We start from the raw sequence: 144,179 nt of genomic DNA, 5'->3' as shown, positions 1-144,179 counted from the left end.
CCCCAGAATTGCAGGCCCCAGATCGGTGCTGGTATCTGCGGCGGTGTATGCCACCTCCACTAAACCTTCCTCCTCCTCCTCCTCCTCCTCCTCCTCCTGCAACGCAACCTCTACCTCGCAATCAAGACTTGTCAGCAGCAGTACGTCGCCAGCAGTCGGTGTCGCGCGGCGCGGCAGCACAGCGGTGGGCAAGCGTCAGCAGGCCGTGCTGAAGCTACTCAGCTTAGGAGAGAAGAGGCACATGGCCCACGAACTGTTGCACGGTCTGACAGAGCAGACCGACCGCTGGCTTTCGCCGCTGAGCCTCCAACCGGGCATGGTCGTGTGTGACAACAGCCATAACCTGGTGGCGGCTCTGCAGCTCGGCAGCCTCACGCACGTGCCATGCCTGGCCCACGTCTTTAATTTGGTGGTTCAGCGGTTTCTGAAAGGCTACCCACACTTGTCAGACCTCCTCGGTAAGGTGCGCTGGGTCAGCGCACATTTCCGCAAGTCCAACACGAACGCTGCCACCCTGCGCACCCTGCAACATCGGTTTAATCTGCCAGTACACCGACTGCTTTGCGACATGCCCACATGGTGGAACTCTACGCTTCACATGTTGTCCCTGCTATATGAGCAGCGTAGAGCTATAGTGGAATACCAACTCCAACATGGGCGGCGAAGTGGGAGTCAGCCTCCTCAATTCTTTACAGAGGAGTGGGCCTGGATGGCAGATATCTGCCAGGTCCTTGGAAACTTTGAGGAGTCCACCTTGATGGTGAGCGGCGATGCTGCAATCATTAGCGTCACCATTCCCCTGCTATGCCTGTTGAGAAGTTCCCTGCAAAGCATAAAGGCTGATGCTTTGCGGGCGGAAACGGAGGCGGGGGAAGACAGTATGTCGCTGGATAGTCAGAGCACCCTCATGTCTATATCTCAGCGCGTGGAGGAGGAGGAGGAGGGGGAGGAGCCTGAGGAGGAAGAGACAGCTGGGCCAACTGCAGAGGGTACCCATGCTGCTTGCCTCTCATCCATTCAGCGTGTATGGCCTGAGGAGCAGAAGGAGGATACTCAAAGTGATCTTCCTAGTGAGGACAGCCATATGTTGCGTACAGGTACCCTGGCACACATAGCTGACTTTATGTTAGCATGCCTTTCTCGTGACCCTCGCGTTAGACGCATTCTGGCCACTACGGATTACTGAGTGTACACACTGCTTGACCCACGGTATAAGGATAACCTTTCCAGTCTCATTCCCGAAGAGGAAAGGGGTTTGAGAGTGATGCAATACCACAGGGCCCTGGTGGACAAACTGATGGTAAACTTCCCATCTGACAGCGCTAGTGGCAGAAGGCGCAGGTCCGAGGGCCAAGTAGAAGGGGAGGCGCGGAGATCAGGCAGCATGTTCGGCGCAGGCAGGGGAACACTCTCCAAGGCCTTTGCCAGCTTTATGGCTCCCCAGCAAGACTGTGTCACACCTCCCCAGTCCAGGCTGAGTCGGAGGGAGCGCTGTAAGAAGATGGTGAGGGAGTACGTAGCCGATCGTACCACCGTTCTCCGTGACGCCTCTGCTCCGTACAACTACTGGGTGTCAAAGCTGGACACGTGGTCTGAACTCGCGCTGTATGCCCTGGAGGTGTTGGCTTACCCTGCGGCTAGCGTCTTGTCAGAGAGGGTGTTTAGTGCAGCTGGGGGAATCATCACGCACAAGCGTACCCGCCTGTCAACTGACAGCGCCGACAGGCTTACACTCATAAAGATGAACAAAGCTTGGATTTCCCCAGACTTCTCTTCTCCACCAGCGGACAGCAGTGCTACCTAAAGACCTTTGTCAATCTGTGTATGATAGTCGTCCTCCTCCTCCTCCTCCGGCTCCTCTTCCTGAAACCTCTCGTAATCACCGCGAATGGGCAATTTTTCTGTGGGCCAAAAGGCTCATATAACTTTTCTAAAAAATATTTATCTGTTTCAATTCTCATTAAAGCATTGAAACTTCCACCTGAACCTAGACTGGGCTGCCTCCAGACCTAGTTAAAAATTAAGCCACAGAACGCTAAGCGATTAATGGGTTTCACCGGTCCTCTGGGTTGGGCATGGGCAATTTTTCTGGGGTACATTTGTACTGTCTGTACACCAATTTTTCGGGCCCTCGCCTACAATGTAATCAAAGTAATTTTTATGGGCTTCGCCTGCAGTCATGGTACACCACTGTGTCTGGGGTTGGCCTACACTTTTGCTACAGAAATGTAACTCTGTTCTGCCTACCTATACTTCTGCCACAGTAATGCTACAGGGGTCTGACTATACTTCAGCAACAGAAATGTTACTTCGGTCTGCCGATACTTCTGCTCCTGAAATGTTACCATGTTTGGTGTATACTGTTACTACTGTAATTTTACTAATACTGGCCTCTGCCCATAATGCTTCAACGGAAATGTTACTAGGGCAGGTCTATACTGCTATAACAGAAATGTAACTAATAGTGGGCTCTGCCCATACTGCTTCTACGTAAATGTTACTGGGGTCTGACTATACTGCTACTACTGAAATGTTACAAATACTTTGGTCTCCCTATACTGCTGCCAGGGAAATGTTTATCTGCTGCTTTGCCCATACTGCTTCAACGTTACTGTTACTGGGGTCTGTCTGCACTGCTGGAACTGAAATGTGACTGGGGCATGTCGCAACTGATACTACAGAAATGTTACTGGGGTCTGTCAATACTGCTGGAACTGAAATGTTACAGGGGTCTGTCTAGACTTATACTACTGAACTGTTACTGGGGTCTGTCTATACTGATACTACTGAAATGTTACTGGGGTCTGTGTATACTGCTGCAAATGAAATGTTAGTGGGGTCTGTCGTCACTGCTGCCAATGAAATGTTACAGGGGTTTGTGCATACTCTTACCGCTGAAATGTTACTAATTCTCGGCTCTGCCTATACTGCTGCTACAGCAATGTTACAGGGTAGTGGAAACGGAAGCTTCCCAAAGACATGATGGTGGCGAGGCCGCGCTACTAGGTTCCCCAGGCGTGACAACTTTTCAGCGACGTGGTCACTGGGAAGGCGCATATAACCACGGACACGGGGACTGGACACGTACTGCCTCAAAAACTTCCCCGTCCTCCTCCTCCAACAATGAAAACATTCTTGGCAAATGTTTTCGCAGTGGTCCGTCTGGCGGCAGTCCAAGAATTTCACCTTAAACGACACAATAAGAAAGCCCCGCACCACGGCCCACTTAATCCTGGCCACATTCCGAAAACCAGCGGAATAAAACCGCGCTAATAGGTCCACAGTCGCGACCACTATCCCACCAACGCGGTTACTGGTAAGGTGCATATAACCACGGACACGGGGACAGGACACGTACTGCCTCAAAAACATCCCCGTCCTCCTCCTCCAACAATGAAAACATTCTTGGCCGAAGCCCACCTGTATTTAATCTGACGTTAGCTCTGCTGTCCAGGGTACTGCAATGGGATATATTTATGTACCGCCGGTGGGTTCCAGGGAGCCACCCATGCTGTGGGTCCACAGGGACTTCACATTAGGGATTTGTTCCTTGCCTGTGTCTATGTATTAAAAACCCCGGTCAGACTGGGGCATGCAGTGTGGGCCGAAGCCCACCTGCATTTAATCTGACATTACCTCAGCTGTGCTGGGCACTGCAATGGGATTTATTTATGTACCGCCGATGGCTTCCTGGGACCCACCCATGCTGTTGGTCCACACAGAGTTGTAACTGCTTGTGTCTACTTATAAAGAACCCCAGTCTGACTGGGGCATGCAGTATGGGCCGAAGCACACCTCCATTTAATCTGATGTTAGCTCTGCTGTCCAGGGCACTGCAATGGGATTTATTTATGTACCGCCGGTGGCTTCCTGGGACCCACCCATGCTGTGGGTCCACACGGACTTCACATTAAGGAGTTGTACCTGCCTGTGTCTATGTATTAAAAACCCCGGTCAGACTGGGGCATGCAGTGTGGGCCAAAGCCCACCTGCACTTAATCTGACGTTACCTCAGCTGTGCTGGGCACTGCAATGGGATTTATTTATGTACCGCCGGTGGCTTCCTGGGACCCACCCATGTTGTCGGTCCACACGGAGTTGTACCTGCCTGTGTCTACTTATAAAAAAACCCAGTCTGACTGGGGCATGCAGTGTGCAATACAGGAGCAATACAGCGCTAATGAGACGTGCACAGCTACGCTAGCATAGGAGTCCGCTGTAGGCACGCGATTGCTGAGGGTTTGTGCAGAGGCCTATCTCGTTGGTGCAGTGAAAGTCCGCTTCCTGCCTAGGATTGCTGAATCTGTGGGCTGAGGCCTATGCCATGGGCGTGGTGCAAGTCTGCCATGTTTGGCCGCTCAGATCAATTTTTTGTTCATGTCTTGGGTTTCCTAGGACCCACCTATGCTGTTGGTGCAAACTTAGTTCCCATCGGGGTGTTTGACCTGTCTGGCACAAAGACACTGACTGACTTGGGTAGGGGGCAGAGCGCAGACGGCTTTCCCCTTGCAGTGTCGATTGAGCTATGCGACACCTTGACAGAATGGATAGTGTGTGGCACATGGATTCCCCATTGCTATGCCCACGTTTGCAGCTCCTGACGGAGGTGGCACAGGATTGGATTTCTCATTGCTACTGTACAGCATTGTGGGCTATCGCCCCGCCCCTTTTAAAGAGGGTCGCTGCCTGGCCCTGCCAACCCTCTGCAGTGTGTGCCTGCGGTTCCTCCTCATGGCAGACGCACTTATAAATAGACATGAGGGTGGTGTGGCTATGAGGCCAGCATGTGGCATGAGGGCAGCTGAAGGCTGCACAGGGACACTTTGGTGTGCACTGTGGACACTTGGTCGTGCGGGGGGTTGGGCAGCATGTAACCAAGGAGAAGAGGCAGCGGTGTGTCCCACAGGCAGTGCTTGTGCTTAGTTGGAGGTAGTGTGGTGCTTAGCTAAGGTGTGGCTTACTAATGAGGGTTTGTCCGAAGTAAAAATTGTTAGGGGGGGGCCCACTCTTGCCGCTATTGTGGCTTTATAGTGGGACCTGGGAACCTGAAATGCAGCCCAGCATGCTGCCCCTCGCCTGCTCTATCCGTTTCTGTGTAGTTTCCATCACTTTCTTGGGTTTTGCAGATTTTCACCAATGAAAACCTTTGAGAGCATCGGCGATATACAAAAATGCTCGAGTCGCCCATTGACTTCAATGGGGTTCGTTACTCGAAACGAACCCTCGAGCATCGTGGAAAGTTCGACTTGAGCAACGAGCACCCGAGCATTTTGGTGCTCGCTCATCTCTAACAGAAATCTTTAAGGGCTCAAAAATTAAGTAATACTTTGTTGATGTACCCTTCGTCTTTATGACAGCATTCAGTCTTTTTGGGTAGGGGTCTATCAGCATGGTACATCTTGACTTGGCAATTTTTGCTCCAAATCTGGCATTTTGTGTGTAGCGCGCTTTTCAGGTCAATCCACAAACTGTCAATGGGATTCAGGTCTGGGCTTTGGCTGGGCCATTCCAAAACTTTGACCTTCTTCCAGGCAAGCCATTCTTTTGGTGATTTAGAGGTCTGTTTTGGGTCGTTGTCATGCTGAAAGGTTCAATTTATCTTCATGTTTGGCTTTTTAGCCGAGGCCTGAAGGTTTTGTACCAGAATGAACTGATATTTGGAACTGTTCATAATTCCCTTGACTGAAGCCCAAGTTCCAGCAGCAGAACAACAGCCCCAAAGCACAATACTGCCTCCACCATCTTCACTGTGGGTATGTGGTTCTTTTGGTGATGCGCAGTGTCATGGATGCTTGAGAGCGCAGAAACGCGTTGCATAACCGGTATCTTTTTGTATGATTTTAACTATATATTAAAAACCACTAATCCAGTAGATGTAAGAAGCATGAAGATACCTTTTTTTGTTCTCTAGATATATGCCTACTGTTGCCACCCATTCCATTTTAGTGGTCTGGGTTTTTTCTCATGCTGCTCTTTTTATAAAACTCTGGGGGATTCTAGTGCTTCATATCAAACTGGCCAAGACTACAGGTGCCAGTGGGTAGGTTTCTTCTTCCTAAAAACCCCCGCTGGGCACCGGGTAGGTCCAATTTCCTCCTAATGATCCTCCTTGATAATCTATCATACAAACTCACTGTTCCTTAGGTGCTGTCCCACTCGTTACATGAATTTCTCCCTGCTCTCATTATCGGTAATGTCATTATAGCCTCCTTCTTTGTCATAGCTAATACAGAGACAGAGAATGGGGCTGACTTAGTTATTGAAATGAGCCAAACAGCCAACCCCATGTGATGATGTCACTAACAACAAGAGGTGGAAGGAAGACTCCATACTATGCGAACCGATGTCGGAAGTGGGCCAGAAGTTGGGGTGTCTGCATAGGGCCAGATATGCATTTCCCTTCCTGCATAACCCTTTTAACTCAACCCAACCCTTTGACTGAAAGGTTGTTAATCAAGACAGTTGCTAGCTGACCAGTTCCTAGTATGGTTGATTCATTGATACACAGTCCTTGTTTAGAAGACTTTATTTAAAAAAATATTCACTTTGATCTATGTTAAATATAACATCATATACATATATGCCCCATACATATGTATGCGTTCCATCATCTATCTTTAAACTTTGCTGTATGAGCATACCAACTCTCATGCTCAAGTTGAACCACGCAATGATTGAAACATGGAGTACATTCAACATTTGTTTGCCTAAACCTGAAGGTTCGTACATTGTTAGAGAACATATTGATTGACCCCTTCTTCTGTGGCCATAGAACGGGCCAATAATTACTGTACGTAGCAGCATTTGTGCACAGCACAATTTTCCTAGAGTGTATCGTGTACAGTAAAATATAAAACAAGAATTATTCAGTAGTCATACAAGAGTCCAGGTAGATAGAAAAAGATGAGAGAGGAGTTTGTTGATCTTTGTTTTTCCATGCTAACCAAACTTGATGAGACATAAGGCTATCTAAAATAAGAATTCATTGGTGATGAATATTGTGGCTATTCCAGTAGACACATTCGACAGTCAGATGGCACAACATATAGACCAGCTAAGATGGTGGTGACTTTCGATACTCATTAAAAACATGAGGAAGCTTAATACATTCATGAAGTCAACACTGTAGTCCAGATAGTCCAACTTATTTCAAGATGGCAGTAGATTTTTAGCTTTTACCAGAGATGTTGGTGGACTGTGCAAGAAAACATGTTGGATCATAAGACAATGGGAAGACAAAGACTCAATCAAATTTGGAGATGGCAGCTACCAAGAGATACAGGATACAAAACTAAAGACTTGGGACTTTTGGTGTCCAGTGCTAGCAACACCACTAAGTTTTTTAAAACAATTGTCTCCTTCGATTAACAACGTAGTTAATGGTTGTCATCTGGTCATTAATGGCTGAATCACTTCATGTAAATGCCAAGAAGAACATTTCCAACATGTCCAAAAATATCCCCTACCATACAGGTTTGTAGAGATTAAAATTGTTTTGATACTATGCTATAACTATCTTATGACATTAGCTGTATATTGCCAACTTACTGATACGAGGGATCTACTAATTAGCAATATTTTAGTATTAGTTGGTTTTTATACCATCCAGACAAGGACTTCTGCCTGGATCATCCTTCAGAGGACCAAGATGTGCAAAACTAATCAGAGTAATGTACAATTATTTAAAAATTATTGGTCAGATGACCAAGCTACAGTAACAAACGTTGACTTTTCGGTCAACACAGTTGTGGCACATTGTGAGGGATAGAAGACTTTCTCTAAGTATATAGTAAATAACAATCTAGCACCAACTGAGAATATAGTATATAAACCGCTCTGGACTTTTCCAAAGCATTAAATGTCTCTGGATTGGCTTCATATCCAAACAACTGTTGCATAGTTTTTCTTATCCCGTTTTGTACTATGGCTTGACAATAAAGTCTTTTGTTCAGGAAACGTTTGTACCAGGGGCACAACTACTTTACATTTCTTCTATTTCCTCATCATAGTTCGTAGGATGCTCAGTGAAATTCGACTGTATTGCAAGAGACTTGTACAAGGGAGGAGGAGTTCTTGGTACTTGGCAGTGGTCCGCGTGAGGCAGCTGAAGAGCTGTGTTAAATGTTGGTGGATCTTCTTCTGTTAGGCAAGGGTTGTCATGACCAGGTATAGTTTCAGGGTCCTCCACATTATCTTGTGATTTACGACTTTTCCACCATTTCGTAAACTTATGCCACTTCTGACGTAAGACCACCCAAAAAGAGTCAATGAGGAATATCTCTACAATCTCAAGCACGCAGACCATAGAACAGCTTAACCAAAGACCTAGTTGACCTCCAAAGTTTGCAAGAAGATTTGAAAGCTATGGAAAAAGAAGAAGGTCAGTTAGTACATCTGCTTTTAAGACTGAGAATCTTTTAACTAAAGATTGCTACATCTGTATGTCTCTAGTCACAGGTTAGGATGCAGAGAGCACTTACACTGGAGGCAGGACTTTCAGCAATAGTTCTGAGGTTCAAGTCTTGGTAGAAGATTCCCAGATTTGCTATATCATTTCTTAAAAAAGAAAAGCAGAAGAAAAATGTTAAGTACGTGAACATGTAAAACCGCGTGCTATCAACTTAAATATTAACCCCATGTGGACCAATACTGGTTGAATTAAAAGGGGTTATCTAGTCTAGAAAAGCCAATTTCATATACCTTATTATGAGTGGAGAGGGGTCCCTAAGAGTGTCTCTCATTCTGGAGGACATTTCATGTGCTGAAACACATAGGCAGCCCATTGATAATAAAGGCCATGTAATGCTTGGAAGGCTTCCAAAATAAGAGATGATCTTTGTAGACACTTTGTGAGCTTTGGCTAATAAATGAGGGTTCTGAATGGAGCACTCCCTTCTTGTACTCAGATTTCTCTAATAGGGTACTTGAAAAGGGGTTTTCTAAACCAGACAGCCCTTTTAAAAATTATTATTACTGTGGTAGTAGCATTTAATAATAATTTGCTAATAATTTCTCTTTTAGAGCAATGAAAATGTTATATGAACATATGGCAGGTTCCTGTAAGAGACTTACTTTTCCAACTTTTTGTCTAGTTTGCTTCCCAGCTCCCAAGACAAAACTCGCAGAATCCACTCCTGAATGAAAACAGAGAATTGAGAAAGTTGTGAGATACAATAGTATGGGTGAATCTCTTATGTAACAGAGATTCTAGTTATAGATACTTAAAGGGCTTATACCAGAATCCAAAGTTATCTCCTATTCATAGAATAGGAAATAACTTTCTGATTGGTGAGGGTTTCATAAGTGAGATCCCTGCCGATCTTCCCATGTCCCCCCTGCCTATCACCGTGGGGTCGCTTCTGGCCCCTCAGCCACATCAGAATGAATGGAGCTCTGTCCGAGCATGCGCATTTGGAAACCCATTTATTTGGGCTGACAGAAATACACAAGTGCTTTACACTTAGCTATGTCAGCAGTCCCACTGAAAGTAAATGGAGTGGCAGCGCACTTGGGTGATCAGCACTCAATTCAGTCTCCTGCTCACTGCAGATAGTGCAGTAAACCCACAGTGAGGAGTATAGGGAACATGGGATCCCCCAGGGTTCAGTGGGGGTCTCAGCATTGAGATTTCCCCCAATCAGCAAGCCACCAATATAGTACCACTTTCTGATCATTATGAGTCCAACTGCTGGGACCCACATGAACCGGAAAATGAATGGACATATACTGTAGTTCCCTGCACAGCTGATGGCCGGAAGTGCCACTGTGCAGGAAAATTTTTAAAGGGAGATCTTTCAATTGCAGGGTCATGGTGGAGTCTGAAAGTTGGATGCCCACCAATATGCCAATACACTCTATGATAGAAATACCCCTTTAAATGTCACTAAAAGGGGTTTTCCCACTATTACTTCTCCTGAGTGTATGGCTGACGCAAGCAATCAGGATTCCATTGATAGCTCTTAGGCCATTCAGTCCATGCCTCTATAGAGAATAGGACTCTATTTTTTATACAGGTAAACACATACCCACATAGGACATATGCAATGGAGATCTGTTGATTTTCTTAATAAGAAGCAATTGTAGGCATCTACTGCATAGTTCACTTTCAGAAGAAGATCACTGAGCCTGAAGGAGCCATGATTGTCTTACCTCAGAGTTTAATGAGGGCCATTTAGCTTCACTTCTTGTAAATACCCATTCTTTAAAACTGAAAAGAGAAAATGTAAATTCTGTTTATATGAGTCTAACACATAATTTCCTCTAGTGCCACACAAGACATGGTCTGAGAGGAACAAAAGAGGAAAAGTAACTAGAGAAGTCTTGGGGGAGATGGGAGGGATCAAGAAGCAAACTGGCAAGGTCAGCTGGAGCCAACTGATTGTTCTTGTTCCTGTTACGTAAGTATAATTGCTAAGAGTTAAGAAGTCTCAGATTTTAGATGTTGCTCCTACTTATAGCTGCTTAAAGGAACCCTCTAGAAAAAAACTAAAAGACTGATACACTGTGTTATACTTAATGTAGAACCTCAGGGGTGGAGCACGGCACAGTAATTCCTTGTGTCATGCTCCACCCCTGAGGCTCCCCACTACCTATAACCCAATGTATCATTATTGTTTAGAGTGCTCCTTTAAATAGGAAGGTTCTTGGGAAAGATCTTTTGGGACGTCTATGGAAATTTAAATAACAGCATGTCTGACTACACCTTTAATCTTACCTGCAGGACTCGCGGCACATACTCTGACATCCCAGCTCTTCCTGGACAAATCTTTTATGCAGCTTAAAGTAACAATAAACTGGAAAAAGGAAAAAGGAGGAAGTTAATAATGAAATAAATAAATGATCGATGAAAATTAGAAAACTATATTTATGTTATACAAAGAAAGTATGTCATGTAATTTGTTGGCATTTACTGGTACTGGATTATCAAATATTCAAGATTGAAGAATATAGAGAGAGAATTCTGAAATAAACAGCCTTTCTTTATGAGAACTCAGTCTCATCATTTTAGTCTTAAATTGGGGATTCAGTTTCAGTCTCAAGACTATAGCTCTGTTTATCCAAAGCCTCCTACTTCATAGATAGAATGACAAAACCACTAGTGTGTAGGCTGACACTCTATCATTGGTGGCTCAAGGACATATTTGCAAATGTCTGCTTATGTGCGAATAACAGGAATAATTTAGTTCTGAAAAAACAAGTGACATTAAAAATGTAACTTACTCCAACTGGGGAACTCATCATAATTGCAGTATTGTGCTCCTTTGGGCAATGGCTGGTCATAGTGGGCACATCCACAGGTTTTCACCATCTCCATTTGGAAACATGAGTATAGACAGATCTGTGAGAAGGATTGACATAGTTGATATTTAATGTGTGTACACGGATAATGAACCCTTTTCAGTTATTCATTGAACTGGTATCATAATTTATCTATCTCATATCTATCTATCTATCTATCTATCTATCTATCTCTCTATCTATCTATCTATCTATCTATCTATCTATCTATCTATCTATCTATCTATCTCATATCTATCTATCTATCTCATATCTATCTCATATCTATCTATCTCCTATCTATCTATCCATCTATCTATCTATCTATCTATCTATCTATCTATCTATCTATCTCTCTCATATCTATCTATCTTAAAGGCTATTGTTAACACTTGACATTTACCTGAAAGGTATATTTCTTCCCATACAAGTTTTTGAAGGGGACGTCACTTCCATCGATGGTGCAGTCACTGTATGGGCTGCTCAACTTTGAAGACTCAGTCTGGAATAACAATAAAATGATATAAGAACATATTTTTTCCACATCTGTCAATATTGTCTCCAGGTCATTTGTAATCTTGATATTCTTTTCACACCTGTCAATATTGTCATTTGTAATCTTGATATCTCTACAATCCAGAACTACCTGACAGACCTGATAGACACCAATTATCCGGGAATTAACTTATGCTAAGTTCAAAGTTATTTCACCTCACGGATACTAGGTCAAAATGACACCGGGGCGTGCACCACCTCTCATGTCCATAAATCAGTTAGGGAGGGGGAACACAGAAATAGGGGAAGTGATGTAACTAATTCATTGGATTGAACTTTTAATAATGCGTTCTAATTCATTTCTGCAGCTAATTGGATGGAGATAGTTTCATTTGAAAATCATTATATTGCGTCCTTTTATCTGCCACGCGGCTGGCAGGGACGCTCGGCTGGTAACAGTGCTAACAGGTCTCTGAGGTTTGCACAGGAGCGATCGTGCCTTGTAGCACATGATAAATGGAGAAATTAATCTTACATATTATTAAAAGGTACATTTTAATTCATTTCTTTGCTTCTCCTTTTTCTATTTTACTCCTTACTCTCTAATTGATTTATTCCTATATTCAACTTAAAGGGCTGTTGCAGTATATAAATTATTTCTCTAAATGGTGGAGTTCTGCTCTATGTTTGTTGGGTATCTCACAATCAGATAAGCCCCTGGTGTCCATATTTATTCTTCTGGTGTAACATATGCTTCTCTACTGTTACTATCATTGCTATCAACATCTAACAACTGACATTCCCTTTTCCATCCTAGGTAGCCCTAAGGTTCCGGATGTGAGGCAACCCTCATCACGGCGATCGTTCTGCTCTTAGGCAGGGTTTTCCCTGTGTTTAGTTAGATGGGGTGAGATTTCCCATTATTTGGTTTTGTTATTGTCTGTTTTGTTCTCCGAGTTTTTCCTGAATCTGTATATCCATCCTTTTTGGACAACTATTATATCTGACCCAGACAAGGTGTTTAGGTTTCTGGCTCAGACATAAAGGAGTTGGCCAGGGTAAAAGAAAGATGTCTGCTTTCTTCAAAAACGGCATCAACTAACTCCACCTAGTACCTCTGAAGCCTCTATAATAGAGGTCCCCCACCTTCTGTACCTTGTGAGCCACATTCAACCTTGAGTGGTGGTCAGGACCCACATTCAACCGTTAAATGGATGAAATAAAATTTTAGGCTAGACTTAGACATCAACTTTGTGTGCAACACATATCACGTGGCCAAAGATTGCACTTTGGCCCTGCTACATCGCATCCTAAAGTAAGTACACGCGGTTGCGTTCCAACTCGCATGCTGACGTCACCTGACAGTCACAAGCAATTCATCAGGTTTGGATATCTTACAGTCGATGGGTCATATTAATTTGCTAGTTCCCTTAAATTACACTTATATTAAGATGCGATGTTCCAGAGCAAAAGTACCATCTTTGTCCACATGACATGTGTCGTGCCCAAAGTATCTGGTGGCACTGTTTGATGGCTAGAATATGTCTGCAATAATGTCCATTGCCAATATATCAGTACATAGCTAAGGACCCCCATGGCAAGGCACATAGCAAGAGGTTGCAAGCCACTGGTTGGAGACCACTTCTCTATAACTACCTTAAATTCAACGTGTACACAAAACCCTCTTCCTTCACCTACCAGTTGCATCCCAATAGAAGTTTCTGTAGCAGTCTCAAGTTCTGTCCCCGATTCTTCAATGAATGGATAATCATTTTGATCATGCACTAATATCTTGGCGCCTGCTGCTGTAGACAAGTAAGGGTTGTACTCCTCTTCATCAATGTACATGATCAATTTCAGCCCTACAGACAGAGAGTACCAACAACATTGTTACATATATATATAAGATCTGTGTGTATAGTAGAAAATGTATGCAACAACTATAGACATCTTACCAGCCTCAGCGCCACCCATAGAAGACTCCAACAATTGTCCCCGTTTGGCATCATTGAAGGTGTAGCAGTTGCCATAAAGTGGATGGTAGAATAGGGTAAAGTTCCTGCAATGGAAATGAAAAGTTTTACGTGTTTGGTCGACGACAGTAATCTACATATATTGTAACAGAGACAAACATCTCATGATAGGTCTAATATTCTTGGCCAGCAAGGTCCCATTGAGTTCATGTAATTTTTTTGAACAGAGTATATAGCTATCATCATTGTATCTTTGTTATATAACATATTTCAAAGCCCAAGGTGTCTTCATTTCTAGCCGCCTATTTAACCATATGGTCAGTGTGAGATTATTGAGTCACCAGCTAAGAATGAGGATGCTCACTACATACTTGGACACTTAAAAGAACGAGGACTTTATTTCAATATTCAAATTAATTAGTGGCTTTTTATGTGACTGCAATTAATACTCCATGCTGAGAGACGATTCATATCCGGCATTGTCTATATGACGAGACAGCTGGTAATTTGTATAATGCCCTTATTTAAAATGTCTTAATGCTGAGTTGGTCTGATGAGTAAGTAATGTCCAAGGAGGTAGTAAATCAACTGGACTTGGAAGCGTGATAGAATATTCTCTTTCTTTGCATTGCCTACCATACAATCTATATAAGCAGACACTGCAAGTCAGAGCCACTAGTGGTTCCGAGAAAGCAAAGTGGACTCTATTCTGCTGTAGGTGATAAATGTCATTTGTTCGAAACGCCCTTAAATAGGTCAATCATATTGCTGTGCCATTTCTCATTTTTTGGAAGTACGCAAGGAAAGAACACTATCACACCATCGTAGGAATGTCTACATGACAGTGCACATGCCCTAAGAAAGCTAAGGCTGGGTTCACATGCTCATTAGTGCTTCCGTTCACAGATTTCCTTAAAAATCGCAGACTTCATGGTGCAGCATGTTGTGCTATTTCATCCGGAAAAATGTTATAGGGCAAGAGGAAAGCCGGATGTACCCCATTGCAGTCAATGAGATCCGTCTGGTCTTGCTTCTTTCCGTCATTGTACAGAATCGGCATTCCATTTTCCTGCTCCCATAATGGTAAACAGAATGCCGAGAGTTGGTGTCAACCCAGGCTAAAAACGCAAATTTATCTGTTTAGGCCATATTCACATGTGATCACACTGCATATTTTCTACAGCGGAATTGGCTGCGGAAAAACTGCAGCATATTAGGGTGCTTTCACACGGAATGGAGCATTCTACCACAGACAAATCCGCACCTAAATCGGCATCTTTTTGCTACAGATTTGCTATGGATTCGCACTTCTGTGTTACTTAGGCCTGTTGGAACAGGCTCACGCAACAATAAAGTGAATGGGATTTTACGAAATCCACTTCACATGTTGCTGGAAAAAACGAACAGCGTACATTGATCGGCTGTGGATTTTGAATCTTGGATCTTGCAGCACGTTAATCTAGGCTGAGGATTTTCAGGATGGATTTCAAAGGAGGGAGTGAAATCCATGTAAATATCTATGTGTAAGGATCCTCTTTTAGAAGCGTCCGTAAAAACGCCGCGTTTCAAACGTGACATTTTACAGTGTTTTCGAATTGCATTTTTGAACGCGCGTGACGGCATTTTTTAACGCACCCCAAATACGCAGAAAAAGTCCTATTTTTTGCGCATGCGCAAAAAAAAGGAGATCGATTGGTTCTATTTTCTGTCTTTTGCGCACGATGTGCCAAAAACATGTGCAAATGCGTCTGTCTGAAGAAGTCCTAATATGTGGATTTTGACACTACATGTGACCATAGCATTAAACTGTCTAATAGTATAATAACATGATACAATGTAATATTTCTAAAAATAAGTAAAAGGCCACTCACCTAGCGTCACAGGGCTTGCCGTCAAAAACGCAGTTAATCAATAATTCATCGGCCGGATAACCCAACTGAATCTTCTCCTCCATAGGTATTTTTGCCAGGATGTTAATATAATGTAGCCGGTACCACTCCTGGATGGCATTGATGGCTGAACTAAAAGTAAATATTGTGCAGTCGGTGCTGTTGTTCGGGTCGCACTATGTGTTAAAAAAAATGTGTGAAAATGTCACATATCAATGTATCAAAAACAACAAGGAACCTCAACAACACAAAAACTAGATGGCAAGATCCAATGTAAAACAAGCAAAGAAAGGTCGGTCCTACTTACCAGCTTGTAGCCCACAATGTTCCCAGTAGAGACTTCCGAATTCCTGTTGACCACTCTGGCGTTCATTCTGCTCCTTCTCCGCGTGTGGATCTCCTCGACATCCATGTCGTTGCCACGAATGTTTTTTACTTGAAACAATTTAATCTTGTTGATGTAATCAACCTCCTTCGTGTGGTTTTCTTGTGGTTCTTCCACATCTCTGCGTCTGCGACTTGGGGGTTCTGAAAATCCGTATATGTCTCGGAGAATTTTTACAGCATCCTTTTCCAGTCTGCTCAGGTACGGTTTGATTGCGCTATACCTGCAAAATACACAGCAACATCAATACATATCCATCATGTCACTCAAGTCAAGTGCGATTGATCTATCGATATTGGAGTGAGTAAGTAGACAAAGTATCACATATATTCGTAACGCCGTATGTTTATTAGGTAAAACATGACAGGCGTTTAAAGAACTGAGGAAGTTGTTAGAAAGTATTACTCTATACTATAGCCTCAGGCCACAGAAAGAAGAACAATGCATTCCTTCTTCTCATCTCTAACCGCAGGTTATATGCGGCAGCTACAATATCTTCATGTGTTTATACTATGTCTGCAAGAAACAGACAGCGATTAGAGATGCCATGACGCGTTTTAGTGTTTGCATTGCTTATGAGGGATATATAAGGCAACAACGAGGTATTCAGCTATGGTGGGCTATATAATGGTCAATACATATGTATGCTCATGTTTTACACTAAATCCGTGTGCGGTTTTTGCCTCGAGAGAAGAACTCCAACTCAACAGCACTATCTAAATAGACCCTGACTGCCCATAATGTATTGTGAAATACCAAGTTTTTAAAAGGGTATTCTGGCATTTAACCCCTTTCAGTACTGATGACTTACCCTCAAGATAGGTCATCAGTAGTTGATCAGTGGAGGTCAGCCCCATGGCCATAGCCAGAAGTGTAATAGAACGCTTTGTTCCCATTGAACTCAGTGAGAGCTATACTCTTTTAGTGCTTCCGGTTCCAACCACAATGTGAATGGAGCTGTCAACATCTGGCCTGCTGCAGTGAGATTGGGTGGTCACCGGGGTTTCTGAGCAGCAGACGCTCACGATGCTCTACTGGTGACCTATCCTAAGGTAGGTCATCAGTACTGAAAAGGGGTAAAACACATGGAAGGCTTTTTTTAGAGAATATCCACCCTGGAGTTTCCCCATGAAACACATTTATCACGAATCCACAGGATATGATCACTGGGGGTCCGACCACTGGAATCACGAGGGCAACAGTCTCCCTAGTGAATGGAGCTGTAGTACATGTGCATGACCACCACTCCATTCACTGTTTATAGAGATAGTACACATTGCACTCTTTTTTCTCTGTCAGTTCCATAGACAGCAGTGGAGCGGTGGTCACGTATACGCATCACCACTCCATTCATTAGGATACTTGAGGACCACTGCTCTCTTTCCTGTAGTCGGACCCCCAGTAATCACCTAAATATGTTTAGTGGAAAAATTCCATATCTTCTCATGGGCCCCATGGCAGCTGCTTGGTCAGCCATCGTGGCATTACGCCCTTGGCTATATCTCTCTGCAACATCTTGACTTTTCTACAGCCTTTAATTACTAGGCAGCTGCATCAGTTACAATGGAGCCACATGTGTGTAAGTGTCTCTAATTATTGTCTCCTTGGTGCTTCCAAAATGCGTAATCAGCAAACGTGTCCAAACGTCACATGAGATTGCAAAATCTCTACATGGTGCTGATTCATCGCTTTCACAAGCCCACAATTAAACTCCCGTGTCACAACCACTTTTCATGGGATAACAATTAATTACTCAAAGCAGTTTTCCTTTTTTTGTCTTCTATATCTATATTTATACCATAAGAACATCCAAAAACATCTCCAGCCAAAAACGATGACATGACTCATGAGTCGTCACCATCTGCAGTCTTCATATGTAAGCTTGATGAGAGTGAAGGCGTTCCCTCCTCTCTAATGCAGAGACATGGCAGCAACATGATAGTTTTCTGTAGGTACCTTCTCTACTTTTTTCCCTTTGTAGTGGATTACTGCATGGCCCAGTATCATTCTTATATAAGTTTTGGGATGATAACGTCTATGTGCATGCATCTGTCATATGTAACATACCATCAAACCGGTTCACTTCTTACGAGTGTGCAGTTCGAGAATGTGTTACATTATGTATAAAGGATTAACACATATTTCACATACATGAAGTTCACTCCAGAGGTCTAGATTGGTGGAGTTGACTTCCCTGAGCAATAGCAAAGAATTTCCCATATCTATAGATGGACATGCATAGAAGATAGGAAGCTTCTGCAATTGGGTTCCCTTAAGGTTTTGGTTCATACCATCACCGTCCTCTCTTGTAGCAGGACAACTTAGTCCTTGTCCAGCCCATTATGTTTCTATCATCCTTTACAGATGACTAAATACAGTGGTCTTCCAATAGTCTATCCATCCCTATAATGGTAATGCCTGACAAGAAAAGGACCATAGGCAAGTTCACCTTCCCAATGGGGAAGGTACAGTATATAGGGCCTAATTGAGCTGCCCCCAGGACTCCATAAGCATGCAGACAAGGAGAGGGGAGCAGACACTTGGCATTCAGTAGATCCCAGGAGGCAAAATGACCCACAGAATACAATAATCACAATGTCTATAGGTACCCCAAACTATAGGCTATTGCATAAGGCCATAATGTGGCCACATTTTAGTAGTCATACCTCCCAGAGTTCTAGCTTTGATTCCGCTTTAAATGACAGAAGTTCACTGAATATATTACCTACACATGTATAATTCATAACGACCCAAAATGTATGCAAAGAACATTTGCTGATAAGATCACTGGTTGAATTGATATTCTAGGCAGCAACAAGTGCAATAATGTAAATTCCACTACTACGACAGTATAACGGGATTTAGAGTTTTGTTCTTCCTGATCCTTCTCCTGGTTCATGAACAGAACTTTATGTACTGTGTATCTGTATCTACACAGGAGAGAGCGGACACTGCACAGCAATGCACATGTATACTCACCATTATGAGTGTGCATAAAGCTAAGTGACAACCCCTATGGTACTACTATTAACATACTTTACAAAAGTGAACCACCCAGGTACTTAAAGGGGTTGTCTGATGATGAAAATCCCTGTTCATATGCCCTACTATAGCATATGGACATCTACAGGGGTCACGAATCAGGAACGAGAACAGAGAGCCATTCTGCATTAGAGATTTTTGTTCTAATGGACCCAAGCCATCCTTAAACTACAAGGATTGGCCTTCATCTGAATGGCTGCCATGTAACACTACATTTTTCCTGCAGTGCTTGCAGCTGGGGGTGATGGAAGAGGCAACGTCTTTCAATGTGTAGGTTGTATTTTGGGGGGAAATGCTCTTTAGGTCTCATGCACATGGCCTTATTATGGATCTATCTAAGATGTTCATGCACACGTTGCTCCAGAGACCAGGTTTCTTGGGTTGGTCCTTCACTAGTTGTAGGCCGGTTTGGGTGCACAGCAGGTGGGCTACCTCAGTTCCTTGAACAAAATAGAAATAAATCTCAAATGACATAGTTTATTACCCGCCACTAAGAATCAAGCTAAAGGATGGAGCAGGTAATAAGGTGATTACACCTAAGGACTATGCCGCAGTCGTGTTCTGGGATCTCATCCAAACTTAACTTCTTGTGACGTGACTCAACTGAAACTGTCCTTTCTGTTCCTGTTCTGTACATTTAGAAGGACGGAGAATGAATGATGAACCGATAATGGCACGTGAAGTTATTTATCTGCTTTGGTCATGTTAGGTAGGTTCCTACAAAAACTCAATTCCTGAAGACATGTACTGAACAGTGAATTACTCTGCGTCATAGCTAGCACCCTTCTGAATATAAAATTATTATGTTCAACGTACAAATTACTGTTTGCCACATGTCAGCATATAATATAACAATTAAATATACTATATTATTTAGGATGGCACTGCATTTTATATACTCTTCCAGAGAAGTTATTATTTAAAGAAGTTGTCCAAGTTGGTCAATCCCTTATTTTAGAAGAGTCCTCTAATAAGCTAATCATGGGGCGTCATGCTCGGTGATTAGCTGTTATCTGTTGGAGGAACCATCAGCAAGTGCTCTTCTATTCCCCTGCAATGCCTCCAAAAAAGGTAATTTTAACTGAAATCAATGCTCTATTCAAGGTCATCCAGAGAGAGAAAAGATCCTCGTAGTCACTCCCAACTCTGGTCAATAAATAAGGAGGCTAAATTGGAGCCCTTTAATGTCCAATGCTCAACTAAACAACTGGATGAGTGTCAAAAGTGACAGGGCACCCTGCAGAAACTATGTAGTTTCCCAGTTGCTCAGTCTATCCCTGACATAGACTTTGCATTTGTGTTGTGACTTATGCAGAGGTTCAGCTAAACCAGCTCTACAGTGTGAAGACTCCAACAAACAGTATTTCATATCTTTGCTTCTTGGACCATAGTGATCGTGACCGGATGGTAAAGGAGTACTTAACGTAGAGGCAGACCATGCAATTAGGGGGTCCAACCAGATTCATCTTATTCCCTTTGCAACAACTTGTACCAGAGTTTCCTCTCAAGAGGAACGGCAAAGGTATGAAGGTGGAATCAAACATTAGACCCTTCTGTCCTGGGTGGTCAAATGTATTTTGATCTTCCCACTCCTATGTAAGAAACAACAGTATATACCACGGTACTCCAGGTAAAACCACAGTCAGTGGGAGGCAAAATTACATGCAACAGCCACTCAATGGCGACCTGAACCCATGGTCACCATAACTTTTCCTTGCCCACTCCTATGTAAGTCACTGATTAGACCAATGGGGTCAACTATAGACAACCCTTATTTTCAGCAATCTCAGTGATGGAAATACAATCCATATTCCTGAAAGCCAAACACCCCTTACAATGAGAGGAATCCCCAATTTTCTTACTTGTATGGGTTCATGTTGCAGATGGTGACAGCTGGAAAGGTCAACTTCTGGAAGTTCACAGTGATGGACACACTCACGGTGTAATAGGACATAAGCAATAAGGCGCACTGCCAGAAGACCAGAGCCACTGCACACAATGTCAGAGCAATCCAGATCCATCTACGTAGACGACCCTTGGACACCACTATCCTCCGGCAGCCATGAGTGTTGGTGGTCAGGCAGTACCATTGCATCAACTCATACAAGGTTGGAGCTTGGGGACCTGTCACAGGAAGGTTCTTCCTCAGCTTCTGAGTAAGTTTCTTCTTAGGACCGTTAGACATGATGAATCTGGAACATGAAAGATACATAGGTCAATACAATGCAATGTCTAGCATTTTATGATTGTTTGCAGTAGGGTTAAGCCTTCTTGGCAGTCAGGTCTCATAATATGTAACATCTGGCAGGTTTTCCGCCATTTGCTTGTATAAGAGCATACCTAGACACACATACAGTAATTCCTTTTCAATTATCAAGCTTAAGCAAGACTGGCAAAAATAAAAGCTACAAACAGTACACTAAATTAGTCAGACTTAGCAAAGATGAGTTTGCGATTGGGTACAATTCAATATCTTACATGGAACTGCAAGTAAACAATAGGATTATATCCACCCAGAATATCCCATATCAGAATTTCTCACATAGAACACAATTGTCTAATGTTCTTGTTTGATACAAATACACAACCATCTAATTGTTATCTTTTCTAATAATGGATAGTTACATTGTGTCTGCAGAAAGTGCCTGCATTGTGCATTGTATGGGACTGGAGTGACTCGCTGAATCATATGATGTCATGATATAGTAATGCACAAGCTTATCGTTCCTGAAAAAATGACAGAACAAACTCTTATAGGACACAATTCTGCATGAACTCCCAATAGAAGTGTGTAAAAATGTAGAATTCTTACTAAATAACAGTAGCAACATTCAATATAAACTGTAGGACGGTGCTCCAGAACCTATGTAAGCTGTAGGATGGTTTCCCAAACATGGTCTAAACTGTAGGATGGTTCCATAGGGTTATTCTAAGCTGTAGGATGGTTCCATAGGGTTATTCTAAGCTGTAGGATGGTTCCATAGGGTTATTCTAAGCTGTAGGATGGTTCTATATGGTTATTCTAAGCTGTAGGATGGTTCCATAGGGTTATTCTAAGCTGTAGGATGGTTCTATATGGTTATTCTAAGCTGTAGGATGGTTCTATATGGTTATTCTAAGCTGTAGGATGGTTCCATAGGGTTATTCTAAGCTGTAGGATAGTGCTCCCGAGTTAGGCTAAACTGTCAGATGATTCCCCAGAGTCAGTCCTCCATATAGGTTTGTGCTCCAGTCTAAGTTAGATTTGGGAGTTGTATGACCACCAACTAGATCATGCATATTTGTAGGGAGCAGAGGAACAAGACTGTGGTGTCTCATTTAAAAATTGTAGAGTTATTTTAAAATGTTCTATATTTGTGTGCAAATGTGATATTTCAGCTTTGCATTAAAATGAAAATGGCTAATGATGCATTAATTAATGAATTCTAAAAAAAATACATAAATCAATTAGCTCAATAAATTATATCTATTTAGTGAAACTATCCATGTTCTATCTACCTATCTATCTATCTCATATCTATCTACCTATCTATCTATCTATCTATCTATCTATCTATCTATCTATCTCATATCTATCTATCTATCTATCTATCTATCTATCTATCTATCTATCTATCTATCTATCTCATATCTATCTATCTACCTATCTATCTCGATCTATTTATCTCATATCTATCTATCTATCTATCTATCTACCTATCTATCTACCTATCTATATCTATCTATTTATCTCATATCTATCTATTTATCTCATATCTATCTACCTATCTATCTCATATATATATATATTTATATTCATTCATCTATCATGTATCTATCTATTTATCTCATATCTATATATATATTCATTCATCTATCTATCACATATCTATCTATCTATCTCATATCTATCTATCTATCTATCTATCTATCTATCTATCTATCTATCTATCTATCTATCTATCTATCTATCTATCTATCTATCTATCTATCTATCTATCTATCCATCCATCCATCCATCCGATGTTGGAACAGCAATCTCAAACAACAAACCTCATAAAATTGCTCATTAATGGAAAAATTGATATCTCAAGTAGTAGACCCCAATGTCCTGCATGTCTAACATGAGACACTCATGGGATCATACAAGCTGAGATTTGTGAAGCTGTTTGCCAGTCTTCATACTGGAGAAATAGTTATCACTGACCACTAAAATAGTTTTTCTGCAAGGATAAAGACTAGTCAAAGACTGATATGTGTTGAGCAGTGAGAAATAAAAAGCACTAGTGGCCACCAATGTGATTATCCTGCCAAATAGCTCCACATATCTCAGCTTCCCGGACCTCAATTAGCACATGCAAAATAGCAATGTAGAAAACTTAAATAACATATCTAAAATGGAATACAAAGCATGAAAACCCCCTTAAAAATGTGATCCACAGACAATAATGCAGTAATATGCTATTAGTAAGAGACCCCTTAGAGGGGGTAGGGATTAGGTTGCGGCCACCAAGGCAATAGATAGAGCTCACCTGTCTGCGGGATCTGGATGCTGAATGTGAGCAGGATTATCTCACTCTGAGAACTCATAAAGATTATCCAAATATGCAGTGAATGTTCTTGTCTATACACCTGGCCAGGTCTGGTCTGAAGCAGCGAGGACTAGATCCCTTGACAGGTAGAGCCAGTCTGCTCTATGGGAGTTCTGCGTACTCATAGAATTGGAGGAGTTGCTGATGTGAACTCCATAAAGTGGGTCTGAGCTATTCATATACCCGTACTATAGCATTATATTGTAGATTCCAGGGCGGTGATAATATGTGGCAGGAGGGAACATTTGGGAGGACCTGGGATATAACCTCATTATTATCCCAGCGGACATTTTTATGGGACGAGTGTGAAAAGCACATTTGTATCTGTATATAATGATGGACGGACAGACAGACAGATTGACCTTTTTAAGGGCTTCAACAGTAAACGCTAGCCGCAATGGAACGTATTTGCGCATGAACAAGCATTGTCTACAGGGTCACACCCGTCTCCGAGCTTTTTTTTAACCTGCCATAGACTTCTATCGCAGCTTTCTGCGTAGCGCTCACGAGAACGAACCCATTGAAATCAATGAGCCGGCTTCGTCATACTTTACGGGTGTGAGTTTCGCACGCACAAAAATGTATGCAAACGCATTCGTCTATTTAAGCCCTAAGACAGGCTTACTCCAGCGAGGGATTCTGTTTTCCTGTTCCCATTACGAAACAAGAAAACGGAATCCATAAATGGCGATGTTAACGAGCCCTAATTAGTCCACATACATTATTTGTGTCTCCTCTAGATTTCTGGAGTACAAAAGTCTAAATTTTGGTGTCAGTGCCAAAATTGCAAATTTTTGCAGTTTCCTCGCCATGTTCATTTTTTTAAAGTGGGCAGGGCCTAGAATTAGGGGGTGTGGTTAATCAGATTTACTATAATTTATGCCAGAAACTTGTATAACTTATAGCTGAAACCTACTCCAGCTTGTAGCTGGCAGAATTTCAGTCTGGTGCACGGAGGTGAAGCCAGATGCGACAAATGTATTACGAGGTTTGTCGTTTTTACACTAACGCAAGAATCAATTATGTCCCTTTTACACGGGACGACAGTCGGGTAAAGGACTGTATGAGCGCTGATATCACCACGGAGGTCGTTGGCGCTCGTGCAGAGTGTTTACACTGAAAGACTTGACCACTGGATCGCGGGCTTCTATGTGCAGCGCTGAGTGTTTACACGGAAGGACAAGCCTGCGATCCAGCGATGGTCTCTATGTAGACTGAAAGTCAGCAATAACTAACTCCCAATGGACAGCACACAGTCATATGTCAGTGTTGTGTCCGATCCCCACGGGCAGTGGACATTGCGTGTCCTACTCTCGCCTGTGATATGGACAAGAATAAGACATGGTGCGATTTTCTTTACATGGATCGTGGGTCCATGAAAAAAATCACGCGTGAAAAAGCCCATTGAAGTTAATGGGTCCGTGTACTGTCTGTGTGCAGCCCGTTGCAAAGCGGTTGCGCACAAGCAAAATATACGGATGTGTAAATAAGCCCTAGGGCCACTTTCACATGGCGAGAAAACCGAGTGAGATTTGTGTGTTGCGATGTGGTGCAGGAAAAAATCGTGGCATATCCTACCTTGGAATGCATCCCCCATTGGTTTCAATGGGACCTTTAAAGCATCGCTTGTCTCTCTCATGCCGTGCGATGTGCATGCAATGCGATGTGAGGTCTCCCATTGAAACCATTGGGAATCACTTCCAATTCTCTATGCTGCACAAGAGGATTGGAATTTCACAGATGCGATGCAAGGTGTTTTTGCCTGAAAATGCCTTGCATCCACAGGTAGATCGCACGTTCAAGAGCGCGACATCCATCCGAGTTTCAACGACCCGACATCCCGCTCACCCATGTGTAGGTAGCCTGAGGGTGTATTTACAAGGGAAAGTGCGATGTAGGGCAGGGAAAATCTGACCTACATTGTACTCAATCTTTCTGTGATTGTGAAGCATTTTGACTTTACAAACCCCCGATTTGCATTGATGTACATGCGTTTCCATAAAAAGAAGTTCCATGTGGTTCTGATCACACGACATGCAAGTGCAATGCCATTTTTTCACGATTGTAAAGATAATAATGGGCGAATGAACAAGAATCGTCCAAAAATAGGAAATCCTGTTCTATGTTGGACTTTCCATCTGAGAGAAAAATCGCCCGTGTGTATAAACCCATCGAGTTCTTTTCTTATGTGAGTTTCATCCATAACACAATTAGATGGAACTCGTGCGAGAGAATGGCTTGTGTAAATACACCCTAAGTGCTATATATAAATAATCTGTGCCTCATCTGCATAATCCATGTGTCAGTATTAGGCTGGGCGCACTATTGCCGTGTGTGCAAGCAGCTTCCGAGAGGTATAGGTGCAACTCACAACAGACAGCGCACGGACATCTATCCCCGTGCGGTCTGATACATGGACAGCCCGCACGTTCATATGCACTTGCATGTCCTAATTGTCATCCGTGATACAAACAAGGATTGGACATGTGATGAGGCTCCTCCAGGTAGGCGAGAGCTGCCTCATTGAATCATATGGATCTGAATGCAGTTCGCGTGGCGTCCGTTTTTTTTAATGTACAACACATAGAATAAAAAATTTAGGGCATCACCTTTATATATATATATATATATATATATATATATATATATATATATATATATATATAAAATCTCTGTCCCATCTGTATATTCCAGCCTCTCACTTTTAGTGGTATATATATATATATATTTAATCTCTGCCTCACCTGCATATATACATATATATAATCTGTATCTCACCTGTGTAATCCTGGGTCTCAGTGTTGCTGGAAGCCACAGATGACGAGGACCTGGTCAGTATGGTGAGCCCAGACAGGAGGCTGCTGCTTGGTTTATTTAGTCCTTCAGTGCTGGGAATTTTCCATGTTCCGGCTCTGCATCACTGAGCTTCTTCTTGGCAGGTACTAGTACTGCCTACCTGCTGACTCCATCCCTGCCTGTGGAATCACTGCCTGCCTCTTGTATCCTCAATGTGAGGACTCCTACATCACTCATATACAGGTGACAATGCTGAAGTCAGTCCATCAGCGCCTCCTAATGGCTAATGTGAGGAATTAACAATTCATTTTCAGTCTCTTGATGGAATTTCTGCTTTATTAAAAAGCTAATTACACCCACAAAAACATTTCACTTGATTGGCTGTGATAATTTCTGCAGATGGAAACTGTTTCATAATTTAGAATATGTATCTGACTTGTTTAACTCGTTAAATGGTTACTAACTTTTCAGCAAACTTGTGCTTATGGGATAACCAATTTGGCAAAAGTACAAAACACTGTATTTACCTAAAATGACTTTTTTGTGCTGAAAAATCCCTCTAAGGATGGTCTCATATCTGCACTGGGAATTCTGTTTTTTTTGCTCCGGCCAAACGGTTCCGTTTCTGGATGGAACCGAACAGCGCCGGACAGACCCCATTGAGTATAATGGGGTCCACCCGCTTTCTGCCCAGCTGCTTGGTTTTTGGACACAGCGCTTTTTCTTCTGGTATTTTCAGATGCATCTGTGACAGAACCTCCTCTTTGCTTGCTGCTGTCTCTTTCTGCCAAAAGAAGTCTAGGAAGGGCTCTTGGAGGGAGGCATAAGCAGAGAAACCCACACACAGAGGTGGCTGAAGTTTCTAGTAAATGTTTTATCTCACCCCTGTGCTGAATTGACAGCTACACTGCTCAGTACTGCCACTGCTTCTGTAGAGAAATATGGGAGCAGAAAGTCTTCTCTCTATGGCCGCCTGCAGACGGGTGGAAATTCTGCGGCAAGATTTCTGCCGCTGGAAGCCTGCATAGGATTGCGTTAACAAACGCAGTCCTATGCAGACGGCTGTGGTTTGGCTGCGCGAAATCTTGCGCGGCAAACAAACCGCGCAAAATCCCGCGCGGCAAACAAACCGCGGCATGTTCTATTTCCGTGCACTGAAACGTCACTCACCCACCGCCGGCTCCGGTCTGCGCATGCGCCGGCTGCCCGGCAGCCGGCACATGAAAGTTTCGAAGCTGCAGGGCGCGGGTGAGTACGCACTGCTCTCTGCAGGTGCTCGGGTCGGGTCCCGCGGTGAGAATTCTCACTGCCGGATCCGACCCGGTGTCTGCAGGCGGCCAAGTGCAGTGTATAGAAGACATCATAGCAGCAGTCTACATACACCAGCTCAGGGAAGATTGACAATACAGCCTGGAAACTGGTGGTAGATGCAGGATACAAGTTACATAGTAACATAGTATGTAAGGCTGAAAAAAGTCATATGTCCATCCAGTTCAGCCTATTACCCCCCAATGTTGATCCAGAGGAAGGCAAAAAATTAGGTAGAGGCTAGAGATAAGCGAGCCTACTCGGCCACACCCCTTTTTTGCCCGAGTACCGCGATTTTCGAAAAGATTCAGGGGGCCCCGTGGGTGAGTGGGGGGTTGCAGCGGGGAGTGGGGGGAGAAAGAGAGAGAGGACTCCCCCCTGTTCCCCGCTGCTACCCCCGCTCCGTCATCCCCCCCGGCGCCCCCCGAATCTTTGCACCCGAGTACTGAAGTACTCGAAAATCGCGGTGCTCGATCGAGTAATTACTCGAAACGAGTAGGTTCGCTCATCTCTAGTAGAGGCCAATTTTCCTGATTAAAGGGAAACAATTCCTTCCTGACTCCAATCTGGCAATCGTAATAATCCTCGGATCAACAACTCTTCTGAAGGTATTAATGATTATAGCACATAATATTGTATCTCTCAAGAAAGGCATACAGGTCCCTCTTGAACTCTTTTATAGAATTAGCCATCACCAGATCCTCAGGCAGAGACTTCCATAGTCTCACTGCTCTTACAGTAAAGAACCCCCTCTTCTATGCCGGTGTAGAAACCTTTTTTCCTCTAGATGTAAAGGGGACCCCCTTGTTACAGTCACAGTCCTGATGTGAGAGAGGAAAGATGAAGAACAATGTTCTTATCATGTTTCCGTAAACGTCTTTTGATCCATCCCATGATCCTGTTTTCCTTGGCAGCAGCTGCCTGACACTGGTTGCTTCAGTTAAGTTTACAGTTAGCTAAAACCCCTAAGTCCTTTTCCATATCAGTGTTCCCCAGTCGTTTCCCATTTAGTGTGTAATGGTGACATGTATTTCCTCTGCCCATGTGCATATCTTTACATTAATCAGTGTTAAATCTCATTTGCCACTTTTCTGCCCCTAACTTATCCAGATTCTCTTGCAACTACATTGTGTCCTCTTTTATTTTAATATTTTTACATAGTTTTGTATCATCTGTAAATATTGCTATTTTACTGTGCAATCCTTCTACCAGGTTATTAATAAATATATTTAAAAAATTAGGACTCAATACTGACCCCTGTGATACCCCACTAGTAACGGTGACCTGATCAGAGTATGTACCATTAATAACTACCCTCTGCTTTCTATCACTGAGCCAGTTACTTACCCACTGTAAAGGTGCACTACAGAGAATGGCCTGTAGGGAGCAACAGACAGGCATTCTGGTGCCTGAGAAAAGGGAAAACATCCATCATCCTCTACAATTTGTCCAATTTATTAAAGGGCCCATACTTTCAGTATTAATCGTTTTAATATTTATATAGCTAAAGAATAGAGATGACCAAACCTACTCGGCCACGCCCCTTTTTCGCCCGAGCGCCGCGATTTTCGAGTACTTCCGTACTCGGGCGAAAAGATTCGGGGGGCGCCGTGGGTGAGTGGGGGGTTGCAGCGGGGAGTGGGGGGAGAGGGAGAGAGAGGGTTCCCCCCTGTTCCCTGCTGCTACCCCCCGCTCCGCCACGCCTCCCCGCGCCCCCCGAATCTTTTCACCCGAGTACGGAAGTACTCGAAAATCGCGGTGCTCGATCGAGTAATTACTCGAAACGAGTAGGTTCGCTCATCTCTACTAAAGAACAATTTAGGGTTTGTTTTACTCTCCTTGGCATTTTATTCCTGCAAGGTATTCCTGCAGTTCGCTCACAGTAAGTAATTAGGATGTTTTTAAACATTTCCCATTTGTTATTTGTACTTTTATTTTTCAGGACATTGCCCCAGTAAGTTAGGTTAAAAAAAAATTCTAAAGTTTAGGTATTTCTTAGCTCCCCTACAAAACTCTCTCTTGAAAGACAAGTTCAAATTTATTATATTATGGTCACTATTTCCCAAGTACCCCCTAGCCTGCACCCCTGTTATTCTGTCAGGTCTGTTTGGTTAATATTAATTCCAAAATAGCCGTACCTCTAGTCAGGTCCTGTACACGTTGGGTAAGGTAATTATTTTTAGTAATTGACAGAAAGATCCGCAGGTTTGGGCTTCTCAGATTATATCCAGATAAAATACCCCATAATATTTAGCTCATTGTGATTTGCTGCTTCATCTATTTGCTTCAATTATAGATTTTCAGTAGCTTCTGTTATATTTGATGGTCTATGAAAAACCCATATGAGGATTTTATTTTTGTTTTCAATTTTATTGGTCAGACTTCTAGTAACAGTCATCACACAGTTTAGAAGCTTTTGGTTATTTTTTATATTATATGTATCCCTACTAATTATTCTGCCAGTTCTAAGTTTATTAACCCCTCCCACTGCTCCAACCCCATTTCCATTACTTAGTCCCACTGTTGACAGTCCTATTACTTAGTAGTTCACGGTCTACACTGCCTTACCATCTGTCTCTCTGGTTGCTCTTTCCCCTAGTTTAAACACTCCTACAACTTTCTTGTCATATTCTCCCCCAGCACAGCTGCACCCTCCCCACTGAGATGTAGACTATCCCTATGGTAGACTCTGTAGCCAATAGCAAAGTCAGACCAATTTTCCAGGAACCCAAAGCCTTTCTTTCTACACCAACTCTGGAGCCACTTTTTTACCTCCGTAATCTCTCAATGCCTTTCTGGTGTGGCACGAGGTACAGGTTTCAGAAAATACTACTTTGGAGGTCCTTGCTGTAAGCTTATATCCTTTTTCTCTGAAATCATTTTAAAGGACCTTTCACCTTACCTCTAACCTTGTCATTGGTGCGAATGTGTACAATGATCGCTGGATCCTCACCAGCCCCTCCCCGTAATCTGTCAACCCGATCCGCGATGTGTCGAACTTGAGTGCCAGGAAGATAAAACACTGTGCAATGATCTCGGTCTTTGTGGCAGATTGCCCTGTCTGTCCCTCTAATTTAGTCCACAGTACAAGGACCTGTCTAGCCTTCCCTGCGCTCGTGTTCCCCTTCTTACGGGAGCAGACATCCCCTTAGCGGTCAAAGGGCATGTTGAGCTGCAGCTGTGATAATCCTGAAATGGCACCCCCCTCATCTGCCAACTTTGCAAACTTGTTGGAGTGTGCAAGTTCAGAACTAGCCTTCTTGGATCTCTTCCCTCTACCCCTCCTTCTATCACCCAGCTAGCTACCTGCTCATCCTCCTCTCCCGAACTACCATCCATCCCTACATCTACCCCAGCTACCTGTCTGCTCATCCTGCTCTCCCGAACCACCATCCACCCCCACATCTACCCCAGCAAGTGCCTGCTCAGTGAGCAGCAAACCCCCTTCCATGTTGTCAATGGATCTCAGTGTCACAAACTGCTCAATTACCTCCAGGATCTGGGCTTCCAAATGTGCAACATGCTCCCATCTCATAGTGCAGTATCTACCCTCGAATGGCTGTTCATGGACTGTATGCATGGCACAAGATAGAGATCATACAGATAGATAAGACAAGAAAAAATATATATGCAAAAATGTCAAATAAGCAGTAATTACATTAGTTACTCTTCCAAAATCCCTGACTTGAAAGTGACTAATCCCAAGTCACACACTTATGACACAATACACTTAGAATGCAGTACAGTTAGAAGACAGCCTCGCACACTCACTTAGCTTTTGATTGATATAGCAATTCTGTTCCTGCTCTGTTTGGAGTTATATAATAACCAGTTTTTTTATGTTTTTTCAAGGACCACCTTTCAAGGTCCATAACCTTTTAAATTTTCCACTGATATAGCTGTCTGAAGCCCTTTTTTGGCAGGATGAGTTGTACTTTTAATGACATTATTTAATGTACGATATAATACAGTCCGGATTGTTTTCTTTATTATTTGTGTGAAGAAGTTAAAGGAATAAAAATGCAACTGCGCTATTGTTTTTTGTGTTTCCTTTTTACAGCATCCACTGTGCAGTAAAAACGATATGTCAGCTTTATTCTGTGGGTCAGGACAATTACAGTGATACGACATTTATACGGCCTTTACCATGTTTTCACTACTGCTAACAAATAAAACCCCTTTTTAAAGAAAATGCTTTGTGTCGCTATATTCGGACACCTATAACGGTTTTATTTTTTCATCAATGGACCGGTGTGACGGGGGTTGTTTTTTGTGAGGCAAGCTGTAGTTTTATTGGTACCATTTTAGAGTACATACAAGTTTTTGATCAGTTTGTAGTTTATCATTTTGGGAGGCAATGTGACCAAAAAACAACAATTCTGATGATTCTTACCTTCTTATATTGTTCACCATTCATGACATATAACATTATTTACTGGTTTGGACATTTATGGACGAGGGGATACCCGGTACCTTTATTTTTTATTGTTTATATATTTTTTACATAAATGGGAAAGAGAAAATATTGTTAAAAAACTTTATTAAACTTTTCCTTTAGTGGAATGTGTGAATACTTGTACAATACACTGCAATTCTTCTGTATTAGGCCTCATGTCCACTAGCTAAATGGAATTGCGGATTGCGCCGTGGAATCCGCAGCGGATTTTGCCCATAGGGAATCATTGGCCATCCGCGGTCCATTAAATTGATTTTTGCACCCGTGGATGGCAATTGAAAAGAATTGCGTTTTTCACGCATGCTCCATTCTGCCGCGGATTCCGCGCGGATCGGCAACATTGCTATCACATTGATAGCAATGTGTGCAGATATCTGCATGCAAAAAAAATACCATTTAAAGCAAATCCGCCACGGAAATCCGCGGCAGATTCTGTGCAGATTGCATTTTTCAAGTGAGAATTAAAATCCGGAGCGTTTTTCCTGCACGCGGATCCGCGCCCCATAGGGATGCATTAGTTAAATACCTGCGGATGTTATTTTTCCCTCCAGGCGTGGGTCCCGCGTGCAGGAAAAAATCCGGACATGCTCCATTTTCGTGCGGGTCTCCCGTGGGGACGGCTCCTGCAGGCTTCTATTAAAGCCTATGGAAGCCGTCCGGATCCACGGGAGACCCGCACCAGATTTAAACTCACCTGCCCCGGACGGTACGGGTCTTCCCTTCTTCGCGGTCGGATCTTCTTTCTTTGGCCCGGTGGATGTGCCCGATGCATGCGCGCGGCACGCAGCTGGCGTGCCGAGCACATCCGCCGGGCCGAAGAAAGAAGATCCGGCCGCGACGGAACGAAGATCAGGCCGCGAAGAAGCCTCCATGGAGAATCCGTAGCGGGCCTGATTTTCCCCGTGGACATGAGGCCTAAAGGTATCTTTGCACAGGACACCTGAGTGCCCAACATCTGTCCCACGGACTACTGCCTGAGCATTGCTCTAGGAGTGATATCGTCCTGTGAATGGAGGGGGAGCGGTTGGGGATCGCTCCAGCCTCCTCCCTCCATTCACAGTAAACAGGAGTCACTCAAACATTGAGCAGCTCCTGTTTACATGGCACAACCGTCATTTGGTTTTTAGTTCTGCTAAAAACCAAGTGACTCTGACATTGATTTTTTGCTCAGTGCCCTGTTGTTGGCCGAGTGTACACGGGCCGCTTATTGCCCGCCCTTGTTGTTTCCAGTGAGAATTCGGGTGGTAATTGCTCTGTGCAAAGGTACCTTAAGATGGAAGGCTTTAGGGCTTTCACTACCCCTTGACACCAAGTGTTTGCATCATTGCAGAGGCTTATTGATGGACAGAAGTAGTTCCTTGCTAATTGCCCAGATGCCATAATTGCTATTGACTGCGGCATTTCAACAGTTAAATAAATGGGATCAGAGTTATCTCCGATCCCTGCTGCTGCAGTCAGGTATAAGTTGTGCAACACTGCAAGCACCTGCTTTATATGGAGTTGTCTTATTATCTCTATTCAAATCCATTGTACCACTGAGAGGTTACAACTACTTCTCAGACATCAAAGGCCTTTATGAGTTTCCCATGCAAAGTTTTTGGCGTTGCGAGACTTCCACGAAAATACAATCTATTATTTGCAATGGTGTATTTATTCACACAACGATGCCGCAAGATTAAAGAATCCCACAATGTTCTATTTTTCTGCAACTCCACAGAAATTACGCCCATTATTTCCAATACGTGTGAAAAAAATTGCATCGCACTTGTACCTACATGCAAGCGTGATGCAATTTTACCTAATGAATGGATCCATGGTTTTCATGCGTGTGAAAAATGATTGTTATTTTCTAGCAAATCAGAAAATCACAATTTTATAAACACGATATTGATCCGAGTTTCTCGGGCCGATATCGCGCTCACCCGTGTAAATAGAGCAATTACAATCTAGCAATTAAATTTGGCATGGTGTTTCCTATAAACAATATTAGAGTGAAGCAATTTTGGGCGAATCTTCACTGCTTACATAAACCTTATACATATAGGAGATACCACTACCCTGACCATAAATGACTTTAAGGCTGGGTTCACATGGGGCGGAATTTTTAAACCCGAGACTAAGCAGCAAAGTGGAAGAGATTTGCAAAAATCTCGTTCACACGCTGCCGACAGTCCACTGCAGAGAAGCCGTGCGGAAACTGACATGCCGTGCAGAATTCAAATGCGCGGCATGTCAATTGTATCACCGTTTCCACTGCGGTCTCTCTTCTCTAAATGGGGACAGATTTCCGCAGCAGAATACAGGTGGTAAAGCCGCTTCAAACACATGCCAAATGACGTGGGTTTTGAAGCAGCTTTTCCGCTATAGAAATCTTGAGGAATTTCCGTGTGGTTCTGTTGCGAACATACCATAAGATTTCCGCAGGATTTCTATTCTGTGGGAACTCAGCCTAATACTTTGCCAATTGACTTATTTCAGGGAGCATGGCAGGGATGTCCCCTCTCACCACTCCGTTTTTACCTATCCATAGACCCTTTACTCCGCCTTAACAGCAACATCCCTATTCACAGGCGTACGATAGAATTAGAACCCTTTGAAGACGAAGCTATAATATTTGTGGGAGAAGCTACAATATTTTCTATCTGCTATCTTGTCTTGTAACCTGCTCTTCTTCTCTATTTCTCTCTCTTTCCTTAGCACATATTCAGATACCATGATTGTTTCTATCACAGGAATGAAGGCTGTTTTCCGATGCCATAAAATAAGCCCCTGTCTTATATTAATTTTTGCCCCAAAATAGGCACTAGGTCTTATTTTTGGGGGATGTCTTATTATACTTACCTAGCAGGCTCAATCCAAGTCTCTCCCACTGCTCTCTGGAGCCAGGGCAGGCTTCCTGCAGTCCTCGGTGGCCAACAGAAGATCACTTCCTGGTTACGGGATTCATAAATACCGCCTCCAGAAAGCGATGGCTCTCACTAGTTCTTGAGAGCTGATCAACCAATCAATACAGTGCTCACTGTGATTGATTCATCCAGCGCTGCATTGATTGGCTGAGTGGTGCTCGAGAACCAATCATAGCCATCGCATTGTGAAGGCGGGATTTATGAATTGGCTGAGCCGCGGCATTGATTGGTCAATTCATAAATCACGCCTCCACAACACGATAGATGTGATTATTTCTTGAGTGCTGCTCAGCCAATCAATGCAGCATTGGATGAAGCAATAACAGCCATCTCATTGGTTCATCGAGCGCTGCATTGATTCGTTGAGCACGAGAACCAATCAGAGCCATCGCTTGCTGGAGGTGGGATTTATGTAACGGGGAAGCGGTCTTCTCTGAGTGGCTGAGGACTGCAGGAAGCATCTTTTAACGTATTGCAGCTAGGGCTTATTTTTGAGATAGGACTTATATTTCAAGACTCCCTGAAAATCCCAAAAAAGCAAGGTAGGTCTTATTTTTGGGGAAACGGGTAATAAATTAGATGACTTCCTATCACATTCAATGCTGTGTGTTATTTGTACGCTTCAAGCATTAACTCTTAATTTGGCCACCTGAAACAATACCAACTAGCGAATATTTGCACTAACATACTCTTAATGATTAGTAATCCAAAAATGTCCTGACGCCACTAATACAAGAAATAGAAAACATTGGTAGCCTCTCAAGTTATACTTTAAATATAAGCAAGACAGAAGCATTGTTACTTAAAGGGGTTGTCCCGCGGCAGCAAGTGGGTCTATACACTTCTGTATGGCCATATTAATGCACTTTGTAATGTACATTGTGCATTAATTATGAGCCATACAGAAGTTATAAAAAGTTTTATACTTACCTGCTCCGTTGCTGGCGTCCTCGTTCCCATGGAGCCGACTAATTTTCACCCTCCGATGGCCAAATTAGCCGCGCTTGCACAGTCCGGGTCTTCTTCTTTTCTGAATGGGGCTCCGTGTAGCTCCGTGTAGCTCCGCCCCGTCACGTGCCGATTCCAGCCAATCAGGAGGCTGGAATCGGCAATGGACCGCACAGAAGCCCTGCGGTCCATGGAGACAGAGGATCCCGGCGGCCATCTTCAGCAGGTGAGTATGAAGACGCCGGACCGCCGGGATTCAGGTAAGCGCTGTGCGGGTTGTTTTTTTAACCCCTGCATCGGGGTTGTCTCGCGCCGAACGGGGGGGGGGGGGGGTTAAAAAAAAAAAAAAAACCCGTTTCGGCGCGGGACAACCCCTTTAAGGGTACAACAAAATCTCTGTGGATAACCCAATACCCATTTAGATGGGACAGATATTATATCCAACAACTTCTGCCGGAGTTCCAAGACTTTGATTGGGATCTTAGGAGAGATTTCTAACCTATGACCACATGAGGCCTGATTTCCAGGGTGTATAGGTCCATTTGTAACATACAAGAGTCAGAGGACAAACAGGTATGAGGATAAGAAAAAAAAAAGAAAAGAGTTTCATGTTTGCAAAAAAGTTTTACTTATGTGCCTCAGACACAAATGATATGCGATATTGTATGTATCACATGTATAGCAGCTGAATCACAGGATACCTGTAATCTATAAAATGTTGTTTTGTACTAAATTTGTGAAAAATACAATAAAAAAAGAGTTTTAAAAAGAGTCAGAGGACATTAACCCTGGAATTAGAGGGTGGTCCGCAGACACCCAGAGTTAACTCCCATACTGATACTTACATCTATGGTATCTGCTCATAAGTATTTGCCCTCAGCCAGATTCCTAGAGATTAGATTACAAATTAGTCACAGTTCTTCCTTAATCCCTACATAGAGATATTATATTGGCATATATGTAACCCCAAAGTGTTTTAAATGTAAAGCACCAAATGCACATTTATATCCCAGTCTGTGGACCTGTTCCCTCATACGGTCATTTTGCTCATGAATTTATTCTTACACCACAACACCTTTAATTACTTTCTGTACATAGAAGCACCTATGGGCCATTTTTGGATACTTAGATCCCAAGAAGTATCGATGTTCTGTAGGACTGCGTAAATTGCTACATTTCACAGCGGCAGAAGGGCTAAAAGCTATCTTGAAGACATGACTGCAACCAAATGCAGCCCCTTTCAAATGATGTCTGGATAAACTTGACTTCTTGTTCCAGATGGATTGGACTGAAGCCTCACTCTTCAGAGAGAAGATGGTAAAATCATGCGACATGGGGGAACTTTATTCAGATGTTGCCTCAAAGAGCTAGGGCAAAACTTAACATAGTAGCATAGTATGTAAGGCTGAATAAAGACAATGTCTATCTAGTTCAGCCTGTTTTAATCTCCCCCTTGTTGGTCCAGAGGAAGGCAAAAAGGTATTAGTGTATCTTGACGCCACCAGCAATTGCTGGTGGAGTCAAGATTCACAGGGGGCTGATGCCCCCTGTATCTGATTGGCTGCCTAGCTGCCAAGGCTGTAGATCCTGGAAGGGCAGTGTAGATGTTGTTACAAGCCATACAGTGTCCCCCGCTGCAGCCCCTGATGCAAGGGACTTACCGAGTCAGACGACAGAACCTCCCCCCTCACAGTTTTCCTGGAGCGCGGCGTACAAGCAAGCGCCCTGAACTGTATTTTCCAGCGCTCCACCTCCGCATGTTACCCGCAGGTCGCGGCCGCAGGACAGAAGGCACAGCGCCGGCGGAAACCACTCTGAGAGCCGCCCGGAGGAAGTCTACAGCAGGATTACAGCAGGGATTCCAGGGCGGCCCAGGATAGCAGCAGGAGCTCTGCGGCACCAGCGGTACATGTGTAGTCAGTATGCGCGGTGGAAGTGCCCGAATGGAGCACGCAGGCGGCTACACGAACGCAAGAGACAGGTGGCAGTGGTCACAAAGCCCTGGTCCTCCGGCCGGTCAGGAGGTATCCCCCACACAAGCTGCGCAGCGACGAGTGGTGAGGGAGTCAGAGGGGAAGCCTGTGCATTGCTTGTTGCCGCCCCTGGTGCCTTAGGGTGAGGGTTGGTTTTCTTATTACAGCGCATAATGTAAGGCAAAATGGAAAAATTACCCTCACCCTAATCCACCTCTGTTGGCTACAACCAATGCACACTCGGGAGCATTGGGGTGTGACAGGGGGGGGTCCTCCTGTCAACCCCCTATCTTCCGGTGGCATCAAGATACACTAATACTGGCAAAAAAAACCCAGCAAGCTAAGGACTGCTTTTATTACAAATGCTGGTTTCAAAAACAAGTAAGGTTGGGGGAATCCCCCTTTTAAGGAGTTTTCGAATGCTCGGCTGGGGCCATAGAGGGATATCCGCATCCATCTTGTGTATTTCCAGGATGAAGTCTTACAATTTGATATTTCTTTCCTTTTTTCTTCCCTTACAAATATGTTTTGATGGACTTCTGGAAAGATTAGCAGCGGCCTCTCTCGCTCTGAGGGAACATAATAATATCATGGCAAAAGCCTCTTAATCGATTATGGTTTATTTGAATCTTGATACAAGTTCATATTCTTGAAGCGACCGCAAATATACCTACTGAGCATTGGATCCTTATATCCATGAGATATAATCATTGATTCAACAACGAACAAAAACTGAACTGGAATGCTGTCCCTTTAAATTCTCATGTTATAGGTGGTTAAATATTATGAAAAGATTTAATTAAAACATATCGAAAAAATACCCTAAAAATGACCCGTCATGAGATAGATTTACTAGGGCTGGTTGCATGGCAATGAAGTCTGTGTCACTAATCCACAATAAGTGGTAAGAACCGCTTACTTCATACAAACCCTTTAATTTTCCAGTGCAGTAACAGCTGAACGGAGGGGCCATTAGCAGAAATGTCGCTGAATTTGACTGGCTGCCATTGACAACCACTTTATGTGAAAGCAAGAACATTTCCAACATTATTTGACTAAGGAACACAAGAGCCAAGTGCAAATAGAACTTATTACATAATAACAATAGACAGTCATTGTACATACATATGAAAAATATCCCCCACCTGCTGTATACAGGACTCCTCCCAGACCCCAACACACAACATCATAACCTCCAGCAGCTCTACACTAACCCCACTACACTAGATCCCCCATTATGCATACAGCAAATTAGAGGCGCAAATCCCACCTTTGGGAACCTCACCTATTGATGAAAAGGGGGTCATCCTACTCCTGTTTGCTAATTCAGGCAGACCACTTTTCCTGTTTAAGTCAATGGAAAGATACTGTAAGTGCCTGCTCACCAATTGCCGTAACTCCCTTAAAGGGGTTGTCCAGTTGTAAACTGTTGATGACCTATCTGAAGGTTGAGGGTCTGCCACCTGGGACCCCTGCCAAACAGTTGGTATGTTCATACAATGAGCTGATTTCTGCAGGAAGCAGATAGCTCTTTTCCCACTACAGTACTGCACGCCAAGTTCTCATTCACTTCAATGTGAGCTGGGCCTGCAATACCAAGTCTGGCCACTGCAGTGAGAACGGAGCTGTCTGCTTCCTGCAGAAATCATTTTAGTGGAGAGGTACACAGGCCCAGCAAACAGCTGAATTGGCAGGTTTCCTGGCAATCGAACACATCAATCCACTATTGATGACCTATCCTGCTAATAGGCCATCCATAGTTTACAGCTGGACAACCCTTTTAAGTGTGCAGCCTTCTCTCCCGAACTCCCTGGACGTTACACACAGGATTGAGCACACGGCCATAATGCCTTTGGGAAAGAACAGCCGACCAGCATACTGATGGCTTATTGTAAGGACATGAAAATGGAAAAAATTGCAATGTAAAAATTGCGGTTTTTTTAGCACTTCACTACCAAAAAATGGAAAAAAATGTGATCATTGGTACCGATTAGTACCAATGAAAACTACAGCTAACCCCACAGAAATTAACCCTTTGCAATCCAATTTTGGATTCAGGGTTTCCTAGGGGGCTTTCTCTTTCTGCCATTATACAATGGCGCCACCTGCTAGCTAGAGCCAATACTGCGGTAAGGGACATGCTGGAGAGGCTTCCGACAACAGAGCGGCCAGTAATCTACAGCAAGAATACCCTGCTGGACGTCTTCTGACATCGGAGCTGCACAGCCTTCAATCAGAATGTCTTCAGACGTCAGACAGTGGATTGGAAAGGGTTAATCCCCCGCACCGACCCATCAGAGGCAGGGTGCGTTCACACGAGCGTAGGCGTATTTACGTTCGCACGAGCGCAACGTATATTCGCCGGAGAGAACGTTTTTTGCCGATCACGACCAGAGCTAGAAAGCGTATTTTCGTTTGTTCCTACTTTGCAAACTATCTTTTCGGCCATCGAATATGCGTTGGCGCGTATTTCGGTCGCATATGTTCCGTTTTTTTTTCGGGTTGCCGTTTTTACGCGCCGTAAAATCGCCCATGTGAACGAATACATTCGAAACCATTGCCTCAGATGGTCACGTATATACGTTTGGTCGCAAAAACGCGCCGTTTATGCGCTCGTGTGAACGCACCCGCAAAATAAGACAAAGTTATGGCTCTCAGATTATGGAGACAGAAAACCTTTTTTTTTAAACTGGTTTTATTTTTGAACCTTCGCGCTCCTTCAGATGACCGTTTCTGCATGCGTAACATATATGTACAAAATGCGCAGAGAACAGAACCCATTGATTTTCTCATTTCTGTATTTTGTACGCACAAAAAATTGGACCGGCCTTTTTTAGCGCCCCATAGAAGTCTACGGGAGGTGCGAAATGTGCAATCACTACGCTGCGCAATTTAGTGAAACAAAGAACATATCTGGACCTCATTAGAATAAATAGCCTTTTAAATCACGGAAGGGGTGTGTTGCGCGCGTGTGAACTGGCCGTGTGCGCAAAAAGTACAGCACTATGCGTCGATATGCGCGCAAATACACCTCATCAAACCTCGTTCACTGCGCAATTGCTCTTAGTGACCACCAATACGCCGCTTTATAGCGCTCACTAAGAGGGCTTATTTCAATATATACGCCTTTTTAAGACTGGGACGGGTGTCCCATGCCGGGGGAAGTGGAACTCATCTGTTACATGACAGCCGAGGTCCACGCTAAAGGCTGCGAGCGGAGGAACCTCTGATCCCGCGCCATTAACCCTTTACAAGCTGCAGTTAATACAACCGCTCTGCGTAAAGGACTGACAGGGGGTCACGTAGCGGTGGTCCGATGGGCTGCTAAGGCACACACGACCATATGCGCATTACCCACGCAGTTTTTGCGTCCATAATACGCAGTAGCAATCTATCATACACTTTCATTGTGCCGCACACACGAGATGCACGAAATACGTGTGCAAAAAGAAATTGCGGCATATTCTGCCTTGGCGTTTATTACATGCACGTTCATGCCAAGATAGCGCATGGGGATTGACGGCAAGTACGCATTGTCATTGTGCCCTTGCAGCTGCGTGGCATGCCGAAACAAGGTGAGCGCAGTCTAAACACTTCTGCTACAGAGTGAACTGCGCCAAATTTAGTACATAAAGTAAATGGCAAAATTGTTCTTTTTTTATTCCCCCATAAAGAGTTAAAAAAAACTCGTCCCACAAAAGACTAGGCAATGTCACTAAAATAATTTTGAAAAAAGTTATGGCTTTTGGAAGGTAACAATGAAGAAAGGAAAAATAACTTTTCCACCCACAAGGGGTTAAATGATGACATTGGAAAAAAACAACAAAGGCTCAGATTTATGAATCTGTGCAAAAGTATAACTGTCTCCGTTGCCCATAGCAACCAATCACAGCGCAGCTTACATTTCATATTCGGCTCTTGAAAAATGAAAGCGGAGCTGTGATTGGTTGCTATGGGCAACGTTTCCTAAATCTGCCCACGCGTATGGAGACTGGGGCCTGTTCACCTCGGAGACAGAGAAGTCACGTGACTGCTCTACACCACGTGACACTCGCGTCACCAGACCCTCCAGGAGCAACTCCAATCTCGCCCCGGCCGTGTGGGGGGACCGGTTTTCATGGTGCTCCCGGACCGGAAGTGAGCGCTGCACCTCCCCGTGACAGGCAGCCCCGGGCCGGAGGGGAATGCCCTCATGTCGCAGGTGTCGCGCGCTGCCCCGGCGGCGGCCGGTGGCGGGAAGGAGAAGAAGGTCTCCCTGGGTAAGAAGCTGTTCTGGCGGCGCGGGGGGTTAGTGAGCCGCTTCCTGCGGACCCTCAGTGCCCTGTCCCACCTCAGCTCCGAGCAGGAGGAGGATGCAGCCGCCCGGGAGAAGAGCTGCTCCCCGGCCCGTCCCCAGCCGCCCGCCCCGGAGTCCCCGCACCTGCAGCCGCCGCCGCTGCCCCCTCCGAGCCCCAGCCGCCTGCCCGGCCTGTCCGGCCTCAAGAACCACGGGAACACCTGCTTCATGAACGCCGTGCTGCAGTGCCTCAGCAACACCGACCTGTTCGCCGAGTTCCTGGGGCTGGAGCAGTACAAGGAGAGCGAGGCCTCCAGCAGCCCCCTGCCCAGCCCGGGCGCCCAGGACCGCGGGGAGGTCACAGAGCAGCTGGCGGCCCTGCTCCGATCCCTGTGGACGCTGGAGTACACCCCGCAGCACAGCCGGGACTTCAAGGTGAGGGGGACTACAGCTCCCAGCTGGGCTGGGGCTAGTGGGGACTACAGCTCCCAGCGGGGCTGGGGCTAGTGGGGACTACAGCTCCCAGCGGGGCTGGGGCTAGTGGGGACTGACTACAGCTCCCAGCGGGGCTGGGGCTAGTGGGGACTGACTACAGCTCCCAGCGGGGCTGGGGCTAGTGGGGACTGACTACAGCTCCCAGCGGGGCTGGGGCTAGTGGGGACTGACTACAGCTCCCAGCGGGGCTGGGGCTAGTGGGGACTGACTACAGCTCCCAGCGGGGCTGGGGCTAGTGGGGACTGACTACAGCTCCCAGCGGGGCTGGGGCTAGTGGGGACTGACTACAGCTCCCAGCGGGGCTGGGGCTAGTGGGGACTGACTACAGCTCCCAGCGGGGCTGGGGCTAGTGGGGACTGACTACAGCTCCCAGCGGGGCTGGGGCTAGTGGGGACTGACTACAGCTCCCAGCGGGGCTGGGGCTAGTGGGGACTGACTACAGCTCCCAGCGGGGCTGGGGCTAGTGGGGACTGACTACAGCTCCCAGCGGGGACTATTACTCTCATCATGTCTGATACTAATGGTACTAAAGCTCCCATTGGGTTTGTTGCTAGTGGTACTACAGCTCCCAGCACCTCCTGCCCTGCAGGACTACTCTCTCATCAGGTCTGGTTCTAGTATTACTATAGCTCCCCCTGTCCTGCAGGACTACTACTCCCAGCAGCTTTAGGCTCCTCCTGTCCTTCAGGACTACTACACCCATTAGGTCTGTTACTAGTGGTACAACAGCTCCCAGCAGGCCCACCACTCATCATATCCATCACTAATGGTTCTGCAGGTGACCGCTGGTCCCGGCGTACGAGCGCCCTGCAGTCCTACAACTCTCATCGTTACTAGCGGTACTACAAGTCATACGCACATACAGTCGTTTTATACTACTATCCCAGCATCTCCTGCCATGCAGTACTACAACTATCCTTGTGTCCTTTTAGCTATTACTCTCTGTTATCAGCCATTTCTGGCTGGAGAGGTACTGACTGTAGTTTTTTGTATGACATGTTGACCCCTGTGACCTGCAGTAGATATAATATTATGGCTGGCAGGATTTCTGGATTTTGGTTTTGACAAGTTTAATGGGGATCTCCTGATTGGATGCTGTTACCATGGAGACAGTGTTTCTGCTGCATCTTTATTTCACCCGGACTCTGTTTCTGGGATATTACATGGATGACCTGTGTGACCCCCGCTGATCAGCACCAAGGCCCTCTCGCTGCCATACCCAGCAGTGTCCTTAATAATGGCTTGTGCAGTGCCACACACGTAGGGACATCACTCGGCACGGCTGCCTTCTGCTGATCGATGGTGGCAGATGTCGTGTATCTAATGCCTTTGAGGGATAAGTTAAACTTGGATGGCTCTGTAGCCTGGCGGCCGTACATGTCCTCCCGTCGTGTGCAGCGTACTCCGGCCATACTTGTACTGTAGTATTGTGTGCCCATCCCACTCATTAACACCCACAGGGCCAGAGAGTTTTTTTTTTTCTTGTCCACTCCTTCCAAGAGCCCTAACTTTTCTTTTTCATTTGACTTCGCCAAATAAGGGCTTGTTTTTGCAGAACGAGGTGTAAATTTTAATGGTTCTGTTTAGTGTGCCAGAAAATGTATGGAAAAACTTTTAAATATTTTTAAATGGGGGAAAAAAATGCAATTGCACCGTATTTGGGAGGGGGTTTAGCTCTTACAGAGTTGAATGCAGTAAAAATGATATGAACCTTGTTGTAAGAATCAGTATGATCACGGTGATGCCAAATATATTATGCACAAAATATGTTTACACCATATTCATTGGCCGCCTGCAGACGAGCGGGTCGGATCCGGCGGCGAGAATTCTCGCCGCGGGACCCGACCCGAGCACCTGCAGGGACGAGCGCGTACTCGGCCGCGCCCGGTGGCCCCGACTCTTTCATGTGCCGGCAGCCGGCGCATGTGCAGACTGGAGCCGGCGGCCGGGCGAGTGACGTTTCTGTGCAAGGCTCTGCGAGCCCCGCGCAGAAATAGGACATGCCGCGGTTTGTTTGCCACGCGAGATTTCGCGCGGCCAAACTGTGGCCGTCTGCATAGGAGTGCGTATTGTAATGCACTCCTATGCAGGCTTTCAGTGGCGGAAATCCCGCCGCGGGATTTCCGTCCGTGTGCAGGCGGCCTAAGGCCCCTAACTTCTTAAATATTTTTTGCCGATCGGGCTGTGTGAGGACTTGTTTTTTGCGGGATAACCAAAGTTTTCTATAGTTTTTATAAGTAGTCTTTTTGATCTCTATTTATTTAAATATTTTTGAGGGCTGGGATAACAGAAAAATAACGCAATTCTGGTAAGCGCTGCGGAATAAGTTGGCGCTATACAAATAAAGATTATTATTATAGTTTTTTTTTTCTTACAGTCTTCATCGTGCGGGATAAACATTATGATATTTTAATAGTCTGGACTTCTATGGATATGGCAATTACAAATATGTGTTTTGTTCTTTTGTTTTTTTTTAATAGTTTAGATTTTTTTTTAAAAGTGAAAAATGGGAAATTTTTTATTAAACTATTTTTTTTCACTATTAAAAAAAAACAAAACACTTTTTTTTTTACACTTTTATTTAACCCCCACAGGGGACTTGAACTTGCCATCATTTTATATTTCAGTCTCGCTGTATATAATGGTTTTAATGTCTCTTATGCCCCCATCCCATGTATGCATGACAGCTCTGGAAGCCTTCAGTAGGCTCATGGCTACCATGCTGGCGCATTGACAAGCCCCGATCATGTTGCTGGGGTACCAATGGGGATTGGGAAGAGGTCCTACCTGCCACTGACTGTTAAGACGCACAATCGGCTTTGACCGCAGCATCTAAACAGATAACTGCAATGCTCAGGGTTGCCTCTAGCCGCCAGGTATGGAGCAGACTCCAATATTTATTTTGCGGTCAGGAGAGGGTTAAAGGGGTGATCCCATCTCCTACAGTGATGGCATGTTGCTAGGATAAATGCATCACTTTATGATCGGTGGGGTTCGGGTCTCCGGGATCCTCACTAATCCTAACGATGAGTGGCGCTAATTTTCCGGCACAGCAGCGCCCCGGCCACCCACTGTGCAGGGACCGGCCACCAGCTGCAGTCACTCGACTCATTGGCTGAGGAAGAAAAACAACCTGTGCCCAGACCCTGCCTAATCAATGCCCAGACACCCGTACTGGGTGAGTGGAGGGGATACAGCTGCTATACAGAACAGTCATGCTGCAGCTCGCTGACACCTGGGCTACCTGTATACGCGGTGTGGCCGGCATGTGACTGATTATTACTGACAGTAAGGAGGCAGCGGTGTAAATCACATGCACACGTTAGTAGACCTCTTTATTTCACTGTTGTACCTTTTTGGTCCTGCTGGAACAGGAGGGGGAAGAGCTGAGCATTTCACACGGGATTATAGTGGAGCCGTTTTTAAAGGGGTTGTCTCACAGTTTCCCATAGGCTATAGATGGGGCTTGGCTATCTCCTGCAGTCCCAATGAAAGGAATAGACAGGCAGTGGGAATGCTCAACGCCGTTTCCTTCATGTGGGGACTTTTGAGATCATTGGGGTAGCCCAGCGTTGGATCCCTACCAATTGACTTATCCACTATCCTATAGGAGCTCATAATTTTGGGGGAACATCTCTTTAAAGGCATGTTTTAGGCATTTAACCCCTTGCATTATTAATCACCTATCTGTTAGGATGGGTCATCAATTTGATCATTGGCGGTCCTCCCTGGTGATCAGCTGATCACCGGGGGTTCTGAGCGGAGGAGTGATGAATAGAGATGAGCGAATATACTTGTTTTGAGTAATTACTCGATTGAGCGCCGCGATTTTCGAGTATTTCCATACTCTGGTGAAAAGATTCGGGGGGGCGCCGGGGGGTGGTGGGAGGAGTGGCGGAGCGGGGATAGCAGCGGGGAACAGGGGGGAGCCCTCTCTCTCTCCCTCCCCCCCCCCCACTCTCCGCTGCAACTTCCCACTCACCCACGGCGCCCCCCGAATTTTTTCGCCCGCATACGGAAGTACTCGAAAATTGTGGTGCTCGGGCGAAAAAGGGGCGTGGCCGAGTACGCTCGCTCATCTCTAGTGATGAACCATCCTGAGGAGAGGTGATCAGTACTGCAACGGGTTAAATGCAGAGAATACTCTTATAAACTTTAGGCGACTCTCCGGTTAGGGACAAAAAAGTGGCAGCACGGCTTCTCTGACTGGTGCACACTGTGTATAGTATACATCGGTAGTCTAAGACGCTGCTCACATGGGCAGCACTGGCCAATCAAAGCACCAGGTAGTGTCTTAGACTAATGATGCAGTAGCACTGTACAGAGTACATGAGGCAGGCAGAGAAGCCATATCTGTTTGTCTAGGCCCAGCTGGTCACTTAAGGGATTGTCTGAACACAACAGTGTGGGGTTGAGTCCTCTGGAGTAGCTCTTTTATTCTCTTGGTAGCTTTCCCATCCACCCTTTGGGGCTCAGTCACACTTACGGTTTGTGATTCTTTTGTTTTGGCTCTGTTCTAAGAGCCAAACAGTAAAACTGGTAGTGCCAGATCTGGCACATGTGGCTCCCAAACAGAGCAGGATGGAGCCCGTCGACAGATTCCGTCATGCCCCCTGGCATTGTCCAGGGCGAGCGAGCACTACATGCAGTGGCTATTGGTTCTGGGTTTTAACAGAGATCTCTGATGGAGATGTGAACAAGCCCCTACACAATCCTCAGTCTAATCAGCTTGTCTTCAGTGGTTCTTCCCTGCTACTGCTGCATTTTGCTCTTATCCCTAACTTTTGCTTGTCTTGCTGACCACATGGGTAATCTATAATTCTGCGGTCACCAATAGCTGTTCTGAGTGGCACAAATGGCCCACAATATATGCTAAAGTAGCAAAGTGATGCCTGGCGTTAAGCATGAAAATAGAACAAACTCTGTTTAACCCCTTAGTGATGAGCCTACGTTCAGGACCAACTGATTGTCATTGTTACATTGCTAGACCTTTTTTTTTGTTTTTAATCAAGTTGCTCATTTTTTAATATTAATATTATGTGTTTTGTATAACTTTTTTTGTTAACTTTTTTTTTTTTTGGATGGAGATGGAAAAACTCACAATTTCAGAACTTGCGCAGTTGTTTTGGGGTTTTGTTTTTACAGCGTTCACCATTCGGTAAGAATAACATGCTGACTTTCTTATCTGGATGAACACAATTACTGCGATACAAAGGTCATATTTTTTAAAATACTTTTGCATGATAAAAACAAGTTTTTAAAAAGAAACAGCTGACTGCATCACCGCATTGCAAGATCGATAGCATTGTTTTTCTGGATACGGAGCCATGTGAGGGCCTATTTTTTGCTGGAAGAGCTGTAGTTTTTAATTGGTACCATTTCGGGGTACGTATGACTTTTGGCTTGCTTTGTATTGAGTTTTTTGGGGGCAGCGATCAAAAGAAAAATAGTAATTTGTGTGTTACACTGGATTATTTTTCACTTAAATTTATCCTTTTTTTTTTCTTGTTATTCCCTCAAGGGGATTTGAAGATGTGATAGTTGAATCACTTGGCTAGTACAAAGCTTTACCTTACTTTCATCGATGCATTCCTACACCCATAGCTTTTTAAATAATGTAGTCATATGAGGGCTTGTTTTTTTTTTTAAATTTTTTTTATTTATTTTTTTTAACGGGGCAAGTTGTATTTGTAATGGCATAATTTGGGGGTTAGATATCATGTTAACTTTTTTTTGGAGGGGGGAAGCAATTCCATCTTCTTTCTATTTTTACAATGTTGAGTGTGCAGAATAATGTGAAAACATTATTCTCTGGTTGAGCACAATTTTTTTTTTGCAATTTTTGTACACTAAACTTTTTTTTTTAAAACTTTTTTGTCACATTCCAAGATTCATAGAATTTTCGCTTTTCCATCGAAAAAGGGATGCGGGATAAGCTCTGGTCTTGATCTACCCCATTCTTTAGGAACATAAAACATTTGAATCACTTTTTATGATGTCTTTTTTTTCCAGATGCAAGATTAACAAAATCTGCAATGTTTATTTTTTTCGTTCTTTCTATCTTTTTATCAGGGAATATGAGCAACATTCAGATTTCACCGTAACGCTGAAGGAAGTGAAATCTGCAATGAAAATCTGCAACAGAAGTTGACATCCTGTGGATTTAAAAATCCACCAACATAAACCATAGCGTCGTACGCAGACAGTATTCCCACTAGTCCCTGTCTACCCTGGCGCTCTCTAATACGCATACAGGCGGGCTGGGCATACTGGGAGGAGTATAGTAACAGGCGGACAGCCAGGTCAGGCTTTCCATTCCCTTTTGACTTCTCTAAGCGGTTTAGTCCGTTCTTGGAAAGTCACAATGTATGATGAGGCAGCGATTGTGAAAGTCACGGCTGTCAGGTGAGATCTTGTCATTGTCCGTCAGACTCTCCTTTTTAGCCCGCAGTGACACAATGTTTGCTCGGCGCTCGCATGCCTAATACCTTGTAAAAAAAACCTCTCCCCTTTGTTCTGCCGTCACAAGAAGCAGATTTGATCTGCACAGACCCGATGCGAATGCCTTGTGAGGGCTGAATGCCGGATGCTGCCGTTACAGGTGTGTCCTGGATTCTTTACATGTTTGTAGCATCGCCCACAGAGGGGCGACAGGTACTGACATGTAGATGCCTAATCTGACGGGAGGAGAAGAACATGTCCTGCTGGGATTGTACAATTTTGGATCCGTTTTATGACATCTGATAGATTTCTTTAGTCTTATATATGTAATGCTCCATCACAGTTCAGTGAAAAGTTCTGCAACTTTCTAATATAATGTGTTTTTCAAGATCTCTGCTTGCTTGTTTATATCCGAGAGCAACCCCCAAAATGGAATGGTTTTGCAGATGGTGGCCACAGACTATTCCTCCCTGCTTATTCTGCCTGATTCTTCTCTTGTTTTACCTTCCCGATACATGAGGCGCTACCTGCAGGTTGTCCTCCGGGATGGCACATCCATGCATGCCGTCACAAGGAGGTTTGCTCTGTCTTCCAGCACAGTCTCAAGCATGGAGCAGCAGCCAAACCTCCGACTCCTCGTGTTTCCCAGACTGACTCCTTCATATGTGACTCACGTTTTTAAGTGCTACATTTTACTGTACAGGCGCTGCATCAGAATTATGATAAAATAATCATGTTAGAGCATAAACTATATTTAGTGCAATACAATTTCTACACACAAAACCTATGCAAATTCTGCATTGAATTAATTATATATTTTATAAGCTGGAGTTAGTGAGATTCTAAGGACTCCGATTTACACCAAAATGGGACTTCGACTCCACAGCCCTGTGGAGCAGATACCTGTTCAAGTAGGCTGTAAAAGGGCATCAACCCAGTATCAGGACCGGAAACTGACTCCATGAGGGTCTGACGACCAGCACCATCAGTTGGCATTCACCAGGGAACGCCAGAACTGGCAGGTCCCCCAAGGAGTCCCCGTTCTCTTCACAGATGAGAGCAAGTTCACACTCAGCCCAGCTTTGGTTCATTGAGATCCTACATGTGATTTATATGTTTCCTTAATACTTCCAAACAATGTCGTTACATAGTATAAACTTTCGACGAGGCATTTTAAAGTCCCCCTGTCAGCAGCTTTTGAGCACTGTAAATTTAAACTACTTGTGGTACTGAGGGACGGCTATCTGGGGAGGTATGTTTTATACTCCATCCCCTATTCCTATACTGTGTCCCCGGGAACTAGATGTGAGCACACAGCTTAACTTTTTGGCGCATTTCTTTCACAGATGGGTCTGAAACTGGGTGTGACATTATGCACTAGGCCAAAGTTTGGTGCGTTTCTATTTTCCACCAAGGTGTAGGTGCCATCACGTTAGTAAATCTGCCCCCGTTGTGGCAAACACTCATCTGTTGGAATTGCTGGATCTGTATAGGTTTTTTAAGGGGGTACACTTAGGTGTCCTTTATTCTTCTGAATAGCTGAGGAACATCTGTCAAGGCAAGAGGACTGTCCCTGTTCAGATGATCAATGAATTCAACTATAGGGCTGTAATCTGCTGTGGGTTCACAACCAAATCAGCAGCAAATTGTGTTTGACTTGCTGCGGAAAATTTGCAGCAAATCTGCTCCATGTGAACGCACTGTAATGCGGCTGCTTCAGTATTCTGCCTAACATCTCTACGGCATCAGCATGTTCCCCCAGCTCAGCAGTATTATCGTGTCCCTGAGACATCCGTTGTATGGGTTGGGGTTGATCCGCTTGACTTTGTCCATCATCAGTATATGTAATGGGATCTGCATTTCCTAAAGTTCTTGCATAAACTTAATCCAGTTAAGAATGTCTTATTGGTAACTATTCCGAAGCGTCCTGTCCAGTAGTCGCCTCTGTCTGCTGTATGTACACGTTGGGAGGCATCGGGAACACCAGTACAAATTCCACCCCCTCCTCCCCGGTAGGCCATCACTATTCAATGCGCCTCATGTCCCAAAACTACGGCCATCGGCTATAAAGCCAGCTGTGGTTTATGCGGCGCAGTTCTGGACGGCGTGACTAAAGGCGCTGCAGGCACTGTTGGAGATGTAATGTGTATGGCTATCACATATAGATGGCCACCAAGTACTTGCTGAGAGCTGACTGCTCCAACATCCGAAGTGTTAGGATCTATTCACACATTGCAGGGGTATTCGTAGTTTGTCGCACTGTCACGGTGACGTGTGAAGAGACCCTTAAAGTGTCAGCGCATTGCTTTGGGTGACTTAGCAGTTAATAAAATCCAATGAAACAGGAATGATAGCGGCGGCAGAGCACACGAGCGTCTGGGGATTACTGCTTATATAACACCAGTCACAGAACTGCCGCCGTCGTTTACGTCCTAGTAAATTATTGTATAACGGCACGTCTCTGTTTGAGGGTTTACACTCCGTCTCGTCTAGATTTATAAGGTGAACTATAAATTTCAGAACGTGATCTGCCTCTTTGGAAAGTGGAGGCTTTTACTGCCTGTCGTGGCAGTAACCTGGCGCTTTACGCTTCGCTTCTTTTACGGTAAACCACACGGGGCGTAAATGCTGCGGGTTTTCCAAAGTGGGATTGTGTAGCATTCAGGGGACTTACGGTAAGTGCAAAGTCTATGCGTCTATTACTAAATCCCATCCACAACACCGTGAAACAAACTTCAGTCTTCAGATATATACGGGGGTATTTTACAGCAGCTCTCACCCGGCGCAATGCAAAGTCCATGGTGAATCTGCGCCAATGTCTGCCGCGAATCGGCATAGAAGACTTTGCAGCAGATCCGTTGCGGAAAATATGTCCTGTGATGTGAAAATTCTGTCTGAACCTAAAGCGGGACCAATGCCTAGACGAGCAAGAATGTACCCCATCCAAAACTGCTTCCTACCGTCGGTGGCTGCCGTGAATCTTTGGCGCAGAGTCTGCAAAGAAATAATGCAACAATTTAAAGAACTGGGGGGACAATCACGCCAAAATAGTCTGGACATGGTTATCGTTTCCTTCCGGAGAAGACTCTAGCCCCTGGCTTTGGCTTATATTCCCAGTCAAGGCTTGTTAAAAGGTCTGATGTTGACTTGTAGCAGTACTGCCTTCCAATAGGTGGTGCTGTAGAGCCATTGTTCCATCTACCCTTTAGCATAAATTTCCCAGAGGAGCATACATGGCCCTTTAATGCCACTTTTGCTTGGAATGAGAATAAAAAACAATTCTCGTTTGCACAAACGAAGGAGCTGGTGATGTCATCACCAGCTTGTTCACGTTCAGGGTTTTCTAGGAACGATTTAAACTGCCCAGTAAGTGAATGAGCCAGCGCAGAATTTGAAACTGAACGAGAAGCACACGATTCTCAGTCATTGGCTTTCGCTTAAACTGCACGTTATCGTTCCGTTTTGCGCGTTCCACGATTTTCTGAACGCTAATCGTTTGGTGTAAACACGAGTCTCCTCGCACCTCCCGGGTGCTCTGCTTAAAGAAGTAATAATCTGTCTTAAATGTTGTATGTATTTCTGGCTGAAGTCACAAGATGTGTGCTTCTCTGTAATGCTAGATAATGCCGCCTTTCAGGCCTAATACCAGTAATTACTGAATGTTTTATCCGCGGCTGGAAGCGTAAAACTTGACCGCGGAGATTGTTCCCGTTGCTGAAGTCTGTGATCACGCAGCGGTTGAGCCGTTAAGTGCTGCCGGCACAATGGGCCATGGGATGTTTGTTGCTAAAAGCACTGGCTGCAAAGGACACGGCAGTCGGACACCACACTGACAACCGCCAATTACCTCCTCACAAGGGCCCTTCCTCCCCAATGCCAGTGCGAAAATGCCGGGATGAGCTCTGTTGCCGGGGAAACGGTGATAAGACTCATTTAAGATTCTCTTGGGTCCTCTGTACTTCTTATCTCAAGCTAATCATTCCCATTCAGAAGCTTTTGGATAGAGATCCAGTTGCTTTTATTTGTCTGTTTTTTTCCCCATTTATTTATGTTTATTTAATGTGGATTTGCTGCGTTGTTTGTGCACCCAGCTTGGCATTATCTGCTCTCCCAGGAAGGGTCCAAAGTGTTTTTACATCAGACTCAGGTGTGCGCTATTAGGTTGTTATTAAATGCTAAGAAGGCTTAAAAGCCCAGTGCCTGGAATATTAATGACTAGACTAGAGGCTTTCAGGCTACAGGCGCTTGGAGATGAAGGTGATCTCCAACCTGTGGCTCGCCAACTGTTGCAGACCAACTGCTCTCAGCTTGTGGGAGATCATTGCTTTTAAAAGGGAGCAGAACAAATCGTTTGCCGGCCCGGGCTGGCATGTGGGCGGGCCGGCCGGTTGGCAGAAAGTGACTTTAGGTCTGCTGTAGTATTCGGCCCAGCGTGCGTCACATGGGGCGACGGGTGTACCAGACTGGATATCTGATCAGTAATTATATCATGTACCCTAGTAAGCACTGTATGGATATAGCACCCTTGGAGAAAACAAAAAGTTTCCCGGAAGTGGCTTAGATACCTTTTGCAATAATATTATATAAGTTGCTTATGATGTAATTTGTTTTGTATAATTTGCTTAATTCACTAAAAACCTTTTTTTCCCCTCTTTGCCTGTAGACTGTGGTATCCAGGAATGCCCTTCAGTATCGAGGTACTTCCCAGCACGATGCCCAGGAGTTCCTGTTGTGGCTTCTAGACAGGGTGCATGAAGACCTAAACATCCTGGTCAAGCAGAAGCCCCGGGTGCGTACCGGCCGCCTCCTTCAGCCATGGCAGATACATGTTACAGTTATTACATGTAGTGCAGATTGTTGGTATATGTAATGGAACGCGGAGATGTAGGTGGGATCTTACAGTTGTCTCTCATCCTCCCTTTCTTCTGGTTCCTGGATGTTAAATATCATGCTGCTTTCGCTGTGATGTGGGAAGTTTTTTCCCATGAGTCAGGAGAACTAATCGTTATCATTTGCAGCAAATTAGCAGCCAAGAGATACATTTTGGGCAGCGAGGTACATCATGTGCTGCACACGGGGGATGAATACGCTAAATGTCAGTCTCTGGCCAAAAAGTGAAATGATTTGTCCTAATTAGATTGCCCGACTGCCTTATGCACATGTAAGAGCCTTGTGCACAGTAGAACATGTATTTCCTGTGCCTATTGGGGCAAATCTGCATAATCCGGCATCTGATGGAACATGGCGTGATTTTATTTGTTTTGTTTTGTTTTTTTGTCATATTTCATATAAATCTTTGTCTGATGTTGCAGGCACCTGAAGGTACAGTATGGTACATAAAGGCTTGTGGATGTTGTGGCTCTATAAGGCTATACTGCACCACTATGTTCTTCCATACGGAGTCATATAGGTGTTTATATGGAATTCAAAACTAGTTATGAGCAATTACTGGAATAATCTGTTCAGGGGTTATTGGCTCTATAGCTGCACGGAGCAAGACTTAAATTCAGATTACACTTTAACCCCTTCCAACTATAAGATGTACAGTTACGTCCTGTGGGGTCTAGGTATGTATGAAGAGAAATCGTGGGGCGACCGCCCTCCATACAGTAGGGTACCAGCTGTTTATTGCAGTCGACACATGGCGGCAACAGCACAACTCAGCCACGTGGCTGATCGGAGCTATAAACCATTTAAATGTCGCTGTTAGTTCTAAAACTGCGGAAAAGCAGTAGTTTAAAAAAAACCTCCGCTGTGCATGTGCAGTGGCGTACTGGCTGAGGCTTACGCACACATACTCTGTCAAGAAAAGGAAGACCCGCACAGGACCTGGACAGGTATGGCAGTGTCCTCGGCCACGGGCAGGGTCTGATTCCGCTGTGGGCTTCCGCATGCGGAATCCGACCTGCTCGTGGACATGAGGCCTTGGTCAGATTTGGACCTAGAACTCTAGCACTGCAAGGCAACAGTGCTACCCACTGAGCCAACCTATTTGTCCTTTTCCGGAGGTGGAGAGTAAGCACAATAACCATAAAAACTCCATACAGATGTTGCCCTTGGACAGATTTGAACCTAGAGCTACAGCACTGCAAAGCAATAGAGAAAACAGCTGAGCCACCACATTTGTTGTGGTCTTGCAGCGCTGGCATCGTAGGTTCAAATGTGTCAAAGGAAACCTCTACACTTACTTTGCATGTTCTCTTCATGTTTATTCTATTTCTCCTCCAGAGAAGAAATAACGAAGAACAAGCATGGTGGCTCAGTCATCAGCGCTGGTGTTCTAGGTCCAAATTTGTAAGACAACATCTGTATAGAGTTTTTATGTTCTCTTTGTGTTTCATCTCCTTCTCCTGGAATTGAAAGTACAGTTGTTGGCACTTCTGCATTGCAGCACTGGAGTTAGAGTAAAATCTGACCAAAGGCAACATCAGTAAGGTGTTTTTCAAAGTCCATTCGGATGTTCTCCTTGGTGAGATTTCACTTTAGGACCCCATGACAGCAAAGCAACAGTGCTAAGCTAACCACTGAGACATATTCATTGAAGAGCTCCCTCTTTTTTTAAAAAATTTTTCGCTAAAAACTGGGTCGTAGTGACCTAATGTGATTCTGTGAAAATCGGCCCAATTTGACTGCCAGCCGATCACTTCGAGCAGTCCTATTCAGAATAGTAAAGGGAGAGAGATGGGGCACCAAAGGGTGAAAATGTAACAAGGGGTATAGGTGGGGAGCCAGCTAGCCACGCGTCTTTCAGTTGTGCTAAATTAGACAACGCTCTAATCAAAACCTCAAAGGTGGATCGAAATTGTAGGGCTGCCGCTGCCGTCCTCCAGTCATGTTCTAACAGTGATTACCAGATTCAGGGACCAGAGGGAAGGAGAGCATTAGGATGTGCTGCCATCGGTGTGATGATCTCAGAGGCAAGTTGCAACAGGAATGGTAAATTTATGACAAATGGCAAGACTATTTGATATCAGAATGATTTCTTTTGGCAGCGTTAACCGCACACCAATTTTCGGGGTGAGGGCTTGCAATATAAACCCTACCCCGAAAATCAGTCCTAGCTACACTAGATCTACAAAAAAAAAAAAAGCAATGCTCACCTAGCAGCTGCCGTCCGGGTCTCGGACGCTGATCTCTGCCGCTGCTCTAGGCTTCCCCTGCACTGGCAGATCAGAGCCGGCAAGCTCTGATTGGCTGAGACAGGCAATGAATGGCTGTGATTGGGTATCGAGCCAGCACCGAGAACCAATCACAGCAATCTATTGCTGGAGGTGGGGCTCTCAAACATCCCTTACAGCAATAGATCATCTGTCAGTGCACGGGAAGCCTGGAGCAGCGACAAAGATCAGCGGCCGGGACCCGGATGGCAGCTGCTAGGTGAGTGTTGATTTTATTTTATTTTTTCAGCATCCTTGGCTGCTTTTTTAGCTGTGCTGAAAACGCAGCCAAAACGCTGGCATAAGGAATGCCAGCGCCGCTGAAACCAGGCGGAATCTGCAGTGAACGCAGCATTGAAAAACGCTGTGTTTCTGCAAACGCCTGTGTGAGGGAGGCCTAAATGTGTTAAAGGGGTTTTCTGAGAAAAAAAAAATTCAATGGATCAGAAATGTGGGAAATTTAAAAACCAAACACAAGCCTGCTGGAGCCCTGCTGCCGGCCGCTCAGAACCCAGAAGTGGGCTCGTCGCATGCTGTTAGTCCTGCACATGACTGCTCAGATGATCGCAGGCTTCAGCAGTGATTCATCCATGGCCGCTGAAGCCTGTGATTGCATGTGACTGCTCGCTGGCTCTTTCAGAGTTTTGAGCAAGATGCATCAGAGCTCCAGTGCTGGACAAGGTCTGGCAAGTGTGTATCTTCTTTATTTTATACATATCTGAGCCAGTGAAAATTTCTTTAAGTCACAGAAAACCTCTTTAAACTGCAGCACAGAATGTTTTCTTGCCTTTTTAATAGCTTTTCAGTGCTTTTTGTTGTGCTAAGACTTGTTGCGGTGAGGAACCCACCAGGTACCTGCTTCCATGTTGTTTGCAGAGGTATTGTTCCATCTCCCTTATTTACATATTGCCCAGAGGATCATGAATGGACATATGTCTCCTCACTCACTCACCTTCTAGGCGCTCTCCCTAAAGACAAAATATAGTGTTTCTGACACCTGTCCCAGGCCTCTCGCTAGCCAAGCCAGAAACCTACTGCACACTGATGAGGGGCAAACATCCCAAAACAGCTGTCTTTGAATGGATTCTAGCTTGGCTTTCAATTCCCAGTCATTGTTATAAGGCTTGTATGAAGAGTCTAACATTGACTTGCAGGAATGCTGCCTTCTAATAGGTGGCGCCGCAGAGGTATTGTTCCATCTCCCTTGTATGGAAAACAATGATGAATGTGCTGATCAGTTCTGTTCCTTGGGTATCGGGTTTGGGACTCTTTTTAAATTGGTCTCTAGTATATAACCATCATTTACACACCGGAGGTTCTGACTACAATGTGATGTCTTTTCCAGCCACCGGTAGAAGAAGATCTGACTGGAGAGGGTCCACCGTTTCCAACCAGCGGCACCTTTGTTCAGGAACTCTTCCAAGCTCAGTATAGGTATTGCGCATTGTGTCCTCTCCATTATGGAGTCTCTCTAGTGTCTCCCTTTAACAAGTGTTGCAAATTTCTTGTTAATATATCTGTTATAACCAGGGTGATCTCTGTCTGTGTTTTATGCTATAATCTCTCCCAATGCTCTTCTCTAGTCTTCTCTCTAATGCGTCATCTGTTGCTTTCACTGTTAACTCTTTCCTTGTAGGTCCTCCTTGACGTGCCCCCATTGTCAGAAACAAAGTAACACTTTTGATCCTTTCCTCTGCATCTCTCTACCAATCCCCTTGCCTCATACACGGTAAGAATAAATTCCTGACTGCATGGGGATCCCCCCCCCCCCCAATTGATATTTGAAGTCTGATTGCAGCTGATCTATACTGAATCTCCATTATATTAGAGACCCTCATCTAGTAGCACATTGGACCTCCTTTCAGAACTGTAGCACTTGGTTGTGGCATCCATCCACCTATCAAACATTTTTAGTACACTGAATGGTCACTTCATTAAAAACGCCCATCTAGTAGCGTGTTGGACCACCTTTGGCCTTCAGAACTGCAGCAATTTGGTGTCTATCCACGGGTATCGGAGGACCGAGAATGTGCCATGAAAACCTTCCCCGCACCTAACCTCTAAGGCCTCATGTCCATGGGGAAAATCAGGCCTGCTACAGATTCTCCATGGAGAATCCGTAGCGGGTCCCTCTTGCCCTGCGGACATGAACGCTGAAAAGAAGAATTAACTCGCCTCTTGCACGCTCCGGATCTTCCCTTCGTCGCAGCCAGATCTTTCTTCGGCTCGGCGGATGCGCAGGATGACGTCGGTTGCGTGCCGCGCGCATGCGCCGGCCTGAAGAAAAAAGATCCGGCCGTGATGGAGAGAAGATCAAGCCGCGAAGAAGGGAAGATCCGGAGCAGGTGAGTATATTCTGATTTTGGTCTCCCGCGGATCCGGACGGCTTCCATAGGCTTCAATAGAAGCCTGCGGGAGCCGTCCCCGCGGGAGACCCGCACGAAAATGGAGCATGGTTCGGATTTTTTCATGTTCCATTTTTTTTTTTTTTTTTTTTAAATTCCCTTTTATTGACCATCCGCGGGTATTTATCTACCCGCGGGTGGTCAATGCATCCCTATGGGATGCGGATCCGCATGTGGGTGATCCGCTGCAGATTCTAAATCCTATTTTGCCCGTGGACATGAGGCCTAACAGGATGGCTCCATTGATTCATGCTGCTTGTGCTAAATTCTGACCTCCCATCAGCACGGTGCAACAGGAATTTGAATTCCTCTGACCAGGTGATATTATTCCACTGCTCTGTGATCCAATTTTTGCACTCTATTGCCCACTAAAGTCTCACACCTCTTATTCTCTTGGACAACCATGGTGCTGGAACTGGTCGTTTGCTGTTATAGCCCGTCCGTGCTAAGGAACGACGAGTTGCCATGTGCTTGACTGTGCACCACCTGTTTGTCATAGCGATTCTTGACATCCTCCTCTGACCCCTTTTGTCAGGGAGATGTTTATCTCCATGGGATCCCCTTTTTGCTGGTGGTTTTTTTTTCTTTGATCACACCATTTTCAATATACTCTCCACAGCACTGTGAATTCCTGGCCCCAGCTAGTCTAGTCCCAATGACCAGGACATGTTGGAAGTCACTCACATCGCTGGATTTTCCCATTATGGTGTGGATTCACCCTGAAACTAATCCACGGAAAACTTGTCACGTGCTCTTATGTTGCACTAAGCGGCCATGGGTCTAATTTTCATACAGGGAAGCTCCAGTTGTGGAAAGGCTGGTGTCTCCGATAAAGGGGCATTCAGTGTGTATGACCACCATGTATGGGCCCTGTACATGCAGTTCTGCTGGGTGAACATGGGATGAAACCCGGGCATTCTATAAACTGCCAGATGTGGTGCTGGATCTCTCCTGGAACGATTACAGATAATGTTTTTTTTGGATTGTTTTATGTTATTTCAGAGTTGCAGCTCTGTTTTTAAAGATTAGATCAGATTTAGAGAATTCTGTAATTCGTGTATTACCCTAATGAGTGATGCTAAGACATTGTGGTTTGCAGATACAATACTGATCCATTACTTAAGCAGATTATATGTATCCTCCAGATGCATCATCTGTTATGGGTCTACTAAGTGCTGCGTGTGGCTCCAGATGTCCTTGTGCTGAGCAGCTTTCTATGTTGGTCAGCTCTGATGTTGGCACCATATCTTGGCGTGGCCCATATCAAGCAGTGATATATTAAATATTAGGAAGTTTGAATTCCTTTTTCTGTTTTACCCTGTTAGATCCTCTGATTCTTTTGGGACAGGGTACACTAGAGGGGTCTTGCAGCCACTTATCTGCTCCCCTAATATTGAACATAAAAGTTTCAATATTTCAATAATGATCCTATTGTGTTCGCATTCCCATAAAATAACAATTCTGGAGCATCTTTTCTTAGAGCTTTTGCATTGTGCTTTACCTCTGTTACTCCTCCTGGAAAAGTATAACAAATTTGAAAACTGGGTATCGCCATTCTTTTTGTTTGTCCTTTATGTCACTGAACTTAAACTTTTTTTTTTTCCTGCTCTAATCCAAAGGCCTCTCTACGTGACTGTGGTTTATCAGGGGAAGTGCTCGCACTGCATGCGCATTGGTGTTGCTATCCCTTTATCCGGAAATGTGGTGCGTTTACGGGAATCCATATCAATGGAGACGAAGATTCCAACAGATCAGGTAAGTGAAGCCACTTCAGAAGAGGATCCAAGTGGCATGTTGGTAAGGGGAACCTGTCAGCACTTTCAAACCCAGTTTCAGCAGACTAATCAAATGCAGTAACAATGAGTTTAGCTTTCCATTAGAAAACATACCTACTGAAAAATTGGGGGACATTTCCTAAAGGCTGTACTCTTGGTGAATATTGGTGTAAAAAAAAGTTGCTAAAAATGTTGTGACTTTTCTTCCATTTGCATCTGCCATGCCACTTTTTTTTTTTTTTGGTTTAGGTGGGCCAGGCTTGACGGTAAAGGGTATAGCCATCCCAGACCCACAGATTTATGCATAATTTATGCCAATAATGTACACCTGGTCAGGACCACACATACATTTTTATGAAGATGCATGGAGCTGCCAGGATGCGTCACTTCAAGCATTCAGTCCGCCGGGGAAAATTTTGAGGACTGGACCATCTGTTCTGGCCGGAGTTTTCAGCACACACGTGCCCAACTCTGCTGCTACGTCCTGCATCCTCTTTGGACTGTAATGAAATTTCACATGTGCTACAAGTTCATGGCCCGGCGCGCATGCACAGATGGATGCAACAAATCTACTTACAAAAAGGATAAATAACCGGCACATGCACAGATCATTGATCCCTTTTGTGGGCAGAGTAGTCGCACCCATGTTGCACGTGCCGCTACGCAAAGTTCTAGCACATACGTGGACTTTCATATTGCTCTGCGGATGATGTAGGAAACAGCAGTAGTGTTGGGTGGGTTTATGCTAACAACTCTGGAAAAGATGGTCTGGATTGCATTGCAGATATTAGCATGTTGTGCCGGAAATGTTTAAACTGGTTTTCTGCAGGTTTGCTTGCCAATGCAAAGATAATAAACTCCTTGTTGGAAACTGTTGTAATTGAGTAGTCGGGTGCTATAATTGGCTTAATGGTCTTGAAAGTGCCGACAGGTTCCCTTTAAGAATGTAGAGGTTTGTTTGTCTGTTGTATACATTTTTATATTGCTTTCCCCGCTACACAGTAGTGAGCACCCAATAACATGATGGGATGTGTAGTCCATGTGACAAGAGCTGAACTACTTATAACCCTGTCAGTTTGGAGGCGGAGTCGGCCTCAATTAACATACCTTTAGGCCCGCTGTCCACTGACGTGATTTCACCTGTGGTAAATCGCCGGCGAATCACGCCGTTTGAAGCTTTCCATAGCGTTGTTATGGAAAGCGCCAGCCCCGTGTCCACGAGCAGAGAATCATAGCGATTCTCCGCTCGCGGCCAGCAATGCTCCGCATGCTGGGAATTGCCGCGATTCTCCCTGGTCAGCCTATCTGTCAGATTTGGCTGACCGCAGAGATTCGTCTGCCGGGTCCTGCTCCAGGGCGGCAGCTCCCGCGGCGGAGATTCGCCGCTGGACTTCGCAACGCCTGTGGACGGGGGGGGGGCTTAGGGTATAATAACCTGCACTGGACCTGCAGGGAAGGCGCGTTTTCTCTCTTTGCTGTGCACTGCCTGTGTCCGTCTTACATCTTTGCTTCTCTTCTTTTTCTTTCTCTTTCACTGCAGATAGTAATAACTGAAATGTATTTTGATGGCTTCCATCGCTCCTTCTCTGACACAGATGACTTGGATACTATCCAGGAGAGCGACTGTATATTTGCATTTGAGACCCCAGAGATCTACACCTCTGATGGGATCCTAGGCCAGAGAGGTAATGATATTGTAGAGTTGTGTAGGGCAAATGATCTACTGTACATCATTACTTTGAAGTTCTGGATACAGATACATGCACTCTTATTGTTCTATAACACTACACTTGTTTTTTTTGCTGTTTAACACAACATCACATAATGACTTGGGCAAGAGATGGTAAGTTATAGTAATTAGAACATTCTACACCTTGTAAGATATTGTTCTATGGCTCTGTTCATGCTACCAGTTATGTAACTTACTAACTGGTGATATACACTCAATGATCGCTTTGTTAGAAACATGGGCTCTGTTATGTTTGGAGCTTCCTTCTATGGAAACTGGACCCGTGATCTCAGAATGCAGCATGAAATCATGTGACAAGTTTTCCGTGGCTCAATTTTAATGTGAATGCATATTAGATTGGGAAAATCCAGCGATCTGAGAAATTTCCTTGAGGTCTGGTCATTAGTGCTAAAGTGGCTGGGATTTCACTACCAGCCTTGCAGGGTTTACTCATACAATGATGTGGAGAGCATACTGAGAAACAACTTGTGAGCAAAAGGGGTCAGAGGAGGATGTTGGGAATTGTTCTTGACCAACGGGTGCTGCAAAGACAAGCAAATTGATACTGTTATGGTCCTCTAAATAATGTGTCTAAGGATACGTTCACACGTAGTGAAAATGGTGCAAAAATACTGCAGATTTTGATGTGGATCCACAGCAGATTTCACCCTTTCAATTCGCACAGGCTTTGACTTGGTTCTGGTGCGAATTTTCTACTATGGAAAATCCGCACCATTTCTGCTACATGTGAACGTACCCTAAGTACACATCTTGTCGTTCCTCAGCATAGATCATCTATAACAGCAGGCGACCAATTCCATTGCTGTCTAAGAGAAGTAGCGAGGCTCCAGTGGGCAAAAGAGTGAGCAGCAGAAATTCATTGCGTGGTCAGATGAATCCAGATTGCTGTTTCACCATGCTGATGGGAGGTCAGACTTTGGTGCAAGCAGCTGGAATTGATGACCCCTTCCTGTTAGTTGGCCATAGCAGGTCTCAACCTCCATCTAATTTGTAGCAACTACAAGAAGCTTCCTGTCCGCAGGGGCCAATATTCCTGCAGAACAATTTCAACACTTAGTGGAATCTATGCCACAATGAATTACTTTGATTCGTAAGGCCAAGAAGGTTTAACGCCCTACTAGGTGGGATTCTATAAAGTGGCCATTCAATGTATGGGGAAGATGTGGTGTAAATAGAGCCTCAGTCGGCTGATAGGGAGTTGCCATTCATTGTTCTCTTTTTGTCTCTTGCAGGAGTCTGTGTGAACAATAACCAGAATTATATAAGGAATGGGATTGACCAGCATAGGTCTTCCCACTACTCTTCTGGCTCAAAGCGGCTTTCCATGAATAGGTTTGGAGTCGGAGATCGCATTGTAATTCTGGTGTGTAACAGGTCGTACAGTGGGCAGCATGGCAAAAGGTAGGCAACCTGGGCAGGCTGTCTCATGACTGTTCTGTATTATAATAATTTATAATCTTTTATGGTCTACTTTTGAATTCCTATAGGTTCGGTCAGCCATTCGTTCTACATTTGGAGAGAAACATAACATGGGACATCCTTCAAAAAGAAATCTTGGAGAAAATGCAGTATTCCTTGCGGCCCTCAGTCTGTGTTCAGGTGAGCAGTGTCTGCGTTTTACCCACTACTAATTTATGTCATGTGAAGCCCCATTTACACGGGAAGAATGTGGGTCATGAAATCCTGAACGGCCGCTGTGTTAAGTGAATGGAGAGGGGTGGGGGAGCGCAAGAATGGAAATCTCCAGCCGTCCCGCAGTGAGCCAGCGATACTAGCTGCTGTGCAACAGCATGGGAGCGAGTGCATGCGGGGACGAGTGTCAGGCATCGTTTGCCCAACAGTCATCCTGTGTAAATGGGGCTTAAGAGATTAGCCCATTAATGACCTATTATGGATATATACTAGGGTTTGCTGGGGATTGCAGTATGGAGTAGACTCGGGAGACTATTGGCCCATTTACACTTAAAATTATCATTTAAATTTGAGCGATAATCATTCGGTGTAATCATGGAATCGCTCATTATTCATTTGCAAATTGTTATCGCCGACATCCTATCAACTATCGCTGGCTTCTTGTTGCGTGTAAAGGCTCCTCGCATCTGTCAGCAATGTCTTTTAGTGTAAAGGGTCTGCATGAGCGCTGATGACTTTAGCAGTGATGTCAGCACTCCTACAGTTGTTTAACCCCTTCAGTGGCAGGTTTAGGTAGTCTTCAGCACGTTTCAACACTGATTTTTAGTAGATTTTCCGGGCGTGCCACTAAAGGGGTTAAACACCTGTCGATTCGTGTAAAAGGGCCATTAATGAGTCTATGCCCAGTGACTATCAGCTGTTCATTACCGGCAGCTATAAGTGATGCAATTAGAGTGATGGCTCTGATGTTTACAATTTTAATGTTTAGTTGTTTTTTTTAACCCCCCCCCCCCCCCCCCATCTTCCAGACTTCACATAAAGAAATCAAAGCATAAAATAAACATGATTGATATCGCTGTGTCTGCAAAAGCCCAAGGTATCAAAAAATCGCAGTGTTGATCACACATGATGAATGCCATGAGGGAAAAAAAATTGCAATGCCAGAATTGTGGTTTTTGGGGAACTCTACCACTCAAGTTGAATAAAAAGTGATCCAAAAGCTGCATGTACTCCACTATGGTGCCAATAAAAACCTCCACTTGCTTCGCAGAAAAATAAGCCTGCACACAATATCCTAGATGAAAGAATAGTTTTAGGGGTCAGAATGTCTTTTTAAAGCTTGCTATTTTTCAAAGTAATATAAATTTAGATTAAGCTACCATGTCATTTGTACTGCACTTTGAACACTGTAAAAAAAGAAAAAAAAATTCCTCCCAAAAAATGGTGCAACTGCCTTTTTTTCCCCATTATACCACAAGTAGAAAGTAACTTTTTTACAATTCTAATATTGTACTATTATAAACATGCCACTCATCCCACAAAAAAAAAAAAAAAAGATTGTGTCAACTGAAAAATAATAGTTATAGTTCTTGTAATGCAGGGATGAAGAAGCAAGGGCAAAGAGAAAAAAATGGCCGGTCATTAATGAGTTAAACACAATGGTCTATTTATCTCCTCCAGCTCAGTCTTATTTACTTGAATGGGTCTGAGCTGTAATATTAAACATGGCCTGTGAGCAGGTGTGGTGCTGTACCTGGAAATAAAAGTAAACCTTGGTTTCTAATATCTTGCATACAATAATACCTAGTGGCTGATTAAGGGGACCAGTGGCCAGCGGCCTTGGTTCACCCAACTTGGGTTCCCCATGTCTGGAGCAAATCCACTGTCTGTGAAAATACACTTTCTAATAGTCCCAATATGTTTTGCCTCTAAGGTACGTTCACAGGTAGCAAATTTGGTGTATATTTTCTATATTGGAAAATTTTCACCAAAATCCACACCATTGGTGCAGATTTTAACACCTATCCGCCGCGAGGTGAAATCTGCTGCAGAATTTGACATTGTTTTTGGTGAGTAACTACATCAAAATGTTTGTGTGAATGTGCGCTAAGGGTTTGTTCACATGAATTCTGCAGCAGAATTTTCTGCGCCGACCCTGCCTTGTAGAAACGCAGCAGAAACTTGTGACTACTCTGCTGCGGATCTGCACAAGGATTTAGCCCTGTGAATGGGCAAAATCCATGCTGATCCACATGAAGAAATAACCTGTCACTTTCTATGGATCCGCACGGAAGCAATTCAAAATTTCCACAGGTGGATTTTGCCCATTGACGTTAATTGCGTGCGCGCCCTTACACTTTTTTTACAGGGCTAGCCAAGAAGGGGGACCGAACCTACCTACGTAGAATTTTCTAAAGAGGTCTTTCTTCACTTGAGGACCTTTCATATGGGATGACTGTTTTGGCCCAGAACCACCTAACAGCCATCCCAATGATGATCACTCCTGTGCTTTTACTGGAGTGATCGCACATAGAATGGATGCGGAGTGGGCCAGAGATCCTGCTGGCCGCCCACCACCACTTAAGGTAAATGGGCAGTTCATAGATGAACGATTGTCTGTTTATACAGGCCCATCGTCGTTTGGTTTTTATGCCTGCACGATCTAAACGACGATTGATTGTTCGTCATTCAGAATGTGCAGGCATTTACACTGATTACACTGTGCAACACTTTTTTGTAACCGATATGTAGGTGGTTTACAGTAATTTTAGTGCGCTGAATTCAAATATTCGGGGTTTTTTTCGTGCCACGTTAGGTTTTCCAATTATGGGGAATAACGTAATCCAGTTGTAGTTGTATTGCAATTTTTGGAAATATGCCTATACAATTAGTCCAGTAGTTCGCCATTAACCGTGCTTAATAAAAAGAATTACAAAAGTGATTGTGCAACTATTTTTGCAATAACTGCTGCACACCACGTGCTGACTGAACATTATAAGGGCAGGTTTATGTAACAGATAGGGTATGTTTCCACGTGGCGGAAACACTGCGAAATGTAGTGTTTTTTTCCCCCCTTTACTCCACTTAGAACTTATTAAAAGTTTTTCAGTACATTATATGGTAAATTGAATAGTACCATTGAAAAATACAACTTGTTCCACAAAAACCAAGCGCTCATAAATGTACGTTGATGGATAAATAAAGGAGATGTGCTTTTTTTTTTTTTTTTTTTTAAACAAAAAAATGCTTGGTCACTAAGGTGTTAACTTGAAAATGAGACGTGCTGCTAGTATTCAGTTTTACCAGTGTAATCAGAGGGTTTTAATTTTATAGAAACATATGGATTACTTTGTTACGTAAATTAAAAAAAAAAATTTGTTGCACAATGTAAACGTTCAAATTCCCATCATCCAGCAGCAATCTCAACAATGATCGTTTAGCGTAAAAGGGCCCTAAATCTTCAGTCCAGTGTCCAGACTCTGTAGGATGAGCTGAGAGATGGGATATGGGCAGCAGCCAGCAGCATTTAGATGAAGAACCTGCTGCTGTTGCTACTCTGGCTCTCTCTTCGGGACTCGCCCTCCTCTCCTCAGCTGTGCCTATTAGCCGCTGCCACGGCAGGCTGGGGTGCTGCAGTCCATCCTGTTCAGGTAAGAAGAGAGAGGAGTGGCGCTCCTTCTACTATTATTGTCCAGAGAGATTTAGGTTGGGTTCCCACGGGACAGAAATCCCACGGCTTGGCCGCACCGAAAAGCCGTGGGAGAGCCGCAGCTTCAAAACCCGCGGCACTTCGCTGCAGGTGTTGGAGCCATTTGGCTGCCGGCATTCCACTGCGTTTTTTTTTTCTCCCCATGGAGAGGACTGAGGCCGCAATGGTAAAAAAAAAAAGTTTGACATGCTGCTGCTGTCAATTCTACGCTGCATAGCCGGTTCCCCCCAACTAACAGGCCACCCCCGTGTGGACGACATTTTTGCAAAATCTCGTCCACATAGCTGGCTAATCCTGGGATTAGGAGCCACAGGCAAATTTGCCGCACAGAATTTCTGCGGCAAATCTGTCCCGTGTGAACCCAGCTATAACCTTCCTTGTAGGAAGCGGGATAAGGTGCTGCCTGTCCACTGATGTGAACCGTATAAAACGGACCGCGGCAATTAACCCCTTTCCGCTCCATGACGTACCGGTACACCATGGAGCGGCAGGCTATGTATGAAGAGAGGTTGCGTGGCAACCTCTCTTCATACAGTGCAGGCGTCAGCTGTTTATAAGAGCTGACACCCGCGGGCAATAGCCGCTATCGGCCGTTCGGTCGATCGCGGCTATTAACCATTTAAATGCCCTGAACAATGTTCAGGGGTCCCGCACGGCAACCCCCATGGTGAAATCGGGGGAGCCGTGCAGGTGTCATGGCAGCCGGGAGCCTAATGAAAGGCCCCAGGGCTGCATTACCAGACTGCCTATCAAGCCATCCCCGTGGGGTGGCTTGATAGACTGCCTGTTAAATTGCAGTATGACGTAATGCTATAGCATTACGTCATACTGCAGAAGCGATCAAAGCATCGCATGTTAAAGTCCCCCAGGGGGACTTCAAAGTTAAAAAAAAAATCACTGAAGTTTTTTTTAAGGCTGGGTTCACAAAGGGCAGATTTACTGTGGTTTTGCCACGGATTGCCGTTGCATATAGGCTCTGCGGCAAAACCGCTGCATTTGCAGTGCAATGCAGCACAAATGAGATTTGCCAAAAAGCTGTTCTCGCAGGACAAATTTTTTTCGCACAGCCGCAGTGCGGAAATGCAACTGCGTCGCGGTTTTAAAAGATGCAGCATGTCCATTCTTTGGTCTTTTCCACGGCGCTTTTTTGTCCATAGACCTCTATGGACGCAGCCAAAACCACACCAAATACGCGACAAAAAGTTAAAAAGCGCTGCGGAAAAAAACGCTTGCGGATTTTTCCGCACGAAAATCCGCAAGCCGAAATTAACCCTTGAAGCGGTTTTGCCGCAGAATCAGTTCTTTTGCGGCAAAACCGCAACGGAAAAACCGCGGCAAAACCGCGGCAAATCCGTCCTGTGTGAACCCAGCCTAATTGTAAAAAAAAAAGTTATAAAACTTTAAATCACCCCCTTTTGCCATATCTATTATTAAAAAATCGAAATTATAAAACAAAAATATGTATTTGATATCGCCGCGTCCGTAAAAGTCCGATCTATCAAAGTAGTGCATAATTTTTCCCGCACGGTGAACATCGTCCATAAAAAATAAAAACTGCCAGAATCGCACTTTTTTAGTTACCCTGTCTCCCAAAAAAACGCAAGAAAAAGCGATCAAAAAGTCGTATGTACTCCAAATTGATACTATCGGAAACTACAGGACATCCCGCAAAAAATGAGCCCTTGCTCAACTACGTCGACGGAAAATTAAAAAAGTTATTGCGCGCACACAATGACCGCAGAAAATAATTGAAAAAAATTAAATGTCTTTGAAAAAAAAAAAAAAGAGTAGTATAGTAAGAAAAAACCTATACAAGTTTGGTATTGTAGTAATCGTACCGACCCATAGAATAAAGTTATCATGTCTCTTTTGTTGCCATTTGTGCGCAGTAGAAACAAGACGCAACGAAAGATGACGGAATGTCGTTTTGTTTTTCATTTTACTCCACTTAGAATTTTTTAAAAGTTTTTCAGTACATTATATGGTACAGTAAATGGCACCATTGAAAAATACAACTCGTCCTGCAAAACACAAGCCCTCATACAGCGACGTCGATGGATAAATAAAGGAGTTATGAATTTTTTGAAGGGGGGAGGAAAAAACGAAAATGGAAAAAGAAAAAGGCTGCGTCATTAAGGGGTTAAAGGGAAAACTTAAAAGATGTGGACATAGAAGGCGTAACTCCCATAAAACAGTATTCCGATGAGTAATTAACCCAGTTCTTTATTAGATGATTAAAACGGCCAATATAACGTGTTTTGGTGACGCAGACCCTTCTTCAGAAACTACTGTAAAGCGCATCGCATATCTCGAACGTTTCTTATATCCACGCTACAAGTCTGAAGAACAGCGGCACACCTTCCTGATGTGCTCTTGTTTTTTTTAAAACTAGAAAATTGCATGCGCCAACTAATCACTGGCTTGTGTATTAGTGGGTTGGGGCTGGCAACGTTACAGCTGCCTAGTGTTGTATAGAGAGCGGCAAGAGTAGAGGTAGATAGGGGTAATTTGGTGCTTGTCGGCTCCCCCCTGACGCCTCGGCCCGGGGTGGCTGCCCTTATCGCTCTCATTATAATTCACCATTGATCATACCGTTCAGACTATTGACGTGTTGCAGTATACATCTCTTACAGGCTGCTTGGGTAACACTTATTCTCTGTGCAGTAGGTAGAGGACTCTCGTTAAAGGCTATTGTGTAGGTTTTCTCCTAGTGACCTTTAGAGGCCTTTTCATATTATTTCTGAACTATTGATGACCTATCCTCATGATAGGTCATCAATTATTGGTTAGCAGGGGTCTGCTGATCGGGACCCACACTGATCAGCTGGTAACCGGGCCGATGTCTGTGTGTACGGTATTGGAAACGGAGGGCTTTATACACATTGCAGCACCCTCAGTTAATATTGCAGTTACTCTTCCCATTGAATTCTGTCTGAGCGGCTGACCTCTGCTAATCAACTATTGATGATCTATTCTAAGAATACGTCATAAATGCTTTAGAAGTGAATAACCCTTTAAGGATTATGATGGACCTTTATGGGGGATTCAGTTCTAATAAGTACATATTGTTGTCATATTGCGTGTTTGATGTTTACCAGGCGTTCACACCTTGCTTATATTTTGTGTTCTTTGAATACTAGGTGTGTCCATTCAGCCTTCGGGTGGTTACTGCTGTCGGAATAACTTACCTCTTACCTCAGGAAGAAAAACCTCTGTGCCACCCCACAGTCGAAAGGTAAATCCTGACCCTAAGTTTCTTATTTCATATGATGCCGAAGTACGTGATGATTTATGGCAACCTGGGACGCTAGAAAGGACCAGGGTGAAGACTGTGTGAAAACGCACAAAATGTATTAAGAGGCGTGTGCCTCTTGAAAAAGTGAAGTGTACTCCAACATATTTGTGTTTCTTTTGTTGAAGACTGGTGTGCGAATCGCCATTTCTAATGAATCTGGCTGTAGACTTGATAAGTGAACAATTTCTGTATTTCCCAAACTTCATCTTAAGGGCCCTTTAAGCACGAACAACAGTCACTTAGAAAAGTTGTTAAAGCTTAAGAACGTCAGTCGTTCACTTGCTTTTACACAAAGCAATGATTGTTCATTAGTAGTTCGCTGGGATATTGGTCATAGAGGGGGTCTCCGTGCAAATTCAAATACGAACGACTGACTTTACACCAGATGACTTCTGATCAGCTGGTGATTTGTTTCAGCTTACCAACAAATAAAAGAATAGCGATCTACCGCTCTTCACATGGTAGGTGGCTGTGTTTACAATAAATGATTATTGTTTAATTCTGCTTTAAGTGATATATTTGGATGATAGTTGTCCTGTGTTAAGGTACCTTTTAAGTATCGTTGTTCTGGGAAAATATTTACTGCATTCTCATATGTAACATATCTTTGTATTTCAGGGCTCTTAAATCCTGTGGTATTGGTGGGGCTGCCCATGTAAAGCTGGTGGTGGAATGGGACAGAGAAACTAAAGAATAGTGAGTACAAAGATACACCATACACCCTGTTAATAGATTAATCAGAGTCGGTTAAGGCCCTTTTACACGGGCTGACAGTTGTTTGGACGAGCGCTGATGTCACCGCTAAGGTCGCCAGCAGTCGTGCAGTGCATTCAAACTGAGAGACTTGACGGCAGCTCGCAGGCTTCTCGCCCACATCTCACTCAGCGCCTTCCCACTCCTATAGGGGAAGCGCTGAGCGGGCATTTACATGGAATGATAAGCCAACGGGCTAACAAGGTTTTTTAAGCTGACTGAAGTGAGTGATTTTATTTATTTTTTTCCCCCTGCATTCACCCTGAACGATTATCGCTCAAATTCGTTCAAACTTTGAATGATAATCGTTGTGTGTAAATGGGCCTTAAGGGGGCTTTCTTAATAAAGACAATCCCTTTCTATAAACCCTATTAGGACAGAAAAATCTTATAGAAAAGATCATTGCAAACTAATGGAACGACTAACAGAGGAGACCTCCAGATCTGGAGGGCTTGGCTCACTCTTATATGACAAGGTCGTCCATTCAATTGTATGGCCGCCTGCAGACGGGCGGAAATTCCACGGCGGGATTTCCGTCGCTGGAAGCCTGCATAGAATTGCATTAACAAACGCAATCCTATGCAGACAGAATGCACAGAAACGTCACTCACCTGCCGCCGGCCTCGGTCTGTGCATGCGCTGGCAGCTGGCACATGAAAGAGCCGGGGCGTGGGTGAGTACGTGCCGCTCTCTGCAGGCGCTCTGCTCGGGTCCCGCGGCAAGAATCCTCGCTGCTGGATCCGACCTGCCCGTCTGCAGGCGGCCTATGGCACTCCACAGCTTTCTCTCTGATACCCCCTTATGAAGTCCAGGAATGAGGAGACAACCCCTTTTGGAACCAGTACCCATGAAAAGACTATGTACCAAAGCATAACATTTAAAGGGCCACTAACTTTTCAGGCAACTTATGCTCATCTTCAAGCTTTAGGTAGTTTAATCATTTCTGTAAAAATTTTTATTGCTTTACCAAACATGTTTGAAGTGGCTGCCACTAGGGGTCTCCCTTCCATCTTCTCTGCAGTCCACTCTGTCATTGGGTACAGAGCTTCTGTAGTAACAAGGGTACAGGATCAGTTCTGCCGCCGACTGGGTGAATTGCAGGGTTGCAGCACTGGATCGCTAAGGACCAGTAAATGCTGCTGTAGTTATTTTCTGACAACTGTACCTGCCGTCAAAGTTTAAAAAGAGGTTTTGCAGAGTCGGTCTCCATAGGTCAGAGAGGCTGACCTACCTACGCACTATTAGATGTATGCTTTTAATGTTATCGCTGGCCAGTGTATTTGACTCTCTAATTTTGGAGTATTTTAGCTGGTGAATATTTTGTTCTTATGGCAGGAAGGAAATTATATTATACATTTAGTTCTCTTCAAACTGCTGTTCATCTCATCCATTTACTCAATTTTTTTGTTTTTGTGTTTTTGACTATCGTTTTAATCGGAACATGTATTCTGCAGGCAGCAGGTTACAGAGCAGGAGGAGGCGAGGAGATGATTTATAACTTTGTGGTAAAAGATTCAGTATAACTTGTATTTCATTTCCATCTCTGCGTATTCTGATCTTGCAGGTCCAGTGGGCGGTCCTATCAGTGATTGACCGTTATTTCCGTATGCACAGTCCTACAAAGATAACGGTCAGTCAGTGATGAGGCGGCCCATAGAAGGTCTAAGTAAAGAGCCCGATATAAATGAATTAAACACAATTGGATATCAATCTGCTCATCTCCTCCTGCTGTATAACCTCATGTCTGTAGTTTGGACGGCTTGCTCAAGTTGAAAGGTTTTCTTTAAAGGGCCATTAAACTCTATATTGGTAAGCACTTGTAATATAATGGTATAATCTCCTTCACCACATGTTAGTTTCTCTGAGAAGTGCATAATATTTAGTATCTAAAGTCATGTAGATCAGTTTTATCCCAGTGCAGTGCTCCCTGAAACGTGACTATCTAGTTGCAGAACTACAACCTGCAGCATGCCTGTGGTGGCCGGGATTTAAAAGAAAAAAGTCCATTAATAAAGTTAAGACCTCTTACATGGGTTGTTGTCAACATTTAAATGGGCCTTGAGGATTTCCAAGAAACTGTAGATGTGAATTTAAGTAGTGATCATAGGGGGCAGGGCTTTTTATGGCCATTCTACCAATTATCCTATTGAAGTACATATCAGCCAGAAACCAGTAGACTGCATTCAGCTGCAAAGCAGTGAGATGACGTAGGATATACTTTTAGATTTAGTACCCCTTTAACCCCTTCAGTGGCAGTCCTGGAAAGTTCCCGGGACTAGCTCTACTGCCCATAGTAATATAGCCCGGAAGATTTCTTTGTAATTTTTTTTTTTACTTTGTAAAAAAATTAAAAATAAAATTACACATGTGGTACCTGTTCATAATGACCCAGAGAAGGAGGTTAGTACCGTATTTTTCGCCTTATAAGACGCATCGGTCTATAAGACGCACCCCCGTTTTAGAGCGGGAAAATAGGGGGAAAAAAATCATTACTCGCCTCCCCCGGCGTTCTGCGGCGCTGCTGCAGGCTGTCGCTCCCTCCTGGTCCCCGGCAGAGCATTGCTTTCTGGATGCAGGGCTTGAAATCCCCGCCTCCAGAAAGCTAATACTGTGATTGGCTAAAACATGCCGTCAGCCAATCACAGCCATTCAATGACATTGAATGGCTGTGATTGGCTGAAGGTGCACGTGTGTTAGCCAATCACAGCCATTCAATGATGTCATGAGGCGGGGATTTCAAGCCCCGCGTACAGAAAGCCATTAATGCTCTGACCAGGAGGGAGCGACAGCCTGCAGCAGTGCCGCAGAATGCCGGGGGAGGTGAGTAATGATTTTTTTTTTTGACAGGAGGAGAGAAATCTTCTAACTGATCGCACATTTGTTCGTGCGATCGCGAATTTAACGCGCAATTGCGCTAAATAACGCGTCCGCGCGTTAAATTCGCGATCGCGCTAAAAATGGCGATCGGAAGAAATTTTCGGCACATTCGCTTTATGAGACGCAGGAACTTTTCCCCTCCGCTTTGGAGGCAGAAAAAGTGCGTCTTATAAAGCGAAAAATACGGTACATTATTTAATCTGCAGGGTACACGGCATTTTTTTTTTTTAGGTGAGGCTAAATTAGCTTTTTTTGCAAATCACCATACAAAAAATGGAATAGAAAGTGATCAAAATTCTGCACAGATCAACAAATGTTACTAATAAAAAGTACAACTCATCCCACAAAATAAAAACCCTTACACAGCTCCTTTGATATTAAAATGCTAGGGGTCTTTAAATGCAGTGATAAAAAAAAAAAATTTGCGAAAAAGAAAAAAACTATTACAATTTGGTATTGGCATAATCGTACTGGCCTGTAGAATTACTTTAATACATTATTTATACGGCTCAGAGAATGCAGTGAAAAATAAAAACCATGCCAGAATTACAGATTTTTTTAATCTTGTCCCTAGAAAAAAATAAATAAAAAGCGATCAAAATTTTACATGTTCCTAAAAATTAGATACTAGATTAGATCCCAAAAATGAAGACTGGAGTTCATCCTGCAAAAAACAAGCCCTTCTAGAGCTCTGGCAATGGGAAAATAAAATTAATAGGCTCTTGGAATGTGGCGACGCAGAAGCAAACCTTTTAAGAAAAAAAAATGTTTTAAATGTACAAAAATAGCAAAACATAAAAACTGTATAAACGTGGTATTGCCAGAATTGTGCTGACTCAGAGAATAACGTTATCACATTCATTATTCTGCACGCTGAACGCCGTAAAAATGAAATCTAAAAAAACAAATGGCAGAATTTCTCTTTTTTCCCCAATCTCCCTACAAATGTTTTTACAAAAGTTATGCAATACATTATATATACCCAAAAAGTATGCCATCAAAAAGTACAACTTTTCCCGCAAAAAACAAGCCCTCCTATGGCTGTGTCAATGGAAAAATGAAAAAGTTATGGCTGTTGGAACGCGACTGGAAAATTAGTTGAAATTAAATGAATGGCCCATTTAATAAAAACCTGCCCTGGTAGGTCTGACAGGGGGGTAAGAAACCCGCCACTCAAGGGGTTAAAGGAAAACTGTCACCAGGTTCATACTGCCCGAACTGCTCCTTCCGGGTTGGATCTTTAAGGTACACACCCACAATTCAAAAAAAGGTTGGGATGCTGTAAAATGTAAGTAAGTAAATGTAGAGAAAAAAATGGAATGCAATGATTATGATATTTCGTATAACCAGATCTCGTTCACAGTACAACATAGAAGATACCAGAAGGCGACATTTTTTCATTTCATTTTAAAAATTAACTCTCCTAGAAATTGATGGCAGCAACACATCTCTCAAAAGTAGGGGCAGGGCCCTGTCTACCACTGTGTAGCGTCCCCTCTTCTTTTTACAACAGTCTGGGGAGGGATGAGACCAGTTGCTGGAGTTTTCGGAGAGGAATGTTGTCCCATTCTTATCTGATGTAGGATTCTAGCTGCTCATCAGTCCTGCGTCGTCTCTGCCAGATTTTTAGTTTAATTGCACTTTAATTATTTAAATTGTTTAATTTTAATAGATTGCACTGATAAAACTGAATGATAGCAGCACATCTCATTTTCAAACTATTTAACCACTTGGTGACCAAGTTTTTTCCCCCTCGTTTTAAAAAAATCGTAACACCTTTATTTTTTTCTTCGCCGTAGCTGTATGAGGGCTTGTATTTTGCAGGACGAGTTGTATTTTTCACTGGTACTATCCCTGAAATTCCGTCACCTTTTAGTGCATCTCGTTTTTATGGCCTACAAACTGCAACAAAACTGACATGATAACTTTATTGTATGGGTCAGTACGGTTACTACAATATCAACCTTTTTTTTTTTTTTTTAAGCACAATGTTGACCGTGTGTAAATAGTATGTTACTTTGATAGGTTGGACTTCTCCGGGCACAGCGATACCAAACATTTTTGTCTGTTTATGATTTTGATTCTTTTATTTAGTCTAACCAATGACCTGTAAAAACAGAGTTCATTAATTACAACTTACTAGTGGATGATCCGAGTATTTACGCCACATGGAAACATACCCTATCTGTTACATAAACCTACCCTTATAGTGTTCAGTCAGCACACGGTGTGTAACAGTGATTGCGAAATAGTTGTGCAATCACTTTTGTTCTTTTTTTATTAACCCGTTAGTGACGGAGCTTTTTTTCTTTTTTCCATTTTTGTTTTTTCCTACTCCCTTTTAAAAAATCGTAGCTCCTTTATTTATCCATCGACGTCGCTGTATGAGGGCTTGTTTTTTGCGGGCCGAGTTGTATTTTTCAATGGCACTATTTATTGTACCATATAATTTACTGAAAAACTTTTTAAAAATTCTAAGCGGAGAGAAATGGAAAAAAAACGACATTCCACCATCTTTCGGTGCTTCCTGTTTCTACGGCGCACAAACTGCAACAAAAACGACCTGATATTTGTATTCTATGGGTCAGTACGATTACTACGATACCAAACTTATATAGTATTGTTTTTGCTGTAGTACTTGTATTTTTTTTTAAGACATTTAATTTTTTTCAATTATTTTCTGCGGTCGTTTTGTGCGCAATAACTTTTTTATTTTTTCGTCGACGTAGTTGAGCAAGGGCTCATTTTTTGCGGGATGTCCTGTAGTTTCCGATAGTATCAATTTGGAATACATACGACTTTTTGATCGCTTTTTATTGCGTTTTTTTGATGGGAGACAGGGTAACTAAAAAAGTGTATTTCTGGCGTTCTTTATTTTTTTTTTTTTTTGGACGACGTTCACCGTGCAGAAAAAATAGTGCACTACTTTGCATAGATCGGACTTTTACGGACGCGGCGATATCAAATACATATTTTTATTTTATGATTTAGATTTTTTAAGAATAGATATGGCAAAAGGGGGGTGATTTAAACTTTTATAACCTTTTTTTTTTTAACAATTAAAATGTAAAAAAATTTTTTTTTTTTTTTTAACTTTACTTTGAAGTCCCCCTGGGGGACCTTAACATGCGATGCTTTGATCGCTCCTGCAGTATGACGTAATGCTATAGCATTACGTCATACTGCTTTTTGACAGGCAGTCTATCAAGCCACCCTGTGTGGATTGCTTGATAGGCGGTCTGTTAAGGCAGCCCTGGCGCCATTCATTAGGCCCCCGGCTGCCATGACACCTGCACGGCTCCCCCGATCTCACCGCAGGGGGGGGGCCGTGCAGGACCCCCGAACAGCGTTCGGGGGATTTAAATGTCGCTGTCAGAATTTACAGCGGCATTTAAAGGGTTAATAGCCACAAACGGCCGAGCGCGGCTATTGCCCGCGGGTGTCAGCTGTAATAAACAGCTGACGCCCGCTCTGTATGGGGGGAGATAGCGGCGCTACCTCCCTCCATACACGTCCTGCAACAGCAGGACGTAGTTTTACGATAGCGCCGTCACTAAGGGGTTAAGCAAGGTTAATGGCGAGCCGACTGGAGTAATTGTACAGGCATATTTCCGAGAAATACAATACATCGGCAATTGGATTACCTTATTCCCCATAATTTGAAAACCTTACGTGGCAGAAAACAACTGATATATTCGAATTCAGCGCACTAAAGTGACTATAAGCCGCCTATCTGCTTATCTGTTACAACAATAGTGTTGCACAGTGTAATGGATGGATGCTAAAAATCACAACTAAAAATCAGTTTTAAAAGTTTTATTAATTATTTAAAAAAAACAAAACTTTTGCAATATTTTATAATTAAAAAAAACAAACTATTTGGTATAGCTGCATCCATAAAAGTCTGATCTATCAAAGTAACGCATTATTCACCCCCTATAGTGAACATCGTCATAAAAAATAACCCCAGAATTGCTTTTATTTTATTTTTTTTTGGTTACCCATGAAAAAATGTAATAAGCCGTATATATTCCAAAATGGTACCAATAGAAACTACAGGAGGTCCTGCAAAAAAATGAGCTCTCGCACAGCGTAAAATAATTAATTTTTATTTTTTTTAAATAGGTATTTTATATATTTTTTAAAAGTAGTACAGGGAATGGAAAATAAAAACTTTAAAAAAAATTGGGTATCGTAATCGTGCTGACCCACAGAAAAAATGTAATTTTTCTGCAGTACACCATAGAAATAAGACCCTTCCGTTTTCATTTCATTTAGAATTTTTTAAGCTTTTGAGTACATTTATAGGCTACATTAAATAGTACCGTTGGAAAAATACAATTTGTCCCGCAAAAAGCAAGCTTGCAGACAGCTTCGTTGATGGAATAATAAGAGTTATAGTTTTTTTAAATGTAGGGGGCAGTATCTGAAAATGGGGGTGGGGGAGGTTAGGAGGCCGTGTTCTTAAGTCGTTAAATTTAGCAGAGATGGGTTCAGCAGAAAGGGACGGGAAGGCAAGGTCTTCTAGACAGGCCAAATTATCCAACATGGACATTTCACTTGAGGAAGTATATAGATTGGTATAGTATTCCCTAGACCTGGGCGTTATAGATTGGGCCTCCGTGAGTATGCGTCCATCAGCCTTTTTAGTTGTGAGGACAGAGTTGGTTAGCCCATTTTGTTTAATTAAATTGGCCAAAAGGTGACTGGACTGGTTACCCATTTCGAAAAAATATTGCCGCGTAAAGAAGCGTTTCCGTTTGGTTTTAACATGTCATTGATGTCTAAGCGAGTTAATCCTAGCCAGCTTGTTTTGTTGGTGTCTGTGGGGTCCGCTATGTATTGTTTTTCGGCCTCTGCTGTCTGCTCCTCTAACAGAAGGTCAGCTTGGGAAGTAGATCTTTTTATGTAGGATATTGCTGATTTAAAACAACCTCTAAGGTAAGCATTTAGTGTATCCCATTTTAAGGCATTTCTCGTGTCTTCTTCATGGATTTGGAGGAATGTGGTTATTTGATCCGGTATCCGGTCATTTGATCCTATTAGTTTAAGCCAAACGGGATTAAGCTTCCAGGTCGGGGCAAAATACTGTCCTGGGAATTGTAAGTCAAGGAGGATTGGGTTATGATCAGATACTCCCCGAGTGCTGTGAACTATTAAGGTTAAAGGGGTTGTCCCGCGCCGAAACGGGGTTTTTTTTTTTTCAATAGCCCCCCCCGTTCCGCGCGAGACAAACCCGATGCAGGGGCTTAAAAAAAAAACCGCACAGTACTTACCCGAATCCCCGCGCTCCGGTGACTTCTTACTTACCTTGCGAAGATGGCCGCCGGGATCTTCACCCTCGGTGGACCGCAGGACTTCTGTGCGGTCCATTGCCGATTCCAGCCTCCTGATTGGCTGGAATCTGCACACGGGGCGGAGCTACGAGGGCAGCTCTCCAGCACGAGCAGCCCCATTCAAAACGGAGAAGACCGGACTGCGCAAGCGCGTCTAATCGGGCGATTAGACGCTGAAAATTAGACGGCACCATGGAGACGAGGACGCTAGCAACGGAACAGGTAAGTGAATAACTTCTGTATGGCTCATAATTAATGCACAATGTACATTACAAAGTGCATTAATATGGCCATACAGAAGTGTATACCCCCACTTTGTTTCGCGGGACAACCCCTTTAAGTAGAGGGCAAGTGTTGGAGAGCTTAATATGTAATCTATTCGAGAGAGAGACCCTCTCCCGGGGGAGTGACAAGTGTACTCACAGATGTCCGGATTTTTTAGGCGTCATAAATCCCGCCAACCTACCCCACCAAACAACTGTCTCATGGAGGAAATACCAGTACATGTAGACATTAGCTGTGGATGGAGTCTGTCTTTCAAAGGGTCCATAATTTGATTGAAATCTCCCATACAGATACCCTCAGCCTGGGGGTAGTGGTGCGCGAATGTAACTGCTGCTTGTAAGACATAGGCATTGCTGTGTGGGGGATGATAGATACACATAATAACATATTGTTTAACATTAATTTCAGCATATACAAAAATAAACCTGCCTTCAGAGTCTCTACGAGTGTTTATCGGGTTCCAGCGTAGTGAGCGATGGATTAAAAGAGAAACACCCCTAAAGAAAGAAGTATGCAGAGAGTGGCAGGACCACTGGACCCAGGGTTTTTTTAAGACCATCTGTTTTATCTAGTACTAAGTGTGTCTCCTGTAGGCTAATAATATGAGGATTGAATTTCCTAATATAGGAGAATACTGCCGTCCTTTTAGCTGGGGTGCCTAGGCCTCGCACATTGGGACCACCCTTATTATGCCTTCCCTCCTCTGATTCTGCTCCCGAGACTGATAGAGGAGAGGACCAGAGTAATGCTCATAGGCCCATTTTGGCCAAGAAGGGTTTGGTTTTCTTGCCTGAGGGTGGTGTCACCGGCAGACCCTTGGGTTCTTCCAGAGAGGAAGGACCTTCTCCATCAGGGTCCTTTGTTTCACCTGTAAATAAGGCCCCTACACCTGACTGCTTGGAATTTGAAAGGCAGATTCTAAAACAAAAGGGTTTATCAGATAAATTTCTACTCGACCCTCTAGTAGAAAGGAGGTGACATCTAAAATTTATCTTAGAATTTGATAAACGGTTAAGACCCATTACTATTCAAGTACAAGTGTCAGCTCTTAGCGCTCTCTCTTACATTAAATTATGTGAACCTCCTTGGATCAGAAGATTCACCAAGGCTGTTAGTAGATTACATCCTACTATTAGAGCTAGCGTTCCTCCATGGGATTTAAACTTGTTGTTCTGCTTAGGAGAGATCACAGTGATATCTGCAGTTCCTCCACTTGGAAATATTCTTAACGATAGAGTGATAATTAAACTTGACCTTGCTTTTATTACCAAGGAGGTTTCTGACTTATACCGTTCTCAGGAGATTACCCTACCCTCCATCTGCCAAGAGCCTAAGGATGAAAAGGAATGTCAACTTCACTTGCTTGATGTTAGAAGATGTCTAATCAGATATCTAGAAGTTACGAAATGTTTCAGGAAGTCTTCTCCACTGTTTGTACAGTTTTTCAGGGGAATAACGAAGGACAGAAAGTATCTAGTAGAACTTTGGTTAGATGGATTGTTGTCACAATTAGGTCAGTTTACTCATCTGCAGGGATTGATGCTCCTTCAGGGGTTGGAGCTCCTTCTACTAGGACAGATTTTGCGTCCTGGGCAGAGTTCAGCTTCTATATCAATCACGTCTACAGAGCTGCTACTTGGATTCTTCCACAATTATTTCCTTTTTAGGATTATATTATCTAGTTCATTCATGCTGTCTTGGGTGTCAGGGAAACACTAGATTACTTACCGGTAATAGATTTTCCATGAGTCCATGACAGCACCACAGTATTCCCTCCCCTTTTTGGGGATGTATCGTTAGTTTAACCCCTTAGTGATGGCCCCATTGCCTTTTTACGTCCTGGCTTGCTGGGCTTTAATCCTCAGGGCTGTAAAAACATGCTCACTCTGAGGAACTAAAGCCCTGCGGGCTGTGGACATGCCACTTAGAGCTGTCATGGGGGGGCCGGAATTGTTACAAGTAAGTGATAACAGTAACAGAGCAAAAGGATACTTTATTGCAGAAAACTGACCCCTTGAAGGGAGGCTCTAGTACGCTGTTGTACCGCCTCTAGCTTGGATATAAGATGTGATACGGGCGGGCATTGAGGCTCTAGTAGTATCCTGTTGTACCGCCTCTAGCTTGGATATAAGATGTGATATGGGCGGTCATGGAAGCATACATTCTCCATATGGTATTTTGCAGCATATCGCTCCACATTTGCTGTAATTGAGCTTTTAGATCATGAAAACTCACAGCCTGTTGAAGTTGGCATCCCAGATGGTGCCATACATGTTCTATTGGTGATAAATCTGGTGACCGGGCGGCCACGGAAGTGTGACAATGTTGTGGGGGCTCCTGTGACCCCCTTGTGTGTGCAGCTGAGCATTATCCCACTGCCTCTTGGAAGCCGCCATGAGAGGAACACATGTGGCTGCAGGATGTCCTGAACATATTGCTGAGTAGTCATTGTCCCTCGTACCACTACTAGAGGTGACCGACTGTCATATGTGATGGTCCCCCAGGGTATCACACCAGCAGGGAGCAATGTGCCGCTCTACAGCAAAGGCAAGATTGAGGCGCTCACCCCGTCATCAGTGCCCAAACTAAACTTGGATTATTCGCTAAGACAACCTGGTCCCACTCCATAGCATCTAGTTAGTCGTTCACAACACCACTACAAACAGAGGCAACTCTGGATTTCAAAGGCCGTACATGTAATGGGTGCCAAAAGACCAAATATCCTTCAGCCAAGTGCCTGGAAATGATTCTGTGTAATGGTGGCACCACCTGTCTCTGGATGGCAGACAATGAAACAGTAGGAGCTGCTCATGCTTCTCAATCCGTTGATCCTCTCTACTGATGGTCTGTCGACGGAGACCTGAGCCTGTTTGCTGTGCATGTATGTGCACCTTCACACATCCAGTAATCCAACACCTCCTAACAGTCTGGTCATAACGGCCCAGGTGGCAGCAATTCATCGATACGACTATCCAGCTTTCTACATTCCAGTAATGCGCCCCCTATGGTAACTCTGTTAAGTGGGGAAAATCTCTTTGATCACATCGAAGAGTCGTCTAGTGGTCAACAAGCTCTACACAGGCGGGAGAAGAGGTCACTACACAGTATTAAGAGAAGTAAAAGCATAGCTAAACTTTCTATAATCTTTGCATAAATCATTAGTCATGTGTATGTTCCTTCCAGGGCTGTGGAATCTTGAGTCAGAGATTTGTGTTAGGGCTAATGCCCGCGGACAGATTTCTGCCGCGTTCCCCACGGTGGAATAACGCCTCTATTAGGTTCTATTGAACCAAATAGCTTTTCTGCCTGTCGCCGCTCACATGCATGATTCTGCCGCGGATTTCCGCTGTGGGAAAAAATTGTGGCATGTTCAATTTCACTGCGTTTCTCTGCAGCGGGAAGTCTCCATTAATATAGTATTAAATGTGTGTTTTTCCTCGATCACCAGCGGGGACTTTTTTAAAATTTGCCACCACGGTACTCCTGCGGCGTAAATCCGCGGGCGTATCCCGGTCCGTCTGTGGGCATGAGCCCTTACTGACTCCACAACCCTGTGAGACTCTGCCTCTCTTACAAGCTCTTTTTTATGCACAGTCATGTGATTTTAGGAAATGGCTCCTCCAGCTGTTTTCATTAGTGCCACTTTTTAAGCCTTTTTCTTACTCCTGTCCCAACTTTTGTGAGATGTGTTGCTGCCATCAATTTCTAAATGAGTTAATTTTTTTTTCATGAAATGGTAAAAGGTCTCATATGTTCTGTTCTAGCGTGAAGAAATTATAGTTATGAGATTTCCAAATCGTTGCATTGTTTTTGTTTTTTTTTACATTTCTTTACATTTTACGCAGTGTCTGAACTTCTTTGGAATCGGGGTTGTATGTTTGTTCTGTAGCACGGCAGCATTTCAGAGTAGGACCTACATGGGTGCCGTGTACTTACCTGTTCTGGTTCATGCTGCCCATGCTTCAGACAGTATGAAGCTGGTGACAGATTCCTTTTGCTGTGCGGATCGGACCTGTTCCTTCTCCTTTTGCATATCGGAAATTTGATGTCCTTAAGAAGCACAAACTTTAATGTGCACCAATAGAATAAATTAAAGTTGAGCAGAATCGTTAGTGTTTGTACAGCGGATTGCGTGTCCTCCTTATGTTGCCTTGTCGTGTTTAAGAAGCTGTTTTGATAGCTGATCTGATATAAGTTACACCTGTCTGGTTTTATTATGGCTCTTCTGAAGGATGTCTACTAACCTGTGATGTTAAGCGGAGCGCTGTAATTGCCTCAGTGACAAGCTTGTCTGAAGATTCTTGTAGCAGAATCTGCTTTCGGCTCTTCCTTGTGAGGCGCTGCGAGGTGCTCATCTGCTGCAGTCTGGAATTAGACATGTTTTGAGTGTGCCAAATACTTGGCAACAATCTGCGTGTCAAAACGAAGGCGCTGAGGCGTCAGTAAATAGGGCTATGAGTCCACACGTAGCAGCTACGTTGTGGCCTTACAGGGATTTTTCTGCAAAAATGTGTAAAGTAAACTTCTGCCGTGGCTCCGAAATCGTTACAGAAAAAAAGTGCACGTGTTCTTGTTGGCAGGGTCTAATCTCCCTTCCCTGTACTTTGGCCTCATAGTTAGAAGGGTATTCTTGTATCTTGTCACCACCAGCAGAATGGGTGGAGAGCTAGTGATGGGCTGTATCCGCCCAGTATACGCCCACGCGCTGCTAATTGGCTGTGAACAGCCAGGCCCTCAAAGGTCTAGCAATGTGGGGATTTACTTCATGCTGGGAGGGCGGTTTAGGGTTAGGTTGTTTCAGTGTTAGGGATTAAATTAGTAGCTGTTAATCCTTCCATGTCAGAGCCAGCTTCATGAACATGGAAGCATTTACAGCTAATAATACAACCCCAACACTAAAACGAACCCTCACTCTAACCCTCCATGCCAGGCACTCTCACCCAGTGCTGTCCCCGGAGTTTTCTTGCACTGTCCCCGCTCCCCTCCAGCCTCCCTCACCCACTCTCACCCAGCACTGTGCTTGCACCACCGCTCCCCCACTCATGTCGTTTCCCCGCTCCTCTGCAGCCTTCCGCACAGCCTCCCTGTCTCCCTCACTCACTGTCCGCTGCCCAGCGCTGTGCCGCCGGTTAAGCCGCTCTTAGTGACTGCCAGGACCTTAGAGAGGGGCGTGGCGAGCCTGTCAAGCAGCGCCTATCTTGTCAGCACCCACACTTCCGGTGGTGACAAAATACAAGAATACAGTTTAGGGGATCTGCATTTGCCATATGGAGAAACTGCAGAAAGGATCAATAATCCCTTTATTCTTTTGGAGCAGCAGGTGTCCAAACCCCCACCTATAAGGAAGACCTAGCATCTACTAGGAATAGGCCGAAGCGTTTTCAGATGGTACTTTCCCTTTAAATGACGCTATAGGAAAACTGAGAGGTTCTGTAGAGTTTGCAAAAGACTACAGCAGCACACGTCCATTTCTTGAATCCCCTTTTACAGTTTGTTCAGATATCTTCACTTCATCGCTTATTTTGTACTCTGGTACAGTCCAGAGCTGAATTCTTAATTCTGGCTGCTCATAGGAAACTATCAACAAGCCTGTCAACAGATACACCTCTAACTGCCTTAGGCCGCCTGCAGATGGGCGGAAATTCCGCGGCGGGATTTCCCGCGGAATTTCCGCCCTTGGAAGCTGCCATAGGATTGCATTAGCAAACACAATCCTAGGCAGACAGCTGCGGTTTGTCCGCGCAAAATCTTGCGTGGCAAACAAACCGCAGCATGTTCTGTTTCTCTGTGGGGCTCGCAGAGCCCCGCACAGAAACGTCAGTGCCTGGCTCCGGTCTGTGCATGCGCCGGCTGCCCCGAAGGCGGCACATCAAACAGCCGGAGCCGTGGGTGAGTACGCGCTGCTCTCTGCAGGCGCTCGGGGTCGGGTCTCGCGGCGAGAATCCTCGCCGCTGAATCCAACCCGCCCGTCTGCAGGCGGCCTAGTACCTGTAAGGCTAACTCCAGCTTTGGCCCCAACACACGTCGTGCAGGCAAAGATCACATTTTTCTTGTGGTTTGCAGAAACTTGCAAGTAGCAACACAATATCATTCACTTTCATTGGCTTGCAATTTAGAATAGCAGTACAGCAATTTTTGGACATGCGTTGCAGCCAAAGTCGCCTTGTAGCCCGAGGCTTACACAGTGGGAGAATTGGCTTTTTGCAGTGCATGGTGTAAAGACTAAGCATGTCAAAATGCAAATCACGAAGCAAGCTCTGTGCAGAAGGTGAACAAGCAGGAAATGCTGCGAGAGTGGAAGCTTTCAAGATTATGATTTCAGCTGGTCAGTATAATTCAGGGTGTAACTCAGGGTCAGCATATGATGAGCTATGGAAATATGTGCTTTGTAGGACAACCACCTATAACCTCTTAGTCGCTGAAACCCATTCTTCCAAATAGTGATTCATTGCTAAATGGCTGTGGGCCGGCAATCCGGGGCTGCGAGCCGGCGATCCCTCCGGTCTCTGACAACAGAAGTCAGGTATCATGGTGCCCAGGATGTGAGTGCTGATGCCAAAAGAGCGGGCAGCCTCTGATTAGCAAGTAGTGGTCACTTGACTTCTGCTGTCAACAGAGACCAGAAGAATGGCGGGGCTGCAGCGCTGGATCGACCGGTAAGTACCTTTATTTTAACACTTTTGGCCCTGACCATAAAAAGTTAATTCTAAGCAGACAACCCTGTTAATTGCACGCACCCCACCTGCTCCATGCTGTGGTTACGTGAGGTGTCACGTCCCGGCACATGTAGTACACGGCAGAACGGCGGGGCTGTACACCGCAAGAAGTCTGAAGGAAACATTAGGCTCCACAAGAGTGCGGCTTGACAGCTCGCAGCAAGAATCAGCCTACCACTTCCTACTTATCCCTCCTCATTTACAGCATTACCCATAGTAATGACATGCTTGCGGGAAATCACATCTCATCAGCTGCTGTAATCCTCTTCTCTAAGAACCAATTCTGATGTTCACAAGCGCAGCCATGACAATCTCCAGGCATTTGCTTTTTAAGATATTTTCTGTGATTGTGGCAGGAAAGCTTAGGCTGCAGTGATTTATCCCTATTGTGTTGTGCCTGTAATTTCCTGTACCATTAGCGCACGTAACCACTAAGCCACTACTTACTTGGGTGTATTTAACCCTTCCACCATTAGGGCTCTCAAGACAGTTTTCACACTTTTGACATTCACAAATAAAAACCTTAATTGCAAACTAGCAAAAAAAAAATTACTCCTCGATCCCCTTCCCAAACCCATATATTTTGTGAAAATATCACCCTGCACTGAATTCATGCTCTTGGCTACCATCATGCAGTTTTGCTTCAAAGCGTAACATTTTGTAATGCTAATTAATATTAGGAGATTAAAGTCTGACTGAATCTCAGCCCAAGATGCACAAAACCTTGTAAAAATACAAGATGTGTGGAGGTCATACGTGTCTCTTATAGCGGTATCTGCATACACATGGTGCAGGGAGACCAAAAATCTATCATCTGCATCCCTGTATGGAATTGGCAGGTGTCCTGATTTGGTGTAGGGGGTGAATAGATGTAAAACTACTTGTCTTTTCCTCTATTTAGTGTCGCACATCCTTACCAAGCTGAGGAGACTCCTTTTTATGCTGCAGCCATTCACTTCTATGATAACGCTCTGTAACGAACTCCCAACCACTTCCCAGGCACTGCATTCAGCTGCTCTGGGTGGTCGGACCCCGTTCTTCAGATAAATGGGTCGCATCTATCAGATTTTTATGGGATAGTCCTTTAAAAGGTCCATGATGCATTCATACGTAATTGAGTCTCCTCAGCTGAAGAAAATCCACCATGAAGATCACTTGTGGGAATACACCCTAAGGGCTTATTCACATGAACGTATATTGGCCGGGTTTTCGTGCCCCGCTGATATACGCTGCCCCTCTCTGCAAGGGGAGTAGGCGGGAGCTAGTGTGCTGAGCTTCTGCCCCTCACCACGATTTGCAATATATACGTCTGTGCGAATGAGCCCTAGCAAAGTGATGGCGGCAACGGAGCACAGGTTTATTTATTTTTACCATTTGTACAGTTTTGAGGTCAATTTCCTTTTCTCCCTTTTTGAGCTCTTTGGTCTTCCGTTGAGGACTACTACAGATAGTTGCAGCCTTGTGATCACTGCTCGCTTGACTCTAGTACAGAGACCCTCCAGATACATGTTATTATGCCCCATTCACATCTTCATTAGCGCTTCATTTGGCACAGATGGAATAGCGCAGCATGCAGTGCGACTTCATCCAGTAAGATGCTCTGAATGCCAGAAGCCAATCTAGTCGGTGGGATTTTGGTGGCATTCAGCAGCAACATGTGCTAGTTACAAGGATGGAGATAAGCAATGGAAGTATGCCGGAGCCCCGGACACGGATGTGAATGGAGCCTCCGCTAGGCATAGATGCCTGGTTTCTGAGGAGATCAGCTCTATTGTCATGCAGATTGTAGAAAATTAATTTTTGGCACCAGAATGTCGCAACGAACAAAACCCAACATTTTATCACAGCTAAATTAAAAGTTTGATGGAAACTGCTGCGGCTGGGCTCATAAACATTTATTGTAATGGGTGCAAACCTTCATTTTTTTAATTCTATGATAGGCTGCAAGGGGATTTCCAGAATTCTGAAAAACATGACTGCTGTCTTCTAAAATCAGTGCCACTCCTGTCCACAGGTTGTGTGTGGTATTGCATACAAGGCACAACTCCTGCACATGCGTGTGTTGCTGTCTCTGGAACAAAGCAGCCATGTTATTTGAATCCTGAACAACCCCTTAATGATGCGGACCTTTTTTTCTTTCAATTTTCGTTTTTTTCCCTCTCCCTCCTTTAAAAAATGGTAACTCCCTTATTTATCAATCGACGTAGCTGTATGAGGGGGTTTTTTTTTTTTAGTAAAATGAAAAAAAAAACAAACACGAATTTCCGCCTTTCGGCGCATCTTGTTTCTACAGCGCACAAACTGCAACAAAATTGACATGATAACTTTATTCTATGGGTCAGTACGATTACTACGATACCAAACTTATAGTGTGTTTTTTTTGTGGTTTTTTTTGCTGTACTATTTTTCAAAGACATTAAAGGGGTGGTCTCGCGAAACCAAGTGGGGTTATACACTTCCGTATGGCCATATTAATGCACTTTGTAATGTACATTGTGCATTAAATATGAGCCATACAGAAGTTATTCCACTTACCTGCTCCGTTGCTAGCGTCCTCGTCTCCATGGTTCCGTCTAAATTCGCTGGCAGCTTGCTTTTTTAGACGCGCTTGCGCAGTCCGGTCTTCTCCATTCAGCACGAGCCGCTTCAGTGTGCTCCCCGCTACAGCTCTTCTGCGCATGCGCAGACGAGCTGTCACTGCTCGGGAGCGCGCTGAAGCGGCCATTCTGCACCATCCTCTGTTAGAGGAAGGTGCAGAAACTGGAGCTGCCCAGCGGAGAAGACCAGCCCAGCCCAGCCCAGCCGCCCCGAGAAGCCTCCCAGGTAAGTGATGGGTCGGGGGGGGCTGCCGCTGCGCCGGGCTGCGCCGGGGGGGGGCTGCCGCTGCGCCGGGGGGGGCTGCCGCTGCGCCGGGGGAGCTAGCGCTAGGCCGGGGGGGGCTGTCGCTGCGCCGGGGGAGCTAGCGCTAGGCCGGGGGGGCTGTCGCTGCGCCGGGGGAGCTAGCGCTAGGCCGGGGGGGCTGTCGCTAGGCCGGGGGGGGCTGTCGCTGCGCCGGGGGAGCTAGCGCTAGGCCGGGGGGGGCTGTCGCTGCGCCGGGGGAGCTAGCGCTAGGCCGGGGGGGCTGTCGCTGCGCCGGGGGAGCTAGCGCTAGGCCGGGGGGGGCTGTCGCTGCGCCGGGGGAGCTAGCGCTAGGCCGGGGGGGCTGTCGCTGCGATGGGGGGGGCTGTCGCTAGGCCGGGGGGGCTGTCGCTAGGCCGGGGGAGCTAGCGCTAGGCCGGGGGGGGGCTGTCGCTGCGCCGGGGGAGCTAGCGCTGGGGAGCCGGGGGCTAGCGCCGGTTACCTGCTGTCTGGTCGGCGGCTGCGGGGCGTCTGGTCGGCGGCTGCGATGCGTCCGGTTGCCATGGAGACACAGCTGGCGGCGTCTCGGGAGCGCGCACGTCGGGCTGCAGCGAGCGACTGGGAAAGAGCCGGCGGCCATCTTGAGGAAACTTTTATAACTTGCTGAAACGCTGGAACGGTAAGTACGAACCAGCTAGAAATGTCATTTACAGGGGGGCTTTGTAATGTGTGTTTAATGGGGGGGACTGGGCAAAAAAAAAAATTAACTGCTTCCTCGAGACATCTCCTTTAATTTTTTCCAATTATTTTCTGCTGCATCTTCTGCACCCAATAACTTTTTTTATTCTTCCGTCAACCTAGTTGTGCGAGGGCTTATTTTTTGTGGGACATCCTGTAGTGTGTGGTGTCACCATTTTGGATTACATACTACTTTTTTTTAAGCCTTTTTATTTTTTTTGCATTTTTTCCTTGCAGACGGTGACAAAAAAAAAAGCATTTCTGGCTTGCATTATTTTTTTTTTTTTTTTACAACGTTCATCATGTGGGGTAAATAATGCTACTTTAATCGGACTTTTATGAACACAGCGATACCAACTATGTATTCTTTATTATAAATATGGCAAAATGTTTTTTTTACTTTTTTTTTTTCTTCAACAATTAATAAAACTTTACTTTCATTTACACGAGCAGGCCAATATACGCTTCCATCTAAGCAGTTCATTCCCCCCCCCCCCCTCCTCTTTCTTAACTAACCCCCCCCCCCCCCCCCTCTCTTCTTCTCTGCTCCTGCACTGGCAATGGGAGGGTTAGGATGGGGGCAGAGCTAAGCTCCGCTTTGTCCCTCCCACTCCCATTGCTGGCTATGGACCAAGGGCGTGAAGGGGGTGGGAACTTAGCTCCACCCCTGTTCCACCCACTCCCATTGCAAAACGCTTGGAGGGGAAGAGAGAAGCAGGGAGCTGTTGAGGGGGAGGGAAGGGGGTGGACTGTTCAAATGGAAGCGTATATCAGCCGTCTGTGAAAACGCCAGCCGATATACGCTCATGTAAATTAAACCCTTATCCCCCCCCCCCCCTTTTTTTCCCCAGTCCCCATAGGGGCAACATCTGGTGATGCTTTGATCGCTCCTGTAGTATGATGTAATGGCATAGCATTAGATCATACTGCTATTAGGCAGCCTATCAAGCCACCCCACGGGGATGGCTTGATAGGCATTCTGCCAAGATAGCCCTGGGGCCTTTCAGAAGGCCCACGGCTGCCATGACACCTGTACGACTATCTTTCGCAGGGGGCCCGTATGGGACCCTCGCTCGTGGGATTTAAATGCTGCTGTCAGAATTGACAGCGGCATTTAAATGGTTAATGGCTCCGCTCAGCCGTGTGACTGAGCTGAGCAGTTGCCCACCGGGTGTCGGCTGTAATAAACAGCTGGCGCCCGTGCTGTATGAAGGGAGGTCGCCCTTCATTCATACCAAGACCCCGCAGGACATAACTACACGTCTTCTAGAGGAAAGGGGTTAAAGACTACATGCTCATGGCGTTCGTGTGTTTTTCCCCGTGTCTGGCACAGGAAATAAATGTATATTGTTTAGCACTTGGCGATGGGAGTTCATTATTTTCCCTGCAGGCAACCGGCAGCGATTGTTTGCTTACAGCAATATAATATATCCGTTGTTGGTTGAGAACATTCGCTGCAGATTATTTTCACCGATCACATGATACGATGGAAGTTAGTTATAGCTTTACCAATACATGTGTGAGTGGTGGGAGCAACTAAGCTGTAGAATAGCTCTCACCTTTCCCATTAGGATGACTGATGGGCTTAATGACTCGATGATCTCAACCACCGGTTTGTGCTTTTTATTTTGCAGTCTTTTTGGGAACACAGAAGAGGAATACGTCCCGGATTCTGAGAGCGTTCGCCTGCAGCGGGAACTACATCATCAGCCCCAGTGCTGCAGCCTCTCCCAGTGTTTCCAGCTGTATACCAAAGAGGAGCAGGTTAGTGGAAGGCTACTACGTAACAGTGCTGATGAGGGTGCCATTGTTACAAGTGGTATTTTGGGGGTAAAAGTTATGTAAGGCCCCCTGTCCACAGACGTGATTTCGACGGCGGTAAATCGCCGGCGAATCACGCTGTCTGAAGCTATGAAAAGCGCTTGCCCCCTGTCCACTAGCAGAGAATCATTCCGATTCTCCGCTCGCGGCCAGCGATTCGCAGCATGCTGCGAATTGCCACGATTCACTGTGGTCAGCCTGTCAGGCTGACAGGGAAGAGCCGTCTGCCGGCTCCTGGGCGGAGATCCGCAGTGGGATACCGCAACGCCTGTGGACAGGGGGCTGAAAGTTAGCAGTCGTTTTGGGATGGACAGTTTTTGTAAGTATTTGCCGCCTGTGCTGTGTATTTGATGCTTATCAGCCTGATTTGCTTGTGCCGCCTATTTGCAGCTGGCTCCTGGCAATGCCTGGCGCTGCCCTCACTGTAAACAGCTTCAACAAGGCAGCATTAAACTCAGCCTGTGGACCCTGCCTGATGTGCTTATACTCCATCTGAAGAGATTCCGACAGGTAAGATGGCGTCCGCTCCGCAAAGTAAAACTTTTGCTGCTTATGTGGTTCCTCTATATAAGGCTTGAAAGCATTATTAACCTACTGCCCATCTGCTGGTGCACCTACTGACTAATAGATCGGATGTAGTGTATTGGGATACTAACCTGACTCATGACATTGTCAACTGTGGATTTTAATGGTCACCATATAACGCTTCCCTGTGGTGGCGCTGCAGGGGAACTCAACACTTGCTGTCAGGTTTCCCCACAGATTACAGCTAATTGCTCCAGCAACTTAGCATCCTGTGAGTTTGTGCTACCTTGACGACTTCAGGCTCGCTTTCATTACTATCTGTGTGAGCGAGTTCACATGTTCACAGACTGCAAAAATAATGCTGATTTTTTTCGTAGTGGAATTGGCCGCGAAAAATTGACACTTGAAAATATGGATGAAATTTCAAGAAATCTCCAACATGCTGAGCAAAAAATCTGCAGCGTAAATTGACCAGCGGTGCAGACTTTTTTAAGTTCTCAGCATGTCCATTTATGCTGCGTATTTTCACTGCAGATTTCAGCTTTTTAACGCTTTCCACTGGGAATACTCCACTATGTGCGGCTGTAACTTTAATGAGGGCCTGTCAGTAACCTTTTATGTCTGTACAGGATGGGGATCGACGGTTGAAGTTGCAGAACATGGTCCGATTCCCGTTAGTTGGATTGGATATGACTCCTCATGTCGTCAAGCGCAGTCAAAGTTCGTGGAGTCTCCCATCACACTGGTCACCATGGAGACGTCCCTATGGCCTGGGACGTGACCCTGAGGACTTCATATATGATCTTTATGCTGTGTGCAACCATCATGGGACCATGCAGGGGGGACACTATACAGGTATGCTAGCGGCAAAATGCAAGCAATGATGCGACGGGTGCATCAGATTTTACAGGAGCCGTGATTGTACCTAATGACTTACACTGTGCTGTTATAGTTTCCATCTTTTGTTACTGGAATAGCACAGCACACTGTGCTGATTATTGGCAAGCAATCGGAACTTAATGGGAAGATGATGTCATATTGAATGCAGCCTTAATTGTAGAAAATGTGATAACATCTGACATCCACCCATTATGCAGAATAGAGCATATCCATGTACTAGCTTATCTGTCCTGCGATAGTCCACGATGCAGAAGTACAACTCTTGGTGTAACCAGCGGTTTTCTGTTATAGCATACTGTAAGAACTCTGTGGACGGTTTGTGGTACTGCTTTGATGACAGCGACGTGCAGCCCCTCGCAGAAGATGAAGTGTGCAAACCAACAGCCTACATCCTCTTCTACCAGCGCAGAGCCGCCGTGCCATCCTGGTCAGCAAACAGTTCTGTAGCAGGTATGTTCGCTCACTTCATTCATGTATCATTAGTCTTTCCGGTCTAGCTTGTCTTAATCCATAGTTTGTCTCATAGGCCCCCTGCACACTGCATGCGGAATCCAGCTCTGCCAGAAGTGGCGTCCGCGCGTACATGTTTAGTTTCTTTTTCTTCTGTGCTGCGGATTGTCCACACGGCGACTGTCGGACCGGCGCAGTACAGAAATTTTTTTTAAAGACAGCCTGCTTTTTCCACGTCTTCTCCTAGCGATGACGCGTAATCTGCGAGCTTTCCGCAATGTGATTGCGGAAAGCCCACGGTTCGGGCGGCTTCCATTAACTTCAGTGGAAGCCGTCCATGCCGAATCCGCGAAAAAATGGAGGATGCTGTGATTTTTTTTTTTTTTTTTTCCTCCGCTTGCGAAAGCTGCAATTGGTTTCCACAAGTGTGCAGCAAAAATCAATTTCATTAATTTCCCATAGCATGCTATTTGCTGTGGATCGGTGGTGCGGACGCCGGTGATAGATTCCACAGCTAATATCTGTCCGTAAGCAAGAGCCCTAACTGTAAGGTGAATCGGACAGCTGTAACGTTACTGCATTTAAGTTTGTGCTTGAAGATCTCTATTATTGTACTTTACAGGTTCCACAAGCTCCTCGTTATGTGATCACTGGATCTCTAGACTACCTGGCAGCAGACAGCCCAGTATTGCTTCAGCAGCCTCTTCTAGGAGAACTTCTCTGGCATCACTAGCGGAATCTGTGGAACTGACTGGAGAGAGGAGTGAGGATGACGGTGAGGCATAACCTATGTATTATGCAGCGCTCCTAAAAATGAAGGAAACAGATAAACCTCACAGTATAACCCCAAGTCACTTACACTCCAGGGATATCAATCTGTCCACTTAGGAAGTAACTGTGAATCCTTTTCACCTGCCTTGGCGCAATTGAAAGTAAGAACAGGAGGCAGCAACAAGAGACCCCTAAAAGGGAATGCAGACAATTTCTCCAATTCCTCCCTCCTCATCCTCCCTGGTTGATTCTTCTTTACTTTTACCTTTACACGGGTGGTTACACAAGTAGAGCTAGACAGGGCCGTAGAAGGGCATCAACCCAGCATCCATTTTGTAGGACTTTTAGTGCTTCTCCTGTTCTTCCTCCCACAATGACCTCCAGCAGGCTACTGGTCTATATGGTTTTTGATCGAATTGTGAGTCCATGAGGCCCAACGTCCTATAACAGGACCTATACTCACAGCTCAGCACTGTGCAGCTTGATTGGCATGCATCAATTCAAGGTGATTTTGAATCCAGCCCTCAGTTGATGATTTTGGTTTCCATTGCTACATCATTTTGATCTCCTTGATTTGATAGATACTCACTCTTACCATGTGTTGGAGTTGTGCTCAAAAACTTGGGTGCAGCTTGTATCAGACAGCGCATGGACACCTATTTGTGCACTGATTCACACGGACACATCCCATAGACCTGTTTCTTGTCCATGATCCGTTACTCTCCATAGCCCTATACGCTATAACAGGTTCGAGTTGGACCGATGCATTACCACTAGAGATGAGCGAGTATACTCGCTAAGGCACATTACTCGAGCGAGTAGTGCCTTAGCCGAGTATCTCCCCGCTTGTCTCTAAAGATTCGGGGGCCGGCGCCGGTGACAGGTGAGTTGCGGGGGTGGGGGAGAGGGGGGGGAGAGATCTCCCGTCCGTTCCTCCCCGCCGGCCCCCGAATCTTTAGAGACGAGCGGGGAGATACTCGGCTAAGGCACTACTCGCTCGAGTAATGTGCCTTAGCGAGTATACTCGCTCATCTCTAATTAACACTGATTGTCTACGCCCCCACATAAGTTAGTAGGCCTAAATTTGTACCTGAGAAAGTTTTTAATGACAACCAATTTGACGGTTTCTTTTAGATGCCCACAATAATAGGGACATAGATTTTATCCACGTTATGACCGCAGTAGCTGGACCGCCCACGGTTCTACTTAATCGAAGGTATATGGCTATAGAACGCTGTGGTGAACTAATCTTGGCCCAGTAGAACCACAGATCCAAGCATTCCACTGGGGATGTGATTTGACCGCACCGTGTGAATACAGTCTAATACAGATGCTAAACTGCGTTCTGAAGGTCCACCAAGAGTTACTCCTTGGCAAGTTTGCTAACTGGGAGCCTCAGAAAATACCGTTTTGCAGTGATGGGCAACTAAGAATATTTGACATTTAGAAGCCTGAAAAGCAGTTGAGGGCCCCTATACAAGCTGCTTTAGTGGTCATTAGTGTTTGTAAGAAATGTATAGCCAATGCTTTTCATTTGCTGCTTGTATTTTGCATGCTATGGACTATTTAATGTATTTTTCTTCTTCTCTTAGGTGGTTTCTCGTCCCGGCCTTTTGTCCGCAGCGTCCAACGTCAGAGCTCTGGCCGAGCCTCTGTCACCAGTCCTCTTGTCTCCAATGAAAACGGTTTTAGACCATCTTGGTCACTTGCAGCAAAACTCCACCTGCGTGCAGCCACTTCCTGCCGACACCCTTCAGATTCTCCCATACACGGGTCTTCCCTCGGCAAGATTGGTGAGACCGATGACCACGTATCAACATCTTGTTTTGGAAGTCTTCGCAACCTGTCTGGCAGCTTTCATGATCACCTTGAAGGGGTTCGGCGTGAGTATCGTGCAACATCCCGAGCCCCGTTGGCAGTGGCAGAATGTGGTGCTCAGAAAGATCCAGTGGTTAAGAAAACTGTACCTACAGAGCCACCGGCGAAGACCGCAGCTGAGCTGGTTAGCAGTAACCCCTTGGACCCTATAGATAACAATAACCACATTGCATTTGTTGATCAAAGTGATTCAGTGTGTTCATCCCCTGTCCGAGAGTCACCACAGAGCGAGGAAGCACAGACTAAGAAGCCCGTGGCCAGTAAAGTGTCAGTCGTGCAGGAAAAGGCAACACGGACCCCCGAAAAAGAGAGTAATAAAACCACGACCGCAGCACCTAGCAATAGTGGAAAACATGTCTCCAAGACCAAGAGGAGTGAAGTCCGAACTCCTACACGTCGATCATCCACACAGCAGAAAAAGGACACGGCAAAACCGCAGGAAGCCTCCACCCCAGTGTGTCAGCAAAGGCAAAAGTCCTCAAGTTCTGCTCATGGAAACACTTCCTCTCCAGCACCTAAAAAACCTGCACCTTCTTCTAGAACTTCCTCTGTATCCAGCTCATCCAGTAAGCATAGAATACCCGAAAAGACTCTAAGCAGGGAAGGATCGAAGATAAGCTTGGGCTCTGACAAAGCCGGTGCTATCAAACCCAGTAGCGCCATCCGTGCTGCAAATCCCAAGAGCAGCGAATCTCCAGCAGATAGTCGGACTGTACGAAGTTCCTCCATGGCTAGTCTCCGCACACCTCAGACCGCACCTCGGTCCAGTCTCAAGCGGGATAGCAAGTCAGAGGAAAAGGGACTGAGCTTCTTTAAGTCTGCCCTAAGGCAGAAGGAGAATAGACGGTCAGCAGATCTGGGGAAGACAAGCCTATTGGCTAAAAAACCAACAGGAACCAAGGGCGTAGGTCAGGAGACACCAGAGACTGCGCCAGTGTCACAGTCGCCAACTGCTGAGGTGGTCCCAAGTCCAAAAAAGCATTCTGCCTTACCTCAAAACAAAGCCAAGTCTTCCCCTGACGAAAGACAAGCCCAGTCATCTCCTGGTGGGAAAAAGACTGCTGACAAGTACCTTAAAAAATTCCCATCGTCATCAAAGCCATCGCCTAAAGCTCAGTGACCCAGGGTGCAGGGGCAGCCGTACCGCAAGTCCTGACTGCAGATACATGCAGTAGAAGCTGTCCCTGCCTACGCTGGTCGGGAATGTATGCACATTTTATTTTTAACGAAAACTTTGGGGTTGAGGGTCTCGTCCTTGTATTCTCCCAGCATTGCTTGCGCATGGAAGTTGACTTTTGTTGCGTTAAACCTGCTGGTGGAGTGAGCCATGCCCTACCGGCAGATAAAACTGTATTACTCGGCCAGTCCTGCTGAACCTTGCCCGCTTATACTAATTCTCCAGGGAAGAAGAGGAATGATTTGTTTACTCTTCTGCCAACCGAATGCTGCTTTTTCTCTCTCTTATCTTCCTTACCAAAGCCCGGCTGTGACTTTAGCATAGAGGAGAGTAGGATGAAGGTTGGGTGACTTCTTTGTGCCAAGGAGCAAACTCCTATCCTTGTGCATATACCATTTGAAGTTTGTATTGCATACCCTTCCTAGAAGCCATCGGAGCACTTTTTTGTCATTTGAAGCTTCAGGCTCTCCTCCATTATCTCATATCACTTCTACAGCGACGTATACGACATTCTCATGTGACTGATACCCCACTCATTCCCGGTCATCCATCCGCTCTGAATAGTTACATGATAGTGATATAATAGTAATCCATGTCTAGATATAGAGATTAATTCTGTAAGCTAACCCAGATGGTAAATGGCCACTGCCTATAATAACATAACCTTTCCTCCATTGTAGCGGTGTTTTCTGGAAATCCCATCATTCCCGTATGATAGCGTACTGCTTTGTGCATCCTCATTGTATGGTCATACCCCCAGTCTATGCAGTACCATTGCACCGTATACCTACTGCTTTTCAGTATAAGGCGCTGGTAAGTACAGGAGGGTAAAGCTATAAATCCTCGCCAACATTTCATGCACTATATAGACTTCATTTAAACACGCTCCGAAGCTGCTTTATAGACTTATAATAGTCGCCGCCCTGCAAGACCGATGGCTCCTTAACAGGCGTGGTCTCTACAATACGTGCATATGGTAATGTATGACATAAGGCTTCATTTTTTTGGGTTGTTGTAGCCTAGGAACAATGAATCAACTCCATAATTCTCTCTCCTGCACCATCTCAGTGTTAAACCAACATGTTTGACCTCAGGAAGGAATTGTGTTCCAGGGGCTCATATCCCAGGGCAGCTTTTGTAGCAGTATTGGAGATTCAAGGAAGGTTTTATTATACATTTCATGTACAGCAACTGACATTCCAATAAGGTTGGCTTTTTACTGCAGACCCCCAGATCTGCCATTTCGTTGCCAATCACATGGTGCTCCCCCCCCCCATATATTAAGCTGGTGCCGATTTCAGAGTATGATACGTAGAACACCAATATTCCCTGTTTAGGTTGGGCAATCACAAAGTGAATAGTTTTATATATATATTTTATGTTTTTGGTTTTATTTTTGTATAGTTTTATTGCTGCTCGGGTGAAAAGATTTAGGATGCCCTGGAAAAGTTGCAAAGTAGATCTATGTACTTTTTTTGGTAGCACAGGCTGGCACACGACTGGCTGCACGACTGGATGCCCCCCCACCCCCTAGTCTTCTGTCCCTTTTTGCTCAGGCACTTTTTTTGCATGGCAGTGTTTTGAATGTGCACGCACTTGTAACCTATGCAAACTGATAATGGTAATTTTACTGGGTGCTGTCGCCTCTCTCCGCGAGTGTCCACCATACCCCTTCTTGTGTTGTGTTATTAGTCACGGTCACAGAACGGTAGCTTTTTCTTCTTGTTTTTTGCATCTCTGGTTATTGCCGGTTTTCTGCACTTATGTACATTTTACCTTAGTGCAGCCCTTGGAAAGGCGGAGGTAACCTAAGGTTATCATTTATTGTCTTTTGTAGTCACCTGCTGTTTGGTAATCACAGGGTTCTGTCTGGAGTAGTCAAGTTGGCATCCTGGGTGGCAGTTTACAGCCAAAGTGCCACCCAACTTTCAGGACATAGGGGCATTGAACTTTTTGCATTGTTAGGTAGTCCGTTCCTGTTATGACTTGCAGACATGCAATACTTCTTTTCTCTAATTTTGCATTCTGGAAATCTGTCAGGTAAAATGGGTACAGGTTGGCAGCAGTTTCTGTACTGCCCATAGTGTTATGGAGCACTTACTTGACCGCCACGACACTCGTCCTGCTATTGTGCAGAATGTGGAGACCAGCGCCTAGATATATGAACCTAAAAATGAATTTAAGTGGACTTACCCCCTGCTATTGTGGGAATATTGTGAGCATCCCACTCTTTGGTTATTAGAGGGAATCTATTGCCATCTTTTTGCAGTCTTCACTGAAAGCAGCACAAGGTAGGGGCAGGTACACCAATCGCATAGATATGTCTGCTGTATGTGTCTGTGTAGTAGTTTGCTTCAAACTTGCATTTTATTAGTAGCAGCCGCATGGAAAACTAGTCCATATTCATCAACTGCAAGCTTGCAACACCCACTTTCCCCCCCCCTGTCACTGATGGACAGCTTTCTCTCTATGCACAGTAATAGGCAGAGAGCAGTCAGTGGCCAGGGAAAACTGGGTAGGTGGGACTAGCCTTTTCATAGCCCTGTCTGAGGACAGTATAAGGAAGTGACAGGCATGCTGATTATGGTGATACTGTATGTTTGCTGGATGTATCTGTGCAGTAGTTTGGGAGAAACCTCTATTTTATTAATAACAGTCAAACACAGGACAGGAAGAAGTCCTTGATATTCATGAGCTGCAGGCTAGCTCCACCCACCTTTCAGTTACTAATTGACAGCTTATTGCTGTCCATAGAGAGAAGGCTGGAGGGCAAGGCTCACGAAGATGCAGGACTACTTCCTGTAGTCTTCTGTGTCTTGCTGCTACTAAAAAAAATGCAGGTTTCTTCCAAACTACTGGACAGATACATATAGAAAATATATCGCTGTAATCGGCGTGCCTGTGACTACCTTGTTCTGCTCTCGAAGAGAGCTGCAAAAAGATGGGGACAGGTTTTAAGATCTCTGCTTAGTCAATTTGAACATTTTTGTTAACATTCAGAGGCTTAAAAGAGAATTCTGATACGATGTAACGAGCTTTGCACTTGCGTTTGCTGAGGTAACAGGCTTTCCACCTCTGGATGTAAGCAAGCATGTTTCCATTCACTGATGGCAAGCAGAAAATGTCTAGGAAAGTTACAGACCCTTTCATTATACAACTATTAAGTTATTTTCATGGGTTAACTAATTAATCAGGTGGTAGTGGATTGGTGGGGATTCGACCACTGGGGGCTCACAGATCAGAAGAACAGGTCCTGATAGTAATAGAGTGAATGGAGCGGTGCTCGCTCTTAGGCACTGTAGTTCCGTTCATCTTTATGGCTTTCACGGAGCTGTCCAATACAAGTGCTTGGCTGTCTCTAGCAGTCCAATTGAAACGAATGGAGTGCTGGTGCACACCTGTGACCACCACTCCATTCATACAGAGACACTCAGGACCCCACCTTTCTTGTAATCAGTGGGGATCCCAGCAGTCGGATCAGATACTTACCACTGATCCTATGGATAAGTGAAAAGTTATTTTTGTGGGACGACCAGTGAAAACTCCTTTTAATAAAATATAGTCCACTTTAATCTTCGGTTGCCGCACTGGAGCAACCATCACTAAAAGGAGAGAAGCTGCTTTGTGTTTCTTACCTGACGGTTTGTGTTGTATGACTTGCCCTTACATTTTCCTTGTCTAGCATCGCAGCCCTGAAATCACAAAGTCTGATTGTTTTCTTTCTTCAGTATATACACTAAAGACTAGTAGTTAAGCTTGAAAGCTGGAGAAGCGTCGAGCCGCCAGATGCAAATATTATGCAAATGAGAAACAATCTAAAAAAGTGAAAATCCGCTCCGATAAAGACGGGTTCTAAAGGTTAAAGAGAATCTCCCGTTTTAATAGGCTCCTCTAAATGTTATGCAGACTCATTTGCATAGCACTTCCTCATTTTCATCGTCCCTTGGCTTTTGGCAGCGTGGTGCCGATGCCTGGGTTGTTAAAGTCAGATTCTACCCCCCCTTTGGCTTCCGATTATTGCGCTGCCCTCAGGCTTTCCAAGTCAATGTGTTGAGCCAGCTGTACAAGGTCGCACTTTCCAACACCTTATTGATCAAGTAGCTGGCGGCAGGAACTTCTGGATGTGAAGCGGAGCGTTACATTCCCTCTATCGTTCAGGTTATGGTGGTTATTGTGTCCCTGGGTCATTTTATTGTCCACTAACTTTATGCCACACACTTCATCGGGCATTTCACATTGGATTAATGCCATATGTTTAGGGTCTGAGAAATGTCCACTCGTTTTAATGATGTGTTAAAGTTACCCTTTCTACCTTTTTATCATCATGTTGTTTTTAAAAAGTGTACCTGCTGTTCCAGGTGACTTATTTTTTTGCATAAGCTATCATGTGTACATGCGGAATAACACTATTTCTGGCCATTATATGACTATACTGTATATTGCTTTTATCATCCGTTTTCATTTCTGAAAGCTCCATCTTTAATTCTTTTTTTTTTTTTTTTTTTTTCCTAAGCCAGTGTGTGTAGATTGCTGCTATGATGTCTCTTATACTCAACACACTGAGGAGATCCTGTTCTCCATCTCTATTTATCACATACAGAGAAGCAGCAGCATAGAGGACATTATACAGCAGTACTGAGCAGTGTAGATGTGATTCTAGTAGCTGTTAGACAGTAAAGCATTTTGAGCTGCAGCGGTGGCTGTATGAATCTCTTCTTCTCTTTCACATGCCTCTTCCTCCTACCTCCTCCATAGACTTATACGTGCTGTATGTAATCTGATCCTTCAGTAAACTGTTAGATGGATTTAAGCAGTTTTTCAGAGTGAGTTTGTAATTTAGGAGGAAAGGGGTAGGAGGGAAGGAGCCTGATAAGTTGAGAAAGAAGCAGTTTCTTCTTAGAAGGTACATTACAAAGTTTCTTTATATCTGCCTTGTACTTTTGACTTGCATATACGGTAGTTTGTTTAAAGTGCAGTGCCTGTTTTAAACTCATCCAACCCATATTTTGCATATCAATTATGATTTTAGTATCAATATTAGATCTGGGCTTACGTCATTCCACCAGATGCAGCGCCTCTCTTGTCCACAAGACTGCGTCTGGCATTGCAGCTGAGCCGTATTCATTTGAATGGCGGTGAGCTTCAGTGCCTGACAATACCTGTAGGCAAGCGTGGCACTGTTCCTCGGAAACCCCTTCCAGTCTCAGTCTCATTGTGTAGCCCGGACCTTAGTTGAGCACCGTAGTTTTTATTCTATTGTGGAACCCTTCTTAGATCTTCCAGCCAAGTATTATGATAGATTTCTATGATCTCGTATTCCTTCGGTTCCTAGATTATTCTCCCCCCCCCCCCCCCCCCCCCATCCCCCTAATTTTTGCTGCTAATAAAATTAGATCAACATTCCCTTCCAAGAAACCTATCGATTCGGATGGAAGACATTAGCCTCATTAGTCATCTCTGTTTAGTTGTCTTCAGGACAGGAGTAATACAACCAATGAGCAATGCTCCACTCAACGCCATGTGCTGCACATCCATAGTGTGGAACCTCTCATGGTGGCTCAATAGCACAATCTTCTGGTCTAGTTCTCCACCATAAATGAATGTCCGGCACACCAATGATGAGCAGGTTGAGGGCTCCCAATGGTTTTTGGCTCCTGCCGGGAAAATGGTGCCAAACAGAGTGTGCAGCCTTCAATACACACTACATATTAGTCTCTGCTATGGTGCTGTAGTCCATGGTGAGGGCCATAGGTCTTGGAGGCCTGCAAGTTCTCACACCTCCTGCCCAAGTGGGATTATGTTGTGCCATTGGTTTCTTGGACTCTTTTCAGTTGGGGGCTCTTCCCAACTTTTTTTCTCAAGGGCGACTTTTTGGTTTTTTTTAAGCAACTTAATATCGCCCTGACCCTTCTGGCTACACTGGAATTGTATATGGTTGTGACCGGCTTGACTCCTTTTTATGTTTTTTTTTTTTGTTTTGTTTTTGTTTTTTTTAACAGTGTCATTACCAATTTGCCTTCTCATTTATGCAGTATATTCAAATGTGAGTTTTTGTTGTTTTTTCGATTGTAGATCTCTGAAAATTGCTACCTGCGGGTTTGGGAGAGAGTGATGGACACGGATCGCTCGCCTTCCCAGACCTCTCCTACTCTGCTCTTTTGGGAACACTGGTTCTAATATGTCGGGCCTGGTGCATGACGGTGTAACAATGCCTTTTTATTTATTTTTATGTTTTATTATGCCAGGTGTATGCACTTTTAATATGCAGAATTTATATTTTTTACGTTGAAGAATGCTTCTTTGTGGGAGACACGTTTGATAACCTGTAGTTGAAAATATTATAATGCGGAAATTAAAGCATCAAAATGGACAAAAGTAACACTGACTCTGGCGTTTTCTTCTTTTCCAGCCGTTTACTACTTTCGCTTTCCTCTAGAGGACAGTAATGAGTTGTGCTGTAATATCGTGCTCTGTTCTACTGGAGACGGTTTAATCCTCCTTGGGCGAAAGTGTTTTGTTGTAAGGAAAATAGGATAATGCTGACAGGTTTGTTGCTGACTGTTCAATATCGAGAGGAGTGTATTAAATGTTCCTGTATCTGAATCTTAATTTTGACTACTTTATTACATTGCTGTTTACATTAAAGGGGTCTAAAAAGGCTGCAAATGTGAGAAGATGTAAAAAATGAAATGCTTGCATTTCATTCGCCCAATGATCCAGCGCTTGGTCCCAAACCGATCTTTGTTTACATGCGGCTAGCAGTGGTGTTGCGTACTGCCAGTGACGTACTCTTGGCATCTTGGTTCAGTGATGCCAGTAATGGGCATCTGATTACTGTAGTCACTAATTGGCTGTGGAAGTCACATAGTGTCTGTATGTACACAAAGACTAGAAGAATCTTGGGATCTGCCCCACTGGGGCAGAGGACATGAGAGTAGTAGTTTTTTTTTTTACCACATTTGTGGCCCTTAGGTGTTTTTTGAAAAGTAGATAATCTTTGTTGTTTAGTATGGTGGAGGACGTAGCAATAGATGTACAGCATAATGGGGGAAATTTACTAAGCCCCACATTTCCGACACCAAGCTTTAGTATAACTTCCCCCAATGCACGGTGCGTTTTAACGCAGGCCTTTTCATGTATTATGCCTCCCTTAACCATGTTGAGCGCTGCTTTTTCAGCGCTGCGCTAAACGCTGTACAGCGCTTCCATTCATTTCAGTGGGACTGTTCACACAAGCATCAAAATGCAGCGTCATCAATGCTACGCTTTGACAGTGATGCATGTCTTGTCTTTGGCTGTTTTCAGCCCTGCATCGCCCATTGCAATGAATGGGCAGCATAACTTGGTGCCGCGCTTTGGGCAGCGCTAAACACAGCACTAGCTGCACTACCAAAAAAAAAGTTATACTCACCGATACTGATGCCATCGGGTCCCTGGCGCTGCTTTCCAGGGCTCTGGGCACTTGTCGGAGGAGCTTTTGCTAGTGATGGGGTTTGAAGACTCCGCCTCCAGCAAGAGATTGCTCTGAATGGCTAATCCAGCACCAATCACAGCCAGTGCTGAATGCACCAATCGCAGGCATTCATTGAATGGTTGATCCGCAAGCCATTCAATCAGAGCAATCACTTGCTGGAGACGTGGTCTTGAAACTCCATTACCAGCAAAAGATGCTCTGCAGGCACAGACAAGTGCAGGGACGGCGGACTACTAGGTGAGGAATTTATTTATTTTTTTCAACTTCCATGGCTGTGTTATCAGCTGTGCTGAAAACCTAGCCAAAACCCTTGCATAACGCATGCCAGCGCTGCTGAGATCGCATGTAAACCGCATTAAAAACCGCTGCGTTTACTGCAAAAAGCCTGTGCGAGGGAGGCCTTGACAGAAATGTATGTAATATACAACCAGGTGTATATTTTTGGCATAATTTCCACGGATTCTGGTGTAAACTATAAAGAAATTTGTCAGTCTGGGGTGAGCATGTCCCCTCCTGACAAGCCCTGTCTGCTTTTCCTGAAAGTGGGCGAGGCTGTTGCAGAAGGCCGAAAAGTCACAATTTTTGCGCAAGTGGTTTTTTTTTTTTTTCTTCTACAGCAGAAAACTTGATTAAAGCCCTTTTTAAATGTCCTGCAGTATTTAAGTGAAATACCTTTTAACTCATCTGTTCTGCAAAATCATTGCAAGCTAAAGGTCCTCTAACCCGGGCCAATTATCAGGCCCAGATGTTCCTACTAATGCTTGTTCGCTCAACAAGTGGGCCATGTAAGAGGACGGCCAACTATCAGTTGACAAACAAGCAAAAAGTCCTTTGTCGGCTAGTTGTGGTGTTTAGGTGAGCATGGATGTGATCGCTGGTCATCTGCACGTCTCCCCAATGTAATCAGTGACAGCTGTATGGGGACGAACGATCATGAGCCGAGCAGCCCACCCAACAGACAGCTTCGGGCTCATTTGCATACAGCGCACGGGGCAGAAGAAGGAAGATATCTTACTACGAAAGCTCCTGCACAAGGAGTCTTGGTACGATGCCCCTCCACATCCGCGTGCTGATCTGAAAGTGCTAATATTTAGTAGGGCTAATTTCACATGGCGGACTTCCTTTAATGATTGGTTGTCATCATAGAGCATATAATTTGTTTTCTCTGCAGAGGATTGCAATCTTCTCCCATTGCTTTCAATGGGGCCAGCACTGCTGCTGCCCGATTGAAAGCAATGGAGTGAAGGGAACCCCCACAGTGATGCGAGGCTGTTTTTACATGACAACGCCTCACATCCAAGGGTTTCTAGAACGTTTGCGAGCACGCTATTGGGCCCTGAATCATGACTCGATAACGCTCTCGCTAGCATGCGGGAGCCCTTCACGTGACTTTTCATCAGCTTTAATTTCTTAGCCTTTTCTATTGTGCCCTCAGCTGTTTTCTTGACGCACCGCTGTAAGAGAGGGTTTAGCAATCAAGTCCCAACTACATACTAGGTGCATTACCAAGAACAGCCACATTTACACGTATGGCGGTGTAAGGGTATGCGTTCTCTGTTTTAACCAACAGGAGAAAAGTAAGCTGAACCCACTGTTACTTGGGAGAAGAGTCGGGAGGTGTCCATTCAACATAATTGGGGTCTGAGATCGACTATGTTAAATTTCAGCTCCAGATTTATATTCCTCGGGGGGTTCCTCATTCAGAACATCTGTACACTTGGACAAGCCAACCGTGGGGAGTTGGCATGAACGTTTGGCTGACAGCTATTGGAGGTGTATATAGCCACTATAAGTCCTTTTTGACGTCTATGGGATGATTAAATAACACAAGACCTCTCGATGCTTATAGTATCGTTGACTCTACCGTGAGGGTCTTCAGATGTGCGTAGACTACCATGCCAACATACAAGGAGTTGCAGTTTCACAACAGCTAAGGAGCCGCAGGGCTGAGCTCACTGGTACGTGTAAGGCACATTGGGGATCGTTCGATGCGAACAATACCCCTTAGCTTTATCTGCGTATCTGTGTTCTTCCAGTGTTGTTGTTCTGGTGTCATTCCTCCTTCTACAACGTCCCACATTATAAATAATTACCGCGAGCGTCACGCAGCCACGCTGTTGCATCTTGTGTTAATTTCCGTGCCTTTAAGAACCTGACTTGCTTCATGGCGTTTATTTGATTTTCATTAAGGTCCTCATTCTGACACCGCAGGTTCCATTTTTAGAATGTGCTTTATAACCTAAAATTATTTTTGAAAGCTTTTATCACACTAATTCCAGAAATATGATAGACTGCAGTGCGCCTTTTTTCTCTCCCCTTTTGTGCTGCTTCTAACCTAATCTAATGCTCGAGAGACGAATCAAACACAGGCTTTTTTCTTTTTGCGTTCGTACGGTTAAAGATAAGCAATATTACGCCCCACTGCTGCACTTTTAGTTTTTATTCCTTTCTGAAATGCATTAACTGATGGATTTAAATGAAGTTTCATAATGAAGGAAAGTCGAGATTAAAGCTTTTATGAGTTGTGTCGGTAATAATAACCTCGTTACTCAGAATTCTGGGGGAATTTCCGTCACTGACTGGTTGTGTGGGGTTGCATGTTAAAATGTGAACCCAGTCCTAGTGCGTTTAAACAAAGTTTCAGTCCAGCAGAGCTTAAATAGCACTTCCTAAAGGGGAGTTGTCCCAGGATGAAGTGGATCTCCGGCTGTGATCTGGAATGAAGTGCTTTTTTTGTACGTTCTTTGCTCTGGTGCACCTTGGACCCTTCTTGATTGCATGCTCTTCATTCATTTGACTTCTATGACAACATACCGCTTCCTAGAATTGGCCTGGCATAGCTCGTTTAATTCGATTGTTCCCATTCATTGCTGGGATGCCCAGAAAAATCCAACAATCCTAGCCCTTTTAAAAATGAGTGGACCAAAAAATATATAATTGGTAATTGTTTAAAAAGTAAGTTCACAATATTTTAGTCAGTCTTTATACAAGGAGCTTCCTTTATGTCCTGGCTAGAGCCGGCACTAACCTACCAAAAGTATTTGGACAGCCTCATCAGTATGGAGCGTGTCTTGTTAGCATGTCGTGTATCCTAAACCATGCTACATAAGATGCAGACCTTAGGAGGTGTCGCACGTAGTTGGACATGGGAACTGTACACTACGGGTTCTACTGCTGCACGCAAGCCGGCCATCACAAAGAGCAATACATTAGTTTCTCTACAATGGTGCAAGGAGGGTCATTATTGGCCAGTTGAGAAATGGAAGAACGCTCTATGGAGTGATGACTCGCACGATCTTCACATCAGATGGAGGTACCTGGATGTGGAGGAATCCGGGGAACGTCTTCTGCCTGAGTGTGTTGTGCCAATAGGGAAGTACAGCGGAGGTGCTGTTATGGTTTGGGGATGTGTTACATGGCATGGTCTCGTTCCGTTGGTTGTAGTGACAAGAACCGTGACCACGAAGGTATACCCTGACCTTCTTGCTGCTGACAATGTGGTAATAGTCTGGGTATGGTCAGCCATACTTCCAACAAGACAACACGCCTTGTCACAAATCCAATGCTGGTTTACGTTGGTTTGAGGTTATGGATGCTCCATAAATGGACCGGCTGCGCAGAGTCCGGCCCGAACCCTCCTGAACATTTCAGAAACGTCTGGTCAGGAAATATGAACAGGGTCCATCTTTGAGAAAACTTGTCAGTTGAAGTGTCTCAACTGTTAGGAGAAAGTGTATCATGGAGAGTATCCAATGTCATTAGGGCCAAAGGATCCGTAGTAACCTATGTAAACAAGGCTACTTACACAAGGGCAATATTCCCATCCAATTTCTGGACATGGAAATTGGACCCATTCATTTGAATGCCTGCATACACAATGGCTTTTCTTCCCCAAGTAATAAAAATGGCAGCATATACTGTTCTTGTCCAATTCTTGGCTGAGAATAGCACATCAGCATGCGATGTTCAGCTTATCGGACGGCATGTCAATGCTGTCTGATGCACATGGACGATTTCAAAGTTGTGCCCGATATTCTTGGGCACAGTCCCCAAGGACTCTAAATACTACTTTTGATTCTTGCTCAGGTGTCCAATTACTTTTGGTAGAATAGTGTATATTTAGAGCGAGTGTTCACCCCCCTTATATTTCTAAACCGTGCTGCAAGTCCCGTGTATGTATATAGTTAAAGGGGTTATCCAGCTCCAATTTTTTTTTTTACTTCTCCAGGATGTATAAAAACATAAAAGAAGTCCTACCTCGCCTGGTTCCCCTCTGCTTCCATTCCACTTGCGCCATGCAGACCTCTACTTCCTGCTGCAGTGATGTCACCGAAACCACAGACGTGTGACCCCTCCACCCAATCATCAGCTCACTTTGGCTGGTGATTAGTTGCATATAGGTGATTATATGTCTGTGGGGGGGGGGGGGAGTCATTGGTACTGCAAAATAAAGAGGAGAGTGAATTGGACACCACGGGGATGGGACTGGGTGAATATGACTACTTTTATGTTTGCACAACTGTGGGCAAATTTCAAAATAGTTTCTTGGGGCTGGATAGCTATGTTAACACCTGCGTAATGCCCCTTTTACATGGGCCAAGAATATCAACTGCCCAACAAGTGAATAACTTGATGCTGGTTTTTATGCCGGCTGAAACCGAATGACGAGGGAAAACCTCTTAATTCACATTCAGAGTTCAGTTGTCTGCCAGCGTTTAAACGGATTGATTATTGTTCAGAGTCACTTTTTTGAGCAACTTTCTAAATGATAATTGTTTAGTAGAGATGAGCGAGCACCAAAATGCTCGGGTGCTCGTTACTCGGGACGAAATTATCGCAATGCTCAAGGGTTCGTTTCGAGTAACGAACCTCATTGAAGTCAATGGGCGACCCGAGCATTTTTGTATGGGACCTATGCTCCGCTAAGGTTTTCATTTGTGAAAATCTGGGCAATTCAAGAAAGTGATGGGAACGACACAGCAACGGATAGGGCAGGCGAGGGGCTACATGTTGGGCTGCATCTCAAGTTCCCAGGTCCCACTATTAAGCCACAATAGCGGCAAGAGTGCCCCCCCCCCTCCCAACAACTTTTACTTCTGAAAAGCCCTCATTAGCAATGCATACCTTAGCTAAGCACCACACTACCTCCAACAAAGCACAATCACTGCCTGCATGACACTCCGCTGCCACTTCTCCTGGGTTACATGCTGACCAACCCCCCCCCCCCGCGCGCGCACGACGCAGTGTCCACAGCGCACACCAAAGTGTCCCTGCGCAGCCTTCAGCTGCCCTCATGCCACACCACCCTCATGTCTATTTATAAGTGCGCCTGCCATGAGGAGGAACCGCAGGCACACACTGCAGAGGGTTGGCACGGCTAGGCAGCGACCCTCTTTAAAAGGGGCGGGACGATAGCCCACAATGCTGTACAGAAGCAATGAGAAATATAATCCTGTGCCACGTGGAGCTGCACACGTGGGCATAGCAATGGGGAACCTATGTGGGAACCTATGTGCCACACACTATTCATTCTGTCAAGGTGTCTGCATGCCCCAGTCAGACCGCGGTTTTTTATAAATAGTCACAGGCAGGTACAACTCCGCAATGGGAATTCCGTGTGCACCCACAGCATGGGTGGCTCCCTGGAACCCACCGGCTGTACATAAATGTATCCCATTGCAGTGCCCATCACAGCTGAGGTAACGTCCGATTAAATGCAGGTGGGCTTTGGACCACACTGCATGCCCCAGTCACACTGGGGTTCTTTAGAAGTGGACATATGCAGTTACAACTCGCTGTGGACCCAGAGCATGGGTGGGTGCCAGGAAGCCACTAGCGGTACATAAATATATCCCATTGCATTGCCCATCACAGCTGAGGTAATGTCATGTTAAATGCAGGTGGGCTTCGGCCCACACTGCATGCCCCAGTCAGACTGGGGTTCTTTAGAAGTAGACACATGCAGTTACAACTCCGTGTGGACCGACAGCATGGGTGGCTCCCTGGAACCCACCGGCGGTACATAAGTATATCCCATTGCAGTGCCCAGCACAGCTGATGTAACGTCAGCTTTAATGCAGGTGGGCAAAAAATTAATTGGATTACACTGTAGGCGAGGGCCCCAAAAAATTGGTGTACCAACAGTACTAAAGTACGTCAGAAAAATTGCCCATGCCCAACCAAGAGGGCAGGTGAAATCCATTAATCGCTTTGGTTAATGTGGCTTAATTTGTAACTAGGCATGGAGGCAGCCCAGTTAAAATAAAAATTGGTTCAGGTGCAAGTTTCAACGCTTTAATGATCATTGAAACGTATAAAAATTGTTTACAAAAATTATATGACTGAGCCTTGTGGGCCTAAGAAACATTGCCCGTTCGGCGTGATTACGTGAGGTTTCAGGAGCAGGAGGATGAATATTATACACAGATTGATAAAGCTAAAAGGTCCACGTTTTTGATGGTGATAGAGAACAATGCTTCCATCCGCGGGTGCAGCCTACGTATTGTTTAGGTATCGCTGCTGTCTGCTGGTGGAGAAGAGAAGTCTGGTGAAATCCAGGCTTTGTTCATCTTGATGAGTGTAAGCCTGTGGGCACTGTCGGTTGACAGGCGGGTACACTTATCCGTGATGATTCCCCCAGCCGCACTAAGCACACTCTCTGACAAGACGCTAACCGCAGGACAAGCAAGCACCTCCAGGGCATACAGCACGAGTTCAGGCCACGTGTCCAGCTTCCACACCCAGTAGTTGTAGGGGGCAGAGGCGTCATGGAGGACGGTCGTGCGATCGGCTACGTACTCCCTCACCATCCTTTTACAGTGCTCCCGCCAACTCAGCCTTGACTGGGGAGCGGTGACACAGTCTTGCTGGGGAGCCAGAAAGCTGTGAAAGGCCTTAGAGAGTGTTCCCCTGCCTGTGCTGTACATGCTGCCTGATCTCAGCGCCTCCCCTGCTACCTGGCCCTCGGAACTGTGCCTTCGGCCACTAGCGCTGTCGGATGGGAATTTTACCATCAGCTTGTCCGCCAGGGTCCTGTGGTATAGCATCACTCTCGAACCCCTTTTCTCTTCGGGTATGAGAGTGGAAAGGTTCTCCTTATACCGTGGGTCGAGCAGTGTGTACACCCAGTAATCCGTAGTGGCCAGAATGCGTGTAACGCGAGGGTCACGAGAAAGGCATCCTAACATGAAGTCAGCCATGTGTGCCAGGGTACCTGTACGCAACACATGGCTGTCCTCACTAGGAAGATCACTTTCAGGATCCTCCTCCTCCTCAGGCCATAGACGCTGAAAGGATGACAGGCAAGCAGCATGGGTACCCTCAGCAGTGGGCCAAGCTGTCTCTTCCCCCTCTTCCTCATCCTCCTCATGCTCCTCCTCCTCAACGCGCTGAGATAAAGACAGGAGGGTGCTCTGACTATCCAGCGACATACTGTCTTCCCCCGCCTCTGTTTCCCAGCGCAAAGCGTCTGCCTTTATGCTTTGCAGGGAACTTCTCAAGAGGCATAGCAGAGGAATGGTGATGGTAATGATTGCAGCATCGCCGCTCACCATCTGGGTAGACTCCTCAAAGTTTCCAAGGACCTGGCAGATGTCTGCCAACCAGGCCCACTCTTCTGTAAAGAATTGAGGAGGCTGACTCCCACTGCGCTGCCCATGTTGGAGTTGGTATTCCACTATAGCTCTACGCTGCTCATAGAGCCTGGCCAACATGTGGAGCGTAGAGTTCCACTGTGTGGGCACGTCGCACAGCAGTCGGTGCACTGGCAGATGAAACCGATGTTGCAGGGTGCGCAGGGTGGCAGCGTCCGTGTGGGACTTGCGTAAATGTGCGCAGAGCCGGCGCACCTTTCCGAGCAGGTCTGACAAGCGTGGGTAGCTTTTCAGAAAGCGCTGAACCACCAAATTAAAGACGTGGGCCAGGCATGGCACGTGCATGAGGCTGCCGAGCTGCCGAGCCGCCACCAGGTTACGGCCGTTGTCACATACGACCATGCCCGGTTGGAGGCTCAGCGGCACAAGCCAGCGGTCGGTCTGCTCTGTCAGACCCTGCAGCAGTTCGTGGGCCGTGTGCCTCTTATCTCCTAAGCTGAGTAGTTTCAGCACGGCCTGCTGACGCTTGCCCACCGCTGTGCTGCCGTGCCGCGCGACACCGACTGCTGGCGACGTGCTGCTGCTGACACATCTTGATTGCGAGACCGAGGTTGCGTAGGAGGAGGAGGGGGGTTTAGTGGAGGAAGCCTACACCGCCGCAGATACCACCACCGAGCTGGGGCCCGCAATTCAGGGGGTGGGTAGGACGTGAGCGGTCCCAAGCTCTGACTCTGTCCCAGCCTCCACTAAATTCACCCAGTGTGCCGTCAGGGAGATATAGTGACCCTGCCCGCTTGTGCTTGTCCACGTGTCCGTTGTTAAGTGGACCTTGGCAGTAACCGCGTTGGTGAGGGCGCGTACAATGTTGCGGGAGACGTGGTCGTGCAGGGCTGGGACGGCACATCGGGAAAAGTAGTGGCGACTGGGAACTGAGTAGCGCGGGGCCGCCGCCGCCATCATACCTTTGAAAGCCTCCGTTTCCACAACCCTATACGGCAGCATCTCCAGGCTGATAAATTTGGCTATGTGCACGTTTAACGCTTGAGCGTGCGGGTGCGTGGCGGCGTACTTGCGCTTGCGCTCCAACACTTGCGCTCCAACACTTGCGATAGCAACGGCTGGACGGTGCGCTGAGAGACATTGGTGGATGGGGCCGAGCACAGCGGAGGTGAGGGTGTGGGTGCAGGCCAGGAGACGGTAGTGCCTGTGTCCTGAGAGGGGGGTTGGATCTCAGTGGCAGGTTGGGGCAGAGGGGGAGAGGCAGCGGTGCAAACCGGAGGCGGTGAACGGCCTTTGTCCCACCTTGTGGGGTGCTCGGCCATCATATGTCTGCGCATGCTGGTGGTGGTGAGGCTGGTGGTGGTGGCTCCCCGGCTGATCTTGGCGCGACAAAGGTTGCACACCACTGTTCGTCGGTCGTCTGCACTCTCAGTGAAAAACTGCCAGACCTTTGAGCACCTCGGCCTCTGCAGGGTGGCATGGCGCGAGGGGGCACTTTGGGAAACAGTTGGTGGATTATTCGGTCTGGCCCTGCCTCTACCCCTGGCCACCGCACTGCCTCTTCCAACCTGCCCTGCTGCTGCACTTGCCTTCCCCTCTGACGACCTGTCCTCAGTAGGCGTAGCAAACCAGGTGGGGTCAGTCACCTCATCGTCCTGCTGCTCTTCCTCCGAATCCTCTGTGCGCTCCTCCCTCGGACTTACTCCAATTACTACTACCTGAGTGATAGACAACTGTGTCTCATCGTCATCATCCTCCTCACCCACTGAAAGCTCTCAAGTTGCCGGAAGTCCCCAGCCTCATCCCCCAGACCCCGGGAACTTTCCAAAGGTTGGGCATCGGTCACAACAAACTCCTCCGGTGGGAGAGGAACCATTGCTGGCCATTCTGGGCAGGGGCCCGGGAACAGTTCCTGGGAGTCTGCCTGCTCCTCAGAATGTGTCATTGTAATGGAGTGAGGAGGCTGGGAGGAAGGAGGAGCAGCAGCCAGAGGATTCAGAGTTGCAGCAGTGGACGGCGCAGAACTCTGGGTGGTCGATAGATTGCTGGATGCACTTTCTGCTATCCACGACAGGACCTGCTCACACTGCTCATTTTCTAATAAAGGTCTACCGCGTGGACCCATTAATTGTGAGATGAATGTGGGGACGCCAGAAACGTGCCTCTCTCCTAATCCCGCAGCAGTCGGCTGCGATACACCTGGATCAGGAGCTCGACCTGTGCCCACACCCTGACTTGGGCCTCCGCGTCCTCGCCCGCGTCCACGTCCTGTAGGCCTACCCCTACCCCTCAGCATGCTGTATTACCAGTAGTGCAGAAACAGAACGCTGTAATTAAATGTGCCGCTTATTGGCCTGTGGTTGGAGGCTGACTTCCCTTACGGAACGTACAGCAGAGCCAGGAAATAATTTTGCGCACGCCTGTAGTGAGACGTAGGTGCGTATGACTGAGCTAGTGGAATTCACAGCGCAGAAGCAGTCAAGTAGCCAAAGGCCAGTAGTAGGCCTTAAGTATTTTGCTTCTATTTTTTTAAACTGCTGAGCTGATACAGCAGACAGATACTGTAGGCAGCGTATAATATTATGTATACTTTCCCTCTGGCGGGATGGCGGCGTTCATGTAACAGACAGCAGATCCAGGAAACAATTTTGCGCAAGCCTGCTGTAACGCTTAGCTGCGTATTAATTAGGACTACAACCCCCAGCAGATAGATACTGTAGGCAGCGTATAATATTATGTATACTGTTTCCCTCTGGCGGGATGACGGCGATCATGTAACAGAGACAGCAGATCCAGGAAACAATTTTGCGCAAGCCTGCTGTAACGCTTAGCTGCGTATTAATTAGGACTACTACCCCCAGCAGATAGATACTGTAGGCAGCGTATAATATTATGTATACTGTTTCCCTCTGGCGGGATGACGGCGATCAATTTTTTGGAAAAAGCCCACTGCGTATATAGCCTGAATATCCCTTTCCCTGCCTCACCAGTACTGCCCCTATACTCTGTACAATGACTGCAGACTGCGGACGCAATGCTCTGCACGGCCGATATACGAAAAAAAAAATTGTGCAACAGTGCTAAAAGCAGCCTCAACAGTACTGCACACGGTCAGATGTGGCCCTAAGAAGGACCGTTGGGGTTCTTGAAGCCTAAAATACTCCTAACGCTCTCCCTATAGCAGCTCCGGCATCAGCAGCACTGTCCCTGATCTCTGTCAGAACGCATCTGAGGCGAGCCGCGGGAGGGGCCGATTTATATACTCGGGTGACACCTGATCTCGCCAGCCACTCACTGCAGGGGGGTGGTATAGGGCTTGAACGTCGCAGGGGGAAGTTGTAATGCCTTCCCTGTCTTTCTATTGGCCAGAAAAGCGCGCTAACGTCTCAGAGATGAAAGTGAAAGTAACCCGAGCATCGCGTGGTGCTCGCCTCTAGTAACGAGCATCTCGAACACGCTAATACTCGAACGAGTATCAAGCTCGGACGAGTACGCTCGCTCATCTCTATTGTTTAGTCTAAACGGGTTTAGCAGATTCCCTTTTCCTGCTCCATTAAGGAGAAGCCCCTGGCTCAATGGATCCGTTTTAGGATGGGACCCAATGGTGCTGAACACACCCCATTGGCTATCATGGAGTCTGGTTTATGTTCGGCCCTTCAGCACTTTACTGGATGAAGAAGTATTTCATGCAGAACTTTGTCTTCTGGCATTTTATGCTAAATCTGCAGCCTAGCGTAACGCCTTTAAATGACGAAGTTGTGGTTGTAAATTATACCTGAAATGAATGCTGGATCGGACTGGCGTATATATCTGTGTAGGAGCATTCAGCAGTCGTGCTGTGCCTAATACAGGAAGAGCTGTGCGGTCATAGATCTATGAAGACCGGCATACCTATTTCATAAATTCCCCCCATAGTGTGTAGGATGCATGATTGTTTTTTTTTCCATAGACCAGTGGTCAACGTTTTAACTCTTACTCTGGTGCGATACTCACCCATTCAACTGGGTGTCTTAAAAAAAATGTAAAAAAATAAATAAATATTGCATTGATAACCCATGAATCACCTGTTCCTGCATTGGTAACTGAATCTAATGGTTATACTTACTAAAGTTGCCCCTGAGCACCCCTCCTCGACCCCAAAAGTAAAACATAGGCGATAAACTGTGTTGCTCCTAATAAAGAATGGCTGAGTAGGTGCCGCTGTACTTTATACAGTCTGTAAGCTCCTTTCTTCTATTCCAGCCGCAATCCAAATCTGCAGCCCTTTGGGGAACGATCTAGAGGGGGAGGATTTCTTGGGGCCTGTAAAGCGCGTGTCCTGTCATCTTGAGCATCCTTATCCCTGTAAACACAATGCGTTAGAAGAAATTAGAAAACAACAAATCTCTTAGCCGCTCTGAGCCTCCCCTGCAAGCTGCAGCCGATCAGACGGATAATCTCTTGAGAAAGGAATTACTGTCCCATGAACACCAATCTGATTAACAACTGCAAGCATGAATTACTTGTGACAAAGCTGGAACCGCTCTGCACTCAGGCAATACCCAGACTCACGGGGCTGGTAATAATGCATTGTGGCAAACGGCCTTTAATGTAGTGCTGATAGAGTGGACCTATGCCAGTTAACTGGAAGGAATGGATCATCCGCTCGGACTGCAGCTCCGCTCTATGCAGGAACTGGTTCACACAATGTTAACGCGGCCCCAGCCCAGAATGAGGGTAACGCTCAGTTAATCGTCAAACTATGTGGAATGAATAAATCTGGATGGGCTAATAAAAAGCAGCAATAAAGGCAATGGGCAGCTTGAACTTTAGATGGAAGGATCATAGAGATAAAACACGGAAACTGCTCTGACAAATCAGGCCCATGACATTGTCATAATGGCTTCATCCTTAAAGGTCAATTTTGCTTGTAAAACCATCTATTATTTGCCCCCCTATTGCTGGGTATTTACCCCTAAATACCCACCTTATGCATGTTATGATAAGATAAAAGTGAATAGGGTTGAGGTGTAGTACCAGGCATATCCTGAGAGTGGTGCTGTTTTTGACAATACTGACACCCTCATGTTTTGATCAGTTTCAACTTTTTGGCTTGGGACTGCTTATACAGTCCTATGGCTTTCAGTAGCACCTTTTACAGAAGTTACTTATCTGCTCTTTGGAATCTTTAAGGATGGCTACATCCTTCTTCTGCTTTCTTGAAACTCAACATGGAAAAAACTTAATTCCGCATCTTTCCCCTGTCTCACTCATCCTTCCCCACTCGTGATGAGCGATTAGTGAAATAATCTGTTAGTGTCAGTATCAGGGCGATTTCACAAAAAGCATTGTGAATCAGGACTGTCAATTCTGACTACCATTAAAGTTAATAGGAGTAAAAATCAGGTTCACTATTTTGCCCTCCAGAAGCTCCCCAATGCAGCCGAAGCCCCCCAAATGGCATGGGAATACAACCACACAGCTAGGGAACACTGTGCTCCTCCCAAAAATTGGTCATAATAATGTACAGTAGTGTAGGGGCCAATCTCTTCTGCCGTGAACCGCAAAGCTGTAATCCATTGGAGAGCATCGCCACGGCCATGGGAAATGCTCTGCTCAAGCTTCTTAACAGTTTGTCCTGATAGTGCTGCTTTTTGAGTTCCTTTTCCACTGCCTGAATGAGATTAGTCAGTTTGGTCTTGTAGTGGGGATCAAGGAGAGTGGCCACCTAGTAATCTAATGTTTTGATGTGGGCTGTGCAATGGTCCTTCTGCAAGCAAGGCAGCATAGAAGTACACTTATGCCTTAAAGTGTGTAAGGGTGATAGCCCATATTTAGCGGGGTCAAGCCTAACCATGTCCTCTGGCTGGTCCTGCTATCCATGTATAAGAGCTGGGGTTAGTGATGGACGGAATGAACATTTTGTAGCCCCCTCCCCTGACTCTGGACCTATATTACTCCCCTCCTCTATACTTCTCCCATTGGTGGAGAAAAGTGTTGGAAAAGACACCCCCCTCCCCCTTCTTGCCCAAAGCCATCCTCCCTGGGGTGTTGAGTAATGGAGGACTAACCAGACAGTTGGGAGATTGGTATTCTTTCCTCCTGTGACAACAACACTTTATTGTCCCTGAGGCCCCATAGCATCTGTTCCAGTAGACAAACAGGAATGGTAATACTGTTTAGTGCGTCATCACGACTGACCATCTTGAGTACTTCAATCTGATCTTGTTATTTGATCATTAATAATGTGGATTTGCTATTTTTGTGTGTGTGAAGGTCCACAATTTGTCTCATTGTTTTGTCTGTCTGCTTAAACTATATGGCTCATGTGTACAATTGCAGGGCTGGGCATAGACTGAGAGAGACCTACCCAAACAGTTAGCCAGACCACAGGGGGATGGAGTTAAGTGATGTAAGGGAAGGGAGGAAACGTAGGGAAATACTGGCATAACTATAAGGGATGCTGTTGCACCCAGGCCCTGGAGCCTTAGTGGGCCTCATAAGGCCTTTCTTCTCCATACAGGGAGCCCAGTACTATGAATAAAGCATTATAGTTGGGGGCACTGTTACAGGTTTTGCATTGGGGCACCGAAGCTTCAAGTTACGCCTCTGTATTAAGGGGTTAAGAGAAGTTTGGGGGTCCCAAGATAAACTTTTGCACCCGGGCCCATGAGCCTTTAGCTACACCCCTGTAGGGAAACCTAGGTAGGGTTTTTCTGACGTGACAGCTTTTTGCTCCTCTGTAACACAGACCAACCTAGCATTTGCATGGAATATATATCTTTTATATAGATATCTATATAGACCTAGATAGATAAATAAATCTGCATAGATATAATCTTGATGCGTGCATAACACAATGTACATAATATATTCATTATATTGCGTTTTACTCTTTTGAATACTATTGAGTTATGCTAAGAAAGTAATGAGACAACTGTGTACTTGACAAGCCTGGTAAGTACATTGCAAGCAGAAACAAATTAATAATAAGGGTTTACTAAATGTGTATTACATTTTTCAATCTGGGTAACAAACATGAGTGTTTTAAAAGTTTATATTGAATACATGCCAATAAGGTTATCCATATGTATTGCACAACAAATTAGGTGTACCAACTCTGCTTTCAGAAACAGAAGCCGGTCTGAAGCAGCTGGTATGGAAGATTAAAACTGAAAGGGACTCAGACTCACGTATTTTGGCCATGTAATGCATGCAGAGTCGCTAGAAAAATCTATAATGCTTGGACAGATCAGTGGCAATAGAAGACCCGGGCGCCAAAGAACACGATGGCTGATATTGTCGTGGATATCACACAACTGAAGGAAGCAGTGCAAAACTGAAAAACATGGAGGGAGCTCGCCTTTAGGGCCGCGAACAACTAAATGGCTAACAACAGCACCTGACACTGCTTGCTTGGATTGACTATCTGACAAATAAGGACCTATGTCATACTTTTTAAGTATGATGTATACACTCAATTGCTAAAGTAATATGTTCTAGCTGTTATATGTTTATATATTTTGAAGGTGCCATGTTCCAAGCCATAGACAGGTAGTTTACTGCTGTACATTTAGATGCTGGCCCCTCTCCTGTATTAGCGCCATAGTTGCTGCTGCAGCTCTCACAGATGAAGTCACAGATATAATCCATTCCAGAAATCTTGTTATTTGTATAGCGCTAACTTATTCTGCTTTAGACCCTTAAAGGGGTTGTCCTGCGAAACAAAGTTGGGGTATACACTTCTGTATGGCCATATTAATGCACTTTGTAATGTACATTGTGCATTAATTATGAGCCATACAGAAGTTATTCACTTACCTGTTCCGTTGCTAGCGTCCCCGTCTCCATGGTGCCGTCTAATTTTCAGCGTCTAATCGCCCGATTAGACGCGCTTGCGCAGTCCGGTCTTCTCCGTTTTGAATGGGGCTGCTCGTGCTGGAGAGCTGCCCTCGTAGCTCCGCCCCGTCACGTGTGCCGATTCCAGCCAATCAGGAGGCTGGAATCGGCAATGGACCGCACAGAAGACCTGCGGTCCACCGAGGGTGAAGATCCCGGTGGCCATCTTCGCAAGGTAAGTAAAAAGTCACCGGAGCGCGGGGATTCGGGTAAGTACTGTGCAGGTTTTTTTTTTTAAGCCCCTGCATCGGGTTTGTCTCGCACTGAACGGGGGGGGGGCTATTGAAAAAAAAAAAAACCCGTTTCGGCGCGGGACAACCCCTTGAAGTACATGTTACTTTCACTTTCCCCTTGTGCTTCTGATTGCAGAGCCAGGAGACTTAAAGCACCGCCGTACTTTTACTATCGGCGGTGCTCTAAGCCCAGGACCAGCCGCCGTAAATTTACTGTGGCTGGTCCTAAATGGGTTAAGGTAATTTATTTATAAACCTACAGTGGGTACTCATTTTACCAACCTAAGAAGGATGGAAGGCTGAGTCAACCAAGTGGGGATTGAACTCGCAACATTCAGGGCATGAGCAAGAGCTTAGGACTGCATTTCTGCTATCTTAACACTCTGCACCACATGAGGCTTTAGTAATTTGATTAAATTCTACTGTCACTTTAATGAAGTTCAGGAAATTCTTCATCAGACACAAACTAAGTAACTTTCTGGTATCAGGCACATTAAATACAAGGGTGCTCTCCTAACCCCATCTAATCTCACCATTAGGAGATGTTCTGTGTTGAACCCACTTCTATGGGTCCAAAGCGAGGGAAAAGAAGACAAGAATATAGAGATGAGCGAACACGTTCGGCCCCGCCCCTTTTTCGCCCGAACACCGAACTTTGCGAACACTTCAGTGTTCGGGCGAAAAAGTTCGGGGGCCGCCGTGGCAGCGCGGGGGGGTGCAGCGGGGAGTGGGGGGGAGAGGGAGAGAGAGAGGGCTCCCCCCTGTTCCCCGCTACTGCCGCCCGCGCCGCCGCGCATCTCCCCGCCCCCCGGCGGCACCCGGACCTTTACGCGCGAACACTGCAGTGTTCGGCAAAGCCGGTGTCCGGGTGCGGATGTGTCCGTAACGGACATGTTCGCTCATCTCTAGAAGAATAATCAGAAAGACTGTAAAGAACAGAATTGCTTTAACTCATGAAATCAGAATATTAAGAAACGCCAAAGAGAATTCCATTACTAATGTAGTTTTTAAAGTTTTCTTTTTTTTTTTTGTAAATTGCTTCAGATATTACAAAGATGTGTCATGCAAGACAGGATATGCACTTGCCATGCAAAGTAAAGTACTCCCATGACAGCCATTCCCACCAGGATGTCAGCCTACCCAAACAGGTTGCAATCGGCAGAGTCCAGGCTCACACCAAAGAGACCACCACAGAGGTGGGAGGAAACAGGAGAACGGATGAGACTGCTAAGGCTGCAGCTCTGTTGCCTCTGATCGAGGTAATGGTGGCTGCTCCAACAGCCCCTAAGAAGGAGCTAGATCTTTCCTTGTCATCTGTCTTGCAGGCGCAAGCACCACAGAGTGAGGTGGAGGAGTGGAAAGTAAAAGGAGCTGAACAGGGAGATGATGGTAAACTGACCTGCCTCCACGGGTGTTATACCCCATGGTGGCGCATCTAATCCATGGACTGATACATCAGTCAAAGAAGGTAATGTGTGGCATAGTGTCTTCTGCTTGGATTGCCCCAGTGCTCAACAGTGTCGCAATAAGGTTTGTACAAGTTGGTATTGTCTGTGCCTGTCATAGCCCAGGTAAAATGGTAAGTCTCCTGAGGTGATAGGGGCCACACTTTATTAATGGAGTTCTTGAGAGGATTTAGAATCTTTTTGATGATTGTACAAGTATCTCACACTTCATATTACATGCAAAGTTGAAGATAGACATAACTTTTAAGATTAGTGAGGCCAAAGAGGAGAAACAGAAACCATGGATAATGGCTACTCATTATGGCCCTCTTACACTAAACAATAACCTCCCGATTCTCGTTTGCCCAGTTGGTGACATCATCAACAGTCCACGCTTGGCAGCCTGTTCAGACAGGCAAATCTATCATTGGGAATCGTGAACTTCTGGTTCACTTCTCGTTAATAGTTTTACATTCCTATGTGAAACACTGGTCGGTGTTTAAATGCAATGAGAAGCTAACGAGCTGAAGATGATTTTTATGCCGGCTGAAACTGAACGAGAAGCGAACGATTCTCGTTTGTCAATTAGTCACTGTATTATCATTCACTTGTGGTTGTTTGAATGATTTTTGGAACGGCTCAATCTGCCTGAACCGGATTCTTATTTAATACTCTTATCGTGAACACACCCAATGGAAAGATGTCACTTAATCCTTTGAGATTTGTTTTGCCAGACCTCTGCTATAGAGTTATGCTTCTCACAACAGACACAAGCTATGCACAGAAGAATGGTAGAAAGCACCTGCATTTGATGATGATTTATGGTCAAACGCTATAAAATTGGGTCAAGAACATTGCAAGATGAATTCTTTTGCAATTTTATATATAGTTGGATAGATATATTTAGTTCATGATTCTGCTTCATGGTTATTGTTAAATTGTTTATCATATGTATACTGGGACTATTTACACCCTGCTTTGCTTTTCATAGCAGTTGACCTGTCAATGATGCCAGTCCAATACTTACAAGCATCCCTACTCTTTGTAAGATGAGCAGCAAGCTCCTTTCCATGGTGACAATGGATCTCATTGTTGAAGGCTGCTCATTTAGATCCAGGATCTGGGCTTGGAAATGCACAACATGCTCTCATCTCATACAGCAGTATGCACCCTCGAACAGCTATTCAGGGACAGCATATATGGCAAAAGATGTACACTGGATGGCATTGTCAATCATGGAGCACATTCTAAATGGGGATCATACAGATAGACTAGATAAAAGTAATATATGCAGAAACTCAAATAGATAAGCAGTGAATAAATACAAGCGACTCTTCCAAAGTCCCTGAATCCAAAATCACTAATCCAAAGTCACACACTTAAGAAACAGCACACTTTAGAAGAGAGCTCACACGCTCACTTATGTTTGCTTTTTATAGCACTTATCTGCAATACTTCTGCTCCTCTTCTGTTTGGAAAGCAGGCTAAAATGATGCACACGTCTTTGGTCTGTAGTGTGAAAGTATTAACCCCTTAGTGACCACCCTATAGTGTTTTTACGTCCTGCAGCTGCAGGACGTGTATGGAGGGAGGTAGCGCCGCTATCTCCCTCCATACAGCGCAGGCGTCAGCTGTTTATTACAGCTGACACCCGCGGGCAATAGCCGCGCTCGGCCGTTCGGCCGATCGCGGCTATTAACCCTTTAAATGCCGCTGTCAATTCTGACAGTGGCATTTAAATCCCCCGAACGCTGTTTGGGGGTCCCGCACGCCCCCCCCCCCGCGGTGAGATCGGGGGGATCCGTGCAGGTGTCATGGCAGCCGGGGGCCTAATGAATGGCCCCAGGGCTGCCTTAGCAGACTGCCTATCAAGCTATCCACACAGGGTGGCTTGATAGACTGCCTGTAAAACAGCAGTATGACGTAATGCTATAGCATTACATCATACTGCAGGAGCAATCAAAGCATCGCATGTTAAAGTCCCCCAGGGGCACTTCAAAGTAAAGTAAAAAAAAAGATAGTTTTTTAAATTGTAAAAAAAAAAAAAAGTTATAAAAGTTTAAATCACCCCCCTTTTGCCATATCAATTACTAAAAAATCTAAATCATAAAATAAAAATATGTATTTGGTATCGCCGCGTCCGTAAAAGTCCGATCTATCAAAGTAGTGCATTATTTTTCCTGCACGGTGAACGTCGTCCGAAAAAAAAAAAAAGAATGCCAGAAATACACTTTTTTAGTTACCCTGTCTTCCAGAAAAAATGCAATAAAAAGCGATCAAAAAGTTGTATGTATTCCAAATTGATACTATCGGAAACTAAAGGACATCCCGCAAAAATTGAGCCCTTGCACAACAACGTCGACAGAAAAATAAAAAAGGGATCGCGCGCACAAAATGACCGCAGAAAATAATTGAAAAAAATTAAATATCTTAAAAAAAAATTACAAGTACTACAGCAAAAAAAAAAAAAACTATATAAGTTTGGTATTGTAGTAATCATACTGACCCATAGAATAAAAATATCAGGTCGTTTTTGTTGCAGTTTGTGCGCCGTAGAAACAGGACGTACCGAAAGATGGCGGAATGTCATTTTTTTTCCATTTCTCTCCGCTAAGAATTTTAAAAAAGTTTTTCAGTACATTCTATGGTACAATAAATAGTGCCATTGAAAAACACAACTCGTCCCGCAAAAAACAAGCCCTCATACAGCGACGTCGATGGATAAATAAAGGAGCTACGATTTTTTAAAAGGGAGTAGGAAAAAACAAAAATGGAAAAAAGCCTGGTCACTAAGGGGTTAAGATTATTTATGTTACACTTGTTCAGGGGTTGATAAAGCTTAGTCTGCAGTTACTAAAGTAAAAAGAAACCTGACTGAGCTGTCCTTGGCAGTAAGGAATTTACGCCTTTCATGGACACCACATTAGGTCATTGTATTTGAATTGTTTACTCTTACCAGTGTAAGATAAGTGATGCACACCTCACATTCATGGTAATAATAAGAATTTGCTACTTTTAGGGTGTTGTCTCCCGTGATTGGGCACTACGCCTTTCTTTGTTCTACTTTGCACTATTAATGACTAGAGATGAGCGAGCACCAAAATGCTCGGGTGCTCGTTACTCGGGACGAAATTATCGTGATGCTCGAGGGTTCGTTTCGAGTAACGAACCCCATTGAAGTCAATGGGCGACCCGAGCATTTTTGTATATCGCCGATGCTCGCTAAGGTTTTCATTTGTGAAAATCTGGGCAATTCAAGAAAGTGATGGGAATGACACAGCAACGGATAGGGCAGGCGAGGGGCTACATGTTGGGCTGCATCTCAAGTTTCCAGGTCCCACTATTAAGCCACAATAGCGGCAAGAGTGGGCCCCCCCCCCCCTCCCAACAACTTTTACTTCTGAAAAGCCCTCATTAGCAATGCATACCTTAGCTAAGCACCACACTACCTCCAACAAAGCACAATCACTGCCTGCATGACACTCCGCTGCCACTTCTCCTGGGTTACATGCTGCCCAACCCCCCCCCCCCCCCCCACGACCCAGTGTCCACAGCGCACACCAAACTGTCCCTGCCCAGCCTTCAGCTGCCCTCATGCCACGCCACCCTCATGTCTATTTATAAGTGCATCTGCTAGAGGAACCGCAGGCACACACTGCAGAGGGTTGGCACGGCTAGGCAGCGACCCTCTTTAAAAGGGGTGGGGCAATAGTCCACAATGCTGTACAGAAGCAATGAGAAATCCAATCCTGTGCCACCTCCATCTGGAGCTGCACACGTGGGCATAGCAATGGGGAACCTATGTGCCACACACTATTCATTCTGTCAAGGTGTCTGCATGCCCCAGTCAGACCGCGGTTTTTTATAAATAGTCACAGGCAGGTACAACTCCGCAATGGGAATTCCGTGTGCACCCACAGCATGGGTGGCTCCCTGGAACCCACCAGTGGTACATAAATGTATCCCATTGCATTGCCCATCACAGCTGAGGTAATGTCGTGCTTAATGCAGGTGGGCTTCGGCCCACACTGCATGCCCCAGTCAGACTGGGTTTCTTTAGAAGTGGACACATGCAGTTACAACTCCCTGTGGACCCACAGCATGGGTGGGTGCCAGGAAGCCACCGGCGGTACATAGAAATATCCCATTGCATTGCCCATCACAGCTGAGGTAGTAATGTCATGTTTAATGCAGGTGGGCTTCGGCCCACACTGCATGCCCCAGTCAGACCGGGGTTCTTTAGAAGTGGACACACATGCAGTTACAACTCCCTGTGGACCCATGGCATGGGTGGCTCCCTGGAACCCACCAGCGGTACATAAATATATCCCATTGCAGTGCCCAACACAGCTGATGTTACGTCAGCTGTAATGTAGGTGGGCTAAAAATTTATTTGATTACACTGTAGGCGAGGGCCCCCAAAAATTGGTGTAGCAACAGTACTAATGTACCTGAGAAAAATTGCCCATGCCCAACCAAGAGGGCAGGTGAAATCCATTAATCGCTTTGGTTAATGTGGCTTAATTGGTAACTAGGCCTGGAGGCAGCCCAGTTAAAATAAAAATTGGTTGAGGTGAAAGTTTCAACGCTTTAATGAGCATTGAAACGTATAAAAATTGTTTACAAAAATTATATGACTGAGCCTTGTGGGCCTAAGAAAAATTGCCCGTTCGGCGTGATTATGTGAGGTTTCAGGAGGAGGAGCAGGAGGAGGAGCAGGAGGAGGAGGAGGAATATTATACACAGATTGATGAAGCAAAAAGGTCCCCGTTTTTGATGGTGATAGAGAACGATGCTTCCATCCGCGGGTGCAGCCTACGTATTGTTTAGGTATCGCTGCTGTCCGCTGGTGAAGAAGAGAAGTCTGGGGAAATCCAGGCTTTGTTCATCTTGATGATTCCCCCAGCCACACTAAACACACTCTCTGACAAGACGCTAGCGGTAGGACAAGCAAGCACCTCCAGGGCATACAGCGCGAGTTCAGCCACGTGTCCAGCTTCGACACCCAGTAGTTGTAGGGGGCAGAGGTGTCACCGAGGACGGTCGTGCGATCGGCTACGTACTCCCTCACCATCCTTTCACAGTGCTCCCGCCAACTCAGCCTTGACTGGGTACCGGTGACACAGTCTTGCTGGGGAGCCAGAAAGCTGGCAAAGGCTTGGAGAATGGTCCCCTGCCTGCGCTGTACATGCTGCCTGATCTCTGCGCCTCCCCTGCTACCTGCCCCTTGGAACTGCGCCTTCGGCCACTAGTGCTGTCGGATGGGAAGTTTACCATCAGTTTGTCCACCAGCGCCCTGTGGTATAGCATCATTCTCGAACCCCTTTCCTCTTCGGGAATGAGAGTGGAAAGGTTCTCCTTATACCGTGGGTCAAGCAGTGTGTACACCCAGTAATCCGTAGTGGCCAGAATGCGTGTAACGCGAGGGTCACGAGAAAGGCATCCTAACATGAAGTCAGCCATGTGTGCCAGGGTACCTGTACGCAACACATGGCTGTCCTCACTAGGAAGATCACTTGCAGGATCCTCCTCCTCCTCCTCCTCCTCTGGCCATACACGCTGAAAGGATGACAGGCAAGCAGCATGTGTACCCTCAGCAGTGGGCCAAGCTGTCTCTTCCCCCTCCTCCTCATGCTCCTCCCCCTCCTCCTCCTCTGGCCATACACGCTGAAAGGATGACAGGCAAGCAGCATGTGTACCCTCAGCAGTGGGGCAAGCTGTCTCTTCCCCCTCCTCCTCATGATCCTCCCCCTCCTCCTGCTCCTCAACGCGCTGAGATATAGACATGAGGGTGCTCTGACTATCCAGCGACATACTGTCTTCCCCCGCCTCCGTTTCCGAGTGCAAAGCGTCTGCCTTTATGCTTTGCAGGGAACTTCTCAAGAGGCATAGCAGAGGAATGGTGACGCTAATGATTGCAGCATCCCCGCTCAGCATCTGGGTAGACTCCTCAAAGTTTCCAAGGACCTGGCAGATGGCTGCCAACCAGGCCCACTCTTCTGTAAATAATTGAGGAAGCTGACGCCCACTACGCCGCCCATGTTGGAGTTGGTATTCCGCAATAGCTCTTCGCTGCTCATAGATTCTGGCCAACATGTGGAGCGTAGAGTTGCACTGTGTGGGCACGTCGCACAGCAATCGGTGCACTGGCAGATGAAACCGATGTTGCAGGGTCCGCAGGGTGGCAGCGTCCGTCTTGGAGTTGCGGAAATGTGCGCTGACCCGGCGCACCTTTCCGAGCAGGTATGACAAGTGTGGGTAGCTTTTCAGAAAGCGCTGAACCACCAAATTAAAGACATGGGCCAGGCATGGCACGTGCGTGAGGCTGCCGAGCTGCAGAGCCGCCACCAGGTTACGGCCGTTGTCACACACGACCATGCCCGGTTGGAGGCTCAGCGGCGCAAGCCAGCGGTCGGTCTGCTCTGTCAGACCCTGCAGCAGTTCGTGGGCCGTCTGCCTCTTCTCTCCTAAACTGAGTAGTTTCAGCACGGCCTTCTGACGCTTGCCCACCGCTGTGCTGCCATGCCGCGCGACACCAACTGCTGGCGACGTGCTGCTGCTGCTGACACATCTTGATTGCGAGACAGAGGTTGCGTAGGAGGAGGAGGAGGGTGGTTTAGTGGAGGAAGCATACACCGCCGCAGATACCACCACCGAGCTGGGGCACGCAATTCGGGGGGTGGGTAGGACGTGAGCGGTCCCAGGCTCTGACTCTGTCCCAGCCTCCACTAAATTCACCCAATGTGCCGTCAGGGAGATATAGTGGCCCTGCCCGCCTGTGCTTGTCCACGTGTCTGTTGTTAAGTGGACCTTGGCAGTAACCGCGTTGGTGAGGGCGTGTACAATGTTGCGGGAGACGTGGTCGTGCAGGTCTGGGACGGCACATCGGGAAAAGTAGTGGCGGCTGGGAACCGAGTAGCGCTGGGCCGCCGCCGCCATCATGCTTTTGAAAGCCTCCGTTTCCACAAGCTTATACGGTAGCATCTCCAGGCTGATCAATTTGGCTATGTGCACGTTTAACGCTTGAGCGTGCGGGTGCGTGGCGGCGTACTTGCGCTCGCGCTCAAACAGTGGCGCTAGCGACGTTTGGATGCTGCGCTGAGAGACATTGCTGGATGGGGCCGAGGACAGCGGAGGTGAGGGTGTGGGTGCAGGCCAGGAGACGGTAGTGCCTGTGTCCTCAGAGGGGGGTTGGATCTCAGTGGCAGGTTGGGGCACAGGGGGAGAGGCAGTGTTGCAAACCGGAGGCGGTGAACGGCCTTCGTCCCACCTTGTGGGGTGCTTGGCCATCATATGCCTGCGCATGCTGGTGGTGGTGGCTCCCCAGCTGATATTGGCGCGACAAAGGTTGCACACCACTGTTCGTCGGTCGTCAGGCGTCTCTGTGAAAAACTGCCACACCGTAGAGCACCTTGACCTCTGCAGGGTGGCATGGCGCGAGGGGGCGCTTTGGGAAACAGTTGGTGGATTATTCGGTCTGGCCCTGCCTCTACCCCTGGCCACCGCACTGGCTCGGCCTGTGCCCACAGCCTGACTTGGGCCTCCGCGTCCTCGCCCGCGTCCACGTCCTATAGGCCTACCCCTACCCCTCAGCATGGTGTATTACCAGTAGTGCAGAAACAGAACGCTGTAATTAAATGTGCCGCTTATTGGCCTGTGGTTGGAGGCTGACTTCGCTTACGGAACGCCAGGAAATAATTTTGCGCAAGCCTGCTGTAACACTTAGCTGGCTGCGTATGAATTTGGAGGACTACTACACCCAGCACAGATCCAGAACACTGAGGACAGTCACAGGCAGCCCAAATACATTTTTTTCCCCAAATGTTTTTGCAAAGGCCCACTGCCTATATTCAATCAATATGTCTTCTGTCCCTGCCTAACCACCACTTCTGGCCCTGGAGTATTACTGCAGGGCGCAATGCTCTGCACGGCCGATATACCAAAAAAAAAAAAAAGTGCAACACTGCAAAAAGCAGCCTCCACACTACTGCACACGGTTAGATGTGGCCCTAAGAAGGACCGTTGGGGTTCTTGAAGCCTAAAATACTCCTAACGCTCTCCCTATAGCAGCTCCACCAAGACAGCACTTTCCCTCCTCTATGTCAGAATGCATCTGTGGCGAGCCGCGGGAGGGGCCGATTTTTATACTTGGGTGACACCTGATCTCCCCAGCCACTCACTGCAGGGGGGTGGTATAGGGCTTGAACGTCGCAGGGGGAAGTTGTAATGCCTTCCCTGTCTTTGTATTGGCCAGAAAAGCACGCTAACGTCTCAGAGATGAAAGTGAAAGTAACTCGAACATCGCGTGGTATTTGTCACGAGTAACGAGCATCTCGAACACGCTAATACTCGAACGAGTATCAAGTTCGGACGAGTACGTTCGCTCATCTTTATTAATGACGTTAACACTGAATTGGCCCCTTCAGAAAGAGGACAGTAGTGACTTCATACAGTTCATGTCTTGTTCTTTCTCTGTTAAATATTGTTAATTACTTTGCACACATGAGAGAACTTGGTTCTGGGTAGCCGTATTTCAGATTCTCAATTTAAAGGAGTACTTCAACAGCAGACACTCCACAGGCGTAAAGTGACCAACCTCCATACAGCAAGACGTCTGTGGCAATTAGCCTGAAGGGCGGCATTTCCATTGCAAACAGCTGTGCAATGCTTGTGTTCAGGCTCTGTGCTCGTGGATGTTTCAGGTGGTATTTTTTTTACTTTCCCGCAGCTGGGAGATGGAAGGCTGGCTGCTGGCCTGTGACAGCTGGAATATGGGGTAGATGTCAATGGAGGTGGTGGTGATGATGGCGGCTCAACTACTGCTCTCTGGTTCTCACTCCTGGCTATGAAGCCTGCAGCCCGGTCGTCAATTGTAGAGGAGAGGCCTGAAGTATACATGCTACTGCCCCTACACAAAACTGCACCTCTGTGCTAAGAAGCTAGTGCATGAACAGGGAGGGAAATGGAGGAAGAGGCAGGTACAGCAGTGGAAGAGGGGAGCAGAATGAGGATGATGCTACCTTCTGGCCCAGATTGGCTCTCCAAGGCATCGGGTGGTGGGAGTTCATTGACTGTTCATTCATGTTGTTTTGAGGTTTTAACATTCTGGTCGTGCTTTAAACACTTACAGCAGATCTTACAGATGACTCTTCTGTCATCACCTGCGATTTCAAAAAATACCAAGGCCGCACAAGTCCTGTGAGCAGACGTAGCTGTAGGCCTGATGTTGCTGCTGCGACTAGTAGTAGCTGATGGTGGCACTGCCCTTTTGTTTTTCTGTGACACCTTACTCGCACTCTTGGCAGGGTGCTGCCCTGCAATGTCGATCTCTTCCTCCTCCCCCTGCAAGATGGAATCATGACTTTCCCTGCCTCTCCGTGTTAGATGGAGTACTTAATCCTCTTTCACCTTCTCTTAGTCATTGTCCTTCTCCTCCTGAGTGGACTCTGTGGCACAGTGAGCACCAGGACCTGGCATCTCTGTTTCCACATTCCCTTGCATAAACATTACCTGTTGAGGGTTGACCGCTCACTGACCCACCCTCATCTTCCACTCCGGAGGAAAAAAATGGTTGGGCACCAGTACATTCAATGTCTTGGTCTTCTCCCTCTGATTTTTTGTAATGCCCCATTGACATCCATGACAGTGGATGATCAAACAGCACCTCAGACTGATCAATGTGGACTACTTTGGATGGTGCCGGGGAATTTGGCACAGGGTGAAGTAAGGCAAGATGCTCATGGCCAACTGGGGTACAGACTGACTGCTGTCTGACTGGGAGGAAGAGGAGGTGGTGGTACTTGAAGCATGCTGTGTCATCCACTATACAACCTGTACTGGGAGCTGCAGATGTTACACATGCGCAGAACCACTTCTAAGAAATGCCAGTGGGCTCGCCTCCCCTCCTACAGAACGTGAAGCTGTTGTTTCAGTGGGAACTGCTTGAAGTGCCAACTTGCCCTGTCCTCTACCATGACTTACATCTCCTTCTACCCCTTGCTTTCTTCATGTTTCCTTTTTATTTATTTTTGGGGGTTTTTTGGTTCACATTTTAGTGTAGTTTTATATAAAATATCAGCTAACTTTGTACTTTGCAGAAAACCACCGATAGCTACGTAATGCCTGCAAGTAATTAATTTGTAGTGGTCAGACTGGTGACTTTGAACAACGTCTGAGGCCGCTTACACACACTGTGTGTATTTGCTGTTTCCCTGTTTGGGTTTCATTTTGTTTTATATAAGCAAAAATATGCGCAGTCAGCTAAATGAGCCTTAATCCCTGGGAAGCACGATATGGGAGAACAGAAGGCCACAGAGTGTAGCTTGTATATTTGTGCACTGTCCCTGTTTGACGCAGCGTAATTGAATTCCCCAAACTCCACTGCTAGCTGCTTAAGGTCTACAAATAATTTGTAGTGGTGACTTTGAATGACGTCTGAGGCCAAAAGTGAAGAACTGCAATTTTCCCCACGCCAAAGCCTAATTTGTCTGTCTGCTTTGCTGCTATATTTGTTAACCGCAGCAGGAATATACCCTCTCCCAATGTATAGACCACGTTTCGTATAGGCATATAAACCTTATGCAGCACCTTTCTCTGCTACTTTCAATAGAACCCTGTTTAAGTTCTCTGCTAGTATACAAGCCGTCACATCCAGCAGCAATATATCCTCTGTAAAATATCTGTCCCTATTTACAACAGACTGTGTGTTATATAGGCATATATATGTGATGCAGCTTCTTTCTCTGGTCCCTCCACTACAACCCCTGATATACACGCTGTCACACTAGCAGCAATATATCCTCTGTAGATTATCTGGCCCTTACAGACTTTGGGTTATATAGGCATATAAATGTGATGCAGCTTCTATCTCCTGTGCTCAACTATAAAATGGCCAGTAGTAACAGTGACGCCCCATAGGAACCCAGTAAATTGTATTCCCCATAGCTGGGCAGCAACATGACAACATCAAGCATTTAACTCATGCTGTCCATAGCTCCGGTCTAGTGACAGCTGTTGCTGTAATCAGTCTGTGGCTCCTGACTTTTTCCCTGGTGTCTGCATGCAGCAATGCAGATGCTGGGAGAAAAAGTTAGGATTCACAGAATGATTATAGTAGGGGTGCCCTCCAGACCAGAGTTATGGACCAAATGAGTTAAATTCTTGTTGAAATGCGCCCTGGCTAGAAATGATTTTTTATCGGCCATTCATAAATATTGGCCTTAATTACCAGCTGGGCAGGTAGCGTATGAGCTGGTTGGCAACCCTAGTGCTGCCTCTTTGAGGTCCTACAAACTGCCTGCTGTCTGAGGCAACATGCTCAGGTCACCTCATGGTAGGGGTGCCCCTATTCCTGTATCTACAAGTCCACAACATGTCCCCTCCATACATCTCTAATCCCCAGATACCTCCTCCACACATGTCATTTGTAGTCCACAACCTGTCCCCGCCATATATCTCTGACCTAATCACCCGATATCTCCTGACATGTAATCTTCGCTCCTCGTCAGTCCTTCTTCTCTGCTCTCTTATCTGCTCCTCACCAAACAGCATCCAAGATTTCTCCTGTGCTTACCCCATACTCTGGAACTCGCAACCCAACGCATCAGACTCTACACCACCTTTAAAACCTGGAATAAATGTTACTCTATATCTCAAGCTTACCCCACCACCACCACCAATTGTCCTGAAAGTGACAGAATCGCGAAGCATGGGCTGCCCTTCCTGCCATATTACGCAATTGAGGGTAGGAACTTCTTTGCCAGACAGGACCATCCAGTTGCTCCAGCAGCTATATAACATTTAAAGTCTCCCTTGCCCTTATATGAGCTTTATCCTGCTCTTATTTTTATTATTATATTGCCATCTCTGGGGTGTTTCTGTAGGAGGATGTGTGCCTAAAGGCAAGGTTAATACATGGGCTAGTAAACCATGTATAGCAATAAGACACTCTGGTTCCTTAGGACGGGCTCTGCTGACCTGCGCCGTTTTCCTACACAATATGAGGCAGGAAACTTGTGGGATGAAGCGATAGCCAGAGATTGCAGGAACCAGTGACCTGGTATATGGCCAGCATAACTGCTGAACTGCCTGATACGTAGCAGTGTATGATATACATATATACTGCATATAGCCATCTGGATCCTAACATTTTATTTGCAGTGTTTATAAAATTACATAAGCGATGGTATTTATTACAAAGCTTATAAAGCCAGTGGAATTCAGTTCCTGAGATTACAGATCCAAAACAGCGCTATTCTTATCCATGGGCTGTGTTTGGTATTGCAACTTATCTCCATTTAATTGAAGTCAATATGAATAGGTGATAACTCACAGAAAAATAAGCTGAATACGCAATACCTGATAAACTGCAGGGAAGGCTCAATCAGCAAATACCCTAGTGGCATGCGGAAAGCCAGATAGAAATATGGAGGAGCTAAATGTTCAGTGCCGACTAATGAGCAGTCACTCAACTCAAGATTGAGGGAGGGGAGACTGCTTACAAGCATAGTCTGCACATGTGAACTGATACCAAGGATGTCAGCCATAGATAAGTGTGCCACAGCATATGGGAATACAACCCCTACTGACAAAGCAGCGGATTGCCCTGCATCACCACAGTGTGCCACACTGGCATGACATCCCGGGCTCGCTCAGCATCTACAGCTACTGCATGCCACTAGGGTATATGGTGATTGAGCCTGTCCTGCAGTTTATCAGGTGGTGCGCATTTGGCTTCTTTTTCTGTGAGTTATGTCTTTGTACGTTTTTTCTCAACTCTGCGTTTATTAATATGAATAGGATTTTTACACTAACAGGAGCACTACAACTACTACTGGGATCACCATGGGGGTCACTATTATTATGGGATCCCATAACAGGATTGTTATTGCTACTGGACCACTATGGAAGTCACTATTACTACTGGGGCCACTATGGGGGTTACTATTAATATTTAGACCACTAAGAGTGACACTATATTACTGGGGCCATTATTTGGGACACATACTACTGGGAATACTATGCTGATGATGATTATCCGTTCAGTCACATCCCACCTTTGGGCACTCTATGGATCAATGTTCTCCATGCGTTTTTGTCTTTCACCGCTTCTTTCAGTTCCGCGATTGACATGTTTGTGGTGGCCTTGATTGTATATAGCCATCATGTTCTTTGCCGTCCTGAGCTTCTCTTTCCACTGACTTTACTATGCATCAATACTGTTTCCAGTGAGTTAGCGCGCATCACGTGTCCAAAAAAATAGAGCCGGGAATACTGTAGGAGTCACTATTGCTACTAGGGCCACTAATAAGGACACTATTGCTACTGAGGCCACTAATAAGGACACTATTGCTACTGGGGCCACTATAGGGGTCACTATTACTACTCGGATCACTATGGGGGACGGAGTCACTATTTCTATTGGGGCCCATAACAGGGTCATTACTACTACTGAGGTCACTAACAGGGCACAGTTACTACTGGGACCACTATGGGGGTTACTATTACTACCACAGCGACTGTGGGGGTTACTATTAATACTGGGATCACTAAGGGGGGCACTATTACTACTGCGGCCACTAAGTGGGCCACTATTACTACTGGGACTACTACGGGGGTCACTATTACTACTGGGACCACTATGGGGATCAATATAACTCTATCACCTCAAACAAGGCTTAATGGTTCAAACATGTGTTGGGTATCTTGTGTATTGGTAGTTTCGATGCCTGTAAAATGAGTGGGTTTTTTGCATAGGGAGGCAACATTTCACACTTCACCTTAAGCAGCCCAAAGGTTGGGGGCACCTTTTTCTGGAGTCACATCTGAATCTCCCAAAGTGGGATTCCTGCGAAACTATAGCCTACCATTTCTAAAACTGAGAACAATAGGGTCTCTGTTCCAGCAGGGTGCCTTGGCATTTTTGGGATTTGGATTCTGAATCCTGCCATCAGGGATTCAGCTCGAACCCGAAAAAGGTATACAGAAATGCGATATTAACAACCTCTAATCGTTGTACAACTCTCTTATATGCTTTGTGTTTCAACTCCTCACAATCTTCAACATTTCTGCTTGCAGTCACTGAATGGAAACATCAGTTTGTACCTTATAGCCGTCATTTCAGTTGTGTGTCTGTGGATGTAGAATAACCTGGCCTGATACACTATGTAATATGTATCCGTTCTCCACCCCTTACATTATTCAATGTCGTCAACACAGTCAATAGCAACTATTTCCCTCTCTGTATATACATACCATATATATAATGTATACGTGTATCTGCACAAGGAGGTACGCAGCTGTCAGGTCATGTTGATTAGTGATGATAATTTTATTAATCACTTTAATATAATCAAAAGATTGCGGAGGATGAGAAGGCAGCATGTAGTAGGAAGATGAGTGCCGTCCCCTGGAGAGTCGCTGTCACTGTGTTTTCCGCTGTAACGTTCCCACTCATTAATGTTAACGGGGGAATATTTATTAGCTGTGATCCTCTGAGTCCTGTCACTGCTCTCCTGCCCTGAACGCATCAAGTACTTAGTGCTAATGTGACCTATATGGGATCATTACTCCATTAATCCAGTCCCATTAGGACCTGACAGAAATATTCTGGATTATAATCTGGTCACAAATAAGTATTTGAATCTCACATATACGAATAGAGAAGCTTCAGAATGACAGAGCATGACATGTTATACCAAATAGGCTGAAATTCCATATTGCATTGCAGTTCTGCGCTATGAAGAAGTGCCGGATTATCAGATTTTCTGGATTATCAGATGCTAGAGTAACATTGTGTCCAATCTATGTTGGACATTTGCTGATGGCTTGTTGTCATAGGCTAGGGCCCCACAGTGAATTACGATAAAATTGCGAGATTATCATGACAACACTGCAATTTCCATGCTTCTGTATAGGTAAATTGTCACAAGCCACCCGAGGACCATTGTGAGAGATGCAAACAGGAAGGGTTTTTTTTGTCGCGACACAAGCTGCCTTGCAATTTCTACCCAAAGGCCTCCTGTCCAAAGGCAAAATATGATTTTAAATCCGCAGCGGATCACCCGCATGAGGATCTGCACCCCATAGGGATGCATTGACCTCCCGTGGGTAGATAAATACCCGCGGATGGTCAATAAAAGTGAATTTTAAAAAAATGGAGCATGAAAGAAAAACGTGACTTGCTCCATTTTCGTGCGGGTCTCCCGCAGGCTTCTATTGAAGCCTATGGAAGCCGTCCGGATCAGCGGGAGACCTAAAATAAGAATAACTTACCCGCAGAGGACCGGGCAGGTCTTCTCTTCTTCATGGCCGGATCTTCTTTCTTCGGCTCGGCGGATGTGCCCGGCGCATGCGCGTGGCACGCTGCCGGCGTGCCGAGCACATCCGCCGGCCGAAGAAAGAAGATCCGGTCGTGAAGAAGAGAAGACCTGCCCGGTCCTCTGCGGGTAAGTTTATTCTTATTTTCAGCACTCCCGCGGGACAGGAGGGGCCCGCTACGGATTCTCCATGGAGAATCCGTAGGGGGCCTGATTTTCCCCGTGGACATGAGGCCCAAGGGTTCAGTTCAAACAGATGTATGCTGTTTCGGTCTGTAAAAATTGCACTGCGTGTGTATGTGCACGTACGGGTATATGAGTTTTTTTGCTGCAGGTGTTTTTTTGGGTTTTTTTTATATTCGCCTTGCATCCATGTGTCATCTGTGATGTCAGTTTTGTCTCGACCCTCAGAAAACTGGATGCGATACAAAATAGAAACGTAGTAAGAAAACAATGCTAATGCATCTTTGCTGTGTTTTTTTAATGCACCCATCGACTTAGGCTTTTTGGTCCATAAATTCAGACCAAAATAAGATATGCTGCAATTTTTTTAATGGTTAGGACAGACATGAGATCCAGACTATGTGGAAGATACTCTGGACTGCCACAAGAGTACTGGATTTTGAATATGATGTTGCTGATGTGAGATGTTTAGACATTAGGTCTTTCTGTTAGTGAGGGATAAAGATAATGTATAGTAAGTGGCTAGATGGCCAGGGTTTATTTTTGTGTACCTGTTAGTGTACAGTATGAAGTAATGGAAATTGCTGCTGTGATGCAATAAAATTGTCAGACACTAGATTTTATGAAAGCTCCGGTTGTGAAGTGAATTACTGAGAATGTTGTGACCAGCTTATATGGACTGCTTTCACACCTTCAGCCAGTCTGCAATGTTAATTCCATAGTTTAGCTCTGTCCAAACTACGAAAATATCCAAATATTCCCAGTCGGACACAATTGACTATAATGGTCTTCCCAGCTGAAATTTTCCTGGATGAAATAGTGCAACAAGCTGCACTATTTTGTTCAAGATTTTGTGTCAGATCTGCGCAGAGGCTCCAAATGGAGCAGATGTAAATGGGGCCATAATGAAATATTGAAGGCATAGCATTGTTGCAGTGCTTGCGACTTCACATCTCTGTGATCCACTGGCCTTAGGCTTTATTCAGAGAAGCAAGTCCAATTTTGATCTTCAAAAATGGACCTATTGTAATTCATGTGTATGTCCTTTAGTATTGAGTGATTAATGAAATATTCGGGTCAGGAGTACCTTTTTGTATTAACCCTTTCCAATCCACTGTCTGACCTATGAAGACATTATGATTTAAGGCTGTACAGCTTCGATGTTGAAAGACATCCGTCAGGGTTCTCTTACTGTATATTGGCAGCCTCTCTGCTGTCGGAGCCTATCCAACGTGTCACCTCATGCAGTACTGGCTTTAGCCAGTATATAACGCCGTTGTATAAATTTTTATACAAAAAAAGAGTAAGCCCCCTAGGAAAACCAGAATACAAATTGGATTGGAAAGGATTAATGTGGCTCAGTGGTTAGCACTCTTGTGTAAAACCCCAAAGCAGTTCGTATGGCTGGAGGCCTTTTGTTGTCAGGTGACTCCACAATCTATTTGGACACTCCGGATAATGATGACGCAGAAATAGTGGAGACCAGTCCAGTATAGTTAAGTAAACTGAGTGAGCAGTTTTATTAACTTCGGTTTTGGCAAATAACAGGTTAACTTTACAACTTTTTGTGGAGGGCTTTATCTCAGGTGAACAAGGATGCTATACAAGACAGGCAAGATACAGTAAGATTGGTTTGGTGATTTGCTGGTTTTCAATGCTCTCTCTATTATTTAGCTGAAGGCTGATTTTCTAGACAATTTTCTCCACTAGTGAAGTTAGATGAACAGATTTAAGTTTGCTTTAAGTGAAGGCGTATTTCTAAAGCAGAGAGACTAGTGACTATATGCTGATCCTGGCTTTGATTTTACCGGGTAGCTGTTACTCACTGTTAGATGAAGATGCACATTGGAAAGAGTCTTCTGGAACTCTGCTGTAAAATAGCAAGGGAGCGGGTTGTCCACCACACTCTACCTTGGCTAGGAATAACTCGCTGAATACTCCTTCCGACTACGGAACTGCAACCTTCTCCTTACACTTTCCTGACTGAGTCGGCTAACTGCTCTGCGTCACTTCCTTTTATCATCTCTCTCCCTACCTGCCCACTGGCACTGGGACTTGTTTGTTTCCCGCCCTTTGGGCTATACACCAGTGAGATTAAACCTGACTGTCAGCCAATCAGAGGCCAGCTGATGGCAGTGATGAGCTCTAGCTTAGAGAAAAAGGGGAGACACAGGATCGCTCCCACAGACGGCACCTTCTGTATCCAGGGGCGGCATATAGACAGGTGAGACAGGACAAGTGTGCTTCTAGTGTTTTCTAGTACCCGCTGGGCCACTATACTCGTCTTTCACTGCTAGAGTCCTAGGTACAAATCTGATCAAGGATAACATCTGCATGACTTTGAAAAACTCCACCCAGATGTAAGCTCAAATTGTGACCAAGGGCAACAACTCCTGCACTGCACAGCAGCAGTTCTAACAACTGTGCCATCACACTTGAGCGTTGTGCTCCAAATGAGAAGAACAACAACAAGAATAAACACAAAGAGAACTTATAAAACTTATCCAAATGTTTCCCTTGGTCAGAGTTGAACCTACAACTCCAGCACTGCAGAGCTAACAACTAAGTCACCACGCCTGTGCTGTTTGCTTCAGAAGAGGAGAAGAGCAGGCAGAATAAACACAAAGAGAACATAAAAACACTCTTCCAGATATAGTCCTTGGTCAAATTGGAATCTTTGACTCCAGCACTGCAAAGCAGCAGTGCTAAAAACTGAGCCACCACACTTCTTTCTTTTAATCTCCCAGATTAAGAGAAGACGAAGAAGAATAAACACAAAGAGAACATACAAACTCCATGCAGATGTCGTCCATAATCAGCCGTGAATCTAGAACCCCAGCGCTACAAGGCAATAATGGTAGCCACTGAGGCACCAAGCTTCTTTCTTCTCTGGAGCAGGAGAAAAGGGAGAAGTAAAAGAAGATCTTCTTATTCTCCTTCATCTCCGTCTTCCTTTTCCCTCCTTTTCCTTTGCTTTCTTCTTATTCTCCTCTACTGGAAGAGGAGGAAGAACAAGAAGGAGGATGAACAACTATGGTGATTTAGTCATTTGCACCGTTTCCTTGCTGTTTTTTTAATTCAAATCTGCCCTACAGCAACATTTGGATGGTGTTTTTAAGTTCTGTTTGTTTGCATGTTTTGTTGAAAATGATTTTGCAATTAAAACGTGTGTATGTCCACTTTTTCTGTTAAGGAGGCTCAGTTGCTAGCACTCTTGCCTTCCACTGCTGGGGTTGTAGGTTCAAATCTGACCAAGGACAACATCTGGATAGAATTTTTCAAAGTCCATGCAGATGCTAACCTTGATGGGATTTGAACCTACAACTCCAGCAGTGGAAAGTTAGAGTGCTAGCAACTGAGCCCCCTTAACAGAAAAAGTGGACATACACACGTTTTAATTGTAAAATCATTTTCAATCGATTTTTGCTAAATTTTTGCCCAGCTAGATTTTATTACCCGGCCAATCACAATAAGCAACACTGATGTCCTCGTTTAATCTGCATGCGTTGTATTTTTTTTTTTTTTTTTACTTCCGTGCGTCATCCATTTGTTCTTATCATGTGCAGTATAAACAGGAAGAGGCCCAATTTTTTTTTTCTTCCTAGCATCACTTTTCTGCATTCCCATTGACTTGACTGGATGACTGTCAGCTGAGAAATCAGACCATAATAGGACACACTGCAATTTTTTTTTTGCAGACCATTGCCCTGTGCAAAAAGATGCATGTCTGCATAGCCCAACTGATTGCACATGGAGAGCACGCTGACACATTACAGTCATTTGCCAACACGGACAAGAATTACGCCTGGGTAAATAAGTTTATGTTTCACTCTGTCGAATTTCGACCTTGTGTGCGCCTGACTCCACAGAACAAATTGAAAAGATTTTCACTGTGAATTGGACTAGCTGGAGATGTTTAGCTGCTGCGGCGCACAAGGCGCAGCTCCTCTGCGGACCACGGCTCACGTCTGTAACGTACTCGGCTCTAGTTAAACAGGTACATTTTTATTAGTTGCTGAGGACGCTTTCTGAGGATTCTTTCAGCTGCTGTTCAGAGGCATCTGGAATCTCAGGAAGTGGATCAATAAGAATTGATTTAGCCGAGGACCTGGGAAACACGTTTAATAATCTCGTTTAGCGGTTGCGAAGAACATTTGATTCTAAGGCCGGAATAGAGGTGTATTGAAAAAACAGGTACAATAATGCTGGGGGCTAATGTATACATCTCGTAAAAATGCCAACATCAAGCTGAAGCAGGATCTCGTGAAGCCCTTCCGGTACCAAGAACAACCAGAAAAGGTTTCCAAGTACAACTAACTAAGCAAAGAAGTACCAAGATCCTAGATTGGCCCATCTAAATAACTTTTTTCCATATGCCTCATTAGGACATACGGATGCCGTAGAGGAGGAAGCCTCTTGTTTGGGACTCTACTCTATGAGCTCAATGGAGAGCCATTGGGAAGAGCAGTTCCCACTCTGATTAACTCCGTGTGATCAATGAGTGGCCATGGGGCTTTAACGGGCCCAGATGAGACAACCCAATTAAGATGGTCCATTTTATAAAAAGTTGTACCCTGAAGATTGCTTTAATTTAACCCTTTCCAATCCACTGTCTGAGGTCTGAAGACTTTCTGATTGAAGCCTGTACAGCTCTGATGTTGGAAGATGTCCAGCAGGGTATTCTTACTGTATATTACTTGGCCACTCTGTTGTCGTTGGCCTCTCCAGCATGTCTCATACCGCAGTACTCGCTCTAGCCAGCAGATGGCGCCATTGTATAATGGCAGAAAGAGAAAGCCCCCTAGGAAACCCTGAATTCAAAATTGGATTGCAAAGGGTTAAAGGGTTGTCAGACAACTGGCTTAGCTGTTGAAATTAACTAGTCAGCCAGTCCTCTGCAATGACGTTACCAAGAGCAATAGAAGGGAGGTTAGAAGCCATGCCATGTGACCCCGTGTCAGCACAACTCTACCCAGACTGGTTCGGGTACGTTTTTCTCTCCTCAGACAAGCCCTTTAAGGCTTGGACTAGGGATGCCAACCCCAGTCAGAAGCGGTGGCTGCTGACATCTGCACTATATACTCTACGTGCAGGAATGCAGACGGTGGGGAAGGAGACAGGCTGCAAACAGCAGCCATGGTGGCCGCTTGTGTGAGTAAAGTACTTTCTGCAATAATTGCTGTCTTGCTGGTAGTTCAGGGTGAGCAGGGCACAATCACAATTGGGGCCACTAAGGGGTGCAGTGTCACCAATAAGAAGACCTATCGTTACCACTAAAGCCATTAAGGGTTTACTATTATTATTGAGGCCACTAAGGGGAGGCATTATTACTAGTTGGGGCCACTTAGAGGACCACTATTACTAATTGGCAGCACCATCATTTTGTGGGGCCACAGAGAGGACACGAGCAATGAGACAATTAGTGAAAGGTTCATTGGGGATAATGACATGATGGGGAGATGTAAATAATGGCTTCAGGAAGTGTTCACAAAAGTGTGAAATTGAAAGAAAAAAAAAAGACAATGTGATTGACCCTCAGCAGTACTCTATAACGTCATGGGAGACTTAGATGTAAAAAAAATAATAATTGCAAAATAAGTTTTAAAAAATACAGAATAAAAGAAAGTAAAAAAAAAAAATTATATATGAAAGTGACTCATCACTGATGCCAACCAATACCACACATAACCCACGGAGCGGAGTGGTGCTGTCTTTTTTTTTTTTTTAAGAAATCAGCCATGTATTTCTAATACTGGACACCCCTTTGCGGTCATATCCTCATAATTCAGTTTTTGACATATGCAGTTGACTGGATCATGGAGATTTAGTCATGCCAGGCACAATGCAATACGCTTCATTTACCATACAGATAATGATTCAAGGCTGAATGTAACAACCAGGTGGGGATCGTGTGCCCGTATATAAGGGAATTGTCTTCCTTATGTTACAGACACTGCGAGGGCTGCCAGTCACGAGAGAAAAAAGCATATGAACATAATCCCGTCCAGCTGCAGGCGACAGGATTAAATCTTAAAATCCCATCAGATATTAATAAATCAAAGCTGAGAATTTAATTACATTTATATCTAAAGCTTTTAAATCACACGTGTCAAACACAAGGCCCGCGGGCCGAATCCAGCCTGCCACCTCATGTTATGTGGCCCACCGGCTGTGCATCAAACCCAACAGGCCTTAGTAGTAATAGTGTCCCCCATAGTAGTCCAAGTACTAATAGTGTCCCCTATAGTAGTCCCGGT

General features: G+C 45.3%; 2 protein-coding genes across 4 annotated transcripts; one reads left to right on the top strand and one right to left on the bottom strand.

Moving 5' to 3' along the window:
- Positions 1–6,508: 6,508 nt before the first annotated feature.
- Positions 6,509–26,599, bottom strand: SCNN1G (sodium channel epithelial 1 subunit gamma). 2 transcript variants are annotated; one of them, XM_066576413.1, is made up of 13 exons: positions 26,411–26,599; positions 20,924–21,253; positions 15,942–16,242; positions 15,617–15,810; positions 13,728–13,831; positions 13,471–13,634; positions 11,681–11,779; positions 11,221–11,338; positions 10,715–10,793; positions 10,150–10,207; positions 9,073–9,134; positions 8,481–8,556; positions 6,509–8,362 (listed from the first exon to the last, which is right to left on the bottom strand). In XM_066576413.1, exons 2-13 carry the CDS (start codon positions 21,244–21,246, stop codon positions 7,982–7,984), a joined length of 1,959 nt encoding a protein of 652 aa, XP_066432510.1. In that variant the 5' UTR covers positions 21,247–21,253; positions 26,411–26,599; the 3' UTR covers positions 6,509–7,981. The 2 variants fall into 2 exon arrangements, with proteins under 2 accessions (XP_066432510.1, XP_066432509.1); XM_066576412.1 differs by lacking the exon at positions 26,411–26,599 and adding an exon at positions 23,573–23,786.
- A 15,534-nt stretch (positions 26,600–42,133) lies between these two features.
- Positions 42,134–98,622, top strand: USP31 (ubiquitin specific peptidase 31). Of its 2 annotated transcripts, XM_066576410.1 has the most exons (16): positions 42,134–42,730; positions 53,895–54,020; positions 57,734–57,822; positions 58,025–58,117; positions 60,413–60,548; positions 62,109–62,253; positions 63,551–63,719; positions 63,806–63,917; positions 70,581–70,675; positions 71,354–71,431; positions 91,913–92,042; positions 92,490–92,609; positions 93,254–93,479; positions 93,816–93,974; positions 94,597–94,749; positions 96,338–98,622. In XM_066576410.1, the coding sequence occupies exons 1-16, from the start codon at positions 42,212–42,214 to the stop codon at positions 97,741–97,743; spliced, it is 3,756 nt and encodes a 1,251-aa protein (XP_066432507.1). In that variant the 5' UTR covers positions 42,134–42,211; the 3' UTR covers positions 97,744–98,622. The 2 variants fall into 2 exon arrangements, with proteins under 2 accessions (XP_066432507.1, XP_066432508.1); XM_066576411.1 differs by lacking the exon at positions 92,490–92,609.
- The last annotated feature ends 45,557 nt before the right edge of the window (positions 98,623–144,179 follow it).

This window comes from Eleutherodactylus coqui, chromosome 8 (assembly GCF_035609145.1).
Source record: "Eleutherodactylus coqui strain aEleCoq1 chromosome 8, aEleCoq1.hap1, whole genome shotgun sequence".
Lineage (NCBI taxonomy): Eukaryota > Metazoa > Chordata > Amphibia > Anura > Eleutherodactylidae > Eleutherodactylus > Eleutherodactylus coqui.
This window is presented reverse-complemented; position numbering and strand designations above follow the sequence as displayed.

Bases quoted from the DNA above. Each gene is read 5' to 3' on its own strand.
- USP31 (XM_066576410.1), top strand. From the start codon at position 42,212: ATGTCGCAGGTGTCGCGCGCTGCCCCGGCGGCGGCCGGTGGCGGGAAG. The intron at 42,731-53,894 runs GTGAGGGGGACT...CTTTGCCTGTAG, and splicing joins AGCACAGCCGGGACTTCAAG to ACTGTGGTATCCAGGAATGC. The intron at 58,118-60,412 runs GTAAGAATAAAT...TCTAATCCAAAG, and splicing joins ATCCCCTTGCCTCATACACG to GCCTCTCTACGTGACTGTGG.
- SCNN1G (XM_066576413.1), bottom strand. From the start codon at position 21,246: ATGTCTAACGGTCCTAAGAAGAAACTTACTCAGAAGCTGAGGAAGAAC. The intron at 10,794-11,220 runs GTAAGTTACATT...TCCTTTTTCCAG, and splicing joins TGATGAGTTCCCCAGTTGGA to TTTATTGTTACTTTAAGCTG. The intron at 8,363-8,480 runs GTAAGTGCTCTC...CTTTTTCCATAG, and splicing joins CTGAAAGTCCTGCCTCCAGT to CTTTCAAATCTTCTTGCAAA.